We start from the raw sequence: 143,780 nt of genomic DNA, 5'->3' as shown, positions 1-143,780 counted from the left end.
GACCGCAAGGCTGGCGCCAGCTCAGGACTGAAGAAAAGGAAGAGAGACGGTCTGACCCCGAGGGAGGAAAGCCCAGACTGAGGCTTGCACCTGCACCCCAGGTTTCACCACGGGTAGTGACCTCCCGTGTCTGCAGTTACCGAGGACCACGCCTGAGTGGCTTAGGGTGACGCAAACGGATTCTCCCATAGTTCCAAAGATGAGGAGAGTCAAGGTGCCAGTCGGGTTGGTGCCTTTTGGAAGAAGGCACAGCTCTTGCCCCCCTTCGGGTGTCTGTCAGCGTCCCCCGTGTTCCTTGGCCGCTAGATGCCTCGTCCCCTGTCCGCCTTCCTCTTTCCCTGGCTTCCTCCTCTGTGACTCTCTCAAATGTCCCTCTCCTGTCTCTCATGAGGAGACCAGCCTGAAGTGTTGAATATGATCGTGAACGCTGAGATAATTCCAGCAGGCAGGATGACTGGCCAGTAATGAAGGGAGCACTCACTGTGGCTTGCTTTTGTCCGGCAGTGGAGAGCGGGAAACCTCACATTCCTTTTATTAGGGTTTCAAAAGTTACTAAAAATAGAACAGGGGGTGTGAGCTTTACAGCCAACAATAAAAGAATTTTACCAGTGAAAGAATTCTTACAAAGTATCATTAATATGTGAAATACCGCCAGGGCAACTTCTGGTTTAGATAGCACCTATTGAGGATACAAAGCAGACCCACTAATCCTCAAGGCCAGCTCCGTTTTAAGACTTTATTAACAAGGAGGCAGATGGAGTACCCCACAGACCTCGCTGTTCCCGGGATTCCATGACCCAGTGGCCTGAACGGCTTAAGGCCGCAGGCGGAGACAAGATTAGCTCACCACCTCCTGGGTCATGGGACTACACCTGGGTGGAGGAGCCTGAGAATGCCCCTACCCAGAGATCTGTGTTCCTGCAACACCAGCCATTGAGTTTAGGGTCCACCCTAAATCTAGGATGATCTCATCTTAAGCTCATTAACTGAATTACATTTGCAAACACCCTTATTCCAAATAACAGAGCATTCTCAAGCTCCAGGTGGACCGGCATCTGCGGAGGAGGGGAGACACAACTCACCCCCCCCACACCAGGCGACTCCCTAGTAAAAGGGACGGATCCCGGTTGCCTCACACCCCAGACCAGCACCTCTCAGCCCGGAGCACGCCTGTGATCACCTGGCAACGCTGTCAACACGCTGACTCTGGGTCAGTGGGTCTGGGTGTGGCTGACCCTCCGAACGTGTGCAGGTCCCGGACGATGCTGCGGCTGTCAGTCTGGACCGCCCGGAAGGGCACAGCTTCCGCGCGTATTTGGAAAAGTGTCCAGTGAGGGGGCCACGCCTAACCTAACTCCCAGTAAATCTTGAATGGTCACGAATTGTTTGGCAAAAAAAAAAAAAAAAAAGCTGTCAAGAGCTTCTGCATGAAAAATAAGAAAAGCAATCTGGGTGAGGGACAGCCGGGTCTGCCGGAATGAGAGACAGCAAGTCGGGCAGGAGACCAGGCGGCCCACGTTGTTCCCCTCAACCTCCCGAAAACACTAGACCGCACGGGGCCCTGTGTCAGTCAGGCCTTCCTGGAAGCGCGGAAGGCACAGAGCTTTGTGTCCAGGTTGGCTCGGGGAGGGACAAGTGTCCACGAGGCCGAAGTCCCTGAGAATCTGCAAACACTGGGGGAGGGGAGGCCTCCTGCGAACTGTGGGACTGAAGGTCTAAACCAAGGAAACGACCCACCTGGGGAGCAGGGAGAGCTCAGCGGACACCTGGATTGGGCTTCCTGCGACAGGGTTTGGGGAGCTGCCTCCGGCTTTGTCCTCTCAGTCCTGTAGCCACAGGTCAGGAAAAAGGGCCGCGTGAAGAAGATGGATTTTCAAATGGTCAGTTGGAAGAAGTGGTGGCCTCGGGTCTCAGTATTTTGAAATCAATAATATCCTGTCTCCGTTATCAGGAGAGACGTTGCTGCCGCCTGGCTCCCTTCTAGGCTTGGTTCAGCAGAGGGACCTTGCAAAATAAATTCTTCTTCCGGAAAGAAAGCCCTCTGCACAGAGAGGGCTGGGGTGGCGATGGGGAATGACTGCCGCACCGGAAGCCAATACAAAACAGCACTGAATGGAAACTGTAATTGGGGACATTTAAAGAAAGAAGGGACACCTGTGAGTGCCGCGCGCCGCTCTGACTCCACCGGCGTTGCCTGGACCGTTAAGAAATGCCCCCACTCCTTTGGGTTTGGAACTGACTCACGGAAGGGAACCTTCCCTCCCCATCAGGCTTAGCTGAGCCTCGGGGGCGACCCCCTTGTTTACCCACAATGAGCCCGGACAGAGACCCCCAAATTCCCATGGTTTGCCTCACAAACGATGAGCTGAGTGGTCTGGGATCCACCCGAACAAAGGGCTTGTTAGCCAAGTTTGGTCCAGAGACTCTGGTGGCCCCAGGCCCCCGCCTCGCCCCCCACCCTCAGCAGAAGCAGCTTCCTGCCCCTCCGCAGCAGCCCCCCGAGGGTTAGGCTGAGCCCAGAGCACACCCTCTGCTCTACGGACCAGCCCCACCGCGGTCCCTCACTGCCCTGCGCCCGGGTGTTTCTAGAGGAGCTCCCTCCTCCCCAGGAAAGGAACGCCCTCTCGGCTGGCCTTGGACAGGCTCCTAGTCTCAGGGTCAGAGGCCTCCCTGCGACAGGCTGCATTTGCTTTTTATTTGACAGCGAGAGAGAGAGAGAGAGAGAGAGAGAGAGAGAGAGAGAGAGAGAGAGAGAGAGAAGGAGGGAGGGAGAGAGGGAGAGAGAGAGGGAGAGAGGGAGAGAGAGAAACTTGTGCACTTGTGTCCGGGTCACTGCTTACCTGTGGTGAGTTAGTTAGGTCAGCCCCACTTTCTCCCCTGGGTTCCTGATGGCCTTTGGTGCCACCCCTGACCTTCCTGGGGCCGGGATGGCGGAGTCAGAAGAGCCCCGAGCCGGAAAGCAGGCCCTGGTCTCTCTCCCCACAGCCGCCAACTGTGACAGGAGCCGTGTGCCCGTGGCGAGGTCCTGTGGCTCCCTGGGCCCCAGGAGAGATAGCACCCTAGTGGACGTATCGTCTTTTCTATTCGTCTTAACCGCGCGACTTTGGGACGGAGGAGACTCTTCCAGCCACCCCGTCCTGAACTCTAATAGCGCTTTTGGTCCTGATCTGTCACCCAGGCTTGCACCAGTAAGATCTGCTGCTGTGCCGCTGTTCTGTGTGTGCAGGTGTGTGCACATGTGTACACATGTGCATCGTGTGCACGTGCAGGTGTGTGCATGTATGTGCAGTGCTACGTGTGCAGTTGTGCTTGTGTGCAGGTGTGTGCGCATATGCATGCAGCGCATGTCTATAGCTATATGCATGCATGTATGCACGGGCATGTGCAGATGTGTGCATGCGTGTTTGTGTGTATAGGGGTGTGTGTGAGAGATATTCTTAGAGGCTGAGAGTATCTGTGGAGTCCTGGACGATGCCTCGGGTTTTCTCTCTCCCCACAGTGGCTTCAGCTGACTCGCTTCGCTCTCCATGGCAGCTCCCGTCGCGGCGGGGAGTGTTGGCTCACACGGGCGTGCCAGCGCACACGCCTGGTGGGGGTCTGTAGCGGTCACTGTGGTGTTCCCAGCATGGGGAGAGACACCCCCCGTCTGCTGCCCGCCGCGCTCCTGCGTTCCTTACTCGGCCGCGTGCGCTGCGAGTCTGCACACGTTTTAGTGAAATGTTGACGCAGAAGCCCGGAGATGAAACGGCCGTGCCGGCTCGTTTGTAAAATGCAGGTTTTCAGATTTGATTTGATTTGAACCAAAGGAAACTCGGGTCAAACAAAATCTTACACTGAGACCCGTCTGAGTCACAGAACGGAAGACCATGGAGCTTCTCTGTAGGAGCAGGCTTGTAGGAGGCTGGAGACCTGTCCCGGCCTCCCTCCGATGTCCTTCGTGGTTCCCAAAGGGCCACCAAACAGATGCGAACATCAGTGGGTGAGGCCACGCGTTTTATTGAAGCTGAGGCTCAGACCGCGTTTCTCGTCTGTGGCCGAGCAGTGGGTTAGGACGGAGCTGGAGCTCTTGGACCTTTCGTCCTTCTCCCATGAGCCACCTCCCTCCCACCAGGCGGCCACCACCTGACCTTCCTCACATGGTCCCAGGTCCTCTCCGGTCAGCCACTGTGCACCCCAGCCGCACCTTCCCTGGGCGGGCACCCGACCCCCCTGGCTTTGGACTGAATGATTCCCGAAGAAAGTCATGAAGGAAGCGGGGAGGTGGGGGCAGGGAAGAAGGGCACTCATTTCTTAAAATGCGCCGCCAGCACTAAAAATTCAGCCAGCTCTGCCTCTCAAACATTTAAAAAATGCAACGTACAGAAATACGCTAGTGATGATTGCTATTTGCTGCTTGACAATAGATATTCTTTATTTTAGGAGCTGTCTGTAGTCAGTTTCGAAACTGGATTTTTGTTTCAGAGAAAATAAATCCTACTTCACAATTATTAAGCTCTCTCTGAAAAACACCAATGCATAGACATGTAAGAGTTTTAATAAAAGTTTAGCTCCAAATTACATCATTAGTAACAGACCCCCGCAGGCGATTGTTATTTGGTGGCAAGACATGCGTCCTTGCCAGGAGGTCATGAAGTGAATAAGAGGCACCATTTGTGCAGACTGGTGGATTAAAGAAATCTGTCAGGCCGATTTAGTGCTGTGCCCAAGAGAAGGCCAAAGCCCCGAATAGTTCAGCGTATTGTGTTTGGCTTGAATATGCCGGTATTGTAAGATGGTCACTCACCAGACCCACTTCTTCCGCTCCCAGAGCCCCCGGATACAGAAACAGCACCATCCCTGGCACGTCCCACTCCCTGTGGACATGGGCTGGGACCATGTGACCAGTTTCGGCCAAAGGGCCCGAAGAGGAAATGGCAGGTGTCACTTCCAATCCGAGGCACTGAAGAGCAGGGATGAGGCTAGCTGCCCTCCCTTCCCTAGGCGCTCTGGAGATAGCAGCATCGCTAGATGAAGACCACAGAGGTAAAGTGCTTTTTTATTATGTTATATCAGGGGCACAGACCACCACCACGACTTAGCCACTCCTGACGCTGAGCTGATCACCTGGCTAAGGAAATGTTTGCCAGGTTCCTCCATCATGAAGTTGCTCCTCACCGCCCACCGTGCCATAGGCTACAACCTGTGTAGCCCACACTTAAAAAGCGAGTCCTTCAGTTTCAGAAGGTGGAGTGGCTGCGTAAACTATTTGAAATTCTTCTGTGTGGGAGATTTGTTTATTCCCCCCGATTTATTTACCCAATCAAGTATTTCTGTCAGTATGGACGCATGGGTATTTATTTAATGCTTTGGGCTATAATCTCACAGTACTTTGTTTTTGCTCAAATCATTCTAGCTCATCGAGAACTTGTTCAGTGGGTTCCCGGGTCGCTTTGACATACTCTTATCACTGCAGGGTTTGTGTGTGCGTGTGCGTGTGCGTGTGCGTGTTTAAACTCTTCCTTACATGATGGCATTACAAAATATTTGAGGCCCATCTTGTATATTCACGGCCTCGGTTCTAGAATCAGAATTTCTCCCAGGAGCCCTGTACCTGTCATTGGAGAATGTGTTAAGGACCAAGATCTGGGAGGGGTGTGCTTATTGCTGCCGGAGCGCCATTGTTCTGGGCGCTCTCTGCTAGCAAAGCAAGGGAACAGATATGTGTGTGTAACCTGTGTCTGTTTTACACACATCTATACATATTTTTATATGTAATACTTCTTTAGTTTGAGGTGCACATTTAACTCATTGATTTTCAAACTATCTTGTTTTTAAATTATATCTCTGTTTAGGGCTATGAAATTCCCTCAGTGTGGCATTTACTGTGTCCTACAAATTTTATTTGCATTTTTAATTATTTTACAGTTAAAAATATTTTGTAATTTTCATTTAGAAGTATATGTTAAAAATTTCAAACACATGGATTTTATAGTTATCGATTTTAGAATTGATTTATAGATCTATAGCTTAATTACATTATGTTCAGAGAACGTATCAATGATTGTAATTATTTGAAATTATTTGACATTTGCTTAATGATACAGCTTATCATCAATTTTTTGAAAAGTTTTGTGTGTGCTTGGAAAGGACATATATTCCACAGTTCTTCCATGGGATGTCCTTTATGTATACATTCATTCTGTTTTCTAATGATATTATTGGAGTCTTCTGCTTCTTTACTGAATTTCTGTCTGATGTTCCATGGATAACCAAGAGAGTTATATTAATTTCTCCCCCGTGACTGTGGATTTGTCTTTTTCTCTGTGGCCCTGTCAAATTTTGCTTTATATTTTATGAGTCTATCCTATTAGGTATATGCAAATTCTAAATAGTTTTAACTTCCCGATGACATGAAGCAGAATATTATAAAATGTCTCTCTTTATATGCCTTATCTGATATGAATAGAGCTTTCTTTTTATAGCGTTCAAATGATACATCTTTTACTTTCATCCTTTTTGTAAGCTAATATTTTATATGTGTCACTCATTATTAGACATCTAGTCTGATAATCTTTCTTTTAAATCAGGTAATTTAGTCCATTAATATTTAATGGACTTTCTCCTATGTTAGGTATTAGTCTGCCATCTTATTCAGCTATTTGTCTCATTTGTTTTAGGTACTCTTTCCTCTCATTTATTATCTTCTTTAGATGGAGAATTTTTTATTGCTCCATTTCCCCTTTTGAGCTTGCAAATTATATACTTTTAAACAATTCTTTCAATGTGTACCCTAAAGCAGCAGCCTGCAAACTTCAGGCCATGGGCAAAATCCAGCCCATCACCTATTTTCATACAGCCTGTGAATAAAATAATATTATTTTATGATGTGTGAAAATTAAACAACATTTAATTTCTATTGTCTATAAGCAATTTTTATTGGAAAACAGCCACGTCCACTCATGTGTGTGTTTTCTGTGGCTGCTTTCCTGCTGCGATGGTGGAGGTGAGTAGTGGCAACAGAGACCATACGTGATCTCCTGGTTTCTCCCACAATTTCTAAAGTACTGACCATCGGCCTGTTATAGGAAAACTTGGTCAATCTCTGCCTAGAAACGTCAACATTCACCCTTGACTTAACAAAGATTTTTTACTGCTCACTGGCTGGTTTGGCTCAGTGGATTGAGCGTCGGCCTGCGAGCTAAGTGTCGCTGGTTCGATCTTCCAGTCAGGGCACATCAGAGAAGGAAAACTCTGACTCCAAAAAACCTCCGCTGCCTTGCGGCATACCTCTTCAGGGGAAAGGCTAAGGGAGTAAACCCCGACAGAAAATCCGGAGCCGGAGTCCCTAAGGCGGTTTGACGTTGTAGTCAACAGCGGCAACTCCTGCGGCGCACCTGAAGCCAAGCTGTATTGACTCCGTCTTTCCCTTGGACCCTTCAGCTGCGAAGAGAGGGGGGGTCTGCTGCATGGGCAACAGCAGACCCTCCATATCACCCTGCCCAGGCTCTGTAGCTTCAGCTTCACTGGAGAGGACACTCCAGCGTCATCGCAAGATGTCGATTCAACACGGGAGGAGACAGATACCGTGTCACTCCCGAGTCGGACTGCACAGCCATTCTCGGCGGTGCAGATAGACTCTTAAGAAGCTACACCATCGTCTCTCGAGACCGACGGCTGCCGACATAGAGTTTCCAAATCCCTCAAGGTGTTTTTACCTTCTTTTATACGTACAATATTTATTTAAATTTGCCCACATATTTGCCTTTTCCACTGTGCTCCTTTCTTTTGCATACTTGGCCTTCCTTTGGGTATCTCTGTCTCCTTTGGCATAGGTCAGCTTGTAGAAAATTCTTTCAGGCTTTGCCTGTCTAAAAATGCCTTTATATTACCTTTACTCTTGAAAGATATTTTCCCTGCAGATAGGATTCTATGAGGAAATTAATTTTCTTCCATAAGTAAGTAAGTAAGTAAATAAATAAATAGGGTGCAGCAGGCAGAATTCTGAGACATCCCTGAAGATTCCACAGGCTGATGGAAGACAGCTTCTTCCAGCTGGTTGATCAAAGACTAGTCTCGATGCTGCTGTGAAGGGGTTTTGCAGAGGTCATTAAGATCCCAGTTCAGTTGGCCTTAAGATAAGGAGCTTATCATCAGTGGGCCGGACTTATTCAGGTGAGGCTGAAAAGAAAAAGAAATTGAAGTGTAAGAGAGATTTGATGCGAGAAAGAGCCTTCATTGCTGGCCTTGGGGACGGAGGGGTCCACGTGGTGACAAGGGATGTAAGTTATCTGCAGGACCTAAGAGTGGCTCCTGATGACAGTCAGCAAACAAATGAACAAACAAACAAACACAAACCCGGGATCTCCGCATCTCTGTCCTACAATGAGAAGGAATTGAATTCTGCCAATAATCAGAATACGCTTGAAAGTAGATTCTTTCCACACCTTAATTTCAGGTTTGTGGTGAGCAGGGGTCCAGCTGACCATGCTTGGACTTCTGCCTACTGAAACTGTGTTGTGTTAGCGAATTGTTACTCAGCAACAGAAAACGAATACACTTGGCTTCTGTTCTTTTGACATCCGTGTCTAATCGTATTCCTTTAAAATTTACCTTTCCCCCACTTCCCTCGGCCACTTGTATCATTTTCTCTTTATTTCTGGTTTTCAGAAATTGTACTATGATGTGTCTGGGTGCTACTTACTTTGTGTTTATGCTACCTAGGATTCATAGAGCTTCTTAAATCTGCAGCTTGATTTTTTTAAAATTTGGTTTTGGAATATTCTCTGTATCGCTTCTTTAAATATTGCTTCCGCTGCATCGTCTCTCTCCTCTACTTCTGGGGCTCAAAATTATGGTTCTAGGTGTTTTCGCTGAGAGCATTTTTGCTGTGAACACCCCTGTGCAAGCATCTTTGCCGTGCAAACATCCCTGTGCCTTGGTGGGCCTGCTTCTGCTGCTGCTTGTTAGGTGTCCTCAGGCTGTCTTCTGTCCTTAGGCACCTGATTCATTTTAATTGTATGCTACACATTATATTTGAAGAAATAATTTGATGACCAAGATAATGAGTATTTGTGTCTGTTGTCATAGTTAGTATTACGTTGTTATATGCCTGAGGATCACCCCGCTCCAAAACAACTTTAATTCAGTTTTGGGGGTTGAGGTGACTTAATGGTGAGATGTACCATAGGTACTTACTTCCAGGTTTACTCTGTCTGCTCCCACAGTGTAGCCCTTTGGGTCCTAATTCAAGCCCCATGAGGCTGTCAGAGACCTGCTAAGGCTCTCAGCATCTCAGTGGCCCTCAGGGCTGGCGTATGATCTCATGGGAAGAGCTGACCCCAAAAGCGAAATTATTTTTCTGAGCCTGTTTTTACTCCCAGGATCTTGGCTTCATTATCTTATCAGCTTTCGATGCTTTCAAGTAGATTTTTAAGAATATTCTGTCCAACATCATCTCATTTTTCTCAGCAAAGGAGTTGGTCTTATTTACTTTGGCTGTTATTACCGGAAATAAAAGTTCTGTGGCTCTCTTTTGATCTCTGTGTATTAGATATTGTCGTCGTCGGCAGCCGTCCGTCTCGAGAGACGATGGTGTAGCTTCTTGAGAGTCTATCTGCACCGCCGAGAATGGCTATGCAGTCCGACTCGGGAGTGACACGGTATCTGTCTCCTCCCGTGTTGAATCGACATCTTGCGATGACGCTGGAGTGTCCTCTCCAGTGAAGCTGAAGCTACAGAGCCTGGGCAGGATGATATGGAGGGTCTGCTGTTGCCCATGCAGCAGACCCCCCCTCTCTTCGCAGCTGAGGGGTCCAAGGGAGAGACGGAGTCAATACAGCTTGGCTTCAGGTGTGCCGCCGGAGTTGCCGGTGTTGACTACAACGTCAAACCGCCTTAGGGACTCCGGCTCCGGATTTTCTGTCGGGGTTTACTCCCTTAGCCTTTCCCCTGAAGAGGTATGCCGCAAGGCAGCGGAGGTTTTTTGGAGTCAGAGTTTTCCTTCTCTGATGTGCCCTGACTGGAAGATTGAACCAGCGACACTTAGCTCGCAGGCCGACGCTCAATCTACTGAGCCAAACCAGCCAGGGGCAATTAGATATTGTATGAGCAGTAAAAATCCCCTATTATTCTTCTTTTAAGTTTTTTAATCAGTTAAAGAAAATCCAAAGATTTTACGGGAAGCAGTTAAGCTTTTGGTATCCGTTGCAACGACATAATCTGTATGAACCAAGGGTTTTTTGAAACTGCAAGGAAAACAAATCCCAGATAAAATTAGATGGTAAAATTTCTACAGGTTTGCACAAATGTTAATTTCATATATTTGTTAATCAAAAGGTGTTTTTATTCTCATGGCCACCTTTATATAAATAATGTTATGTGTGAACACATGAAATAATAGATACCAATAAGACTCCCCTTTTCTTTTTGAGTTTCATGAGGTTAACTTTGACAATGGAATTTCCATGCTTAGAAGTTTGAAAGTCAATAAATGAATTTAACCAAGTAACTTAAACTAAAAAACAAAAAACAATTTATTCTGTGTTAACACCCCAACAACCCATGAGCATTGTATTGGGAGCCTTCCTGGGCCTTAATCTAAAGTAGAGATGGATGAGAATGTCTAATTATCTTGAAGAAGGTAACTTGTGGTAGGGTGAGCGGTCCTTATAGGGGAGGTTCCTTGCGTGTAACTTGCGGACCAGTTCTGCTTTGCCTTTAGGTTGTCTCGTTAAGTCTTCTGTATTTGTTGTCTGCATCTTTAAATGCGGGGATTATGTATGGAACAGAATCCACACTTCTGACTCCTCTTAACAAGCTGGAAGACCTACCGCAGTTCATGGGATAGGACTGGGTTGGAGCTTCTTGGGTGTTGTCACCTCTAATGGTTTCCTAGGGCAGCCGTCGCAAAGCACCGCACACCGGGTGACTCAAACAACAGACATTTGTTGTTTCAGATCTGCGGGCTGGAGCCTGAGATCACGGTGTTGACAGGTGGGTCCCTTCTGAGGGCTGGGAAGCAGACTCTACTCCAGGCTTCCCCCCTAACTCCTGGTGGTTCGCTAGAAACCCTTGGTGTCTCTCAGCCCATAGACCCATCACTCCGATCTCTCCGCTCTTGTGTTCACACGGCGCTCGCCACGTGTGCGTGTCTGTGTCCCAACTTTCCCTTTTTATAAGGACGTAAGTCATATAGGCCCAGGGGCCTACTCTGATATGGTCTTAACTGATTATATCGGCAACACCCCTATTTCCAAATAAGATACATTCTTGGGTACTAGGGGTAAGGGCTTCAACATATGAATTTAGGAAGGGACACAATTCAACCCATAATATCCCCCTTTTTAAAAAATCCTCTCCTGGGGATATGTTTACTGATTTTAGAGAGAGAGAGGGGAAGGGAGAGAAAAATCAATGTGAGAGAGAAACATCAATTGGCTGCCTCCCATACACGCCCAGCCGGGGATCACACCACAACCTTTAGGTGTGCGGGACAGCGCTACAACCAACCGAGTCACCTGTCCAGGGCATAGCAGCCCCCTTAAAAGGGACAGGCGTTTCTCTGTCCTCTCACAGTTGCCATCAGTCCAGTATTCCTTTCCGTAGCTCCTCTGGCCCGTGAAGGCTTTTAAGTTTGTGAAACTTGTCCTAAGTCCCATGGTTTTAGAAGGCTGGACACCAACCTAACAGGCAGACCTAAATCTAATGGACTTGTAGGATCATGGGATGTCAGAGCTGGAAGGAACCTCACAGATTAGCTGTTGCCACTCACCTGTCATATTTCGGAAGGGCAAATCTAAATGCTCTCACTGGTCTAGTCCAAAATACGTTCCGCGAGGCTGCTTAGCATTCTTACTGTGTGTTCAAGATTTTAAAAAATTCTATTGCACTGAATTTATTTGAGGGAAGACACGTTTGACAAGGCTCTCATTTCAGTTCCTTTACAGAGGAAATAAATCCCTTTTCTTTGAACTTTCCTGAGGAATCGGCACCATGGGATTTGGTTTATTCTGCAGGGCCTAAGTAGTATTTTTGTTTGTTTGTTTGTTTGAATATTTGCGGTAGATTTATTCCTTCGAAAATAAAGAGGCTTTTCAAGTAAACTGGGCCACTGTGTACACATTAGAGTCAGGAAAGGATGCTTCTCAATGGATCAGCTGTTTCACAGGCCACTTAACATACAGCGTGCGTAAACATGAGTTTCCGTCTACAACGGGGTTTTAACATTTATAGCTTTTAAACAGCCATTAATTTTGCTACCAGATGGGTCATAAGAAGCAAGCTGATAAATCTTACATTTGCAATGGATCGTGTTTTTCCATATGCACGTTTATTGTTATCATCCATGTGTATTTCAGCCAAGGTACAGCTGATCTCCCACGAAAGAAGGCACATGAGAAGGAAGGCGTCACATACCGTACCCACCTGCTCTTGATAGGTTCTGTCTCCTTGCATTCACTTCCAAAGGAGGTCCCAATTCTGTACATCCTTCCATATAACGAGTTATTATCTACAGCTTGACCTTTAAGCAGCCCATGATTTGCATCTGAGTCAGTCAACAGTGATCAGGCCTTAATCAAAAGCCATTATGAAACTCAGTTTTTTCTCCTAAGAAGCTTTAAGTTTGGGCCCTGGCTGGGTAGCTCAGTTGATTAGAGCATTGTCCTGAGACGCCAAAGTTGCAGGTTCAATCCCTGGTAGGGCACCTACAAGAACCAACCAACGAATGCATCCTAAGTGAGACAACAGAATGACGAGGCTCTCCCCTCCCTCCCGCCTTCCCTCCTCTCTTTCCTCTCTCTCTAAAATCGATCAATATATTAAAGAAGTTCAAAGTCCATCTTCTTCTTCCAGAACTACATGGGATTCAATCATTTTTTTTTATTACTATCTCTTAATAGCCTGGATCTGCCCCTTTAGGTATTGCTGCCAATTTAGCTGTATTACACAGCAAATATGAAATCACAGTTTTCTGCTCAACACATTCATCCCTGACTCTAATTTGCATGACATACCCAGCATGTAACATCAAGTATGTGGTACCATCAGTCCGACAAGGATTAGACGATCTCTGCCTGAGGGACCACAGAATTCATTTAGTCATTGAAGTGCGGGTCCCTCCTGGTGTTTTGACATTCCATCTTATGTGCCTCTGTTTGTTTTGCTTTTGTTTTTGTTTTTATGAAGAGTGAATGAAAAATGTTTGGCAATTTAAATAGTATTTTATCGTTGTGCTTCCACAGCTTCTATGTCATGTTTTTCATAACGAACAGTAACTCCAGAAAAATGGTCACGGCGATTTCTGTTTTCCAAAGGACACTGAGGCTCGAGAAAGCCACCAACGTGCCCGGAGGACACAATCTGTAAGCGTGGAGCTGGGCACGGGCTCTGGTTTTCTGCCCCGCAAACTCAGCGTCCTTTCTTCTGCACTGTGTTGCTTCTCAGAATGTGGTGCCTGGGGATTTCTTTCTCATATGTTTTTAACAGGCCTCTCTCCAGGGGACTCTAAAAGCACTAGCAGGCACCGTACACTGTCATCCATGGTCACGGGTATAATATTTCAAGGCTTCCAGACGTGGCTGGCATTTCTGTGATGTCACTCTGCATCCCAGAGATGAACGCCTGGAGAGTCTGTGTAGGCGTTACGGGCCACCGCAGACCGGGGCGCTCTGTCCTCAGTCAAGGTGAGGAGAGGGCTTGGTGCCCACCTCAGAGGAAGGAGAGCTGCCTTCCCTTTGTCAGGAGCTCAGAACGCTTTCAAGTGGTCTCGCTCACCTCTGTACGCTTCCTCTGTGGCTTCTTCAAAAGGACAGATTAAATTCTTACAAGAACATCTTTAAATAAACCTTGCTGTGTTGGCATCCTTGCATTTGCATAGACGTTCCAGGAAGACAGTATTTTTGTTACAAAAATAACTGAATAACAGCTTGATATAAACTCGTTGCTTGCGTGGCTTTGTAAGCAGTAGCAGGAATTGTCCCCCTCATTGCGCGTTCGGCTGCAGGCGTGGGCATTCCTGGGTGGGGGCTCAGCCCCCAGAAGAGCACCCCGAGTTTCCGTCTTTCCAGATAAATGAGCTTTATGGGCTCTTAGCATTGAATATGAGACTGGTGTAGGCCCTCCCCCAATAAGCTGGTAAGATCCGCATTTAGTCACAATAACAATAGCAACAGCTTTGTTTACTGAGCACTGTGGTGTCAAATGTGCTAAGTGCTTTCCATGCAACGGGACACTGACTCGGGAGCCAAGTGACCTGAGTGTAATGCTTTTTCACCGGACTAGGTGTGTAGCTATGGTTCAGTTACTTACCCTTATGATGCCTCAGCTTTTACAGCTCTAAAACGGGAATACTAGCAGCATGTTACGTAGTAAGAACAGTGAGGCTACATAGTTAGAACAGACTTAATAGTGGTTGTTATTATAAGAATGATAAGGATGAGGCTGGACCCTCTAACCACCTGGGAATTAAGACATACAGTTACCCCAAATTTACATTGTTATCCTGACTTTAGGAACCGGAAAGCTTAGACAAAGTTTTGATGACATACTCAAGGTCATCAAAAATAAATAAAAACTGGTTTTATCTATTTATTTATTTAGCTTAGGACTATCACACTAACTGGTCAAATCAGCCAGTCCACTAGTCCAGCAGCCAGGGGTCCCTTACCTGAAGGGGTGGCAGTCGGTGACCTTGCTGGTGTCACAGAGTGGACATCGGATTTGGAATCAGAAGATCTTGTCCTGACTTGGTCTTTCACTAACTCAAGTCAGTTAATTTCTCTTAAGTTTTCATTCCTTTCTCTGTAAAATGATCCCAATTCAATCCATTCAATTGAATTGTTCTAAGAAGCAGCGGATAGCATATGTGAGAGCATTTTGTAAATTAAAATGTCATTCATTAATTTTTGAAAACGTACATAATGATTTTTCCTTTTTTGCTCAGTTGTTGATTAAGTTGGCTAACTCACCTGGTTATTTCTTGCCATATAGATGGAATCCAATGGTATTTTTTAACCTACAAGCCGACAAATCAGCCATGAAACAAAGGAGGGAAAAATGTGCTGACCCCCCAAAGTGGGGACCCTATTTCTCTCCCCCAGGAAATGTACAGTTTAACTGTTACCTATTCGTTGAACAATTCATTCATTCATTTATTGTACCTCCTTCTATGTACCAGGCATTATGTTAGAAAATAGGACAATTAATGTACAATCCTGGTCCTCAGGAGATCAATCAACCTCATAAACAATTGGAATCCACGGTGTTAAGTGTGGTACTAGACAATTGAACCATGCTGAGGAAATAGTTATATAAGAAGGGAACTCACAGAAGACTTCCTAGAAGAAGTGTCCTCTAAGCTGAGTTATTAGTAGCTAAATAAATGGATATGCTTTGTGACTCTCCAGGGGCAGATGGCAAAAGTCGGTTGATGGACTGACCTCACTGTGCACTCCAGTCCCGAAATTGCTAACGAAAATTAGTGAGTTGGCTGAGAATGTTCTTCAATAATCTGCTGACTGCCCGGGGCTTCTGTGTTTCCAGTGTCTTGGGGCAGACGTGTGCAAGCCTGGCTTTTATAACCTGTGAAGTTTCTTCACTGGGCCATGCTTACCTTTAGAGAGTGAACCAGACACTTTTCTGTCCTCGCACGACTGTAAAAACGCTCTCACATTTATGTAGCGTAGCTCCGTGCTGAGGCCGCAGGTAAGATGGATACAGATGCAACCCTTGTGGGCCCTAAAACAAAATGAAGGGAGTAACATACAATCAGACCAGACTTCATGGGAGCGAGTTAAGTATGCACCTCCACATACACAGAAATAGTCTGTAGTCTGGAATAGCCTCTTTGTTACGTTAAACAATTTTGGGGTTGGCATACCATGGGAGTATTGTTCTATAAATGCCATTTAACATGCAGTAAAAAATTGCCATGCTTACAGCAGCGTGACAGCTTATTGACTTCCCTGAAGGCAGAGGCTACGGACTATTAATAAGGATGAAGGGAGGGGAAGGACAGGCTCAGAGGAGAGACCTGAGGAATGTCAGATTTACACCCATCCATTCTCCAACTGGGTCAGGCAGGGCTGCTTCCGGTCCCAGTTTGCTTGCTCAGAACTGGGTTGAACTTTTGGCATCTGCAGGCTGAGCTCTGAGTTTATGTGACTAAGAAACACGATCTCACCCTGGCTGGGGTGGCTCAGTGGATTGAGCGCTGGCCTGTGAACCAAAGGGTTGCTGGTTCGATTCCCAGTCATGCCTGGGTTGTGGGCCAGGTCCCCAGTTGGGGACACGTGAGAGGCAACCACACATGGGTGTTTTTTTCTCCCTCTCTTTCTCTCTCCCTTCCCCTCTTCCTAAAAATAAATTTAAAAAATCTTAAAAAAACAAAACAGAAACAAAGAAGCAGCAGCGTTATCTCCCATGACCAAAGGGGATGGGGTGAGGTGGGGTGGGGAGGGGAAAGTGCTTCAGGCTCAGTTCTTAATATTTCACGCTCAGCCGCATACATGTATTTAGCTCCCGACTATTTATTCCCACAACTGGTGTTTACACTGTAGTGAGCAGAGTGGGGACAGATACTGTAATCACTAAAGAAATTGCCGCGGTCATACACCGAGGGAAGGGAGAGGCTCTGACGTTTGCCTTGTAAATTTGGACGTGCCCCCAGGGCCGGGAGGAGAGATTTTCCGATTATTGAAGGTCGGGGGCTGAGATGATTTCGCCAAGTGTACGCTCAGTGTTCCTCTCCCAGGGAATCAGCTCGCCGTTCCCGGCCGCGCGTGTTTGAGGCTGTTTGGAAACCCGCGGGTCTGTGTGAAGCTGGTTTTCTGCTCGTCCCCGTTTGTACATCAGTGTAGTCGTAACACTCACCTGCTGCTGAAACCAGTTTAGACTGGGTCTGGAGGGACAGGTCAGAATTGACCAGTTAGAGGACAGAGTAGTCCAGGGCAGAGGGACAGGGGTGGGCAGGGCTGGAGAGTGTGAAGGAGCCCCCGGCGCCCCCAGGACATAACGTGCTCCCCCAGGCTGTGGTCCGCGGACGGCACCATGGCTAGATTGTGGGTGGCACTGCTGCCACTGTTAAAGCGTTTGCGGTTTGGCATCAGAGCCACTGCGGATGTGAGCGAGGATGGGGTGGGACCAGAGCTGAGAGGCAGAAAGGCAGGTTGGTGTCCTGCGAGGAGAGGCAGGGACAGGACACCCGGCTGAATGTGACAGTCTAGCGTGCAGGAGGGCCTGAAGCGGACTTGAGACAGGGAGGGGCCGGGTCGCAGTGCGGGTGTTTGGTGCGGGATCTGCAGAATGAGGTGACCCTTGGTGTAGGACATGGTTCCTACAGGCAGAGAGAAGGACAGGAGTCTGGTCACCATTGCGTCCTGGTGCCTTGCAGCGCTGACATCCTGATTTGTGGCGGGAGGTGGCAGCAGGTGTCATTTTCCTCACGAGGGGAGGGGTTAGCGTGCAGCTGGGAGCGTGGGGAGGCTGGGTCTGAGACGTGGAAGGCTGACTCAGCTGTCCTGGGGCTGGACACCGCACGGTGACGTGGGCATCTGTTCAGCGGGGGGTTGCCGATGTCCCTGCCAAAGCGGAGGGAGAGGGTAAGGCTTGAGGGGGGCCGGACAGGGAGAAAACAGCCCCCCAACATCATCATCCTGTCCTCTGCTGATGAACTGTTAACTGCAGGCAGCGCTGCGAGGCACGATAGCCTTGTGGTCCCCTCAGCGGCCCGCAAGCTGCCCTGCGCCTCGCTAAGCTTCAGTTTCTCCCCTCTCACGTGGACACAGGATCCGCGCCAAACGCAGCGCGGCTGTAGTGCAGTGTGGTCATTCATACGAGGTGCTGAGCGGGGGCCTTGCACACTGTCCGTACTAAGTTAATATAGCTGTTAATTTTTGGAGAAGTGAGCCTCCTTCAGAGCACGCCGTTTTGGCCTACAAAAAAACAAAGCTGTCCTTAGTGATGACTAAGAATTCTTTTTTTCAGTTCTTTTTATTATATTTTTTCCCATTATCATTTATCCCCCTTCTAAGAATTCTTTATATACGCTTACATTTTTTTCCAGTTGCCTTACAAATAGTGTTTAGAATTGCAAAAATCACTGCTGAAACTTCCTGCTGGTTTTTCCTTTGGATACCAGAAAATGTTTTCCAGTACAAACTGCCACCCACAGAAGTCCAACAGGCTTCTTGCTGCCAAAGGCTAAATTCTTGTGTTGGCTTATAAATGAGAAGTTTGCCCTTTTGTAGGGGAGTAAGTGCTCGCGGTTCAGGTTAGGGTTTCGACACCAGATGAGACACTCACGGTCCCTCGTCATCTCTGCCCCTTTGTGAGGTTATCCTCTGGATTCCGATGGGTAGGAAAAAGAAAGCTTTAGGGGGACACAGACCAATTCTGTAGTTAGCCTTTCTGGACTGAGAAAAAATTCACGTTATCTATTTTAACGTAGCTGATTTTAAGTGGCCTTTTATAATAATAATAGCCACTGATCGCCTTCTCTGTATCAAACGTCTGGCTAGGCATGCTACATAGTTGGTCCCGTTTAATTTTCACAGCAGCCCAGCAAAGTAAAGATGATAAAAGTGAGGGAACAGACCCACAAAGAAGTTGGGAGTTTGCCCAAGGTTACAAGCTAATAATATAGGGCTGGGATTTCTAATTTCAAAGCCTATGACCCCCAAAGAAGAAGATTATGCTTTTACAGAGGATGAAGCTGATCAATTATAGTTGAGAGAGCTTTTAAAAGTATGTCTATTCTGGCTGTGTCTTGTCCTATGAACTACCCTTCCCAAGAGCGTCCCTTGGAGTTTGTGTGCTGTGACTGGCCTTTTGACCGTCATGAATCCAAGCCAATCCAGAGGGGACAGCCCTGTGTGCCTAGTGTGCAAATGCTTCCGTAAAGACCTCCTGCTGGACCGCAGGACCGAGGCTGCCCCGCCGCAGAGGCAGCCCCTGTCCCCAGGCAGCCGCTTCCGGTGACTTTGCCTCTGTGTCTCCCGGGAGGGCCTGTGCCTGAGGGTACTCCTCTCCAACAAACACACGCGTCATTTGGTTCCAGCTGTCATTATGAGCTAGATTCTTCCTGCCGATTTGGTATCACCAGCACAAATCAGTTCTGTGCCTCCCAACTCTCCCCGGGGGGAATGAAATTCAAAGGTCGCATATGTCGCTCTTTCTGGCTCCTGTTAAATGATCCTTTCTCTGTCTCCTGAAATGCAGGGAGGAGTTGGTTCAGACCAGTAACATGTAAGGGAGAGAACAGAAGGTCTCACTAATGCTATACCAAAGACTGATGGGGAGACGTCAAAATATTTCCTACCTTCCCTTTCAGATTTAAGGTGCTGCTTCACCCTAGGGGGAAAGACATGCTGAGTCTAGGCCCTGCTCATTACAAGGGACGAGTGTTTTATGCACAACGCACAGGTGGCTTTAACCATGGGATGTGGAAATGATGGGAATTGAAAGGCACCCAAACAACTTTCTCACGTGGATGGACAGATGACCCAGGAAAAACCCGGGACTCCATCTTTATACTTAACTGTAATGACCCTTTCCGGATGCATAGGGCTCTTTCTGATTTCTTCTGGGTAATATTGCAAAAACATGTCTGGACTTGTGTGGCTGTCCTGCCTCCAACGCCCCGCTTGGTTGGAAACTCCCTGTCCCGCAGATGTTTCAGGACCACAGCAGAGGAACCAATCTATCCAGGACACCGTATTTTGTCTGGGGGAATGGGAGGCGGCTCATCTCTATAGGGGAGAAGAGCACAGAACTTCTATCTCCCGTGCCTTTTATTGAGGAGGGGATTTGGGAGATACAAGGTCAAAACTTATGAAGCATCAATAAGCTTTCAGACGCTTGGGTTACAGCTGACAGTTACTGATTACAGATATCAATATAGAGAACACAGGGACCAGTCTGTGTCAGGGTCTGTGAAACATCCCGATGCCACGCTGGCATTAGGTGCAAGGCTTCATACATTCTTTGCTGCAGATTCTTTATAGGTAACTAAGAGATAAGAAATGCAGAGCACGCTCTACAGTATAATATGCATTCTTTAAGTCCATTTCCCATGGGAACCCTGTCCTGTCTGCCTCACAGCCTTCTGGTTTTCTTTTTTTTTCAGATTTAATGTGTTTTATTGATTAAAATATTACATTTGTGCCAATTTCCCTTCCCTCTGCTCCCCTCCACCCGGTAGCCCCCCTCCCTCCAGTTGTCCCCCCCTTTTAGATTATGTCCATTAGTTGTGCATACAGTTCCTCCCAACCTCTCTCCGTCTATTCCATTCCCTCCTACCTTGATCCCCAATTCCTATATCATCTCCCTCCCTTTCCCCATTCCCCCTCCCTGTTGACCTCCCCCCAATATGCTTCCCGTACCCACAGTTCCTTTTCCACTCTCATTGCCTATTTAGTTTGCCTTTGTTTCATCTCCCTAGCTTCTGTTTTTTTAAACCAGTCCCTTTAACATCTCATATAACAGTGGTTTGGATCTAATGAACTCTTTCAGTTTTATTTTGTCCTGGAAACACTTTCTCTGTCCTTCTATTCTGAATGACAATTTCGCTGGATAGAGTATTCGTGGTTGTAGGTTTTGGATTTTCATTACTTTGAATATTTCTTGCCAGTCCCTTCTTGCCTGTAGGGTCTCCCTTGAGAAGTCAGCTGATAGTCTAATGGGGACCCCTTTGTACATAATTCTTTTCTTCTCTCTTGCTGCTTTTAAGATTCTCTCTTTATCTTTAATTTTTGACATTTTGATTATAATGTGTCTTGGAGTGGTTCTCCCTGGGTCCAGTCTCTTGGGAACTCTCCTTGCTTCCTGGACCTGCAAGTCTATTCCCTTCCCCAAGTCTGGGAAGTTCTCCTTTATTATATTTTCACTCAATTTTTCAAGTTCTAGTTCATCTTCCTCATTCTCTGGCAAACCAATGATTCTTATGTTGGGCCTTTTATAGCTGTCCCAGAGGTTTCTGATCCTCTCATTGTTGCTTCCCATTTCCTCTCGCTGCATTGGTTGACTGCTTGTTCCTTCTCCATATTCCAGTTTGTTGAAATGAACTCTGGATTTTTTCTCACCTTCTATCTCGTATGCGGTTTTGTTCCTTTTGTTATGAAATTTTTTCGCTTCTTTCTTATCTTTTTCCTGCTCTTTTGTGAATTCTGTAAGCCACCTGATAGCAATGGCCCAGAACTGAGCCTCTGACAGGTTTCTTATCTGTTCATCTGTCAGGTTCTCTATCTGTTGCCTGGTGAGCTGTGCCACCGGGATTTCTATAGTTGTCTGCCTCATTTTGACAGATGCGTTTTGTTTTCTTGGGCCGGCTGTCCGGGGCAGTGCCTGTGTACGCGTCACAATCCAGCGACCGGCGCCTGTCCGCGACCTATTTCGCAGCCCTGTGGTGCTTTCTTTGGGGGCGGGGGTCCAAGATGGATTCACACAGTTATTCAGCTAGGAGACCGGGATCCGTCCTCCCGCCGCCCTGGGCCTCACTGTTCAAGGCGATGCGGCGGCCGCTCTCCCCAGCGCCCGGAGTCGCGCACCGCCAGGGGCTTGACTGCAGCCGGGATTCCTCGCTGCCCCCCCCCCCCCAGGTGCGACCGCAAACAGCACTGCCCACTTTAACTCTTACCTGCCCAAATGGCACCGCTGGTTTATAACTTCATATGTTGGGCTTCCGTGTAGTTTTATTTTCTGGAATTTCTAGTTATCCTTTGTTTTGAAGTAGTTGTATTCCTCTCTAGTTGTAGAGGGAGACCTAGCGTGTCCGTCTAAGCCTCCATCTTGGCCGGAAGGCCTTCTGGTTTTCTGTTGAGACTTAAAGGCCTCCCCGGCGGGGGTCTGGCTCACAGCTTGGGTTACAATTCCCGAAGCCACAGGGGCAGTCCCCCACAACTTGGAGTGGGAGCCTGGAATCACCATTATTAAGTCCCCAGCTCCTGTCCTTGCTTGCTCTGCTCAGCCCACTGGCCTCCTCTCTCCATCGAACGTCCAGCCTTATTCCTGGGAGGGCCTGTCACCAGCTTTCTCTTCTGCCTGGATCACTCTGCCTTTAGATAGTTAAGATTTTGCTCCAATATCACCTGCTCCATGAGGCCCACCCTGAGCACCCTAACTAAAGTCAAAATCTGCTTCCAGCCCAATACTTCGGACACCTTTTACCCTCCTCAACTTACTACCTTGTGAGTCTCTCTCAATATGTTTGTTGTGTCTCTTCATCTAGAATGGGATCTAGAAGATCTCTTACCAAATGCATTATATATACTTAATTCTTAACCTACCAATTCCAGTATTTTAATACAATTGATTCTCTTCTCACCAATACTGTATATTATCTGCTTTGTTTACTGATGGATCCCAGTTGCCCGGAACAATGCTTAGTCCCTAGGAGGCGTCCGGTAAATAATTGCTGATGTGCTTGTTGCTGCTTTAGTTTCATTTTGAACCCCAATCCACATGGAAACATTCATCAAAATCATTATTGTCTCAGAGCCTAGGATTTAAAAAAATTTAAATGGCAATAATTATAAGACCAACAAAGTCAGATTGTTAAACAGATTAAACGATACAGTGTATATTCAAAGACTGTGTATAATATTGATGAAAAGAGAACACGGCCTTTGTCCCCAACTCATGCTGACCAGAAGTGCAACCCAGTGCCACGGGTGCCTTGCTCTGGCCCGTGTCAGGAGCCCCTTGGGACCTGTCAATGGGCCGCAGTCCGTGTGGGCAGATCGATCCCCTTAAGAGACACAGCTCACAGGCACTGACATTGAAAAAGAACACATGCAGTCGCATTGTGGGTCGATTCGGAATATTTAAAAATGCCCAGCAAGTCTAATTGCAGGACCCCAAGGTACCCCTCATTGCTTGCAAACATGGAGCTTAGGCTAGTCCTCAGAGCTTGCCTCGCTCCAAGAATGTGACTTTTGGTCTCTTCCTACTAAAATATAACTCCCCCACCCCACCCCCCGGCCCCCCGGGTAGAGGAGCAACATACATTATTTATAAGTCAAAGTATCACTCTAATTTGGAAAGGCAGGAGAGCAATTTAATAGCTATTTTATAGATGCTTGTTCCTTCTAAGCAGTGAGTACCAGGGGATGTCCGTGACAAGAAGATACAGAGAAAACTGAACGCCTAAGATAGTGCTATGGTTTCTTTCTCGGTTGAGTTGATGCCCTTGTACCTCTGCTGAGAAAAGAGGGTGCAAATACCATATTCCGTTACAAGTCCAAATCAAACACCTGTCGGTACTCTGTGGTTGTAATAGGGTAAGGCAGGCAGAAAGCTCACCTGAGAAATTCAGCACCATCATGGAGCTTTTCCAAGAGAAGGTGCAGCTTTGTTTTGACCCTTCCTGCAGAGCATAGTCAGAATCAAAGATCTTATATGCTGGAAGAGCTCCTAGAGAATTCCATTACTGTCCTTTATTCAAGGTAAACAAACCAAGCGGTACTTACCTACTAATTGTCTGGACTTCACCAGGTCTCCCTAACACCTAGCAAAGCCTTGCATGTAGTAGGTGCTCAATAAAAGTTGAATGAATAATAAAGAAGTTCTCATAACCTTAAAGTTGAGGAACATTTACCAAAATGAAGAACCACAATCTGTTAAAAGTGCTGTCCTTTAAGATTCTGTCCTTTCCAAATACTGTCCCCACACAAAAAAATCTTGTGGGCCGCAAGAAATTTGATTGAGTCTCTTGTGTAATGAAACACTAATTCAAGGCGTAATTATGATCTTTCTAGGCATCAGTCATTAAATTTGGCTAACCAAGAGCGTGAAGAAGACTCAAAGCTGCCCATCGCCCTTTCCCAGTCTGGTATGGGAAGGATTCTTCTGCGTGATGCCTGACGTTCCTGTTTGGGGGCTGAGGCCTCACCCAGTTCCCCTGGAATACACAATAGCTTTCCCAGTGGAAGTCAAACTTCAGGAATGATCACAACAGAGGTGTCACCAACTGTCACGAGAAGCTGATAACAATGAAGGGTATCCACATGAAGGGCAAGCAATCCTCTCCCTTAATAAATCTCTGACAGAAAAGGACACCTGACGCCTCAGGGCTGTGAGCCAACACATTACATCAGAGGAGATGTCTTGTGGATCGATACTGCAGGTATTAGATCAGAGGAGACGTCTTGTGGATCGATACTGCAAGTAATCAGATAATTGGCCAGACATGGGCTGATAATGGCAGACTTCGGGTAAATTTGAGGAGGACCAAGGGGTTGAAGTCAGGCGAAAGCTGTGCACAAAAGCCACGAGAAAGAACGTGGCAGTGACTGGAGAGGTGGGAGGACATGACCGTGCGGAGTGGGAGTCACAGTGGTCTAGGTAATGAGTCATCTGCTTTCTCAAGGATCCAGGCAACTTCTCCCGATGGCTTGTAATCCCAAATCCAGTGGTCCAGGGGATGGTTTGGGGGGAAAATCATGGAAACAGTATCCCAAGGCTGTCTTTGTATTTGTGTTCAGCTAACCCTAAAATGTGATTCGGGTATGAGATGGTCAAATTGGTGGAAGAGAAGGAGCCGTTGGAAATAAGACCGTCAGTTGAATGAGACTTTCAGAAATCAGGTCCCGGGGGAGGTGCTTATTTGACTCAAAGGGACGCGCTAGGAAGGATGGCATGTTCTGTCTGTGCTTGAGAACATATCTGTCACTGCCACGATGTGCCAGGCAACAGCCCTGTTCTCTCCTTCGTTCTTCATCCCGTCTCCCCTCTCCCTCCCCAAATGCATTGTTTTTCTCGTATCACTTAGTAACTAGATGCGGTTTGTGCCATTTGTTCCTATCGGCGCTTTGGCCCTTGGAAGGTCACCCACACCCTTGTCTCTGTCTCACAGCGCCCGCCCTGCCGTGCGGGTCTCAGCGGGGCCGCTGTTCTTACGTGGGTGACCCCGTGGGTTTTTGTAAGGGGGACCTAAGAGGAGGGCGGTCACTGCACGTCTAAACACAAACAAAACTGTCCGCTCCTTCACTCGCCCCTGCGTCCTCCAGCTCGCTCCTCCCTCCTGACCTCGCCTCTCTCCCTTGGCAGCCACCGCTCAGCTCTCCAACCCACCTGCTGAGTTTCTCGTGTCCGTGCTTATGGTCCGCCCCGGGGACCTCCCGTTGTCCCCTGTTTGTAACTGCAGAGGTTGACTTCAGCATTGAAGTCTCCCCCCCGGTCCTCTTTGAAGATGCTTATTTGGCTTAACTGAAGTATCTCCTCTGGAGGTTCCTGCGCATTGATTTTCGGGGTGTGCGTGCTGGGCAGCGGCCTGTGCGCGTGCCCTCGGGGATTTCCGTGGGACCCCGAGTCACGTGGGCCCGGGGGAGCGGCAAAGGCTTGGACCGGGAGGCCGGGAGTGCACTACAAGCTGGACATTGCGATTAGCGATAGGCTGCCCCCCCGCCACCCCCAGTTTGCTTTCTCCTCCTACCCCACCCCTCACCCCTGCACCTCCTGACGACTCTCACCCTCAGAGAACCTTGAGGGTCGCTCTTCTGCAAGACCCCTCTCTGCTGTGGGATTGGGGTCTGTGCAGAGGAAATATGCAGGGGCTGACGGGCCTCCCTAACAGGGTCATTGCCCCAGAAGGGCTCCTGTGCTGTCCCAGCGTCAGCTCACTGCCTCTGGTGGGTGCTGCGCTGGGGAGGTGCTCCTTCACTGAGGGACAAGGATCAGTAGTTCACTGAGGTCAAGGACAAAGGGAGGGCACCCTCAGCCAGCCCCCTCCAGCCCCCACCACCCCGCCAAGCTCATCATCCCTTGGGGCTCTGGGCTGTCATTTTCCTCCTACACAGGGACTCGGCCACCTCCCCGGGTGCGCTCCACGGTTTTGCTGTCACGTGCCGGGCCCATCACATGGCTTTTGCTTTGCTCCCTGAAGTCTCCGGGTTTGGGTTTGAGGAAGAGGGGCAGCAGCTTATGTCAATTTGCCGGGTTGTCCAAAATGAAAATTTCTTCTGGAGAATGTGCGTGTCCATGAGGCTAGCAACCGAGAAGCTTACGGTCTAAGTTCGCAATGCCTGGCCCACAGTAGGTTTTTGATGAAACATTTCTGCCGTGAAACGGTAAATGCTACGGTATGTTAGATGATATGTAAACTCATAGTTTTTTAATTATAGGCTTTTATCTTTATGCTTTGCTTGAGAAAACAGATTGCTTTAGGTGGCCTACAAGGACAGAGAGATCGCATTTTAATACTTCATCACAAGGAAAGCCTCAGACAGAGTAAACAGAGCCTGCAGAGACCAGGCTATGCGATTTCCGGTCAAATTTACGTCTCTCTTTCTGATCCCTAAGCTTCTGCGGCTCTGGGGTTCATTTCCAAGCTGCATACCATCATGTCAACACTGCGGGGCTTTCAATGTTTATTAGTGCTTTCAATGTTCTAGACGCAGCTCCTCCGCCAGCAAACGCCTCCAGACTGGACAGAAGTTCTCCGGGGCTCACAGGAGGTAGAGAACATGGGAGAAGAAACAGCGAACTCTTTAAGGGTCCCCCTTCAAGGAGAGGGAAAGAAGGAATGAAAGGGACAGAAGGAGGGAAGGGAGGGAAGGAAGGGACGGGAAGACAGACGACAGGATGACAGACTGGGCTCACCTCCACTCCACTGTCCGCTGCCCCGGGAACTTCCGCTGTGTCTTCTCCTCTGCCCCCGGGCCTGGGCTTCCCTCTGTTCTTCACACGGGCTCTTGGGGCGGCTCTGTAATCTCTTTGCTCGTCTCTTGTGGAGTCTCTGTACCTGCTCCGCTGTGGCAATCCCACGCCCCTCCCCCTCTCTCCTAATCGTCCCCTTCCTGCTATTGTTTTGAAGAAAACTCTATGAAATTGGGACTGTCCACCCGGAGTTACCCTCCTTCCCCTCTTTGTCAGAGAGCATGTCTGAACATCCATCCATCTTTTTTCCATCAGGTTCCAGAGAGTCCTTTCCCGTTTTCTTCAATATTATCTCCTTCTCCTCCTCCTCTTCCCTCCTCTGTTGCTGCTCAGCTGCCTCTTTGTCTTCCTTCTTGTTGTTAATCAGCATTGTCTTCATTGATCCCTTCATGGGTACCAAGCACTATGTCAAGGTTGAAGGTTTCATGACTGATCTCATTACCAATGAAATATATGCTATCACTATATAGTATCTTTATCTCCATTTTCCAGAAGAAGTTTTTGAGGCTCAGAGCAGTCAGGTAACTTGTTGAAGGTTGCACAGCTTACAGCTGGTGGACCTCATCAGCTTCTTCTTCCCGGCCTTGTAAGTAACTAAGAAAATGAATGTGCCTCCTCCTTTGAGGTGCTGTTCTATTTCTTTCATTGCTCATGCATCTGTCAAGCAGGTGGTACCTCTGCTCCCATTTCCTCAGCATCCAACCCTGCCTAAGTCCTAGCTTCTGACTTCTGCGCTTTGCCTTTCTGCTGACATTAGAGTGGTTTCTCCAAAGTCACCAATAGGCAACTTCTCTCTAAACAAATGGCCTTTCTAGTCCTTCCTCCGACCACTTTGTAGCTATGGATGCTGCTGATGATCTTGACTTCAAAATGTCTGCTGCCGGCCAGCGTGCTTATGGAGCGGCTTCGCATGGTCATTTGGCTCTGCCACGGGAGGGGGCGGTTCCGGACAGACGGGCTTGCCACTAATGAGTGGTTGCAGCCTCAGCTTGTGGCCAGAAATTTTAATTTCCTTTGAGGGTCAAGAGGGATGAATTATCTTCAGAGTGCGAAGGGTCTCTTATAGGTTTAAGGCTGTTTTTGCAGAAAAACAAATTATTTACCTTTTCTGAATGTTTATGATCCTATATGTGTAAATATGAAATTTTATGTGCCTAGATAACTAATATCTGTATTTGCAATGAAATATAAGTACCCTGATAAGGCTACAAGGATTTTGTGTCTTTGGGGAGTGTGGCAGGGGGCAGGGAGGAGTGAGAGGAGTGGTTTTCACTTTTATTTAATGGTTCAGTGGAAAAATGAATCTCCTGGGGATATTTTCCATATAACTTTGCTTATGAGAGTCTCCTAATTACTCTCATAGGGGTACAGCTGTGAATATCACAGAATATTTATTTTCTCTGAAGATGTCGCAGTTTCTAAAATGACAGAGTAATTCAAATAGAAATAACTACAGATTTTGTTCCTCCACCACATGGCTCAGAGAAGGGAGGGTGTCTGGCTGATAGAAAGCCTGGGTGCCTGTGGGTTAGTGCACCCAGGAGACATGGGCTGGCAGATTAGAAAATGGACAATATAGTCCCCATTTACACAGAGCTCTACAACAGCCAAAGCAAGTTCAAGCACGTTGTCTGATCCGCGTTCTCCCAGCCCCTTGGGGGAGCTATAGATTCAGCTCCCAGTTTACAAACTGGGAAATTAAGGTCCTGACGACTGATACTATTTGATTAAGTCTCCATTAGCAGCAAGGGCAAGCACACAGTCAACACGTGGGCCCCTCGCCCAGCCGAAGGCTAACTCACTGTTCTCAAGTCCGTTGCAGGCAGGTGATTGGTTCATTGCGGGGCATGGGCTGTGGCAAAGATGCACACGGGCCGGGCGGGCAGGCCGTCTAAGGCGTTCGGCTCACAAACGTTAATGAGATTGCGTGAAAGGAGACATCGGCTTCCCACCGAGGTACAGGTCTATTAAGTTGGTGTCAGAAGGCAGCATTATTCTTTTAAGAGGACTTTTTTGGCACATGACTCATTCTTGGTGGTCCCATTACAAAGGGCAATAGGTACTTTCTAGTGGAGCCCATCCCCCACCCTGGCCCGTTGAATTCTCTGCTGAGACAAACACCCCAAGCCTGGAGGGGGAATTATTGGTCCGCATCATTAAGGCTCCGAGGGTGCTTAGGGGTCATCTCTGCAGCTCCTGGTTGGGTGCTTAGGGGTCATCTCTGCAGCTCCTGGTTGGCCCCAGAAGCCAGAAAGGGGAACTGACCCAGGAGCAGTGTCATTAAAGTACAAGGAAAATGGACGTTTCTGTCCCTCTGGAGCAAAAGTGTGTGTGGAGAAGATATTTGGGGGTGTCAGTCCAGCCACGATCACTGAGAATCAACTCCCTCCACCACTGCACCCCTTTAATACACCCACATATGTGTCTACACAAAACACACGCACACGTACACAGCCACGTCCGCCAGCAGTCAGTGTTCTGTAATGATACCCCGCTCTCCTGGCCGGAGGGGGTGGGAGCAGGTGTGGCCCCCTCACCGAAGCCGAACCCTTCAGCGCCTCTTTCTCCAGAATTGAAATTGAGGCGATGCACATGGGCAGATAGAGCTACGTGATATGCCTGCCAACTCCTCTAGAAGGAGAGCCCCCAAACTCGGGCCGTAGAGGTTGTTCCTACTCTGTCCCTCTCCTTCAGCTCTGGGTCCCTATTCCTTCCTTTGACCTCAGAAGCTACACCCTCACTCTCCTTTCAATTAATTCCACTCTGAACTTAAGCTGATTTGAAGTGGGTTTCTGATCTTTATAGCTCAAAGCATCTCAACAAAACTATGAGAGAGCCCCAGGCCAATAATAAACACGTTCTCCTTACGCTCTTCATGTCCAAGGTAGATCCAGTTCATTAAATGCAGGTTGGTCCCGGGAAATCAATGAAAAATACATGATCCATGTGGGCAGGTAACCAAGTAACGGTCGTAAGTTGAATACTTATAGAAAGGTGGTCTCTTTACCTGGCATGTTTGATAGCTTTTAAATAGCAAGCATAAAACATGCATACCCATAATGCTTTTCAGTAACGTGTGCATGTGCGTTTGTGTATGGTTTGGGTGCACACACACGGGCATGTAATCTACTAGTATCTGGAAAATGAGTTTTGAATTGTCAATTGGGAATAAGAAGATATGTTAAATTTAAAGTTTGTTTTTATTTTTGGTCAACTATAAAATACTATTTACTTGTTGCAGAGAATTTGGAATTGTGTAACAATTATGTGCCAGACACGAGGCTAGCAAGCTTTACCTATATTTTCTCCTACCCTAATTGCAATTTGTAAGACAATTATTACTCCTGTTATGGGATGAGAATCTCTGTGTGTGTGTGTGTGTGTGTGTGTGTCTCCAAACCATTAACCGAACAGAAGTCTGTAGTGAGGAGCAAGCATAAAATATGTGGAAAAGCGTAATGGTTGTTAGAAAGAAGTTCATAACACGTAAAGTCACACAGGGCAAAGCCATGCAGAAAAAAAGAATGTTTCGTTTGAAGAGTTTATTCACGTTTCTGCTCTGCCGCTCATTTAAATCGGAAGGAGACTCTAAATATTTCCGCCATGTTTGGCAAAAGTGAGTGAGCGGGACGGGCCTTCCGTGGGTTGCGCTGCGCTGCTTGCTACACAGGCAGGAAGAGGCACGGAGTCACGGAAAAGAAAGACTCGCAGGCGGCAAGGACGCAGACGTGACCTGCTGTTTAAGGAGAGCACCCTCTGCACCTCCACAGCTGCCAGGCCGACAAGCGGGTCTTCTGGGAAAGCATTAAACGTGTGTCTCTCCCTCTAGGAGGCAATTAGACGCTGCCTTTTATGTGGCCGTGGGAAGGCAGCCAAAAAACTCTGGGGGCTCCTCGAGTTTTTAAATTGACATTGGGGAGCCATTTTTAAAGTTTTTAAAAGTTTAATTTCACAAGGAACCTGTGTTCGCTAGAAAAGTTTGAACTTATAACTAACAGAAGATAACAGAAGAACTCTTCCATTGACACACGAGTTTAAATATTTTACAAAAATGGAGTTCAACTCTTTTGTCACTTGCTTTATGTCACCGAACAATACATTGTCAGTACTTTCTTATTGTTGGGAGACAGTTCTTCGTGAGTCTCTCATGTTTTTGCATGTTTTACCTTAGTCTCAGATGATCTGTGCAAGGATGTTTATAAAATTGTCTTAGAGGACAGAGATAATCTCTCCCTTTGAAGCAAAGAGCCAGAGTACTTACTGTTTGTTATAAAAGATTTGGGTTCCCTAAGCTCAGAATCCCACTCCTAAAATGCAGTCCCGTTTTTATGGCAGTGCAGGTGTCTCCTGGACCTTTTCATGTCATCCTTTCGATGTTGGGGCTTGAGAAGCTGGCAGGGGGAAAAGTCCTGGTATTCTGGCTACTGCTGCTGCCGTGAGTGAGAAAACCCTTGGTCTCTGACCCAGAGTCTTGTATCTTCTGCCAGCAGCCATGAAAACATGGCTGACTTCTTCACTTAGAAGGGGGATAAGGTCTCAAGCTCTTTATGATTCGTGACAGTCATATTGCTGAACCATTACTCAAGATTATCATTTTGATAGTTGCACTTTAATGAATGTGCTATGATGTCTTTATTCATTTCCCTGTTGTTCGTTTATTAAGCTAAATATAATATTTGAATATAATACTTGTATATAATACATCGAACATAATGCTTGTATATAATACTTGAGTATAATACTTGTATATAATACTCTTATGTATTCATCTTTATAAATAACTATATTTTGGGTGCAAATTCCATAAACTTTTATTTTGGATGAAATGAAGACACAGTGGCATTTGAGATTTTCTGAGCATTGAATAGTTAACTTCTATTGACTGCCCACCTCTCAGTGGTCCTAGAGGTCAGGCTCCCAAGGGGAAGGCAGATGGGTACCAGAGAAACTGACAGTTCAAGAAAACCAGGGGAGGAGGACAACCCAGGGTCAGAGGTCACTCAGCCCGTTTGGGTGTTGAATGGCAGAGAGCAGGTGGAGGTGTTGGGAACTGAACCTGAACTCAAAGCTCATGTCTGAGGAGGGAGGATTTGGGCATGGAAGGAGCAGTATCAACAGGTTTGGGGAATCATCCTTAGGCGCCCCCACCTCCCCGCCTCACCTCTTCCTTCTGTCTGGAGGACCCCCTCCCAGACACACCTTCAGTCTGGTGCCTTTAGTCCCCCTCGTGCCATTCTTTCAGCCTGGCTGGGGCCCGTCCCTGGTTTCATGGTCCTAACCAGACCCTGGGTCTGCTCACCTTTCTGAATCACCTGTGTTGACTGAACGAGGGCCACGGTCTGTTGAAAGTCTCAAAGGTGTCTCTGAAAACAAACACTGTCTTTTGCAAGAACAAAATGGCATCTGTGGTAGCATTTGAAACACTAGCTGCCATTTTGCTCAGAGCTCCTCTTCTACAGATGGCAGCAGGGCTTCTTTCTGAATATCAAGGGTGACGGTCTGCCTGTGGCTTCTCCCCAGTACTGTATTGGGTTGGTAGGAGTTGGGGGAGACAATAAATGGGAAATAAATTTCCTAGGTTTGCTGCTACAATGACCGCTCCATGCCCCCTCCCACCAGCCATGCTGCAGATGCCTCAGTTGGGTGTCTTCCACATCACAAGCTGCACTGTACAGAGACAACGCAGCACAGAGTCTTTACCCACGGAGACTCTGGAGTTGGGCAGACGTGGTTGCGAGCCTTAACTCTGCTCCTCCACAGTAGCGTTTATAACCTTGGCCTTTTAGTGCCTCCATGTTCTCATGAACAAATGGGGATAATAACGGGGGGGGGGGGCTCCCTCATAGGGCGATGGGATGGATTTAATGAAACAATGAACCTAAAGAGCTTATTAGCATGAGGCTCATAGCAGGAAATCATTACGGCCGCTCTTGTTCCTGTTTGTAAATCTGGGGTCCACACATACACGCAGCTAATACCAGGTGGGCTGTGGGGACTGCTATTATACAATGAAGGTATGATTACCATTATTATTTTGGGCAGGCTTCTCCCTTGGGGAACCCAGCTTGTACCCACATCTCCAGCATTAAAAAGGCAAATCGTCTGATGGAGAGCGGAAATACTGAGAACTTCATGTCTTCATGCCCTGGTACCATGTCTAAGGATGTGCAAGGGTTCTTCTCTCTGGCAATAAACTTTAAAAATGAATGCGCTAAATCTATGGACCAAGGAATGAAAACTCTCTGTCTCTGACTGTAACCCGCACAAGGATGATACCCGGACCTCTAGATCCCAGCATTAAGCCTGAATGAAGATGACTCAAAGGTTAGTGACCCTGGAGAAGCCGCCAAGGATAGCAGTCTATAAAGTCACCAACCCTTGTCCTTTTTCTTGTCATCTTCCTCTGATCCCAATCCGGAGCCTGAGCCCTCATCTTCATTGATTTTGCTCCGTCCACCGCCCGCCCCAATAGCCTGAAACCATACGATTAGCTGAACTGCTGAAGCGAACGGAGTTGTGTATTCCAGAGGATTTTCCAATGATCTGCGCAGCCTTCTGTAGAAGTGTTCAGTGTTTGAACGTGTATGTTTCTCAACGGCACCTCACCAGGAAATACATTTCAGGAAGCAAAACTTTACAATGATTTTTCTTTTGCGCTGACAGACTGAGAGGTATGAGGTGTTGTTCATTCACCCCCAGGTCAGAAAACGCACACGCCAGTATTATGAAGTCCGAGCCCATCAGGACGGACTTATCACAGCAAATAGTCACGCCTCTCTAATTCCGTTTAGCTGGTCACCCAACTCTATTTGAAAGGCATTGTTAGGCTTGTTAGGGAACCACAAAGGGAACTGGTTTCATTAAGCAGCTCAACAATTAGGCCTTGGCGCGTGAGGACGGTCACGGGCGGACGAGGAACGCTGCGTGGTGACCCTGGGACGCGTGTCAGAGCCCGACAGGCAGGAATAAGGACTCATTAAAAGTCCTTCCTCAGATTCTGTTCTTCTCCCAACTACTTGTTGATGATTTTACCAATGTAGACATTCACTGTATGACTATATTATAGACAGATATAGTTTTGACAATATACAGGTCAGATAAGCTAAAAGAAGAAAATGACTTATTTCAAAAAGTAACCAATGTTAATCTTGCTTTAAAATTTCCATAGGTTTACCCAGTACCGCCCGGCGGCTAAGAGCACAGGGGTCCAGGCCGTATGACTGGGTTTATAGCCCCCCTCCATCAATCTGCTCATCTGTCTAATTGGGGTAAAAAGAGCACCTTCCTTACCATGTTTTAGGAGGAACAAATGAGATCATGTGAATAAAGCCTTAAATTAGTGCCTAGCACTTTAGTCAGCAGTCAGTTCATGTTCGCTATTTTATATCTCTTATAAAACCAGTACACCATTAAAGTGGGATTTTATTGGAAACACTTTTATAACCAGCTTTTTATTTAATAGCATATTGTAAAGACTTTTTCTGTCTAAATAGATGCACATTACGTTATGATTTTAATGGCCATATAATATTCCACCAGGAGGGTTTGATGAATGAGCAGGGAAGGGCTGAGCATGGCGGTGCTGTCGGCCAACCACCAGTTGAGCTTGGGTGCTTTCTACATCAGCGTGTAGTTACACAGTTTATTGTATTTAAAAATTCTCAGATAGCCCTGGATAGGCAGCTCTGTTAGTTAGAGTATCACATGGAACATCAAGGTGGGGGTTCTGTCCCCGGTCAGGGCACATACGAGACTCAGCCAATGATGCATAAATAAGTGGAACAACAAATGGATGGCACTCATCCTCTCTCTGTGTGCGTCTCTCTGTCTCCCCCTTCCTTCCTCTCTCTCAAATCAATAAATTAAAAAATTTAAATTGTTATGAAAAATTAGTGTAAATAAATACCTAAAGGTGTGATATTAGTGGTAAGCATGAGTGGTCTTAGAAGGGTATTAACACTGAACAGAGGTAGAGTTTGAAGAGCATGGACAGAATGGAGGAAAAATATTGTCAATATTTTTCTGTGCCTGAAAGGCAAGTCTAGGTAGATGTTTCATAGGTTTATTTTCATCTCTTGGAGAACAGAAGCCGTCTTCCAGAACATATTATGGATCTTCAGTTTTCACATATTTGATTGATGTCCAGAGGAACATCCTCCAGAGGACGGTCCTGAGTGCAAGCCCCGTGCAGAGGACTCAGCTCGCAAGGCTGTCCCGACGCTGAGATTCCGTGGCCGTTGAGACTCCGTGCCCCAGAACCTCTCATCACAAACCCCAGAGGATTGTTCCCTGAGGAGCCAGTGGGGGGCATGGAGTGAGGTCTGGGAAGAGGCACAGACTAGGGGTTTGAGAAGAGACCCCTTGAAGCCAATAACATGATCACGCATGTAAATAGCTTTTTGCTTTCATTCTGGAGTGAAGACACAGGGAAAAGGGGTGTAAAACAAATAAACAAGCAAACAAACGAAAATCCTGCTCTACAGAAATGAGACAGAAATACGTATTGTGGGTCCAGCATGCCCCGCACATAGTAAGTGTTCATTGAATCCTGAGTAGAATTCAATGTCTAGAAAAGGAAGCAGGAGGGTATTGCTTACTGTCTTACTACATCTGTGCTGGTTGTATCGCTTTACCTTTTATTTACTCTCATTTAGAGGAAATGGGGGTGGAGGGATGGATATGTGGGGGTGAAGCTGCCGTAAATGATTCCGCAGAGACTCAGTGAACAGCGGCCCTGGTGTCGCACAGTGGCAGCCGGCAATGGCACCTCTGCAGAGAGGTGGGGACCCAAGCAGGGGGCATCTGTGACTTCCAGAGAGGAGCCAGCAAGGACAGAGACACCAGAGACAGAATAAAAGGGGTTAAGAAGGGAACGGGCAGTGGAAAAGCAGAGGCAGCGAGTATAAACTCCCCCATCAGCCGGCCACGCTCCTCGGAATTCAGGGGTTCGCATTCCGTCTCCCCTCGCTGTCCTTAGTTCCGTGGATCCTTTCAATTAGTTCCACACTCAGCGGTCCACGGCCTCTTCCTCCCCACTGCTCAGGCTATTACCAGGAAGAAAAGAGGAGGCGTCTCAGCTGGGATCTTCCTTTTAATTTTTCATCAAGAAGAGAAAATCCGCCAAACCGCTGAGTTTATCCCACGTGCTGTAGCATACGGTCCCCCCATGAAAATGTGCCCCGCCTGAGTCTCTGGTGGCCGAGGGAGAGAGGAGACTTAAGTCCTTCAGCGTGAAGCTCTTCCCGGATTTGCAGGGGGATGGCAAACTGCACCCCTTCCCCCACTCCTGCACTCCTTCCTGAAAACTACGAAGAGAGACCAGGCTTCTTTCCTTCGTGCCGTTTGCTTCCCCGGCGCCTCTCCTGGAGAAACACCTCCACGACTATTCACCATCGCAGGCTAGAACAGAGCGGTCCAGCGCGGGAGCAGAGTGGACTGACAGCCCAGCCGCTGGCCCCGAGTTTGTGGAAGACACGCTTCACTCTCTTGGGTTGTTCCAGGCAGCGAGCCTGTCAGACCCACCGAGGCAGCCCTTCCGTGCGAGCGAGACGCAGGGCTCCTGACGCAGGACGCCAGTTCGAGACCTGCCCATGGGCCTTCCCGAAACTTTCTTGGAACTGCCTGGGGGTCGCAGACTGCCGCTCCCCTCCCCCTCTCAGTCACGGTGTCACACCTGCAGGGGGACCTTACGGCTCTCCCAGCTGCTTCCCTTCGCACGTGTGTCTTGCACCGCTGATCCCATTCTGCCGCCTGCTTCTGGAGGAACGGACCTAACACCGACATTTAGCAGAAGTAAAGGATTCGCCGTTAGAGGTTAGAGTAACATTTCAGGGGACCAACCCTAGGAGAAGAATAATAGGTTTAGAGTCCCAAATCCCAGACTGAATCACTCACCGGCTCTATAAACCCGAGCCTGTGAAATGGAGAGGAACACAAGGCTGCTATCAGTTATTAATAATACAACCTCAGTGTCTCGTGAGCAGCAACTGAAATGGCCCATCTAGATGAACTTCGTACCCTGTCAAAAACTTTGCAAATGCTATTTGTTAATCATGGTACGTAATAATGAGGTAACACTTTGTCGTCAGAAACTCCGAACTGTCGCGACTCACGAGCCTCTGACTCCGAACATATAAGACGCGTGTGTCCCACAGCTGAATTCAGTTCTGACATGAGCTCCCCAGAGTCAGCCTGGAGCCCCTCGTTAAGGGGTCTGTCCCACAGATGGCCTTTCTCTTCAGAGACCAGCCGCAAGTTCCAGGCCATCTGTCCTCTGACCAAACGGCTCCACATCAGGGATGCCCCCAGCCCCCTCGCCAGGCTTCATAATTTTCTTGAATAGCTCCTAGAGCTCAGGAAGATGGTTTCTTACAAAGGAGGTAACCCGGGACCTGCCAAATGGAAGCAATGCTCAGGCCGACATACGGAGGGGCTTGGAGCTTCCCGGCTCTCACTGTGCTCACCAGCCCGGGAGCTCTCCGGACCCCGTCACTGCAGAGGTTTTTTCAAACCTATACAAGGCCTGTCCAGAAAGTATCCAGCCACAGACGATGAGAAAATAGAGACATTTCTTGAAGAAGAGACAAGAGACAAGAAACGCGGTTGATTAAACTCAGCCTCTAGCCCCTCTTCACTCCCCAGGTTAGCGTCTTGATGGAGTGAAGCTTGCGCAGGTGACCACACTGGTCACACATATATATGGGCTACAGGGCCACTTAGGACCGATGACCCACTCAGGTTCCAAAGGTCCTGCAGCAGCTGGGCCCCCCATCCTTCTGTAGAGATGCTACCCCTGCTCCCCGCCTGGGCGCTCCCGTTCTTTGTAACCTCCGCCCCTGTCTCGCCGCCGTGACCACCTGGGGTCCCTGCGCTCCGGGCTGCCTCCCAGAGGCGTGTGCGGGGAGCCTCACTGGGGCTCTCAGCATCACCCTCGGCTCCTTCCGGAGAGGAAGTGGCAGGTTCTTGGCTGAAGGAGCTCTTGTTCCTCTTGGTTTTCAGGCTGGAGCTTTTAGAGGACACATACATTTACCTGCTTAACTCTGATGTGCTTTTATGCTGCCCGTCCCACCCCCACCGAAAAACAATACGTTTTTCCTCTTGTTATTATCTTGCCAAATACCCCAGGAGCTCGGCAGGCATGGGGGAGGTAGGTGGCAAAGGGGCAGAGAGGGAGGCTAACCCGTCTCGCCACCGTAGAAAGTTCTCAGCATTGGCAGACAATGGACTCATGTTATAGGATTTACATAAACACCCCTTCATCCGAGAGAGAGCGAGCTTACAACCCCTCCGAGCCTGCTCTGAACTGTGCAAAGGGGCTGGGATGAAAGGCGTTCTGATTTAATCCCTACGTGAAAGTGAAAGCCATTGTTCTGTTGTGGCATTAATTTTCCATTATCCTAATGCCTCGGCTAATGAAGATCTTCAGAGCCCACTCACGCAGCCACGGGAGTTAGATTGCGTCGTCCGCCCTGTGGATGCAGATGTGGCTCCCCCGCGGACGTGACTGCCCCCCTCACGTCACTGTCTCACCGGTGCCGGCCTTGGAGGGGCTGCATGTGCGAGCCTAAGAGGGGACCAGGCAGCCTCCATTGCACCCATGTGGGAGCTCCTCCCTCCTTACCTGCCACGCGTCCTGCTGCTATGGAGGTGGCTCATTGGGAGGCACCCACTGTGCTGCTGCCGGCGGGGTGACAGCTCCTGGGCCCCAGGGCTGCTTGCGGAGGCTACATGGGACGGTGGGCAGTGCTGCCCTTGGTATGAGATAACGCTGATTTTTGTTGTTTTATTAGAGAGAGAGGGGAAGAGAGGGAGAAAGAGAGGGAGAGAAACATCAATGTGTGGTTGCCTCTCGCACACCCCGCCCCAACTGGGGACCTAGCCTGCAGCCCAGGCATGTGTCTTGAGTGGGAATCGAACCAGCAACCCTTTGGTTCGCAGGCCGGTGCTCAATCCACTGAGCCACACCCGCCAGGGCTAGAAGACGCCGAGTTTTTAATGTGTGCTGACTTTCAGGCTTCATTCTTCCCCTACATATAACGGTTTTAGAGGTGCCCACTTGGCTTCGTCCCTTATCCCCCCACCTCCCTGATTTCTGACAGCAGACAGGGCAACATCTATGCAAATCCTCTTGAGAAGAGTGATCAGAAAGAACGTAAGTCCCCAGGGGGTTTCATGGGGAAAGAAAAGAGGTAGCTGGTCAGATGGCTGATGGTAGGGACAAGTGGGTAGTGGCAGGGACAACACAGTATGGATGAGGGAGGGAGCCCTGAGCAGTTGGGGGCGGCAGAGAAGGAGGAAGACAAGAAGTGAGGAAGAGGTGCTGGGGACTTTGCCCCGGGAGCCTCACAGACGGTTGAAAGAGATGGAAATAAAACGAGGTCCTACATGGGTTGCTCCAGTTTGGGTGCACAGAGGTGATACTCCTCTGACACTGGGCCACCGACTCGCAGCTTTGGCAGCAACATAGCTTGTTTCTTGGCCGCTCTGTGGCCATCGATCATCCCGGCCCCAGGACTAAGTAGAAGGGGTGAGGCCATAGAACTGTGGGCTTTCAGGGGGCAAAGGCACATTAGGGATAATCGAGTCTGCCATCCCCTGTAATCTGAGGACCCTCCTTCTGCTCCCTCAGCCGGTCACTGCTAGAAGGGTCGCAATAAGAGAACCGCGGGTCCCATTAGGAGTCTGTCTAGTTATCCCAGAGCTCAGACTTCCAACCATTGAACTCTGGCTCCCCAAGTTAAAGGTCCCTCATCTGGAAAAAGGTCACAACATCCCTCTTTCAGAGTGTCTGTGAGGGGACCATGGATGGGATGTGGGTGTGCTCCAGAAAGAGCGACGTGGATCCTAATTCTGAGTATAGCCTCGTGACACGGGGCCCTTGGGTTGAGTTTACATGTTGACCAAACCCCCTTTCAGTTTAGTGGGGGAGAGAGGCCCCATGTGGAATCATCAGTAAAATAAGTGTCCTGCTGGAGTTTGGCTGTTAAAATAAGTTCTGGGGACATGCTAACACCCAACTTTGTTTAATTGCTCTGGGGAAAGCATTTTCAAAAGAATACACCAGGTAGAGAGAGAACTTTGGGAAGCCAATATTATTCCCATCAAAGTCAATCTATTTATAGTTCTTCTTAGCAACTCCTTTAGATATCCTTATATTTAATGAGCTTAGTATCTGAGTAAGAATATATCAGAGGAATTGGAAAGCTTAGAACATCTGACAGTAAAAATAGAAAACAAAGATCCAAAATAATTATGTAAAGAATAGAGCAATTAAAGTGAATTTATTTTTCTTCTTTCTACATATCAAAATTTTCTACACTAAAGTTCCAATATCTCGATAATAGTTGTGTTATGGCAGTCGTCGGCAGCCGTCCGTCTCGAGAGACGATGGTGTAGCTTCTTAAGAGTCTATCTGCACCGCCGAGAATGGCTGTGCAGTCCAACTCGGGAGTGACACGGTATCTGTCTCCTCCCGTGTTGAATCGACATCTTGCGATGACGCTGGAGTGTCCTCTCCAGTGAAGCTGAAGCTACAGAGCCTGGGCAGGGTGATATGGAGGGTCTGCTGTTGCCCAAGCAGCAGACCCCTCCCTCTCTTCGCAGCTGAAGGATCCAAGGGAAAGACGGAGTCAATACAGCTTGGCTTCAGGTGCGCCGCAGGAGTTGCCGGTGTTGACTACAACGTCAAACCGCCTTAGGGACTCCGGCTCCGGATTTTCTGTCGGGGTTTACTCCCTTAGCCTTTCCCCTGAAGAGGTATGCCGCAAGGCAGCGGAGGTTTTTTGGAGTCAGAGTTTTCCTTCTCTGATGTGCCCTGACTGGAAGATCGAACCAGCGACACTTAGCTCGCAGGCCGATGCTCAATCCACTGAGCCAAACCAACCAGGGCCAGTAAGACCATTAAATTTCTAGCTTTGTGTGTCCTCTCGTGTCAACAAATTCACCTTTTACTGCTGTAGTTTCTGCATCTGCAGAGCAAGGCCATTCAACCGGGTGCTCTCTAAGGCCCATCCTCAGAAAACCCTATTATTCCAGTGAGTGAAAATTTCATTTACAAGCGAAAGATTGCCACCTATTCAAAGATGCTTTCACCTTCACAGCCAGACGATTATCCATAGGAAAAAAAAAGAAAACCACACATTTTGTGAACAGCTGTATGCAGCTTGCCTCAGAAATAAGAAAAATGGCGGAGACATGCGTTGAGTCCCGGAAATCTTGGACACAGGGAAGAGCTGTTGAATGGTGACTTGGCCCCGAGAGGACGGGTGTTTTATACGGCACGTTGACACCGGGTTCCCCAAGTGAAAACTGGCACTTTTCAGGTGAGTTAGCACCCTTCGAGTCTATCCCCTTTGGGGGGCATAAGACTCGCCACCACGCACTGGACACACACGCTGAGGGTTCATGTGCCCCACGGCAGCTGCAGTCGCTAGAGCCTGACCCAACAATCCAGGAAGCCACATGCAGACCGAGATTCAGTTTCTAAGCACTGAGGTGCCTTTGTAAATCGCATACTTTGTAGATATCAAACCACCCCTCACACCCAGAACATAAGAAAATGAAGAGAAATTCATGTTAAAATATAAACATGAAGTAAAATATTCCCTTCAAGGCTATTCACTTGAAGAATTGAAAGGAAATCTGTATTCATCCATAGAGTGCTGGATTTTTGGTAGGTGAGGTGATAAAAATCCTGTATTTGGAGCCAGACAGACCAAGTAGCGAGCTCTGAGGCTAAGTATTTTTCTCTCTGAACTTCAGTGAGTTCATCTGTAAAACAGGCAGGCAGTAGGTTCCTTTCTCTTTCCACGGATAACCTGAGGTATCTTTAAATCGGTGGTATGGTTTATAAAATCTTGGAAATAGTTTCTATATTTTAGCTATTTCCATATTTCCTTTCAAATATGTTCTGGGACACTTGACAGCCATGGGTTTCTATCACAAACCACGCTCCTTGTCCGATGATAAAAGGAATCAGGAGGAGACACTAGAGTTTCTTACCACTGTGATTACTAATCTGCTAAAGCATTTAAATTAATAGCAGATCCCAGGTCCTAATCCTCCGATTCAATAAAGGGAAAAGGCATTTATATTCTAGTTACTTATGCTGTTATCTTGAAGATGCCGCTTTGAAAATAAAGCTAATCCTTGTTCTTTGATGCATGCTTAACCCATGTCTGGCACAGAATTCTCAGACGCGCATAGGCGGACTGGGCTGCGTGATGGAACACATAGTGTCCCTAGGGGGCTGACAGGAAGAAGAAAAATATCTGCACTTGCAAAAAAAAATGTTTAGAACATATTGGGAGACAGTGAAAAGATGGTTCTACCGCTTAAATTCTCATAAATGAGATGCCCCGGGGAAATATATTAAGGGTCTTCTCGGAGAGATCTTCCTCCTGGAGAGACATGGGACGAAGCCTCACGCTTCTTGTCGGACATTTTCACTCACAAACAGCAGAGGCACCAGCTCGGTGTCCAGACACCACCGCGTGGCTGAGCAGTCGAGTAACCAACTCTCCTCGGAATTTTTGTGTGGGGAACACAGCCCCACTTACTACTTAAAGTAGCTTTCGTCTGCGTTCCGGGCGCAGGTGCTCGAGTCCCCGCAGGCAAAGCATCTTCCAGCGCAGGGCGTGTAGTCCGTGCCATTGCGATAACGCTGTAAGGGGGCAGGGGGTGACCAGACACGTTTCGGTGGTCGTTTGGAAATGTCTGTAAATATTGACTCACTAGGAAGTACACATGAAACTCAGAGGATGTTGTTTGCCGGTTGTACTTCAATGAAAGCAAGAAGCGTCCTTTCAGGGGGCCCTCCCACCTTCCCACTCCTGCTCTGCGCCTTCCTGCTTCTCACCCTTCGTCCTGGTGCCATCCTGGCACATACAAGTGCACCGTCAGGAACAGGGATGAAAAGGTGACATGCTCTCAGTCCTCTCAAATGAACTGCTCCCACGTGACCTGCCAGGGTACATGAGGGCAGGAAATCAAATCCCCCTGGGACCCCAAAAGGGAGAGGTGGAGGAGGGGTGTCCCGCTCAGGTCAGAGAGGCATCAGGGCGGAGCAGGAACGAGGGGCAGGCCCAGGGTTGTTGACACTGTAAAGCTGCAGAGAGATCTTTCCAGTTCCTTGAAGGAGCTGTGGGGTCCCCAGGGCTGCCCCTTGGCCCTCAGCAGGAACTGGGCTGTGAGCTGTGAGCTGCAGCCCCTCCCATCGCAGAGGTGGCCGCAGGAAGGCGGAGCTGTCTGGTGGTCTGAACCCTGAGAGAGGGTAGCATTGAGAAGTGCCATTAACAGCGGCTGTTCATGTGGCCGCCGAGAGGAGGGTAAGCAGCTGCAGGAGGAAGAGCAAGTCTCAGTCTTGGCCTTGATGAGTGACGCTCTCTCTGTGGGGCCCCACGGAGACGCGGGAGCAGCTCCCAGAGCTGCTGCGTTGCCAGTTCGGGGATCCTGCGGCTCGTGTGCCCCCATCTCTCTAACATTCCCCTCCGATGGTTCACCCTGACATCTGTGCAGCAGAGAAGGGATTTGTTTCTGGTTTAGTCCCCCTTCTGTGGCAGGAAAATAGCTTTCTCTCACGGGGAGATTAGGAGGGAGTGGGGCACCAAAATCTAGAGCTGGTCTGACCGCAGCGGACCAAGCTTCCAGCCGCGACTTCAGATGGCGAGCGGCACCTGCTGCCGGGCAAGGATGCCTGCCCTGCACTGCCCAGCAGGCAGCCACGGGCCACGGAAATCACTGATCGGCTCCTTTGGCCGAGAAGAGAAACTCTTCAAACTCCAGGCGTCCTTTGTGAACATCGGCGATCACCGGTTTTCTAAAAGGCTTGGAACAACTTACAGATGTTGAATCAATTACAGCCCCTCCAGTTCCCTGTGCTTAAGTGTATGTATGTAGCTCAAAATCAAGTGGAAATTTGGCAAGAGAAGGTCAAGTTGAGCACACACCCGTTGAATTTGCTGACTTGTCTATAGGTGTTGCTAGTATCAAGCCATGTTACAGAGCCGTGGCCACGTGAGCATCACAGTATTAATGATGATGATAACAACTGACGTTCAATGTGCCAGACACTAATAACTGGGGTCATTCCATCCTCACTATCCTGGGCAGTAAGTGCTTACTATCTGTGTGGCTTGGGACAAGTGAACCCCCCTAATGTAGTCTGTGGTAGGAGCCAGGTCTCAACGCGACCTGTCAGACTCCTCAAAGGGCCTGGCTGTGAGGCCACCGTCCCGTCCCAGAAGTCAGACAAGACACCCAAAGGCCACATCTTCATTTGGATTGACTTTTGGAGCCAGCAAACAAGCATGGGAAACTCTCCAAAATAACCCTGGAATCAAATCAAACCTAACTTCCTAGGCTCTTAAGTACTTTTAACCGAGGAGTGTGTGTGTGTGTGTGTGTGTGTGTGTGTGTGTGTGTGCGTGTGTGTGTGTGGTGTGTTGGTGAAGTGAGCATAGACACTCCAGGCTACTAGGACAGGAAAGTTTTTAATGACTTCAATTTTATTTCGTGTGCTGCCTCTAAAAGAAGAGCCAAGGATTTACTTAAACCAAACTCTGAAAGAGCCTGCAAGGCCAACCCTTGGTAATCCAATAATTTGAATAGGAATAGCCTTCTGCACTGGAGCACCACAGGCCAATAATTTATTATAAAATGTCCTAGGTTATTAGCAATGCAAAAGTTGAGCAGTGTGTTAAAACACACATGCTCACTCAAAACTTAAAAGAAAAAAAAAATTCCACCTTATTTTGCCTTTCCTTTTTGGCTGAATGTCATCAACATGATTTCATTTTATTTAATCTAAGATAAAAGATGTAAAAACTCCATTACTAAGCGAGGGAATGATCTGCTCTAAATCGTTAGTAATTATAAAGAGTACACATATTTCATTGTGCGAGACTGGCTGTAAAAATTCATTTTTCAGCCCATCCATTAGTGAGAAATATTGGCTGTGCATATTAGTGGCTGTGTTCAACAAATGATTCATATTTAAAAACTCATTTTTACTTCTCAAAAGCACTTTGGGAGTGATGGTTTTGTTTATGCTGAAAGCCGTTGATGGCTTGTGCTTCCCGCAGATGCTTCAGACAGACGCACCAGGCCGAGCTGGCAATGGGACCACGTCTCACATGCATGTGAGGGGATCCAGGCTTTGTCCCTACACAGACAATGCAAGTCACTGTAGTCATGGAAGTAGAGGGGCCAAAAGAACTCCGCTATCGTGGGCTGATTATGTCCCTCTAAAATTCAGTGCCGATGTCCTGACTCCCAGTACCTCTCAGCATGTGACTGCGTTTGGACATGGATCCTGAAAGAGGGGATCCAGTTAAAATGAGGCCATTAGGTGGGCCAACATCCAATGTGATTGGTGCTTTATAAGGAGATTAGCACTCAGACCTGTACACACTCAGAGGCAAGACCACAAGAGGGCACGGAGGGGAGGGGGTGTCTACACACCAAGGAGAGAGGCTTCAGGGCGCCTTGATCTTGGATGTCTAGCTCCAGAACCGTTAGGAAATTAATCTCTGTTGTTCGAATCTGGTATTTTTCTACGGCAGCTCTAGCAAACGAAGGCACCAGGCTCTCACCCATTGGGTGCACAGCTAGGCTAGATCTGGAATTTGGGTCTAGAGGTGAGCTGACGACTCCTTACAACGTGGTGAGCCGAAGGTCAGTGTCGGCCATGCCCCTGTCTCAGCACTGGAGAGTCACCTCCGGTGAGTAATGGTCGCACTAAGAACGGTCCTTCGTGTTTTGAGGGATGATGTAGGAACCAGGCCATTGTAGTGACGGGTCAGCCCTTGACTAATAGTGGCGGCAACAATCAGCGGCAGCTTTTCTTGGGAGCTCTGTGTGTTCCGGGCTCGGAGCTGCGCACTTGGTGTGTGATCCGATCGCTGTCACTGCGGTCAGATTAGGCAGAGCCTGCCGGTCTCTGCTTCTGTACCCAGGACGCCAGATTTGGACTCAGGCAGCTCATGCTACTAACCTCCCAGCTTCATTCACTGGTGACGTTGGTGACCTTGAAAGGCAAGAGCATGAAAATGAAGGGACACCTCTATTTTTTTTTTTTTTTACTTGAAATGAATGACCGTGATCATGGGGCGTCCATTCTCTTCTGAGCAGGGCCTGCCCTTTCCTCTCCACTTCACCTCCTCCAGGAAGCCTTCTAGGCCCATCTTGTCCTTAAGGGCTTGGTGGTGCTGCGTTCCTCCTACCTTGCTTGTTAATGAAACTTCGCATTTGGCACTTGGTATACACGGTCTGGCCTTACTGATTATGTTCTCATGAGCATTGGTCACATTTGGCCAACTTTCAGCCCAGACATGGGATGTGGCAGGCTCCCTCTATGACTTCCACTTCTTCATACAAGACACTGGGGGGCAACATGCTGGTTTGTCTGAAAATACCCACAGGGTATTTTCTGGGGTTTCCTAGACCAGGAGCCAGCTAGACCAGGGGCTCCCCCTTCTCTGCAGTGGGGAGAAGGAGGTTGGGCAGCTTGCAAAGAGCTGGCATCTGAACCCAGACTGCCAGGGGCCCAAGCAGTGGGCTGCCTGTCACACTTGCTCTATACGAACAGGTCCCCACGTTGGAGTCAGTTGGGCAAATCGGTTTTCTGTCCCATGCCCGCTGGGTTGGCTGCATAGGGTTTTGCACCGAGAAACTTAGAGGTCTAGTTGGGGATCACGGAAAACAATATCCAGGGTCACTGGGAGCAGTTCTTACAAACAGGAGTGCTTTGGCCCTCATGCCAGACTGACTGAATCAGAAACTCTGGGGGAAGGAAATGCTGGAAGTGTTAGGTTTCAAAGCTGCCCAGGTGACCGGAGCACACAGACAGGAGACCGGCTAGAGAACAGGAGAGAACCATCGCATCTGTGAAGTGCGGGCCACAAGGTGGGCTGTCCAGAGCGTCGGTCCCCATGCCCTTCTGGGCAGAGCCCCCGGTTCTCCACGACAGGCACAGGAAGGCTCAGTCAATACTGCGGGGGATGGGCATGCAGCCCAAACGAGAGGGAAGGGCTTCACTGAGAGGGATGCAGACAGCAGGCCATCGGAGAATAAAGGGACCAACGAGCCCTGGTTTTAAACCTGGAAGTTCCACGTTCCTTCAGCCCCTTGGGAGCCAGGATCGTGGCTCACTCTCCCGGGGAGCAGATGACATGTGGCAGCAATTGTGCCCCCTACCTGGAGTGCCGAGAGTCACAACTGGCAGCCCTTGAACTTCTCCCTTTGGCATCAGAGCTGGGAATGGGGGGCACCGTTCGTTTTTCCAGTCTACACTGAGCTGTGACCTCGAGCGTTCACCCAAGCGGAAGATGCGCTGGGTCTCCAGCGGTGGATGGAGCTGGATGTCAGTATCAGCCACGGGAGGTCTAAGCCCAGGGGAAAACCTGCCACCGAGCCTTAACTGTTAAGTTTAATTTGGACACATGACACGCAAAGCTACCGCCTGATTGCAGGTCTGTCTCGTGTATGGCGATGAGGTTTGGTTTTACTTTGTTTGGGCAACGAGCTTTCACTGGGGTCACCCAAGACCCTTCTGACCCCCTGCATGGGGATGTGGCCCCTAACGCCAGTGTGCAGACAGGATCAGCCATTTTCTCCCATGGACAAGAATTCAAAAGAGAATTTGACCCGCCGTCAACAGACATTTCTGGAACCATAGGGGAAATGTGAATATAGACAGACGGTTAGGTGACATTCATTTTGTTAGGGGCATTCCTTGTGGTGTGGTTAGACAGGATAACGCCCTTATTTTTTAGAGGTATGTACTGAAATATTTAGGGATAATTATCATGGCTGTAATTTATAATACGTCAGCAAAAAATTGATAAAGTAACATCATGTGTAGAAGAGGCTCCCTGCTTGTGTACAGTAAAATGTGATACAAGTTTGTAATGAGAATCTTGAATCCTGGAGAAGTGGTTCGAGTGTGCCCTGTTTACAACGACGGACCAGGAAAGTGTCTGGTTTTTAAGTTTTCAAAATTTTCACCCAGAAAGCACTTTGAATGTTCTGGTTTTTACAGTTTTTCAAAGGCCAAAGGCATATAACGCTTGACCTGTGCACGGCACATTTCGGGGAGCACAGGCTTGGGCCCTCACAGCTGTGCGACCTCCCGCAGATCACAGGACCCTGTGGGGACCCGGGCCTCCGCCCCTGTGAAGGGGACTTAATGACGCCTTCCTGGCAAAGCCGTGATGGGGGAACGCTGTGAACAGGAAGCGTGCCTGGAGACATTAGATGACCAATACATGGAACGGCCTCTTGTGGAGAAGGAGGAAGGAAATTTGATTTTGTTCCACGTACGAAAAGTCCAAACCAAGAGCCCCCCAGAGAGACCTGACTAGCGAATTTAGTATTAACCTTCCACACCCAGGCCCTTGGGGTATAGGCGCCAATACATCGAATTAATAGCTATGGAAACCCAGAGCTGTCCTGGGAACTCTGTGGCGTAGGAACTAGTCCTCTGACATTTACCTTATAAAAAATGGGGTTTCAGGGGAAATCAATGCAAGCAGATTTCCCCTTTTTTACTTAGTCCAACCTGTATTTATGTACAAAGGAAATTAAACTCAATATACGTTGAGACTCATGTTTCTCTCATTGTAATCTTTAGCCTAATAAAAATGACTCCATTTATCAAACAAATACTAAAGGCCATGCATCACTGGATGCAATTAATTTTCATCTTCAGCACAGGCTAATGAAGTAGCTATTATTATTGAATTACCCCCAGCTTAACAAACATAACAGCTATCGGAAGTGACGTGTAGTGTGCCTGCAGGTGGTAGCTGGAAAGGCCCACACCTTTAAGGAGAAGCACGATGACTTTGTCATGACCTCACTTGTGCCCCTGCCCTGTGACTCCACAAGCCATAGAACGGGACACAGACTTGGGTCTTCTAGGTCACATGAGAGTGATGATGGGAATGAGCCGATTGGATCCTGAGGATTAAACGAGCTGATGCATTAACACGTGCTACGTATTTAGAATAGCTTCTGGCACATGGCCAGCATTTCGTGCCATAAAATTGGCTTGTTTAACGGGTCCAGGCGGGCCCGCGGACCCTTTGTGCTGCCTCCCGAGTGAAGTCACTCCGCTAGTGGCACCTCTCCTTGCCCACCAGATGTCACTATCGAGGGAGGGCTGGATGTGGGCTCCTGGCCCCAGAGGGCCTCTCTCAGCCCCAGCATGCTTCCTGGCTGGCCTCCTCTCAGGCTTCCCCCTGCACACGGGATGCCCACGACCCGCCGTGCCCCTCTGTCTGTGTGCCAGACACCAGGTTCTCAAATCCAGGAAGCTTGTCAGGTGAGGAGTTCAAAACACTTCCTTTTGGGATTAATAGTGTTCTGTGATCCAGAGAGCAGACCTCATCACAGGTGAAGAGGGAATTTCTGTGGCTGAGAATACCTTGCAAGTTAGAGTTCAGCTAGAAACTCCTGAGGAGAAACCAGGATTGAAATATTACATTGTAGGCAGATAAATATACATCAGCCCCCTCCCACACACCTGCCAGCCTAGGGTCTGTGTGTTTTTGAAAAATGCTTGTTTTTTTTTTGCCTGGCACGAGATTTCAGGCTGGGTTGGAATGTGCAGTGTGGGGGCGGTTGTGTATTGCAATGTAACAAAACACAGAAGAAACAAAGAAACAAAAAGAGAAAATGATTTCTAAAGTAAAAAGGGGGGGTCTTTCTTCTAACACAAACATAAGTACACAGATTATTCATTCACTCATTCATTCATTCACCTGCTCATCTATTGGTTCAGCAGATGTTCATGGGCTTCTACATTGTGCTAAGCTCTATGGGATGCGTGAGGGTAGATGGACGAGCAAGACAAGATCCCTGCACTCTGGGAGGGAGGATGGTTGATCCGTGATCATGCCTGACCTTGGGTGGGTACCACCTCCATGTCCTGGACTTGCTTTCAGCCCTGGGTGGATAGAATCGGGGCCTAACATCATCTTATCCTCCGGGCCTGGTAGTTTAATCTCCCTTGGAGCTGCTGAGGCAGTTGAGACCTTCCTGAGAGCTGAGACTGTCGCCCCCACACTTGAAGTTCTGTGACTCTCCCATCTGGCTCCTCGCTGGCAAATACTCTGGGAAATTGCAAGAGCTTCTACTCCTAGAAATTCACACTCTTAGTCCTATTCTCTCTCTCTCTCTCTTTTCCTCCTCTCCCACTAAAGAATGAATGATATATCCCCTAGGCACATATAATTACAGAAAGAAAATTAAACCTCATATGCCCTCACCCTGTTACGATGGTGCTTGCTTACTCCCGGTGCTCATTGCTTGCTGTTATAGCTTATACCACGAAGAAGAGGGTAGACTTACGAGGTGTTGTCGGGAAGGGAAACATGGCCCTTTTGCTTAGCTTGAAATGCTGTCAGGTGGCAAGCGCTGGTTGTGCCCCCGCTCCGTGTTCTTACCCAATCCTGTGAAGGACACAGATCCAAGACAGCCATGTGCTCTCGTCTCGCCAGCCAAGCCCCCCGCCCGCAGCCCCAGGCGGAGGGCGAAGCCGGCCTTCCGTCGGAACAGGTCCGCAGTGCTCTCCGCACGCACCCTTTCTGTCCTGATCCGTCCTCCGCCCCGTCTCACCTGCTGTTCTGATCAGCCCCTGGTCTCAGGCAGGTCTCTGCCACACGGCCGTGCGGGAGGGGCCGTCTGGCCTTGGGGGGTGTGTTTATGACAAAGTCGTATCAGTGATGCCGTCAGGACGGAAAGCTGCGGCCGCGCATTACCGAGCGCTATGCCCCGCGGACATGTCCGGTCCTCCTTTCTTGTCCATTTCCCCGTCTTCATCCCCCTTTGTCGGGGGGGGCAGGTTGTTTTTTCCCTTTTCCTGTATTGTCTAACCTGCTTTTGAAGTCTGCTCTTTTACTTAGTGGTGTTTTCTACCCGTCGATTAGAATGGAATGTGTCTCTGTAGATACGCTCCCTGCTTTGGAAAAGTCATTACAAAGGAGGTTAACACTACTGACCATAACTTACGTGTTGCATCCTACCGGGTCCTGAGACAATGGCTGGGGACTTACCTGAGGCTTCCCGCCGCCAGTTGGACAGGGGAGTGGGTGCTCATTTGGGGGTGACTGTGGGATGAGCGGGACAGCTGAGACAGGGGGAGCTGCTCCTGCCTGGTTGGGAGGGTGGGTGGGGATGGCTTTCATTCCAGGCAGTCTCTGAATCTATAGGATGGCAGACATTTCCAGCACTTACTGAGGTGTGGCCTTAACTCCTCTGAGCCTCGGTTTCCTTTCCTGTAGAATGGGCCTGGCAACCCTTGCTGGAACCGGGAGACCTGAGCGGACAAGGGACCGGGCACCCAGATCTTTTACACCTGAATGAGAAATGCCTGAAAAGAACTGGACTGGACTTGGTTCAGCTCATATCTCCTGGGTGAACAGTGTTCCACTGTGGGGTCCTTTGAGGCCGGGTAACTGAGAAGAGAGCATGCGTGATGTGGGAATGTTGTATGCCTGTCTCCAGGAGGCCAGAGGACCAGTCCGCACCCCTGCGGGTGGGGTTGGGTTTCCACTGTCAGCCATTTAAGAAGAAGTCAGTCCAGGAAATGAAAACAGGGGAAGAGGATTAGGCACAGCTACAAGAAGAAAGAAAACACCAACTTTTCCTATCCATCCATCCAGGGCGCACAGGGGGGCGTCAGGGAGCTTCCGGGTTGTCAGGGGGCTGGGGGTGCCCTAGAGAGGCAGACCAGTGACAGCTGTTCTCTGTGCTGTGATCCCCCCATTTCTGCCAAGCCTCCGGTGCCCTCTCTTGCCTGGTGGGACTGAGGAGTGTAACTGTGGGGAATCACAGGGAAGACTTCTCTCCAGTTCCTATTCCCCCCATGCTTCATGGAGCCCCCCTTCCCTGCTGACTGCCAGCTACTTTTTTTATTTCATGGTTATAATTTATTCCACATTTAAAAGGTTGTTTCCATCACTTTCACTTAAACTGCCTCTTCCCCCGCCCACTTTTGAAGGTCAGTCTCATACTTCAGTGAAAACCCGCGAAGCTGCTGGGGCTGCGCGTGCAGAAGGAGGGGAGACTCACGATTCCTTCCTTGTGCACAACAGCCCCCTTTGCCCTGGGGCTGGGGTGGGGGTGGGAGCGATGGGCGGTTAGGGAGACTGAATGAAAGTCATCCCCCTACGTGACGTCCCCTGGAGAGGTGGCTCCCTCCTTCCCTTAGTCACTTCTGCCATTTTCCTTGTGTCCATTTGCCCCTAAATATTCTCAGGTGCGTTTTCTAAGAACTAAGACATCCTCTTACTTGCCCGCAATGCAATGATCAAACTCAGGACATTGAACAGGGACACAACATCATTATCTGACTAGAGGCCACACTCGGATCTCATCCGTGGTCTCCACAGTTCTTGTCTCCTTTGATCGCCTTTCAGTGACAACCGTCCTCGGGCTTTAGATGCTCCTGAACACTGTTGAAGAATACGGGCCAACGATTTGTAGAACAGTCCTCGGGATGGTTTGGTGTCCCCGCAGGTGAGGCATTTTCAGCAGGAATACCACAGAGGCGCTCCTGGTTTCTCAGCACATACCTGCTAGCTGTTTGTAAATACTGTCTGTGGGAATCGGGCAAAGTATTCTAAGAGTCAATAAGTCTTTCAGAAATGTTTCTAGACTTCAAGTTGACCCCAACACTCACTCTGAAAAATGAGTGTAAATCTTAGATGCAAAGGAGTCCAGGTGTCAACACGGAGTGTAATAATCATCGTGATAACGACTCCTTCAATTTTCATTGTTTTTCTGTGTAGAGAAGAATTTTAATCCAGTCTGGTAATCTGAGAGGTTAGAATGTTCCCGCTGGTGATGGACAGGAAGAGTGTGGGAACGTAATGTCATTTAAGTGCCAAAGACGGATTAATTTCAAGGCCCCGATTGTCTAGAGCGGGGGAATTGCTTTGTTCTTCATTCTTTGTCTTTTCACCCCGTTCTTTGGGTAATCGTTTCAGCGAACGTCACTGAGCTGCTGCTGGTCGATGCTCTCAGGTGCAGGAGGCTCGTTCAGAGTCAGCAGCAAACGGTTATAATCTCGTTTCGTTCAAACGATGCTACTGCTGCAAGATGTAGCGCTGGCAGCCCAAACCGTCTCTGACGTTCTCATATTTCTCTTGTTGAAGAACTAGCTGTCAACGGATCTGGGTGAGCCGAGCAACTGACAAATTGTGAGAAATTATATTTTTAATCGATCACTTGCCTCAAGTCATGAAAGCTGTTATTTGGTTTGTACTTACCCCGACATAATATCATTTAGAAGCTTGCTTTCATCACAGGCATCTAGTGATTTCTATGGTCTTTCTTCTTATGTAGAGCAAAAAAAAAAAAAAAAAAAAGATGTCTAAAAATGATGCACTTTAAATATAAAGACCCAGACAGGCTTAAAGAAAAAGGATGAAAAAAGATTTACCAGGCAAAGCACGGGCCTCAGGAAGCAGGGGTGGCTACATTAATACCAGTCAAAATAAATTTCAAGGGAAAGCCTATGAGCAGAGATTTTTTTTTTTTTAAAGAGCATTTTATAGTGATAAAAGTGTCAACTGATCTGGATGGATAACAACACAAAATGTATATGATCTTCAAAATCAATACAAAATATATAGAGAATTTCAAAGTTTATGAAGAAAAAAATAGCGGTGTTAAAGAGAGAACTAGACATCAGTTGAAGATTTTTAAACACTTTTCTCTCAGTAATTGAGAGGAAAGAAAGCCAAAAAGTATCACAAGGATGTTGAATATCTGACTAGCATTCTCCACAAACTTGACCTAATTAGTATTTACTGAACAATGGTGGAATACACCTTCACTTTTCAAGAACACAGGGAACATTCACTAAGAGAGGCAATATGCTAGGCCATAAAGTATATCAATACATTTCAAAATATTTAAATCTTGAAAAATGTGTTTTTGAATCACAGCAAAGTTAACTTGGAACAATAGGATAGCTAGGAAGTCTCCAGATGCTTGGAAACCAAACAACACGTTTATTTTTTTAAAATCCTCACTTGAGGATATATTTATTGATTTTAGAGAGAGAGGAAGAGGGAGGGAGGAAGAGGGGAAGAGAGAGAGAGAGAGAGAGAGAGAGAGAGGTCGATGTGAGAGAGAAACATCGACCAGTCGCCTCCTGTACGCACCCAAATCAGCGATTGAACCCACAGCCTAGGCATGTGCCCTGAGTGGGCACTGAACCCACAGCATTTTGTGATGTACAGGACCACACGCCAACCAATGGAGGCACCAGCTAGGGCAACAACACACTTCTAAATGATCTGTAAGTCAGAGAAGAAATCAGAAGTGATAAGAAACCATTTGCACAGAAAAATGGTAATAAAAACATAGCATATCAAAAACTCAAAGTTTCTGCCAAAGCATTGACTGAAGAGAAATTTATAGCTTTAAATCTGTAATCAGTGGTTTGAAATATTGTTGAAAACAAGTTTCCACATTATGAGACTAGAAAAGTGTGGGTAAATTAAAGCAAAAATATGTAGAAAGGAGGAGAGAAATAAAGATAAGGGCAAAAATCAAAGAAATAGAAAGTAGATGGATGATAGGGAAGATTAACAAGGACAATAGCCAATTCTTTGAAGAAACCGGTAACCTTGATAATCCCTTGGCAAGACTGATTACGTCAGTTGAGGGTCGATCAGAGAATGTGAGCCAATATGGGTGATACAGAATATGGGATACAGAAATTTGACCGTATGCAATTCAGGGAGTGGGTTAAACAGTTCTTGTGGAAAAATTGCTTCAGTGACAAGGCCTTCGGTTAGGAATGAGAAGGGGAGAGGAAGTGGGAGAAACCAGGACAAACAAGAAGGGCCAGCCGGAAGGCAGGAGACTCATCTGGAACCTGTGCAGTCTCTCACCACCTCTAAGCATCCAGCTTCCAAGTCTCAAGTTGCTCGCTGTGCACCTGCCAAGGAGCCGCATAAACACCTGGGCCTGCAGGCCTGGCTGCCGCCCCCTCCCAAAAGGGCGGCCTGCAGAGCAAGCAAGGGCAGGAGCCTAAAGTGCCCGCCAACCCCTAACCTGGGCACCACTTCCCTTCCGCCTTCCAAACCTCGTGTTAATTTCTCCCAGGCCCGACACACAGAGAAGAAAATTCTGGGAAATGTAGTTTTGCTTGGGCAGGAAGATGCAGTCCATAGCCGCATCGATTGAGAAAACAAAGAAAGAAGACAAATGACCAATACCAGGATTGAAGAAGGGGCTATCATTATAGACTTCATACAGCTTTTTTTCCTAAAAGCTCCAGTCTCACTGTGGCTCACCCTCCGCCTTGCTTGTTTGTGTGTGCTCCCAGGAAAAAGAGTTCCATTAAAAAGGAAAACAGACATCATCTTATCCACCTTTCTCGTTTCCTTGCTGAGCGAAATATTTCAATGTAGTGAAGCAAAAAGGTATGCCCTCAATCAATTAGAGCATCAGGATTTACATGGCAAAAGAATTCTCCAGGCCGCAGAACGCGGGCTTGTTTCACGGAAGATCGTTTCGTTGGCAAGCTCAGGGGCAAGAACAAAGCAAGTGGAAATCATTAGCTGTCACGCGATGAAGATCAGTGAGAAGTGGAGAGAACTTTTCTGAAAGGAAAATTGATATGCCCGTAACACTTTCAGGCAGACTCGCACGCAGCCTTAGGGCCCATTCATCGCCCAGAGGAGGCGCCTTTGTCCACGACCCTGCTCCTTTGTTTCCCTGGTTCTTTGCTTTCCCTGGTCAGGAATATCTGACATCACATTACTCACCCGGCAGAGCATTTCGGGAGTAGTGATCGTGAAATGGGGCCCACGATATGGCTTTCTGCGTCCTCTGCCCGTACACAGAGAACAGAGCCCCCGGAGGCTGGCTTTCCCGGAAGCATGGTAGAGCCCCACTGTGACATAATTTGCCATACGACTTAGCGCATGCTGGAAGGCCACGGCGAGACGGGCAAACACGGGCTCGATCAAGGCCCTACTGCCGTCTGCCTCTGCGTCTGCTGCTGGGGAGAAAATGTATCTGATCCATTGCTTCACACTGGGATGGGGAGATGCCTTCTCAGAGTTCTTACCTTTTTAAAAAGATACCTGGGGAAACCAACCACAGTACGAGTTTGTCATGGAGCGATCTCAGGCCCACGGAAGGCTGGGCTGGGAGAAGTTTGGGCGCCATGGGGAGAATTTTCGGACTAAATCCTTACGTTCTCCCTCCAGCCTCGTTGAATGAGTCTATCGAATGCCGCCTCTCTCATGGGCAGGTGGGTTAATAATACCTGCCCTGACGAAAGCTTCCGGGCTGATGGTTGGCATTTTCATAATTTCCAACAAAGCCATGGTTTCTGAGTCCAGATTGATCTGGACTGCTAGTTAGCAGCCTGCTCTTGTCTGCTCTTATATCTCGTGTCCTCCGGCAGAATTTATGGGACGGCAGTGTTCAAACAGAGAGTCCTGCGAACGTCTCCAGAGGAAACAGGTTCCCTGCAGGCACTGCGTCCCAAGGTCATCATCCCAAGAAGAGTATTTATCACAGATCAGAAGGTGTCCCCCGAAGGAAGGTGGAGTTGAGACAGACAGACGAGGGTGCAAACACTGCCGTGAACACAGCAAGCGTGATGTCATGAGCTGTCTCTTCCTCCTAGAATTAGCCACCATGTTAACGCCTGGCAGCTTGATTTTCTGCTGAAAGTTCATTCAGTGAAATCTACATTCTGTTGGTGTGACTTCATTGTCATCCCACTAATTGGTTTCAGCGTCTACTTGTGCCAATTGCTACCACTAGACTGCTTAAAAAAAAAAAAGCTATTCTACTAAAAGGATTTTAAAATGTAAATGTATCTTATCTCATATTGTCTCTTCAGACTTTCTAAGGAGATGGGTGCTAGAAAAGAGGGTGAAGCAACTAGTCCGCAAAACCCAGCCCAGGCTGGACTTGAACTTGAGCAGTGCGCTGGGGAGCGTTATCCAGCTGGGGCACCTCTGGGGTCCTGTGTTTATTCTTATGCAGCCAGTGCGTGCTCTGCCACCATGTGCCACCCCCTTCTAGATGCTTCACGGTCTCAGCAGAATCTGACAAATATCCAGGAGGGCGGCCCCCAGCTTCCCAAAGATAGCAGAGCCATCATTTCCCCTCAAAACTGTGTACTTCTGGGGCTCTTCTCAGACAGCTAAAATCGTGGCAATGTCAAGGGAACCATTATTTCTATTTTGAAAATAGTGGTAAGCCAAAGAAAGGCATCAGATGCAAACTAAAGCCAAACGGGTCTCATTAAATGTGATTCAAAGAGTTGCGTTAAGAACAGGAACTGTGCTATGCTCAGGTGGCTCTGAAGAGCACGCTGGCAGGGAGGCACCTCCCAGTTCTTGCCACGCACTGGGGTGAGGTCACTGTGTGCAGACGAGGGCTCTTAAAACAAGAAAGAGATGTGAAGTAGCTGTGTTCATGGGTCGCCAGTCTGGATTCCAGGCCCACAAGCCACTAGGTGGGGCCGTGTCGAATGCTCCGGGTGGGGGGTGGGGCAGACAGACCCCAGAGCGGCAGCTCCCCACCCTGACTTCAAATAGATGGGGCTTCCCTTTCATTCATTTGATGGATCCGTATTGCCTGGGAAATTCCATGTATGGAAATGGCTCCGTAACTTTGAAAGTAATTGAGAACCTCTCACCTACACCTGCTCCAGCATGCTGGAGAACCTTGCTGAGGAAGTATTCTCTTTGGGGACAAACTAGTTTGAAATAGCAAACATTTTGATGCGTAACAAAGAGAGACCTGGGTTGTGAACAACACTATTCTATTGGCTCATTTAAAAAAAATCCTCACCCGAAGATATATGAGGATGATTTGAGGGAGAGAGAGAGAGAAATGTCGATGTGAGATAGAAACATCAATTGGTTGCCTCCCATATGTGCCCTGACCAGGCATCTCACCCACAACTTCCTGGTGCACAGGACAATGCCCATAGGCAGGGCTATGTTGGTTTCCTTTGTCCAGCACCTGGTGCCCCTTCTCTGCCCCAGAGGGCTGTGCAGAAGGAACACACCCCAACAAAAGGGGGAGCATGTTTTCTCTTTGCCTGCAGTGCCTTGCCCTCTCCCACCCAGCATCACGTGCTGGGGAGGTGGAGCCAGTAACACGTAGCCTCGAGATACTATCAGACCCTCAAGTTCACATTTCTCTGCAGGTCTGCACAAAGTAAGCTAAGCTGGGCTTGCTGAAAAGTACACACTCCTGTGGTTGGGTAACACACTGCTTTTACTGCTGCCATAAACCAGGATTCAGTGGATAGAACCCCTTAGCCATTTGTCTTTTGCTCATTCTTTTTCTCAATTTGTGAAACAGTAAAGGATGGCTTAGGGAAAAGTTAAAAAGAATATGCATCTAATGGATATTGCAAAATGTTTTCTTTATGGTAATAGAGAAAGCCATTTTGGAACAGATCCTATATAGTCGCGATTCCAGGATGTCTACCAGGGTGGAGTGATCCATAGGATTGGGAGATGAAGCTGCCCCTGCCTCCAGAAGAAGGCTGGGCCCACACAGAAATTAGTGACAAGCTGCCATGTATTGAATATTTAGCAGAAGCCAGGGCTTCTGTAAAAGGCCTCTCTAATTCTCAAAAGAATCATTTATGTTAAGTATTCTCATTTTACAGATTGGATACTAAGGCTCAGTGAAGTGAATTTACAAACCCCCAAGCTTTCAAATCCAGTCCTGCCTGACCTGTTCCTTTCCGGCTTCCCATACAACTCTATTTGCATTCCTCCAGTGACAGGGAACTCACTACCTCTCTGCAACACAGCCATGTGCTGGGTGGCGCTGACAACAAGAAGCACTGTGGAAATCAACCATTTTGTCCTTCCTTTCCTACTTATGCCTCTTTACCCAGAGCCTTCCCTCCCTTTTATCCTACCATAAATGATTATTTTACCTCAAAGTCTATAAAAGGAAATCAGTAGAACAATCATAATTTTGGAGCAATCGGGTTGATGTATACCAAACACGTTTATTATGTAAGCAAAGGTGCCGAGCCTGGTTCGTTTTCTCACTTCCCAGTTCTAAGACCTCTAAAAGGAAACTTTCTAGAAGAAAACATATTTTATAGCTAACGTGCATGCAACTGTAGTTGGTATTGATTTTGGAAAGACAGCCAGGTAAGAGTATCTTTAATTACCCAGTCCCAGGAGTTATGTTTGAATTAGCTAGACTTTGGTTTCTCTTCTGGGACATGTTCTCAGCTGATTTCTACGGATGGTAGAAGAATCAACAGATGACTGTGCTTGGCGGTAAATAATAATGCATCTTTAGTGTCGAGGATTCAAGCATAAGAAAATGTTTTCGTGGCCTGTATCTTTGACAGCAGTGGTTCTCAAGCAAGGATGGCTTTGCTGCCGGGGATATTGGGCCATGTCTGGAGACAGTTTTGATCTTCATAATTAAGAAGATGGGATGCTATTGGCATCTAGTGGTTAGAGGCCAGCGAGGCTGTCAGATGTCCTATAGTTCTCAGAACAGGCCCGCACCAAGGAACATCTCCCTCAATGTGTTGGTGGTGCCGAGCCTTAGAGACCCCCAATCTACAACAAGGCCAAAAATATGAATAGCAAGAGGAAAAAATAGTTACTGATTTCATAATATAGAAAATAATTTATAGTAATTGAATAGTGGTGTCCACCATAATATCAAGAATCACTTGGACTGAACGCGTCATAATTTAGTCAACCACCGTGACTTCAACCGAGCTATCAGTATTCAGTGCAAACACTCCTAGCCCTCCTTTTTCTGTAGAAACTGTTGAGTAACAACCAATCGTACCATGTTTCTGGGAGGCGGAGAGCTTAATCCTCAGATTTCTTGAAGGCAAATGGAAAAACAAATTCAGGGATAATGTGGTACATGCAGTCTTGGCATTTCCGTGACAACAATGGAAGGAGACTTGACCTTTAAACCTGAAAACAAGTGAAGGAGCCACCCACTACTAGCCAGCTCTGGGCAGGTCATTTAAGCCTCAGGCTTCAGTTTCCATTTCTCTAGCCTTCAAATGAAAATAATGCAAAAGCATCTGGAACATCAAGGTGATTATATCAAATAAGACATGCCAGCCCCCTGCTAACTATAAAATGCTATCTTATTAGAGGGTTTTAAAGGAGATTCATTATTAGAAGTGAAAATAGACACCTCAAACAGACACAAGAAATTGCCCAATAATATTTAAATCCTTAATAACAAGCCCTAAAATAGTTATGCCCCAGTCAATTCAATCCCAGATTTAGTCATTCTTTTCTAATCAAACACAATTATGTGAATTAAATGCTCTTAATAATATCCCAAAATTAGATTATGCTATTGCACCTGGAGCTTTCTCTATTACCCACAGAATAGCAACTCTGAGAAGCAGAATCATTGAGTGCGTTCTGAAATGAGATATTGGAAAAGAAAGGTGGACGAAACAATCTTCAATGAAGTGAAACCAAACAGAAGAAAAGAGACATAAAGGTCAAAAGCTGGGGCAGAGAGTAGTCTTCCCTTCCGGTTTTGACATGAGACAACTTTTTCATGCTTCAGAAGGACAGCAAAGTGACTTTACTAAAAAGTAACCTGTATTGAATCATTAGAGATAGGAGGGCAAGTAATTTTTTAAAATGAAAAGTAGACACATCATCCCCAAGAATTTCTCTGATAAACAATTAGATTTATTTTTCTCTGAGTTACATGGAAGCAAGATCAGCTAGAACGGCATCCTTCTGTAAAACTAAGTTAAAAAATTATGTGTGTGTGTGTGTATACATATATACTTGTGTGTGTGTGTGTGTGTGTATACATATATACTTATCGTCGGCAGCCGTCCGTCTCGAGAGACGATGGTGTAGCTTCTTAAGAGTCTATCTGCACCGCCGAGAATGGCTGTGCAGTCCGACTCGGGAGTGACACGGTATCTGTCTCCTCCCGTGTTGAATCGACATCTTGCGATGACGCTGGAGTGTCCTCTCCAGTGAAGCTGAAGCTACAGAGCCTGGGCAGGGTGATATGGAGGGTCTGCTGTTGCCCATGCGGCAGACCCCCCCTCTCTTCGCAGCTGAGGGATCCAAGGGAAAGACGGAGTCAATACAGCTTGGCTTCAGGTGCACCGCAGGAGTTGCCGGTGTTGACTACAACGTCAAACAGCCTTAGGGACTCCGGCTCCGGATTTTCTGTCGGGGTTTACTCCCTTAGCCTTTCCCCTGAAGAGGTATGCCGCAAGGCAGCGGAGGTTTTTTGGAGTCAGAGTTTTCCTTCTCTGATGTGCCCTGACTGGAAGATCGAACCAGCGACACTTAGCTCGCAGGCCGACGCTCAATCCACTGAGCCAAACCAGCCAGGGGTACATATATACTTATATATATGTGTGTGTGTGTGTGTGTGTGTATACATATATATGTTCCAGGAGCAAAGGACCTTTATGAATTTACAATGTAAGGAGATGCACTTTGAGAATTGAATACAAAGCTGGTCAAGAGTGATTTCCCACATTGAATAAAATGAAATTCAAGGGGAAATTTTACCAAATGAATCTTCTTAAAGCACACATCTGGTTTACTCACTTTCTATATCACAACAAATTCAAAAGCCCGCAAGTCTCCTATGAAGCAAAGGTCCACCCTCCCGTCCCGTCCTTCCTACCTGGAGCAGGGAGAAGTGACGATGAGAGGCAGGGTGAGACGTGTCGCCTGGAGAACTGAGCACACGGAGGTGTTTCTGCTGGGTTGGCTTCCAACAGTAGGTGGTGGCTGCCGATGAGAAAGGACGGCACGCAGGAGTGGGTTCCGTGTGGAAGAACGCGAAGCCAAGTATTTGTTAATAATCGCTCACCACATGCTGCGGGTACAGGGTGAACACCTCTGAAGACTCACGCCGCGGGGCGAACACGCAGGACCCACAGAGAATGTCCAATGGGACAACCCTTTCAATATCCACAGAGAGATGAGGCTGGAGTCCCCAGAGCCCAGAAGCTGAGTTCAGAGATGACTTTGCTTCTCTCTGGTTCTCTGTTCACACTTCTCCAAGGCACTACATACCTCAGTTCTTCCACCTGTAAAATAGGTTTCCTGGTTGCCACCGACCAATTCTGATGATGTTTTCTTTAAAACCGGAGAGATCGTTATGAAGGACTGGGCTTGGATTTCCTACCAGTTGAGTGGGTGGGAGCTCAGAGCTGACTGCAGCCGATGGAGAAAAAGGAAACCGCTGTGGCATTTCCTATGCGCACACAGGGAGGGGGCACTCATACCCGCTACACTTTCTTTGGTTCCCACAGAATGTGCTTTCAGCCCCTGCAAGCCACGGACCGCCAGGCTGGGGTCCCAGCCCGTTCCGTCCCTCAGCTCCCTTGTCTCTGCCGAGCAGCAGCCCCTACGGAGAGGTCCGTAAGCCGAACAGGAGTGCATTCGGAGGATTCCCGCAGTGTTCCGGGTGTGCTCCGAATCAGGCGGACGGGGTGGCCGGGGGCAGTGGCCAAAGATGAAGAGGAGACAGAGGTGCCCCAGGAATGGGAGGCAGGAGGGAGAAAGCTGCCTTGCACAGCGGCCCTCCGGAGTCCTCGGGGCCTCTCCAGCGCGCCAGGGGCCCAGCCCCGCTCCAGGGGTTGCGCTGCTGCCCCCGCTGTTTCTGGCCTGCGCCACGGAGCGGGCTGCCTGTCCGGTGGGTCTGTAGCCCCCGGATCGCTGCGCCGTCACATTTGCCACCTCCAGACGGAAGGGAGTGTGTCTCAGCCACGGAGCGGGGGAACGGACTCAGCAGCTGGGGCAAGAGAAACGGAAGGCCGAGCGGGAGGAAGCGCTGTGGCCAGATCTCCGAGGAGCCGGGCTCGTCTGTCTTCCCCTTCTGGTCGCCCATGAGCAGCCCTGGCCTCCAGCGTCTACCTTCTCTAAAGGGAGAAGCGAGCGGGGCACTTACTTCCCTCTCTGAATCGCAGAATTAAGGGGACGACGGGCGATGGAGCGCTGCCTCAGGCTCACAGCCTCGCTTGTCACTTTCTCCGCATGTTCGAGCCCCCTGGCCCTCTTTCCATCAGTAGTCTAAGCACAGCCAGGGACGGGAGCGCTTCAGACTTCTCTGCCCCCCCAATTGTCAGCTGGTGCCTCCCTAAAACCCATGAGCTTTAAGCAGGGGATTGAAATGTGAGATGAAAAGAGAAATCAAGGAACACTATCCTTAGATATGAACAAAGCTAATGGCAGGGTCTTTAATGACTGCTGGTTGTTTGCGTTTATTTTGCCAGAGACGGAACGCCGCGTGGGGCTCCCTGTGAGCACACTGCCCCGTCCACGGCGAGTCACGGGAGATTGGGAGACGAGTCACAGGCAGCTACTGCTACTAATTAAAGCCTGTGAGTACATCTCTTTTCTAGTAAAATAGAACGGATCCAAGGTACGCTTACGACGAAGTCACTCTCACTCACTCCCGCTCTGACATGCTCTCGAGCGGAAGAGAAAGAGGTGAAAACCACCACACCCACAACCTTCAACCACCTCGACTCCCTCTGCCCCGAGCGCCCTGTGCTGCTGCCCTGTTCATAATTACGACAGTCAGATATGGTTGTAGTAAGGATGTTCTTTAGGTTTTCCTTGAAATCTGGTTACACCTCTGGGGCTGTATTTAGAATGTGACACCTGTCTTAGGGACAGAAAGAGTTGTTGGGGTCTGACTACCAAGGGACACAGACTCCAGGTGTCCGGACTTGCTTTGCTCCCCAGAGGCACCAGCCTCTCTGTGTCTCAGTTTTCACTCGAAAAATGACAGGATGCAGGGCCTTCATCAGAGGGTGCTCGCCAAAATAAAATGAACTGCAGGAGAGTCTTCAACTTGCCCAAGTTCAAAGGATGAACTTTCAAAACTCGCATGAAAACTGGCGGCAGAGCAAAAGGAGTTCAGCTCTGCTGCACGCCAACAGATGGTGCTCGGTGTCACTTGCGGGGAGGACAGAGGGACCCCGGAGCAGCCTTTGGTAACCGAAATGCTCTGTCTGGAGCTCTTGGAGGAAAATGCCCCTTCCCGTAGGGAGGGCTGAAAGCCATGGCCACGATGCATGCAGCAGCCTGTCACCTGTTCTGCTGCGCTGGTCGCTGGCGTGAGCATGTTTTTGCCAGTGAACTCAATAGCAGGGAGCTATTCACCCAAGGTTTCTGCTGTCGTCGTCGGCAGCCGTCCGTCTCGAGAGACGATGGTGTAGCTTCTTAAGAGTCTATCTGCACCGCCGAGAATGGCTGTGCAGTCCGACTCGGGAGTGACACGGTATCTGTCTCCTCCCGTGTTGAATCGACATCTTGCGATGGCGCTGGAGTGTCCTCTCCAGTGAAGCTGAAGCTACAGAGCCTGGGCAGGGTGATATGGAGGGTCTGCTGTTGCCCATGCAGCAGACCCCCCCTCTCTTCGCAGCTGAAGGGTCCAAGGGAAAGACGGAGTCAATACAGCTTGGCTTCAGGTGCGCCGCAGGAGTTGCCGGTGTTGACTACAACGTCAAACCGCCTTAGGGACTCCGGCTCCGGATTTTCTGTCGGGGTTTACTCCCTTAGCCTTTCCCCTGAAGAGGTATGCCGCAAGGCAGCGGAGGTTTTTTGGAGTCAGAGTTTTCCTTCTCTGATGTGGTTGTGGAATAATTGTCTCCTTTCACAGCGTCTAGTTTGTAGGAAAAAAATATCTGGTTACCCTACTCAGTGGGACACTGGAGAAGCCACTCATTTCAGAGTCAGCGTCTGAGGGCCGGTGCCAGGTCTATATTTCACATTCTTCGCTGATGCCACGCTGTCAGAAGGGAGCAAAATAGCGTGATTACTCTATTTTGACTTAGGATCTGAGTGGCAGTTTTTGATGTACAGGGGACCTCGGACTCAGCACCGTTGACATCCGGGGCTGAGTAGTTCTTTGTCGGGTAAGAGGTTTGGCAGCATCCCAGGCCTCTACCCCCTTAATGCCAGAAGCAACACCCCCCACCCCTCTCCCCAACTTATGACAGCCAAAACTATCTCCAGAGCTTGTCAAATGTCTTTTGGGAGGTAAAATCGCCTCTGTGTGAGGACCACTGACGTGGTTCTTCTTACAGTAGCCTTCGGTGTACAGACACGGATCGATTCAGCCTCTGACAGCCACGGCACCTGAAACCAGGGGGTGAGGACATGCTGGTGGTGGTCACGGACTCGAACTTCAGAGTCAGAAAGATCTGGATTTGAATGGGGCTCTGTCACTTACTGCAGAGCCTTGTCCTAGTGACTCAGGCCTTCTGAGCCTCCGTTTTCTCTGCTGTAAAATAGGTAGGAAACAGTCCTCCCTCGCAAGGTAGGGATGAGCATTAAAAGAGACAAGCGCTACAAAGCATTTTCATGTGTGTGGAGCATGCAATAGGCACCCAGCAGTAGTGTGACAGCGATGACGGTTGTTGACGGTGTTGCTGTCGGGTAGACTCTGGGCAGAACCACAGGATGGTTGAATGGGCTGCTGCATTTGGAAAGGTACTGTGGGAAAGTCAAATTCCTTTGGAAGAGGCCGCATGAAGACTCACGGCACACTGCCTACCAATGTTTGGGGCCCTCCTATGGTTCTCCCAGAAACCTGCGTCCCTGGTGTCTGACTTGGTAAACAAGCGGGCACACGTTTATTGTATCACAGATTCTTGAGACACAGGGTACACAGGGCTTTTAAGACACCACAGAGCCTGGCCTCTGTGGCCCAACCCCCACCCCTCCCAACGTCTAACCTAAACTCCAACCAGGGAGATAGTCACTGCCTGGCTCAGGAGCTCAGGGCTGAAAGGTGACAACCCGTTGTTAGACGCAATGGCGACTCGTGCTGCAACTGGTGGCCCTTTGGTGTCAAAGTCTCTTCCAGACTGTGCAATGCTAAGGGGACATGAGCCACTCGTGGTCCTGGGCTGTTCCCTGAAACTCGGCTTACAAGGACCGAATGAGAGCTAAGCTTTTCTTCACCAGGAGCTAGAACGGGTCTATCTGGGGCTGTGTGGGGAGGGGAGGGGGACTGAGATGTGGAAGAGAGAAGAGGGCCGGAGAAAGGAGTGGAGGTGAAGGCAGGGAGAGAAGTCAGGGAGGTGACATGGGGCTGGGGGCCGGGGAGTGAAGGAAGAGCCCGAGGGCAACCCCTGGTGGTGGGTGACCACGTAAGGGAAGCTTGATGTCACTTTTGGGGTTACCTTCCTTATCACCCCCTCACTTTATCTGTCACGTTGATTCTAGTAAATTCTGTACACGTTGAGTTTAAGTGGGAAAAATAAAACAGGACCCATGTTTCAAATGGACACGGGTGGGAAGATCGGGACATTGTCACACGGGAGCTCAGTGGCAGGTGGCAGTCTGAACCCTGAGCCCATTAGTAATTTGCAGTCATCGTGGGAAAGACTTTGAATTTGAGAACTCAGTGACAACCTCGTCTAAACCACAAGGCATGGCGAGGTCCCCCCTGCCATCAGAGTCACATAGCACAGCCACCCTGCCGCCCTATATCTCTTCACTGTCACTTCCGTGCACATGTAACAGAGAAGGCCCCCCTGGATGTGAATTATCTTCAGTGGATATCCTCAATGGCCTGCCCGAAGACCAGCCCTGTCCCCGAGCGGGACGGGGGCAGGAACCGGGGGGTGACGCACTGAAGCCTGAGTGAGCAGCGGTCTGGTTGCAGAGGGCTGCCGGGACAGGCAGAATGAGGAGAGACTACTGGTGAGTTCTTTCTGGGGGGGATGGAGGCTCGAGGACATTTTTCTGGAATTTGTGGTAATGGTTGTACAACCCTGCAAATGTACTTTTTAAAGCACCCACTGAATTTCTTTCTTTCTTTTTTAAAGAGAGGCAAGTCCAGCACAGACTCTGGGAGCGGCAGGATGCACAGCCTCCACAGCTGCTCTGCTTTCCTTTGGGCGTTTCTGTTCTCTCTCCCCCTTCCACGCCCCCCCCCCCCCCCCCCCCCCGTGGCTCCTGCAGCTCCAGGCTGACACCCTCCCAGCCTCAAGTCCGGCCCAGAGAGAAGATAGCTCCTCCAGCCAACCACAGCCATGAGACTGCGGGGGGGGGGTGGGGGGGGGGGAGAGCGGGGGACCCCGAGGAGAAATGAGAAGCTGGAACGGACATCAACCAAGTGAAAACAGCAGCGGTCGGGTGAACTGGCCTGGGTGCGTCTCTGCCTTGGTTTCCTCGTCCGTAAAGCGAGAATAGTATCCATGCACGTGTTCATCGTCCATGGTTTCCGTTACCTGCGATCAACGGCGCTCAGAAGATATTAAATACAACATTCCGGAAAGAAACAATTCGTAACTTTGCAATGTGCGCACCATTCTGAGAAGCACGACGGAGTCGCGTGCCATCCGGCTCCACGCCGCCCGGGATGGGAAGCGCCCCCGGGGCCCGCGTCCCCGGCTGCCTGCGCCCCTGGCCGTTGGTCCCTCCGCGGCCTTCTCGGGGAGCAGCGTGGCTGTCGCGGTGTCACGGCGCTCGCGTTCACACAGCCCTTACGCTGCTTACTGATGCCCCCGAGCGCAGGGCAGCGACACTGGCGACGCGGATGTGCCGGAGAGACGCTGTGAGCGCTTGCTTTGGGTGAGGAGGTCCAGACGGATAGGAAAAAACATGGTACAGGGATGGTCCGGCGCCATCGCAGTTCCAGGGTGCACGGGGGGTCTCGGAGCGTATCCTCTGTGCAGGAGGGCACTACCCCTGCCTGCCCAGGCGGTGGCGAGGATTAAATGAATTAAATGATGTCAACCGCTTAGAACATAGCAAGCACCATTATTATTTGCAGCAGCATCTGTTCTTACTTCTATAATCAGCTTCTTCAGTTATTTACTTCCTCGCCAGAGTGAGTCCTTACTCAATTGTCAGCAATTGCTGAACGCTCTTTAGAGAGTCAGTCAGCTCTTGTTTCTTGTTTTCTTTTTTGTGCCGAAAACGATTATGAAGCATTTTGTAAATTTCTACAGTTGATTGAAGCCATAATAAGAACAGCCCTAGTAACAGCTGTAAGATTACTAGGATGGAGCTACACTCCCGGCCAGCCTTCCTCCTAAGTTTAAATTCCAGACATTCTAGGTGGTAAAGGGTTCTTGCCACCAGAACCCAGAAGCACACGGAAGCGAATGTTTCTGATCGGGCATCGAAGGGCCTGGACGAGGAGACGGCGCGATCTGGCTGGCCTTGCCATCTCCCGGAGACCCAGGCTGTCTCTGAGAACGGAGGACGCGGATGGTTCCCTCGGAGACCAGAGCCCCCGTTCCCCAGGGGGTGCTTATGCCAGAGACAGGGAGGCAGACTTCCAGGCTGTACATGCCACATTGCATTAGTGCTCATTTCCAGAGACAGATGGCTCCATTAAACACCTTGAGAGCCTTCTGATACCTAGACAACTAGCCGAAAACGTAGAAATTGATTTTCACCCTCATAGCACAAATCCATCTTTATAATCCAGTCCCCACTGGAATTAAAACGGTTTTGTGCGAATAGTCTCTGAGCTGTGATGATCAGCTATGATTGCTTTGGCGGAGGGGTAGGTAGGGAGGATTATTTTACTAGCTTTCTCAGCCGTGGCACAGGTGAGGGTATGATGGGGATTAGCAACCCTGCGGACTGCTAAGGAAATAAATAAACATTGTAATATAATATGGAAGACCTTTCAATAAGACCCAGCATGGATAATCCACTACTTTCATGATGATGTGTTTATGGCTGAAAGTCAAATATCTGGAAAAAATTTAAGAAGCCCTAACTTATTATTAAGAGAGAAAGATCTATGCACCAACTTTCCAAAGTCTGGTGTGTACAGTTGCTGCTGACCTCAAGGCCCAGGCAGTGTGGTGGGCTTGGTCAGACCCTTCTGGGGCCTGGGGCAGAAGGTGGCTTCTAGTTACCTGGGCAACAAAGGAGGAAGCCCAAGTACCTATCCTCTGCCCAGACCTGCCGTCTCCCGGTGGGGCGGGGAGGACAGGAGGCAAATAATGCCCAGTTTGTAGATCCCCCCGTATGTTTATTAGGAACTGACGGCAGGGTCGGCAGAACGGAGCACGTTTGTATCACATTACGGCTGAGCGGATTCTCAGCCCACTGCCCCCATCAGCCCTCACACACAAGAAGAGGGTCTCTAACCCGCTGCCACCAGCAAGCTCATCCCTTACTTGCCAGGTGGTCTTAGGCAAGTGACGCTATTTTAACGAGCCTCGGCTGCCTGTTCTGTAAAACTGGGATGCCTGCTCCTAACGTGCTGTGAGGATTAAATGAAATGACAGCCTGGAAGCACTGAGGTTCCCTACTCTTCTCTTCCTTTCCGACACAGAAGAAGGAAGGGACTCTCCATTCCTCTTTGAACAGCACTAACAAACTCTCCAAAGCTACGAATTCCCATTTGTTGTGGGGTTTATAAGAAGACGAGGAGAATGGTTCTTTTGAAGAGAACCACACTCAGTTTTCCTTACGTCTGACTTTCTGTGCCATCTTTGATAAGCCTCTTGGCTGGTCTTCTTCCCAGTTACCAGGACAACGTGGTCCTCACAGGGAATTCCAGCCCTGGCTTGCTGAGCGATTCTCCCGCACAGCTGAGGCTACATGGAGTGGACCTTTCAGGGGCTGCTTGCCTGAACCCCTCCTTTCTCCAGAACTATCTCCCACATCCACGTTATCATGCAGCCTGGCTACCACTGGCCACGGGCCATTTTTCCAGTTGCTTGGCCTGAACAAGTGAATCAGAGTCCTTCTCCATGAGTTGTTCTGCAATTGGGAAGGGACTGTGGGGAAGCCATGAAGGATAGCTCTCGAAAGCCGCTGACAGCCCTCTTCCCAGCCATTTGGTGGAAAACAGGCTGTAATGAGAGAGAAAGAGCCAACACAGAGAGAGAAGCAAAGAACAGATTCAGGGAGAGTCTGGAGGCTAGTTTGTACTTTACCTACTTTTTTTTTTACTTACTTAAATTTTACCTTATTTTATTTTATTTTTATTGTTTTTCCCTTACAGTTGTCCCATTTTTTCCACCATTGCTCTCCCCTGACCCGCCCACCTCCCCCTCCCCCACAGTCAGTCCCCATTCAGTTGTCCATGTCCTTGGGTCATTTATGCTAGTTCCTTGACTAGACCCTTCCCCGTCTTACCCCCCTTCTCCCCCTGCCCCCTGTCCCTCTGGTCGCTGTCAGTCTGTCCCTTGTTTCCATGCCTCTGGTTTTGTTTTGCTTGTTTGTGTTGTTCATTAGGTTCCCGTATTAGCTGAGATTATATGATATTTGTCTTTCACCGCCTGGCTTATTTCACTAAGCATAATTCTCTCCAGTTCCATCCATGTTGTCACAAATGGCAGCAGTTCCTTCTTTCTCTCTGCTGCATAGTACTCCACTGTGTGAATGTACCACAGTTTTGTGATCCACTCATCCACAGACGGGCACCTAGGCTGCTTCCAGCACTTGGCTATTGTAAACAGTGCTGCTATGAACACAGGGGTGCAGAGGTTCTTCTGGATTGGTGTTTCAGGATCCTTCAGGTATAATCCCAGCAGTGGAATTGCTGGATCAAAAGGCAGTTCCATTTTTAGTTTTTTGAGGAAACTCCATACTGTTTCCCACAGTGGCTGCCCCAGTCTGCATTCCCACCAGCAGGGCACTAGGGCTCCCGTTTCTCCGCACCCTCGCCAGCACAAGTTGTTCGTGGATTTGTTGGCGACGGCCGTTCTCACCGGGGTGACGTGGTACCTCGTTGTGGCTTTCACCTGCATCTCTCTGAGGGCCAGCGCACACTGCTTCCTAATTCCAGGTGTCCCCAACACCCACCTCTGCTCCCACCTCCTCCCTGCAGCTGGCTGTTTAATTCCTTGGATTTTATGAGCCAAAGAATTCTTTTTGCCAAAACTCATTTAAGTTGTATTTCTGTCACTTGAAACCCAAAATCCTGGCTTGGGGTTCCATTTTTATTTGATCTGAACATCCCTCATGTTTATTTGGAATGACATGGTCGTCTTTTTTTATTATTATAGTCATAATGTTTAACATACTATCTACCCTCTGAACAGATGCTTAAGTACACAGAGCAGTTCCCTATAGGCAGAATGTCATACAACAGATCTCTAGAACTTACCTCGCATAACTTAAATGTCACGCAAGTCTCCATTTTCCTCAACACCCAGTCCCTGACACTCACCCTGCCACTCCTTCATTCTATGAGTTTGACTATTTTAGGTAGCTCACATAAGTGGGACCATGCAGTATTTGACCTTCTGTGACTCCAGTAAAGTTGCAGGGTACAAAATCAACTCACAAAAATCAGTTGTGTCTGTACACTGACACCAAACTATCCAAAAAGAAAATTAGAAAAGTAATCTCACTTATAAGAGCACCAAAAAGAATGAAATCCCGAGGAGTAAACTTAACTAAGGATGCAAAAGTTTTGGTATACTGAAAACTACAAAACATTGCTGAAATAAATGAATGAAGACACAAACACATGGCAAGACATCCCGTATTCGTGGATTGGAAGAATTAATATTGGTAATATGTTCATTCTACCTAAAGCGATCTACAGATTCAGTGCAATTCCTGTCAAAATCTTCGTAGCATTTTTTGAATAGAAAAAAATCTAAAATTCATATGAAACTACAAAGGATCCTGAATAGCCAAATCAATCCTAGGGGAGAACAAAAATGGATCGTCACACTTCCTGATTTCAAAATACATTGCAGAGCTACAGTAACTAAAACAGTAGAGCCCAGGAATAAAGACGTATACAGACAAGTAGAACAGAACAGAGAGCCCAGAAGTGGATCCACATGTAAACGGTCTACGGGTCTTTGACAGCGTTGGCAAGAATATACAATAGAGAGTCACCTCAATAAGTGCTGTTGGGAAAACTGGGTATCCCCGTGCAAAATAAGGAAACTGGACCCTTATCTTGCACCATACATAAATATTAATTCAAAATAGATGAGAGATTTAAATGGAAGGCCTGAAACGATAAAAAAATCTTAGAAGAAAACAGGGGGAGAAAGCTTCATGACTCTGATCTTGGCAGTGATTTTATGGCTATGACACCAAACCACGGGCAACAAAAGCTGAAATAGCCAAGAGGGACTACATCAAGTTAAAAATCTTCTGCACAGCAAAGGAAACAATCAACAGAGTGAAAGAAATCACCTAGGGAATGGGATAAAATATTTGAAAATCACATATCTTTATTAGATATGACTTAACCCTTTATTAGGGTTAAATTCCAAAATACGTAAGGGTCTCCTATAACTCAACAACAAAAATATTAATAACTTGATTTCAAAAATAGGCTAAAGACTTGACTCGATATTTCTCCAAAGAAGGCATACAAAGAGCCAACATGCGTATGAAAAGATGTTCAGCATTGCTAATCCTTGCAAATCAAAACCACAATGAGATATCATCTCACATTAGGATGACTGTTACTTAAAAAAGAAAAGACAGCCGATGTTGCTGAGGATGTGGAGAAACTGACCCTGTTGGTGGGATGGCATAGTCTGTAATATTTTATCGAACCTGCTCTTTTGCTACCCTTGAAATTCAGCTTCTGTTGCTCCATGCTGTTACCCGAGGGGAAAACTAGGAGTTCCTCGGTGGTATAGAATCTGAAAACCTCAGGCCCAATGTACATTCTTTCCATGAGGGTCTGAAAAAGAAGACCATGCCAGAGAGCAAGTCCCCACCAGCCCAACAGCGTGAAAAGGCAGACATGACGCTTTCGGGTACTGTCTGTAAGTGTGGGGTGTCTCAGCGGGCTCTGGGGTTCTGTGTCTTTGCATGGCTGGGCAGGGGTGCCTTGGTGGCTCAGCCCTTAAGTGAAAATTGGGAATTTTGTGGAGCATGAAAGACTCAACATTTCTCAAAAAAATACCAAGAGGAGTCTTGTTTCCCAGGCAACAGCTTTTACATCGCTGTCTTCCAGCCGGCTCCTCACAAATGAACCGTGAATATCAATAAAAGGAAGTGCTTCTCAAGGTAAGTGACGGCTGTGCCCTTCTGCCTTTTGAGAGAGCAGCGGAGAAACCAAAACCAGGCTGCGGTCTTACGAAAACCAGTGGCATGACTCAACACTAAGCGTCCAGACTATAGCCAAGTGGCGGTCATTCTGGTCAAAACTGAGTTTGCCAAGCCAACTCTACAGGAACACACACCGCCTGCGCAGGGGTCTGATGCCTTCTGATGGGAGGCAGTTCGTGCCTCCCGCCCCTGATGCTGTCCTGACCGGGGGTGTGGACTGCTTACCTGCTCTTAACAAAGAACACCTTCAGACATTGCTTGCAACAATATTTTTTATGCTTTCGAAGTGTATTATTTTTAGTGTCAAAACAAGTCAATTTGCACGCTTTAGGCTGCAGTAATGGAAAACCAACTCAAATTGGATGAAACCAGAAACCCATTGGTTACATAGGAGGAAGTCCCACGATGGGGCAGACTTCAGGTTGGTTGATGTCATCAGGCTCGTGATATAATTGAGGTCCAGGCTTTTTCCATGACTCCTCTGCTGCTCAGTGTCAACTGCATTCTACAGCTGGTCTTGCTCCTGGTCACAGGGTGGCTTTCAGCTGCAATGGGGACTATGTTCCCCCTTGTTCCCATACAACAGGAGAAAGGGAGAGTTATTTCTGGAGACCTTACAGAGCAAAGAAAAGTGTTCCCAGAACCTCTCAGCAAAACTTTTCACATATTTCATTAGCCAGAAGCATGACGCATGCCCATTCCTGAACCAACTCCCAGCGAAGTGGCAGGGCAGAGCTTTTTCCCTCCCTGGTACCGGCCTCTTTCTGGGTTTGGATTTGCAGTTCCTGCCCAGCCTGCTTCTGTTAGCACGACGGAGCAGGTGCATCATGGCAGCCCCCAGAGCACTACTTCTGTCCAAGGAACTTCCTTCTTGGTGAGGTAAGTGTCCCTTGGAGATGTGGGTCTTAGGAGCCCATCACCCCATTACAACCCAGGGTTCTCTTGGTTTAGAGAAGTCTCAGCTGGGTACAGTATCAGGCTGAAACATATGAAAATTATGATATCCAACTGTTTTTTGACCACCATAAATGGCAATTTCACGTGGTTCGACCCAATAACTGGTGGGATTCTGGTGAGCTTTTTCTGCAAGAGTTTAGTACTACATTTTGAGTTACGGGAGGGAATAGAAGTCTTCGACAGGAGCTGCTCTTTTTATACATAAGCAGAGGAAGAAGCATTTAAGGGCACCCAAACAACAGATCATAGTAGATATCCACCATATTTTACTGTCTAGCATCCAAACATACTTTGTGTTGGGAATGCCAACCTCATGACCAAGCACCGCCAAGCAGCTGCTTCTATCCGGACTTGGAATCTTGAGTCAGACATTCAGAGAACTTCTTTCACGGTGGTTGTTGGAAGTCCACGGGCGAGTCTCAGAGAAGGGACAGAGATGTGCGGGGGGGCGGGGCCAGCAGCAGTGAAAGTCCAGCTGGGAGTAGGGCAGTCCTGAGCAGGTGCCTGGCGTCACCTTGGTTAAGCTTTGCTTTCCTTTTAGTCCTCTTCAAAGGTGGCTTTCCATTCTCCCCATTGAATGTAGGTTTCTGAACATTGTGAGAACAAAATCCCTTTTCTGGTTAAGTTAATCAGAGTAGGGTCTGTTGTTTGCAACCTGAAATGTTAATGAGGACACTCTCTTTGGCCAAAGGTTTTACAATGGTTTCTCGATAATAATATTTGTCACTTTCTTTTCTTTTCTTTTCTTTTTTTTTGACAGTAAAAGACTTCACCTGTAAAATAGTCCAGGTCAACAGTGGTCAGGAAGGTAGAGAAGGACATATGTATTTCTTTGATTTATTCCCCCTTAGTTATTTGTCTTGTTATTTTTTCAATGTATTGTGGTATCAATTTATATTTTTCAGAAAAGTCCTCAATTTCATTTAATCTTTCAAATTTATAATATAAAAATATGTAGGATATTTTAAATTTAAAAAATACTTTTATTTCTATAACCGCATGTTTCTAATATTGTGGGTTTTAAAAAATATTTTAAAAAAGATTAGCCACGGGGTAATCCATATTGTAATTTTGAGAAGCACTTTGATTTATTAACTGCATTCTTGTTTTCTGCTCTATTTTTCTTCTACCTTCATAATATCCCTTTATTGGTGGGAGAAATTCATGTTTCTTTTCTAACATCCTAAATGGAACACTTGATTTGGTCATTTTTCTTTTTGTATCAATAAAAGCATTTAAGGGAATTAATCTGGTTCAGTTCAACAAACATGTATTGAAGGCCTGCTGGGTGACAGAGAGAGAGCCAGGTAGAAGAGGGCACACGGTGAGTAAGGGGTGACTTATGTCCCCACAAAGATGGAGAACAAAATGAGCATAGTTAAAGATCCTTTTAAACAATATGAATATAATAGTTATCTCTAGCTGAAACTAATACAGACTTGTTTATACATTTTTATATTTATAATATTTCAATGACATATATTTAAATATACCCATGAACACATTATTTATCTAATCAGAACACAGAAAAAAAAATTTTGTGAAAGAAAAAATATGACAGAATAGAAGTAGTGCTATTTAGCCTTGAGTCTGGAGTTTCTAGAAGGACCTCCCAGAGCAGACACCAGATCTGAGTTTTAATGAAGAGGAAGAGCCAGCCAAAGAAAGAAAGAAAAAATCCACATAGGGGACAGAGCGTGAACAAAGGCCCAGCGGCGGGAGGAGAGATGCGTGCGTTATCCTGACTGATCTCTGGGAAGCCTGCCTGCTTCATTGCTGTAGCCTCAGGAACCCCGGAGGCAGGTGGGCTGCAGTGGTGCCCCCAGCACTAGCCTGCCACGTGCTCTGTGAACGTCTGTGACATTGAATGAGGATGGGTGTAGTAGGGTGGGAGGAGAAGGTCAGTAGCCAGCGGGGAGCACCATGGCCTGGAAGACAGATTTGGCCAAGGGGGCCATGTGGTTTTAAAAGCATAAGGGAAATTGTTACTGCACCTGACACGCTCTGTTTTAGAAAAATAAGTACTGTTCAGGGATGGACAATTTCCCCACAGTTTGAAAATTGACGTTGCATTATTATGACTTTCTTAAATCACTATCATTCATATTAAGGTACCTACTATTATCTCCTCTTGTAGATTAATGAGCCCTAATTCAAACTTTCCAATACCAGTAAAACCCTGACATGAACATATTACCACGTGAAGACTGCTCTTATGGGCTAAATAAAGCAGAGAAGCAATGGATCCCTCCATCATAGACACCATAAATGTCTTTGGTAACGGCAGCACTGTTGGCCCTCTCTGTCCTGGGTTTCAGCAGTAACCCCGCTTCTACCTCCTGAGCCCCAGCGAGTGCTCAGCTAGGAAACACAAGACACAAAGAGGAACATTTTAACACCACTGCCATTTTACTGGATGGAAAGTTATGGTAGGAACAAAATTACTTGTTGTATAAATTTTTGTATTTGTGATATATATATATATATACATATATATGCATATATAGATCATATATATTCTATAGGATCAGAAATATGAATTTCCATTTATTGTATTATTTCTCAATAAACAGCTCTGTTATTCAGCGCACCAAGTTTTATAGAATGCCCTTTTCTACAATTACACAAGGATCTAAGTGGTTTTCTCTTTTAAAATATTTAAAAGTAAGTATTTCACCTAAAAGTGAAATCTAGGCCTGATGCCTACAGAGAATTAACTTTTATAACCACTACGTTCTGACAGGAGGAAGATTAATGACTGGTTTTCTTCTCTGCTTTCTATTGCAATCCTTCATGCAAATGAGACAGATGTGAAGAACTTGGCACATAGCAAAGTCAGGTATGACTTGCTTAATTAATTTGGCTGGAAACCCCTGGGCATTAACTTCACCCTCAAAAGAGCATCCTTCAGAGGAAGGAGCCAAATTCCCAGTAATCAGCTTGTCTGGCAACTACAGTCTAGATCTGGCTTGAGTGGAAGCGTGAGTCTGGTGGCAGTCCCTGGCCACCTGGGACAGCCTCCCAGGTGTGGGCCTAAAGGACCTGCAATGGACCAGGAAAGACAAGGGGGAGGCTGGGAAGCCCAGGTTCCTTGCAGGGTCCATGTAGTGAGTGAGTGTAGGTTTTGGGAGACAGCTGCTGCTGCAGCCCAGCCCCCCTGTGAGATGCCCCCAGTTAGAGGAGGAGAAGGATCAGAGGGAAGGAGGAATGATGTGTCCCAGGCCTGGCTCCTGGCCCAGCTTCAGCTTGGGAATGACCTGGGGGGCTACAGAAAGGGCTCTTTTTCTTCAGCTTCTGGGACGGGCACCGGGCTGAGAGTCAGGGGTGCTCTGACTGATACAGAGCACCATGTTGTCGAATGGTAGTCTGGCAGGCTAGTGATGAAAGATGCTTTCGTTGTACGGAAAGAGCATAGAGTGGCCGGTGCATTTTAGTCCATTAAAAATGTCAAATTTCTGTACATCAAAAGAAAATTCACAAAGTAACGGGATGATTAAACTAGGAAAATATTTACAAATGCTTACATCTGATTATTGAGTGGGGAAGAGGAGGGTAAAAATAGTTCTTATAGCATGATTTCAGTTCATAAAAAAATATAACAGGTTTTTTTAAAAGGAAGACAGAAGACGGCAGAGGAGTAGTGGAAGTGACACCAACCTCCTCCCAGGACCAGTCTGGAACTGCAGCTAAATGGTGGGGAAACCATCCTGAGTAACCAACTGACCAGTCGCTGGAAAGAAGCCTTATAAACAAGGACAGACAGAGAAACCACATCACCACAACGTGACTGGTAGGGAGTGTGGAGGGGGCACGAGAGGGCTGGTTGAGCTCCCATGGGAGGCAGCTGAAGTTTTGGAGAGATATTTCAGTGGCCACGGGGCTCCCCCTGAGGAGTGTGGTGTCTAAACCCCGAGCTGGGCTCCCCAGCCTACAGCACCAGAGCCAGAAAGGAACCCAGATAACATCCAGCTGTGAAAAGCAGCAGGGTTTCTGTCTGCCAGGGAGAGGCGGCTGGAGACTTAGAGAGCCTCTTAAAGGGCCAACACGGAAAATTTTGTTTGTAGCCCCTTACTCTGGGCTCCAGCAGAGGGAGAACAGAATGGACTAGAGATGTGTGAGGAGAGTCTGGGACTAGTGGCTCTAGGGAGAGAATGAAAGGAATAACCATCAGGATCCCTGTGCTGAGTCATTCCCCATACGGCAGGAGCCATCCTTCTCAGGTGGAGCAGACTCCTCTCCAAGTGCCATCAGCCTGAGGGGAAGCAATAGCTCTGCCCACAGAAATTACTCTGCCTCACCCTATGGCTCTTAAGCTGGGCTGCTGATTACAACTTGATCAGTTTAACATCGATCAGTTTAACAATTGAGGCAGACAATACAAAGAAGCATCCAAAATGGGAAGACAAAGAAACAGACCCCAAATATTATTAAACAATGAATGGGTCAACAATGAGATCAAGGAAGAAATCAAAAGATGCCTTGAAGCAAATGAAAATGAAGGCACAACAATCCAAAATCTTTGGGATACTGGGAAAGCAATCCTAAGAGGGAAATTCATACTATTACAGGCCTATCTCAAAAAAACAAGAAAAAGCTAAATTAAACAATCAACTTCACACTTAAAGGATCTTGAAAAAGAACAGCAAACAGAGCTAGAAGTGAGTAGGAGGAAGAAAATAGTGAAGATCAGAGTAGAAATAAATGAAATAGAGTATAAAAAATATATACAAAAGATCAATGAATCCAAGAGCTGGTTCTTTGAAAAGATAAACAAAATTGACAAAAGTTTTACCAGATTTGTCAAGGAAAAAAGAGAAAAGACCCAAATAAATAAAACCAGAAGTGAAAGACACCAAAGAAATACAAAGGATTATAAGAAAATATTATGAACAACTATATGCCAATGAAATGGACAACCTGAACAAAAAGGATAAATTCCTAGAAACATACAATCTTCTAAAACTAAACCAGGAAGAATCAGAGGATATGAACAGACAGATTACACCTAGTGAAATTAAAGCAGTAATAAAAATACTCCCAACCAACAAAAGCCCTGGCCTGGATGGCTTCACAAGGGAATTTTACCAAACATTCCAAGAAAAACTGATACCTCTCCTTCTCAAACTATTTCATAAAATTCAAGAGGAGGGAAGGCTCTTGAACTCATTTTATGAGGCTAGCATTATCCTATGTTCAAAACCAGATAAATACACTACAAAGAAAGAAAATTATAGGCCAAAATGCCTGATGAACATAAATGTCAAAATCATCAACAAAATGTTAGCAAACCAAATACAGAATGCATCAAAGAGATGATACACCATGATCAAGTTGAATTTATTCCTGGAGTGCAAGGTTGGTGCAACATTCACAAATCAATAAATGTGATTCACCACATAAAAAAAAATAAAGGATAAAAATCACATGATCATATCACATTCAGACAAAGGACCTCAACAGACACTTCTCCAAAGAGGACATACAGATGGCCAATAGACACATGAAAAGATGTCCAACATCACTAATCACCAGAGAGATGCAAATTAAAACCACAATGAAATATCATCTCACATCTGACGGAATGGCCATCATCAATAAATCCACAAATAACAAGTGCTGGTGAGGACGTGGAGAAAAGGGGACCCTTTTGAACTGTTGGTGGGAATGCAGATTAATGCATACTCCTGTGCAGCATGGAAACAATTAAAAATTGACACAGTGATCCCACTTCTGGGAATATATCCAAAGGAACCCCAAACACTAATTTGAAAGAACATAAGCACCCCTATGTTCATTGCAGCATTATTTACAATCACCAAGATATGGAAGCAGCCCAAGTGTCCATCAGAAGATGAGTGGATAAAACAACTACAGAACATTTACACAATGGAATACTACTCAGCCATTAAAAAGAGAATTTCACCCTTTGGGACAGTGTGGATGGACCTGGAGAACATTATGCAAAGTGAAATAAGCCAGTCAGAGAAAGACAAATGTCATATGATTTCCCTCATATGTGGAATCTAATGAACAAACTGAGCTAACAAGAAAAATGGGGACAGACTCATAGATGGAGAGCAGATGACAGCTGATGGGGGAGGTGAGGGGGTGGAGGGATTGAACAAAAAAGGAAAAAGGACTCATGGACTGGACAGCAGTGTGGTGATTGCTGGGGGGAAGGGGTGGGAGGGAACTAAACATTAATGGAAAAGAAAACAATACAGATTAAATTTAAAAAATAAAAAGGAAGACAGTCATTTAAAAGAAGCTAATCTTACCAGTCATCAGGTAATTAAATATTTTTATATTTATGCTTTTCTGAAATCTGCATAATTTCTGCAATAAGCATTTATTTATTTTGTAGTTAAAAAATTTAATAATAAAAAATATAGTTTTACTCACTCCTGTGAATTATTTTAAATAAATAATAGAATTAAAACCAACAATAAGCACAAAGATATTTACTGTAGCTTTATCTTTGTTATTTAAAAACTTGGAATTAACTTAAATATCAGGCAGTAATGGAATAGCTGAATAACTTATGTGTACTCATTCTACCAAATATTATGAATTCATTCAAGTGATAATTATGATGACTATATAAATATTATAAATATGATTATGATAGTGTTCAAAGACAACATGAACAAGATGTATGCGTGTTATGCTGAAATGTAAAATATATCTTCATTTGGCAAGAACTGGGGAAAATGTGTAAATATAAAAATAATTACATTAGCAAATGAAGAGTACAGACCGATTTTTAAGTTCTTATATTGTTCTTCATATTTCTTTTTAAAATTTTTTAATTTTTAACCCCCACTTGAAAATGTGTATTGATTTTACAGAGAGAAGAACAGGGGAGGGGGAGAGAGAGAGAGAGAGAGAGACAGAGAGAGACAGGGAGACATCAGTGTAAGAGAGAAACATTGATCGGTTGCCTCCTGCATGCACCCTGACTGAGTATCAAACCCGCAACCTAGGTATATGCCCTGACCGGGAATCAAACCAGAAAGCTTTTGGTGTACAGGATAATGCTGCAACCAACTGAGCCACCAGGCTGGACTTCTCATATTTCAAAAAAATTAAATGAGATGGTCCTGAACAAGCACTTGGAACATAGGTCAAGGGCATTGTGAGCTCCCTGCTTTGTCTTACGCTGGTGTCTGGGCCTCTGGATTCTGTCTGTCCACACTCAAGCCTTATTATAGGGTAGGTTTGAATTACAAGTCAGAAATCTTGAGTTATGTCTTAAGTTACAAGTTGGTCATCTACCTTGGGTAAAAACACAAGTATGACACCCAGAGGTTCAAAGTAACAGTGATGAATTGGCATTTATTTTTAATCACCACAGTTGGAGGATTCTTTGAAAAACCAGACAATGGAATCCTTAAACCTGTTAGAACGTCTCACGGTCTACTTCCACCAAAGTCCAAGTTTCTTAAGAAAGAGAAATCAATAGAATCATTTTTCCCCCCAAGACATCACGATCACATACCAGATACGACCTGGTCAGGTTAATCTAATCTATGAAGTGCTATACATGAGTACAATGTGAAGATACTTTTATTTGGACTAATACAATTCTGAAGGAGAAATCAAATAAGGAAGTCCTCTAGTTTATTCTTCCTTGAAAAAGTTATGGGACAAGCACATGCTGACAGAAGCTAAGGGCCCCCAGGAATGAAATATGCTGGCAGGTCAAGTGTGCAGACCATCTGGAAAGACAGAAAGGACCAGAATGGGTTGCTGGGAGGTGAAGGGGCTGACCTGATTCCTCATCCTTAATACTCAGGACAACTATTACATTGGAGCATCTTACATGCCATATTTTTATCCCCTGAATTTGTCCAAAGTCACAGAGGTCAGGGTGGCGGAGCCAGAGCAGGACTCTTGCCTGCCTGCCTCTCTGGCTGCAAAGCCCTCACCGTTTTGAGCAACATCAAACTGTCTCTCCATGTGTGAAGGGTCAAAGGGGGGCCCATCCTTCACGTGCCCTGCTCTGGGGACACCTGTTTCATCATGACTCCTTTTCTCAGAAACGTCCTTTAGCCTAATAAGCCTCAAGTATCATGCCATAACATGCAGCGACTAAGCCATGGTAATATCATAATTACCAACGACGTGGAGAGACATGAGAAGAGTGGCCAGATAATAAATCCAACTAATGATTATTCACAAGGCGTAGGGTGTGGGCAGAAAGTGTTTAAGGAAAACCCCGCGGGAAGAGAAGTGGATGCCAAGTCCAGGGTGCCCATCCAGGACTCCTTGCGCAGTCACCCTCTGCACTGCCACGTTTCTGGGCGCCTTTCCTTTAAAAGGTTTTGACTCCATCACCTGTGCATCCTGGTCCGCATTTCATCCCCTACGGGAATCCCCCAACCACTCCTCAGTCTCACACGAGGGCAGCCCTGTATCCTGGACGGAGCCCTGGCTTTAGCGTGAGAAAATCTGGCGGGGGCTTCCCCTCCTCCGTCACTGGCCAGAAGTGTGATCTTGGCCGAGTCACTGATCTCTTCTGGGGCTGAATTCCTTCCCCAAGAACGTGGGTTTGGCAGCACCCACCACCGACAAGAGAGGGTTGGTTCGGACTTCAAATGCTTCTGTTTACATCATCAAGGACTGACCAGTTTGAAGTACCAATGTCATAAGGAAAATAGTCTAACAAATGCGATAAAGCCTTGGTGTGTTGGGGCTGGAGGGGATGGGGGGCCGCACAGTTAACATCAGGAGGAGATTCTGAGTGAAGACACAGCCTGGGCAGCGAGGCTCAGGGCACGCGAGCCTGGGAGCAACACGAGACAACATGGGCCCACATGGCCCCAAGCAGCAGCCCCTCTCCTTGGAAAGCTGACCCTGCAGCCCCAGAGGGGAGCCCCAGGAAGCCGCATCTGCTGAAATCAGCAGGATGCGACTGGCAGTGGGGCCCAGCCTGCTCCCCGCTCCTGACGAAGCGCAGGTTGGGGGCTGCCTGGTGGGTAGTCAGACCACCCGTGCTTTTGCTTGTGTGTGAGGACAACATTTTTGAAAAAATAATTCTCACGTTCGTTGGATAATCAAAACAGATATTTAAGCGTACAGTTTAACAGTGAACTTACACTAACAAAATAGCAAGTCTCAGGAATAAAGGAATAAAATCACTTCTATTCAGATGATAGGCTTTTACTACCACAGCAAACCAAGCCGGCAAGCTCAGTCCCATCCCATGGAGCTCAGCTTTCATGCAGACTGGAAGATTTCCGTCTATTACAGCATACCCATCCAGCCACAGAAGTCCTCTCATATTTCATAGTTTCTGTCAGAATCACAACACAGGTGGATTAATGCACTATCTCTCCTTCTTGGTGGAGAGATTTCGTCTCACAGCAGAGACGGAGGACGCTACAGCCACTTCCTGGTCAGCCTCAGTAAGATTGGTTATCTCTGGCACTATTGGTAGCTCTAAGATGCAGTAAAGGTGTTCATAATTTCTCTTAGTCAAGCCTCTTATTTTTGGAGAAATAACCTTCATGGTTATTCTTTTTAAATTATAGTTGACATAAATACTATGTTAGCTTCAGGTGCACAACATAGTGATTCAACATTTATGTTATGATGTGAGCATCACAATAATTTGAATAACCATCTGTCATGATATGAAATTATTATTGGTATTATTGACTATTTTCCCTGAGCTGTCCATTACATCCCTGTAAAGTGAAGGGGAATAAGAGGTACAAACCTCCAGTTATTTAAAAAAAAAAAAAGTCAGCCTGGCTTTTTAGAAAGAGCTGAGTTAGCCTATCCAGACCAAGCTCGCCACAGATGGCCCAGAACTGCGATTCACCAATCCTGCCCGGTGGTTCTGGTGCTGACACCATAAGCCTTTGTTTTAAAGCTGGCTGCCGCGGTTTTAGTGCCCTGGTGACGGACAGAGCAAACGCAACCCCACTTTTCCCAAATCCTTGCCGCTTCTTCCCTTGTGGGCCACACCTTAAAGAGGGAACATCTTTCTTCATATTCCAGATGGGACAGCTTAGGGAGGCCAGTGCCGTCGATGAAAACAGGAGGTCCGGATTTATGCCTTCACTCTCCTGGTGAATAATAAAGCGTTGTAGTTCAGGAGCTCCCAACCAGGAAAGTGCTTAAGTGTTCACGATATTCTGGAAAGAAAACAAAGCACAACACCCGGTGGACTAGCTGATGTGGACATGCTATTTATTACCCACATTGCAGGGGTGCACAAACACGGCAGGGGGTCGGCGCAAGAGAGATCGCACCTCCTCCAGTCTGAGGCTTGTTCCTAGGGGTCCCGGACAGAGGAGGCATGTGTCCTACGTGTGTACGTGCAGCAGGAAGCAGTAACAGGGCAAGAAGCCGCTCCCAAAAGAAGGTAAGGAGGGAGTTATAATCCATTTCCAAAACAACACACGTGCCTTCTGGTCATTGGCTGGCTGAGCAGCCCTCAGTCATGGGAGGGGAAGGGCCATGGCCATTGACCGCACAGATGTTTAGGAATCTAAGTGCCGTGTTGGGCTCTGTTCATAGATTGTCTGATGTAATGCGTTTAATCGTCCAGACCGCTGTCCCAACCGCAGCTCGTCATCCGTCATTGCCTTGAATATTAAACATCCATATCCTCAAGGGAGCTTACAGATTTACACTAATTAACCCTTCTTCCTCCAAAAGGGCTACCTTCTGCTTCTGTGAGCCCCTGCACTGACTCTTCATTGTCACATCGCGCCCAGTTGACCTTATGCTTATGGCCACTTAAAACTCCTACACCATCAATCACGTACTGAGGACCAGAAGGGGTGCTGGATGCTGGGGAGAAAGGAAGATGTGGCTTCTCTTTTTTCTCTTCCTCATAGGAATTCTAGGCCTCCTACGGTGTTTATTCTCCGATATCACAGCTGCCTAAAAGTGTGTTAGTCCCTACTGCTAGACAGACGTATCTTCAGATAACTATCAGGTAGGGTCTAAATATCGAAACAGCACAGAACGGCACAGGAGAATGACTTCTCAAAGGCTCTTGCACAACACTTTCAGTTCCATCTCATGGGCCAACATTTAGTCTCACGGCCTGACCTAGTTGTGAGGGCAGCTGGAACGTGTATTCCTTTGATGGAGTGACACTGTGCCCAGATGCAGACCGTGGGTGTGTTCCGATGAAGAAGGGGACGGTGAATTTTGGGAGCCAGTTAGCAATCTTTATCACAAGAGACATCAAAGATTTTTAAGAAGTGGGTGAAAAATTTACACCTGTGGGTATGGGCACCTCTGGCGGCCCCAAAAGCACGGGTGTGTGTGGGGGGATGTGGTGCAGGGAAGCAGCCACGGGGTGTCATGGCCAGAGAGCCCGTGAGAGCAAAGCAGGTTCCTTGGCTGTGACAGCCACATGGGTGAGGCCGGTGCTCTTTGGGGAAGCTGCTTCGTAAGTGACAAGGCGCCCACAGACACCTGGGGAGCCAAAATCACCCATATTTCGTCCCTTTTGTCCATCAGGGAACTAAATGCATCAGAGGAGAAACAGACGCCTGCGAAGACCGTTGCCGGAGGACACGGGGAGGGCGGGCCTGCGAAGGCGCACGCCCAGCGGGCGCACGGGCGCGTGGCCTCGGGGGGGGGGGGGGGGGGGGGACCCTCTGGTTGCTGTTTTTTCCCAATATTTCCAAAACCAGATCCGACATGTGCTCTGCACTGGGAAGAAGTCTCGTTGGCCAAGCCGCTCACCTCACCCGCTGTCTCCGTTTCTCCCGACCGATCCGCCCGTGTATTTACTCTGGAAGCTGCAGCGGGGCAGACACGTGTCCTCTCCCCACGACGCCCCCGCCCCAGCCACGGCGCCCGGCGCCCGCAGCGGCCCTCCGGCGGCCGACCGAGGGCGGAGAGGCTCACCGAGACTCTTAGCGCTTCTTTCCGGGCTCCCGGCGAGGGCAGAGGCCGCCGCAGCCCCGGGCGGCCGAGAACAGCCCCGCCCCCGGCGCGGCGGGACCCCGGCTCCGGCGGAACCAGGCGGCGGGCCCGCGGGGCCACCCGGACGCGGCGGGAGCGGAAGTGCAGCGGCCGCCACTTCCGGGCTGCCCGTCGGGTCGGAGGGCCGCGCCTGGCCGCGGCGATGTTCCCGTTCACGGTGAACTTCAAGGTGTCGGCCCGCACCCTCACCGGGGCGCTCAGCGCCCACAACAAGGCGGCGGCGGACTGGTGAGGGCGCCGGCGCGGCCGCGAGCGCGCGAGGGGAGGGTGGACCGCGGCGGCGCCCCCCGCGGAGCTCGGCCTCGCCGGGCCGGGGTGCCGCCCCCCGGGATGGGGGTCTCCTGGGCCGGGCCGGGGTCGGCGGCTGCTGTGAAGGCGGCGAACGCCCGGTGCGGGGTCGCCGGGCGCCGACCTGTCTGCCCGCTGTCGCGCCCCTGGGCTCCCCGTGGCTCGTCCCGCGCCTGCCCCCGGACACCCTAGTGCGGTCCCTCCCTCTGCTCCCCGCGCCCCTCGCTCTCCCCCTCGGGCGCCGTAACGGCCCGGGCTCGGCCCCTGCGCTCCCCTGTCCGCGGTTCACCTCCGCCCGCCTGTGTCCTGGCGCTGCGGCTTCGGAAATTAACGAGGAAATTAACAACCGGGCGGACGCAGAGCGGAGTCCTCCGCCGCGGCTGCCGGCGGTTGGGCGGGAGGGCGGGAGCGCCCCGTCCGGCGTCTGCCCGGTGGCCTGGCTGCAGGGACCAGCGCCGATCGCGGAGCTTGTGCGGCGGGGCCCGGGCGCTGGGGGTGCTCAGGAGCCGAAGTGGGGCCGTTCGGGCGACTGAGGCCGCAGGCCCTCCGAGGGCGACGGGGAGCAGGGGTGGCTTCATGCTGCCTCACGGCTCCCCTGCAGATGAAAACTGCGTTTCTGCAACATCCCTGAGCTCAGCCGAACCTTCTGTTTAGATGAGATGGTGTAACACGCTGACCTGTGTTCGGGCTTCAGAATACTTCTCCTCGTGCTATTTATTACGTATGAGTTCCGTCGATCATTTATTTAGGACGCCTGTTGCTTGATTTTCCCTAAAGTTGAACATCCCTGTTTTTGTTAGGGGCTGGCAAGGTTTAATTGCCTACGGGTGTCATTCGCTTGTGGTCGTGATCGATTCCAGCACTGCCCAGACTCTTCAGGTTCTGGAAAAGCACAAAGCGGATGTGGTCAAGGTAAGTCGGATTCCGCTCTGGCCCTCTAACATGTCTGTTCTGTAACATGTAGCGCCAGAATTTCATGAAGTCATAGGTATAAATGTGGAATCGCTTTTAAAGATAATAGTCATCTGTTGGGGTTAACCGAGTGTTTCCATGCCCATGACTTACCGTCGATCCGTCGTCGGCAGCCGTCCGTCTCGAGAGACGATGGTGTAGCTTCTTAAGAGTCTATCTGCACCGCCGAGAATGGCTGTGCAGTCCGACTCGGGAGTGACACGGTATCTGTCTCCTCCCGTGTTGAATCGACATCTTGCGATGACGCTGGAGTGTCCTCTCCAGTGAAGCTGAAGCTACAGAGCCTGGGCAGGGTGATATGGAGGGTCTGCTGTTGCCCATGCAGCAGACCCCCCCTCTCTTCGCAGCTGAAGGGTCCAAGGGAAAGACGGAGTCAATACAGCTTGGCTTCAGGTGCGCCGCAGGAGTTGCCGGTGTTGACTACAACGTCAAACCGCCTTAGGGACTCCGGCTCCGGATTTTCTGTCGGGGTTTACTCCCTTAGCCTTTCCCCTGAAGAGGTATGCCGCAAGGCAGCGGAGGTTTTTTGGAGTCAGAGTTTTCCTTCTCTGATGTGCCCTGACTGGAAGATCGAACCAGCGACACTTAGCTCACAGGCCGACGCTCAATCCACTGAGCCAAACCAGCGATCCAGGCTGGGTTATTAAGTGCTAGTTCTGAGGTTATTTTAAAGCTAACGGAAAATCACCAATTCTGCACCCTGAGCTGGACCATTCAGTCATTATTAGTTTTGAGCACTTAGCATGTTCTAAAGAGAAAGAGATGAAAGAAGAGTGAAGTCACAAATGCGGTGTGGTCAGTGAGGCCTGCGTCCTGTGCTGTGGGAAGACAGAGGGGCTCCCTGCGTATGACCTGTTGTGGGGATCTGGGGAGGATCGCAGAAGTTCTCCTTTTAGGAACGGGTAAACAGGAGGTAGCTCAATGAAAAACCTGGGGGAGGAGCGGGGCAGGAAGGAGGAAGAAGACGCACAAAGGTGAGCAGCGTGCGTAAGGGCAGCTAGAAGACAGGATACACATGTAGGGGTGATAAAGGAGGAGGCAGCCAGGGATGTTCACCTGCCCTGAAAGTTTTTATACGATTATGAAAAAATTTGGATTTCTAAGTAGATTGATATGATCATATTTGCATTTTAGAAAAGCTGGCAGCAGTGGAGGGTCTGTCGGAGAAAGGCAGAACGAGGCAGTGAGATCATGCAACAGACTTTGGCAGTAATGTTGGCAGGAAATTCTGAGGGCCCCAAAGAAAGCTGAGGCATGAAGGAGTCTTATTTAGGAGCTGCTGAAGAGGTAAACTTGATAGCTTAATAGTAATCAATATAAGGGGAAGTCAGAGAATAGAGCGATTCCAGAGTTTCTGAGTAACTGAACGACAGCGTTACAATGATAAGCCGAGTGCGTGTCAAGTCAGTGAATTTCAATTTTCAACACAAAATCTGAGCTGCCTCAGGCAACTGGATTACAGTGATCGGAAGCTTTAGGGGTGAGTGGAGGCAGAACGGAGTCTTTATTATTTATTTATTATAACAGTTTGACATACTCCTATCATAAAATTAACTCACTTAAAGGGCCGAATTCCGCGGTTTTTAGCGTAGTCGCAGAGCCGTGCAGCCGTCACCACAGTCTCGTAACGCCAGAAAGAAACCCTGTGCCCGTTAACCGTCATCGCCTGCCCCCAGCCCCACCCTTTCCCGTCCCCTCATCCTCAGGCAGCCGCTCATCTGCTTTCTGTCCCATAGATTCACCTGTTCTGGACATCTCATGTAAGCGGGACAGTGTGTGCCCCGCTCTTCACCTAGCACAGTGTTCCCAAGGGCCCCGTGTTGTGTCATGCGTCGGTACTTTGCTGCTTTTGATGGTTGAATGACATTCCACTTCATGGGTAAACCGCGTTTATTTATGATGGGCTTTTTAGGTATCATGAATAATGCCGTTTTGAACGTTTTAGTACATTTTGTGTGTGTGCGAACACATGTCTTCATTTCTCTTTGGTATATGCCCAGTCGTAGAGTTACTGGCTCCTGTGGTAAGTGTGTCCAGCTTTTGAGGGACTGCCAGACTGTTTTCCAAAGAGGCCGCCTCGTTTTACGTTCCTGTCAGCTGTGTATGAAGATCCCAGTTTGTCCACACCCTCACCACACTTGTCATCTTCTGTCCTTTTGATGATAGCCGTCCTGGCAGCTCTGAAGTGGTTCTCATTGTGCTCTGGTTTGCATGTTCCTGATGGCTAATGATGTTGAGCATCTCTTCATGTGCTTATTGGCCGTTTTTGTGTCTTTGAGAAATGTCTGTTCAGTCCTTTGCCCATTTCTAAATTGCATTGTTTTTTTAATTGAGTTGTAAGAGTGATTCACGTTTTCTAGATACAAGTTTCTTATTAGGTATGTGGTTAGCAAATTTTTTCTTTCATTCTGTGAGTTGTCTTCCACTCTTTTGAAGATGTCCTATGAAGCATAAAAGTTTTTAATTTAGATATAGTTCATTTTATCTATTTTTTGCTACATTCCAGAAACCATTGTTTTTACAATGTCAAGATTTACATTTTTTTTTCCTAAGAATTTTATGGTTTTAGCTCTTATATTTGGGTTCCTGATCCATTTTGAAGATATATAAATGTATACACACACACACACACACATATATATATATACACACATATATAGTGAACTAGGGAAAAATACTGTTGATTTTTTTATATTGACCTGTATTGAATGTGATATTGCTTAAATGATTAGATTTAGTAGTTTGGGGAAGAATCTTTACATATAAAGTCATGTGATCATCAGGTAACAATTTTATTTCTATTTTTTTCTTGCCATATTGCATTGTCTAGGACTTCTACTGCAGTGACCAGGAGTGGTAAGAGGATATCATTATTCTTTTCCTGAGCCTAGGAGGAAAGCATTCAGTCTTTCCCTATTAAGTCTGATGTCAGGAATAGGTTTTTTTTGTTTTTTGTTTTTGTTTTTGAGAAAAATATCTTATATACTCTCTTCCTCCCTTCCTCCCCTCTTCTGCTCTCTTCCTTCCTCCTTACGTCTTTTTGGCATTTCTGGAGTTTTCGTTTGTGTAGATCCAAGTATTGGTCTGGTGTTATGTTCTCTTTGTGTAAAAAATATTCTTTCTTAAAGTTCTTGAGGTAGATGTCTAATATTGGTTGATTTTCTCAGCTTTTATGTGCCCCAAAATATATTTCACTAGATTCTTTCCTTGTGGTACTTTAAAGATATTGCTCGGCTGTCTTCCAGTTTGCATGATTTCTGATGAGCAATTTCTGTCTTTGTTTCTCTGTATGTAGTATATCTTCACTCACCTGCTTGTCTTTAGGATTTTCTCCTTGTTTTTGGTTTTCAGCAGTTTGATTGTGATGTGTCTAGGTGATCTTTTAAAAATATGTATACACTGCTTGGAGTTTACCTAAATGAAATTCAAGCACTGGACGGTTATATACATATATAAATACACATAAACAGAGGTGCAAATCTTCTCGACGTTGAGCTAGGCAATGGTTTCTTAAATACAGTGAAAACCAAGGCTAAGTAGATAAATTGGACTGCATCAAAATTTAAAACCTTTGTGCTTCACAGGACACCAAGAGACTGAAAGATTGGGGATTGAGATGTGAACAAGGCCTGCAGGATCCTGCCCTGTGGAGCTGATGATTCACGGGTTGGTGATAGGTCAAAACAGAGTAAATAAAACAATGACAGACTGATGTGTGGGAAATGCTTTGAAGCAGACACGCATGATGCTGAGCTGGGAGAGAGGGGAGGTTGTGGCCAGGCAGGGCCCTGGCTTACGGTGTTTTGTTCCTCAGTTTTTTCCTGACTGTGTATTTAACGTTTAGGATTAACCTGATTTGCACTGGAATTTTTACAGTTTTTATTTTGAAAATTCTGTTCTTACAATGTTGCTGGGGGTATAAAGCATGCTCTCTCTTTTTTTTTTTTAAACATTTTAACATTTTTAACACTGTTAACATTTTTTCCAGTTTCATGAAAGAGGGTCAGCAGGTTTTTGTCTGATTTTGCTTTTTCCTGTTTTTCCCTCTGCACGGTGTTTACAGCTCTTGGTTGTCTCCTTTTCATTAGGGGACGAGGACACAGAAAACGTTCTACTTAGCAATTTGGGATTTCAGATGTTCTCTCGTAATTAGACTTTATGTTGTAACATTGGAACGATCAGGTGGGGTGCCGGCGATCAGTAGCATTTTATGAGACGGTGTTCCGGGGGTGTTACCTGAATTCACCAGAATATTAAGGCTATGAATTCGTTTTTCATATTTTAAAAGCAAGAACAAGGTGATGTTTTAAAAAATATTTTAATTGGAACTTTAATCTTATAAATAATAAAAATGTCTATCAAGCTGGAAACCAGTTTCCTGTTTATTTTTAAAAAGATTTTTGTAATGTAACTTTAGAATGCGGTATGGGTTCAGGTGGTTTTATGAAAATTACGTTCAGTTTCATTCAGTACAAGTATTTACTCGATTTCTTCTCGATATTAGGTGAAGTGGGCCAGAGAAAATTATCACCACAACCTTGGCTCGCCGTATTCCTTGCGCCTCGCTTCTGCCGATGCCCATGGAAAAATCATTGTTTGGGACGTAGCAGCGGGAATAGCTCAGTGTGAGATCCAAGAACACGCCAAACCCATTCAGGGTGAGGACAGTCCGCGCTCTGCGGTTTCAGTTAGCACACTTACTCTCAGGGTGGCTCCCCCTCCCCCCATTCATTTACTTTCATCGCTTCCGGGTAACTGGTGGTTCTCTTTAGCTTATTCTACTGACCTGAATCCCCTGGGGTTTTTTGTTGTTCGTTTGTTTGTTTTTGTTTTAATCCTTGTTAATACACTTCTGGGAATGTTTTCTCAAATCTCAGCTGATCTGAGTTTTGGTAAAATGCATTAATTTCAACATCAGCTTCAGTCAAGCTTGATGAGGAAAATTAAGCTGCTATAAACAATCTTGTAAATTAAGCTAAAATATAAGTAAACTTGGCCAAACTGCTATTTTGTATTAGCTCTCAGTACTTACTTTCCATTCATAGAAGTGATCAAAATTTTATTCTCATTTTTATATTGATCATTTGTTTGCTTGTTTATTGACCTAAAGCTAATACAGTATTTTTTTGGACTCCAGGCTTTGACTGAGTGGCTATTTTGATTGAGTGAAATTTTAAAATGACTGTTTAAAAAATATTTTGAGTATTTACTATGTACTCGGTACTGAACTAGATTTTTATTCTGTTTCTTATTGTGAAAAAACATGACCCTACAAAGTCCCATTAAGTAATTCCACAAAAACATTGGGACAGTCTTTGACATAAAGTTTTAAGTATTGATCACTGCAAATAGCTTTGTATTTGCTTTCAAGTAATATTTTAGATTCTTTTCAAACTTTGACCTTAAGATTCTAATGTACACACAGCTCATTTTTATATAAAATTAACTTTTCGTCTGTAATCCTGACACATATGTGCAACATTGAGGGGAGAGGGACAGATCTTAAGGATCATGTAAAACCAAACCAAACCAAACCAAACCACTGAGTATCCAGGACGTTACCCACGCCGTGTGCACGTGGACGGTCTTGGAGCTCTGCCTTCCTCTGGTCTTCACAGATGTCCAGTGGCTGTGGAGTCAGGACGCCTCCCGAGACCTGCTGCTTGCCGTCCACCCCCCCAACTACATAGTGCTGTGGAACGCAGACACGGGCACCAAGCTGTGGAAGAAGAGCTACGCCGACAACATCCTTTCCTTCTCTTTTGACCCTTTTGACCCCTCCCATTTAACTTGTGAGTAGCAGTTTCTTGGGGAACCTGAGTTGAAGTATTTATAACGCAGCTGACACTGTATGCATAAGTGATACACACATCATACATCTGTAACATTGGAACGCCGAGCACAGCGGAGAGGCCCATCTTTAAGCTCCCAATTCTGCTCCTGCAGCCCCTACTACAGATGCTAAATCATAGCCTGTAGCATTGGCAAGGGTTCCGATACTCAGACACTTGACTCAGCAAGCTGGGCCTTCCCCGCGTTGACTGTGTGAGTGGGACGCGCGCAGCCGGGGAGAGGGAGTTGCCGAGCTGTTTGGACTCAGGCTTGATTAAATCTGTGTTTCTGGAACGTTTAAAGAACCCGAGTTAAGGGTTTCGTTTACTCTGGCCAAACACAGTTTTTCCTTTAAAAAAAACAAGCGTTCCAGTCCCTGCCCGTGTTTTGAGTGCCGTAACCAGACGCGTGTGAGGAGCAGAACAAGCCCCAGGCAATCTTCTCGCAGGCTGGTTGTGCCCGTGGCGTTTGATGCGGTACTGAGCTGTCGATCTTGGTTTTCAGACAGGTATTTTTGTGACTAAATAATGTAGAAAATATTTTAATTCAGTTATCCGACTGGTGGATAATCACATACACGGCAGGCATGTTCCAGGACCCGGGCTCTTATCAGGGAAAGAAGACCAAGGTCCCTGCCCTCACCAAGTGCGCATGCTAGGGAGACGGGGTCAGATGCGCCATTTGGACCATAACGAATTAATAAGTTCGAGTATATTAAGAGGTTGTACGTGGTATTAAAAAAGGAAAACAGGATAAAGGGAACAAGGGAGAACGGGGGACGGGAGAGGCGCGGCTGGTTGCGTTGGACAGCAGCGGCCACTGTTGCCGCTCTACGTTAGAGAAAAAAGCACGCTGGGCATTTAAGGTTCCACCTGATGCTCAAGAAGAGAAAGGAAATATATGTAGACTGAGTAGCTCATGATGATCATAAAAAAATTCCTATCATCGAATCAAATATTTGAACTTAGCTAAGGGTGATATGCAGAGCATCTTATATACATACGGGATCTTTTTTCTTCTGTGAATTTTATATTTGGTAAAGTACTTAGATTTTGAAGTTATGGGATATAATGAGGGAAGGTTTTTAATGCAAGTTGGTGCACTGAATTATTTGGAAGAACAAACATTTGTTCTTCCTGCCAGTAACCCTCTGGTATCTTTTTAATATGAAACATTAATTTAGAACGCTGTGCCTGAAGGCCTCTGTTGAATTACAATGGACCACCTGTTTCACTTCCACTTGGAGAGCGCTCCCATTATGTTACAACTGCCGAACACTGCCAGTTTTATATTATTAAAATTATCATTACCTGGCTGTCAAAATTGTACTGGAAAAAACCCTGCTAAACTTGATTAAACTTTAATTAGCGGTTTGCTTCTCTCTAGTGCTCACCAGTGAGGGTATTGTGTTCATCTCCGACTTTTCCCCATCGAAGCCCCCCTCGGGCCCTGGGAAGAAGGTCTACATATCCAGCCCACACTCTAGCCCGGCTCACAACAAGCTGGCTGCAGCCACGGGGGCGAAGAAGGCTCTTAACAAAGTCAAAATCTTAATCACTCAAGAGAAACCCAGGTAAGGCACGGGTGTAAAACTGACAGCAGCATGCCCTATTTATCGTCTGTCCTTGACACAGAGAATCGAGTTTGAACATTTATTAAGATGGATTAGAAAATCCATCACCCTCTCTCGGTTCTGCTTTTGACTCTAGGAGGAAAAATCCTCCTTCTGCCGCCTCCCAAGGAGGAGAGGCAGCACCTCGCCCGGGCCCCTTTGTTTCTGCTGGTTGTGTCAACCCCCACGCTGATCCGTTACAGTTGCAGCTTTTAGCCTGGCGTTTTTACTTTTGAAAACATGAGATGAACATCCTAACGTTGCGGCTACTGGATCTATTCAGAATTTGAGGACAAAGTCTGGAGTTTTATTTGTAAATACATTTTCCTGACTTCAGTGCTGTTCAGTCCCTTTAGCTGTGAAATATGGGTATTTTTCTCATGCACGTGAAGATCTTTATCATACTGGTATGGGCCAGGATTCTGGGGGAAATTGTAGCTATGTGACTTAGAAATTTCCTTAATTTTGCTTAAATTTTACTCCCCCAAACTCTAAACTAGTGTTTTCGGGGATTTCATAGGGTTGCCATAACTTAAGTACGTAACATAGTGGCTGATAACATGGTAAGCGTTCATTTGGTAAATGCTAGCTATTGCGATTGATATCAGAAATCGCAACTGAATAAAGTTTTATTATAAGTAACTCATTATATGCATTAGAAATAGATTTCTTTTTCCTAGAGCTGTAATTGTGTTCTTATATTTTTATTGCTTTGGCAGGATTTTTTGGCATTTATTTTAAAAGAGCCTGTACTTTAAATATGCTAAGTTTATTCTATCTAGACTTTGTGGGTAATTACCTGAAAAATATATGGTAAAATACAAATTGCTCTACAAATACTTTTTGAATTTATATGTAGATATCATTTTTATGTATTAACTGCAGGCTGGTTAAGTTCACTAATTTATTCCCCACCCTGTCCCAAAATAATTTAAGATTGCTCCTTAAATATCTTTTCTTCCCCTTTTCTTTCTTTTGTTGTTTATATTTTATTTTTTAATTTAATCTTTATTGTATCTTGTCCATTACCACGCTCCTTAAATATGTTAAGAGAACTTTCTATTTATTTTTCATTGATTCTGTCTCATAAATAAATAATTATTTTGTAGTCTCAGTAGTTTTATAAGTTATGATTTTTATATGTTACATTTTCTCATGTGAATCCTATGTTCACTTTGAGTTTTGGGGGCAATGAATTATTAATCCCTCCCAACAGAACTGCTCTGGGTGTTATCACATACATTATTGCATATCATCTTGCTGCAGGTTGGTGTCACAGTACTGGCCCCATTTTATAAATGAGGAAATTGCCTCACATTATTTTAAATGTTATTCAATTCCCCCAAACAGGAAATGGCAGAGCCAGGATTTTAATGCAATCCACACCCCTCTCTCCAGTCCTTTCATCTAACTTTACTTTAAATTTCAAAACCTTTTAATAATATTATTATGTAAAAAATAGAACATAATTGTATGTCTATTCCTATTGAAATATATTATAAAAAGTTTGTGATTAAATATATGCATTAATCACAAATTACTAAAATGATTTTTGAGATTCTAACAGTCTTTTACAGTTCTCAGATAGTTTTATATATTTTATTTACACAGAAGAAAATACTATGATACGTGAGGAAAATACCCTTCTTTGTTTCAAAAGAGAGTGCCAACAGCTTACAAGGAAGAAAAGGCAGAGGAGAGGAAGTGCCTTGCGCAAGGCCATACAGATAGTCCTCGGACTCCTGATCCAGTGGCTCTAATTACCCTGAATGTTTCGTTTTAATCCTGAGTCTTGATTTCAGCAATCTGTTTAGTATTTCTGATTGCAAAATAAAAATAAAATTAGTATCTTATGAATGTCTGGTATGTCATAGACTTGTCATTTTATCTTATTCATTGTCTTACTATTTTACTTAAACTTTTTCAAAAGTTTAGGAACACCATCTCACTCAACCTACACAATATTATTGTCATAATTTGGATTTTGGCATGTAGTGGAGGTCTAAGCTTTAGATGGTGGCCCTTGTTGGTCATTTCAGAAATACTTGTACGTCCTCAGTGACTGTTTTCATGTGGGAAGTACAAAATTCAGTTCTTCATTAGCTTTTTCTGATATGAATAAAATCTTGGACTCACTTCTCAATGCCTAAAGCAAATGTTTGCTTTTTTCAGTGCTGAGTTCATAACCCTCAATGACTGCCTTCAGCTGGCATATCTGCCCTCCAAAAGGAACCACATGTTGTTACTCTACCCTCGAGAGATTTTAATCCTTGACCTGGAGGTGAATCAGACAGTGGGTGTGATCGCCATAGAGCGAACCGGAGTTCCATTTCTGCAGGTATCAACACTTATATCAATCTCACCCGTCGGAGTGAATTGTGGGTGTTATATAGAGAAAAACTACAATCACACAGAAGCCCTTAGTTTGACTTTCTTTTCTATTTATTCAAAAATTAACAATGTTATTTTACGTTTCTTTTCTTTTTTCTTTTTTTATACTCTTGATTGGTTTGGTTTACCCTAGAAATTCTTCTGATTTATGTGAAAATATTTAATGAACTATTTAAGTTACATGGAAAAAGAATCAAACTTTTTATTCTAAATGGATTTTTTAAATGTTCATTTAGTTTTAAAACTTGAGGATTATGTGGTATATTTTTTTGTTTTTTCTTTTTTTCCCTTGTTCTCTAAATATGAGCTTATGAGTTTCACAATATATATGCTTTAATCTATTTTTAAAAATAAATGAATCATCTTTTTGAAGGTAATACCCTGCTTTCAACGTGATGGTTTATTTTGCCTACATGAAAATGGTTGTATAACTTTACGTGTTCGAAGATCTTATAATAGTACTTTCACCACTTCAAATGAGGAAGCGGGTGAGTTTATATCTCATGATAATGTTAATTATATTTTCTTCAGAATTATTTTATAAAGCGAATACCAGCCACATCACAGACTTAATGATAATCCTGGCCCTGAGAAGGTAGAATATGGTTATAATACGGGGCATAAAAAAACACAAGCCCAAGACTCATCTCTTGGTGTTATAATAGTGCCCTTCCTGTGTACAATGAAGAAAGTCATATGTTATAATTCCTTCTTGATGTTTCCAGGGGCCGAGTAGGTGTTACCTTTTGTGAATGTTTCGTTAGTCCAAACCCAACCTTATATGTACATTATTACACCTCCTGGCCCTTTTCTCTGCTTTAGGAATTGCCACTGTGACGTGACACAGGTAAGTAAGTCTCCAGGTCATTCAGCTGTCGGTGGCAGTCTTGTCCTGGAGAATAAAAATAATGTTTTGTGGAGTAACGTACTGTGTAGAGTTGAAAGTGACTTTCACATCATTTGTAAGGTACAATTATTTTCAGGCTTACTGTAGACCACTGTGAACTCTGATGGTTTGTAGTGCCCTGTGCCTTATTTAATCATCTATCACTGTTCAGACATTTTCTTTATTTTAGAGATGTTAGAAAACCATCTATCTTGATTATATTCAGTAGTTGTTATTTTGGAAATTAAACTTGGTGTAGACAATTATTAAGGTAATTGTCTATATTCTGAAGAAATTTGTCATAATTGTCATCATAATTGTAGAAAGGGAAGCCATTCTTGACCAATTTTCAGTTTGTGAAGGAATGATAACCTTTTTGGTTGAGGTTTTATTTAAGTAGAAGAAGTATTAGTGACCTCGATGAGGCTGCTTTCTGTTGCTTAAAGAAAACAATACTGTGTTAAGATCCAGACCCTGTCCAAGAGCTCACGTATGATCTGCGAAGCCAGTGCGATGCCATCCGGGTGACAAAAGCTGTCCGTCCCTTCAGTGTGGTGTGCTGTCCTGTCAATGAGAACGCAGCCGCCCTCATAGTGAGCGATGGAAGGGTCATGATCTGGGAACTAAAGTCTGCCGTTTGCAGCCGCAGCTCACGGAACAGGTAAAGGAGTCAGCACGACCGCTTTTAAACTGCTGTTTAGGATTCTCGGTTATTAGAGAATTATGTCAATCTGCGGATGTATTTCACTTACGGATCATCTGAAGTTAGTGACTTATTTATTATGTCTTTGCAGTGGCTCCGGTGTGTCACCTTTGTATTCCCCCGTGTCTTTCTGTGGGATTCCGGTGGGAGTGCTGCAGAAGAAGCTCCCAGACCTCTCCCTGGACAGCATGATCGGTGCGCTTTCGTTTTTTTTCTCTAACTTCGTGTTAGGTATCCTGTTTGAGGGCAAAATTGACAGTCACCAATTTGCAATTATTATAAAATCAAAGTTAATATTTGAGAAAACTAAAATGTAGAGAGCGCAAAGCCTTGTACTTTCTATATATGCAGTAAATATTTATTGAAGGAATAATAAAGTAACTGAGCAGTATTAGAAAAAAATATTTTTAACTTTTTGACTTACATTAATTACTGTATTTTTCGCCCGTAAGATGTACTGTCTTTTCCCCCCAAAAAGTAGGGGGAAGGGTCTGTGTGTCTTACGGAGCACATACTGTGTCACAGACCGTGATGCGAACGACCTGACCTGTCAGTGAAGGATGAAACTGTTGTACGGTCGTTCAAAAGCTGTGGCATTAGCAGGGCCTTCGATGGAACTGAGGACAGTATTATCTATGAAGGTAGCGAAGAAAGTGACATCAGTGATTGTGAGCAACTGAGCTTCATAATTTCTGACACTAGCAGTGATGAGTTCTTGGGGTTCCCAGAAAACTAGAAGAGCACTTGAACCTGAAAGTCTCTCCTCATTTGTGAATGACAGTGAGGATGGTTCTTAATACCGCTGCTGACTGCGGGTCAGTTTACATGGTTGAAATATTGTTGTTATATTTTACTAAATATTTTAGCACACCATTTGGTTCAGAATATTTTTTTTCTTGTTTTCCTCCTTGAAACCTAGGTGCGTCTTCTGGTCAGGCGCGTCTTATCGTGAGAAAAATACGGTACCTTGTTTACATGTTGGTGATTCTCACTTTCAACAGATACTTATTTTCAGATAAAATATTGGTTCCAACTTATTTAATTATTATAGGGCCAGTATATATTAAAGGAAGAATGAAGGTTTGCGATTTCTAATATTATACAACTAGAAATTATAACTATCTAAGCAATTTTGATATCCAATTCTTTGGAAATTGTGGCTATGGTTTATAAAGGATTTTTTTTGTTTCATTTGTTTTTCTGTAATGTAATTGAAAGCCAATATTATTTAGTTGGCTGTTTTGTTTAAATGGTTGAGAGATGCTAGATAAGAGAGAACTATTAATCTTTAATCAGAGATGATATTTATTGAGTGCTTATTACTATGTTAAGTGCTGTGCTAAATGCTCTGTATACTACCTCAAACAATCCTGCAAGATATGTAACATTATTATTTCCGTTTTATGTTTGTGGGAACTGAGACCCATAGAGATTTAAAAAAACTTGCTCAAAATCACACAACTAGTAAGTGGAAGAGCCAAAATGTGAACCTTGCCACCCCAGTCTGGAGCCTGCTCCTTGGCCATGGCCTTCAGTCCTGGCTGCTCCACCGTGATCCTAGGCAAGACCTGACCTTTGCAGGCCTTGGTTTTCCCATGATTCCTGTGAGTCGTAACATCCTTTTGCTCAGTGACACGAAGCTTTATTATTAAAATTCTTTCTTTTTGCCTAGACATAAATCTGCATAAGGAAGTTTAGACACATACTTGTTTTACAAAATGCATCTCATCAGTAACACAATTTTCTGAGTTAATTGACCTTGTCTGCACTTGATAAAAGTATTAAATTGAAAAGAATTACAAACACACACATGCACAGTACTAATCAATGATATGAAAGATGCTGAAATTTTATGCTGTTTAGGTATCTTAAGTAATATAAATTACCTTTAAAAATTTTTTTTAAATTTATTTTTAGAGAGAGGGGGAGAGAGAAAGAGGGGGAGGGAGAAAGAGAGGGAGACAAACATTGATGGGTGAGAGAGACATAGATCGGTTGCCTCCTGCACACCCACAACCAGGGACCTGGCCTGCAACCCAGGCACGTACCCTGACCAGGAATTGAACCGATGACCTTTCAGTTTGCAAGCTGATGTTCAGTCCACTGAGCCACGCCAGCCAGGGCTAAATTACATTTTTTTTAAGACACAGAAGTGTATAGATTGTATAGCAGTTCTTGACAGTGTACTTGATTTAAAAGTATTATACAAATAAAGCTGTGTATTACTGGAAAACATTTTAATTAAAACTTTTAATTAAACTTTTAATTTGAAATCCACTGTGTACTTAGTGGTAATTGAAGGCAATTCAGTTACATACAGCGTCCTGATTTATATTCGTTGGGGAAAGGCTGCTGCTTGGGGAGGCCCGATCTGCCCCACCTTGTGAGTCGCCTGTAAGGAAGGTGCTCGAACAAGAAGACTGCAGTCCTCGGGAATCAGCTCTAAGATACTGAGGGCTGGTTGCCATGTGCCTACCTGCTGACTTTCCCCATCTTCTGTATCCAAAGGTTGATGTTAATTGTAGGACTGACCATAAGGAATCATTTTATTTGCTTTAAATCGATGGCCATTTTTTTCTGTATAGCTTATGGATTTTAAAATAACTTTATGGCCTCAAAAGATTATATTCAGAGTCCCATCACCCACTCCTAGTAATTATTTCCATTTTTCCCTTTGTATTTTTGTGTGTGTATACCTTATATACACTTGTGTATTCTATATTATATATTTTTTGACAGTTTGATCTCAGTTAGTAGTGATTTATAGGAAGAAAAACTGCACCCTTGGTAGTAAATGGTGTTGATTTTGTTGGACTCTTCATATTTACATTTTGTTACGTTGGTTTTTATTGGAGTCATCTGTTTAGTTTGAGACTTGGTAACCTGAGTATGAATGTTGTATCTGAAAGTTATGCCATCTCATACTTAACTCTCGACAGTCACAGGTTATACGTGAGGCATAATTTTACGTGTTTACATATAATGTATTTAATTAGAAAGCTTAACTTCTGTAAGTGCGTGGACACAGTACGATGTCTTAGTGGAAGTCTCAGTGAGCCCATGAGCCTGCTGGTTGTGACCACCCGTTCTCTGTGCGCCTCGCCAAGTGCTTCGGTTGAAAGCACGGCAGGAAGGCGCGGCGACGTCCCCCTCCGCGGGACCTGCCCCCCGCCCCCCAGCCCTCTGACTACCCCTGGGGTGCGCTGACACCAGGAGCTGTGGCGGAAACCGTGCCCCTCAGACACGGGGGGGCAGTGTTCCGGAGGAACCTCTCTCCTGAGATGTCAGAGAGCGCGCTGTAAGCCCAGAGCCGAGTGCGGGGCCGCGTCCCACCGTCCCGGCCGGACCATACTTTCCCAGGCCTGTTTCGGAAGATCAGCATACGTTACAGTGACTATCCCGGTGTCTTTGGTTACCATCAGGGCAGAGCGCCATTGCCGGGGAGGACCACCCCCGAGGCTCCGTTCTGCAGGAAGTGCACCTCAAATTCCTGCTCACGGGGCTGCTCTCCGGACTGCCCGCGCCGCAGTTCACTGTCCGCATGTGCCCACCGCTGACCACAAAAAACATCAAGATGTACCAGCCCTTGCTTGCTGTTGGTGAGTGGCGGGCCTGTTTTTTAAAATTTGTTCACGCGTGTTCTACCTTTTATAAGACTTGTAACTTTGCTGGTTACTAGAAAATTCTTTTTAAGAATAAATGAAATCATGTAAAAACTCAGCTTAGAATATTTTTCTTTGTTATTCTGTCCTTTGAGTCCACCGATCTTTTGATTTATTTTTAATCACAAGGATAATTCATCCACTGGCACGGGACAGTGGAGATCCTGACTCTCTGGGTGCTTTCCTGAAATGTCAGGAGGGTGGTCCTTGTGTGATGCTGAATCCGGACTCCCTGTCTTTTCTTGGACCACCCCAGGTTCCTCCTCTGCATGTCGTTCTACGTTGGGTTTTTGCTAACTGATAATATAGTCATAGGCAATAGTTTAGGAAAAGCAGTGTTCATTTGCTAAAATTGTATGTTAAAAAATGTTTATCGTGTCTATGGTCTCTATAAACTAAGATTTGTCTTTTGGGTTGAAATTGCATATTTTTATGTTGTAGATAGAAAAATTAGTCTGGGTTTCAACTTGCTACCACATTAATTTTATAGTAATGTGAGTAACCTAATTTCCTTCATAGAAAAAGAAATTTGCTGCTTATGTGGCAAATTAAAATGTTTTAAATGTTTAAAAATTAAAATGTTTAACCATATATATATATATATATATATTTGGTTAAAATGCATTTCTCAGAAATTTCAAAAAATAGTATATTGTTTGAAATGGGCAATATTTTTAAAAAGATGCTATTCATTGCCTCCTGGCTTTCTCCCAAGGTCTCTAAACATGTGATTGGTGATATTTTTTTCTAAAATGAAAACCTGACCACATTTATTTACTTTGTTGCTGGTGTGTCCGAGTTATGCTAGTATGTCAACTTAATGGCCAAATTGTGAGTCCTAAAGGCTCATTTGAATATTACTATATAGCAGTATTCCTTTTCCCCATTTTTCATTATCAGCTTCTGAAAGTGATTTGAATTTTAACATTCAGTAGTCCGTGTGTACATATTTCCAGATTTATATAAATCAAATGTTTAATTTTTGCTTCAGAATCTACTGATTCATATTAAATCTCTTATGGACATTTTAATTAGGATTTCTCAAGGTACTGTATTTGTACAAGGTTAATGTGCTTTGTCAGTTAAGGTTCTGTCACTTTCTTGGAGAAAATTATTTCTTGGGATAGCACGGTAATGAAAGCTAAGTCAGGGTCTGAGATTTCTGTTGCAGAATAAGCTGTATTATACTGATAGATAATGAATATCAAGTTACTTACTGAATTTAATATAATAACAAAGTAAAAGCAAAAAATATAAAATACATGTCTTCAGAGTCCCTGGGGAAGAAGAACAAAGTTCATCTGTGGAATTGCTTCTCCTTGGGGTCACCCTAGAGTATTAGATCATAGGCTCAACATCAGCAAAACTTGCAGAATGTAGAAATTATTTGATTATTATGAAGATCAGTTAGCTGAAAAGTTTTAGTTATTCTTCAGATATTTTCCCAGTACGAGGAAGTATTATTGTGGCATAGGTGATAAATGAAAAGAAGGGTAATACTGAGTTTTTCTAGAGCAGTTTTGCAAAGTATTTCTGAAGCTTTGTTCAGTAAGTAAGCTAAAATTGAAATTTGCCCACTGTTTTCACTTCTGTTATTATTATCATTATATTTTCTTGTTAGTTCTACATTCATTGCTTTCTGTGAATTCATTAATCGCTTAAAGTCACATGCAGTGAGAAAGTGATCTTTTGACATATATACTGGTCACTTTTCTTGCTTAACTCACAGAAACAGGTTAAGGACTGAAACGTTACTTTCTCAAGCATGGCCGTGTCCCTTCTAATTAAGTTTGAGACGTACTACCTGAGATCATAAGCTTTAGGCAGACTAATAACTACAGCCATAATCACAGGAATAACAGGAATAATAACAGTCACATGCTTCCTCTGTCAGGTGTCTGTGGTCCCGTCTAACCTCCAACAGGTAGACCTTCTGTTAGACGTGTGTGTAAGGGGCGGGAGCACAGCTTCAGCGTGGTCTGGGAGCGTTCACGGCAGAGCCGGGGCCCCCCTCAGGCTGCTGTGACTACAGAAACTCAGTTAACCGTCACGCTTCACCATCTCTGTGATTTATTTAACATAAAAGACAAAACCAAGCCAAACTCTTGGTAAAGAAAAATAGGAAAATCCGGTCAATGAGTTCTGCTAGGAGTCCTTCTTGAAGACCAGTTACAATCAACATTCCAAATTTCAAAAAGTATAAACTCCGTGTGTAAAAAAACTTAGGAAAGTGCCTCTTCAAATTTTGTGTGTGTTGAGTTCGGTTTTGAAAATTTTTGGTGAAAATCTGTCCTTTGACTTACATGTGATTTCAGAGCCCATGAGATCAGGCCCGTGTCTGATGAGAGGGAAGACAGGATTTCAGCCTCTTATCCCATAGCTTTTGGTCCCCTTTATAGAAGATAACTGTAAGATGGCTGGAGGGACTGGGCGGGCCCCCTAACCCGCGCCCTCACGCCCTTTCCGCAGGCACGGGGAGCGGCTCAGTGCTGGTGTACCACCTCGCCAGCGGGCTGCTGCACAAGGAACTCAGTGTCCACTCCTGCGAGGTCAGGTGAGTGTCACGCCGTGCCCCTGAGCGCGGCGTCGCGGGCCCACGCGGTGCCGGGGCGGGGGGGGGGGGGTGGTGCGCCTGGCCTGGCGTGCGCTGACAGCTCTGCCGTGGTGATTGTCCCACTGAAAACCGAGTAATAAAGGTTCGTGCCCAGCCAATGGCTCTGCTCATCAAGGAGGAGTACTGACTGTCGGCGTTTGGTACAGGGCATTACGCAGCGGGGACTTTTTTCTCACTTTTATTGCTGTGTCTCAATCAGTTTCTCCTAAGATTCAGGCTATTTTCTTACTGGAAATCATTGTGTTTCTTTGTTCAGGTTTGTTCAGTCTGTTTTTCATTTCTATAAAGAACCCCCAGTAGGACTGCTTATCAACAGTGAATAAAGTCACTTTAATAATTAATATCATTTGTTTCTTTGTTTAAGCGCCACCAGAAGAGGACCAGCACTGCCTAGATGTGATCTGTTTTATGAAGGTGCAGACATAAGCGAGGGAGGGCCGGTGTGACAGCGGAGCGCCTCTTCCGCGCCGTGGCGAAGGGCGTCCCTGTCTGCTCCGAGGCCGGGCTTGGCCGGTTGTGTGGCTCTTCTCCTTTTCCTGCCCGAGCAAGGGCGGCCTCTGAAGTTAGACATGAGTACAGAAAGTTACTAAGTTGCCAGGATTTTTTGACGGTCTTCTAAGGAAAGCGTAAGAAAGGCCATTTTCTGGCCTCCGTATACTGTGTGAGTCTCGGTCCCGTGCCCACGTTAAGCTTCTCAGCGACCCTTACAGAGCACATCCATGCGTAACCGCGTTGTTGCGATGGGCAAGGGCCCACCTTCCCGGTGTCACAGCCTCGGACCCGGACGGACGTTTCCGAAGGGTTCGCGTTGCCTTATTCTTTTGGGCGCCCGTTCTGGGGTGCAGCCTGGGCGACTCCTCACCCGCGTCCCCCCAACCCCGGCGCCACGCCCCTTCGGGACCCCCCTGCGTGCCCTTCCGTGGAGCAGAGCTTCCAAAGGTGGGGGGCATTCAGCGCGCAGGGACGCAGCCGGCTCACGGTGCGTCTTTTCTTCCAGCAGGTGCAGCCGCCGCTGCGCTGGTGTCCCTCCTCCTCCTCTCCTGCCCGCGCTTCTTCTCTTGCCTCGCCCTCTCGCCCTTGCCTCTGTGTGAGGGGTCCCCTCCTCCGGCTCCCCCAGCAGTCAAAGCTCCCCACTGAGTACTTGCTCTAAGGACTGTGCTGAGCGGCCAGCCTTTGCGCGCATCGTTGCATTGCATCTCCGCTGCAGTTCTGTGCGGTGGGCGCCGTCCTGTTACCGATTTCCAGAAGGAGAAGCTGCGCATCGCAGAGCGGTCTCGGGGGTTAGTGGGATTCAGTCGAGGCCTTTTAGGCGTCAGAATTAAGCTCTTATAATACTTGTAGGTGCACACAGATTTGTAGGAAACATTTTGACAATAAGAAAAATTTGAGCCAGATTCATGGTAGGAATTTAATACATGCTTCTGGAAAATCAAGCACATATTAATTTTTTTTCTGAACACTGCAATTTTTAATAAAGACGCAGCCAGTTTATCAGTGAGCTATTCATTTCTTTTAATTGGGGTGGCATTGGCTGATAGGATCACACAGCTTTAAAGTGTACGTTTCTGTGATATGTGATCTGTATATTGCATTGTGTGCCCACCACCCAAAGTCAGATCTTCCATTTCTTACAGTCAGATTTCTTATCCTGGTTCAGTTAGGTCGTAGCTGTCACTAAATACATGACCTACACATGCTATGATAGTACTTGGTATTGAGCAACACTGAGAGTACTTATAAATTGTTACTTAGGATACCCGGTAACTAAGGGACGCTCTCCTCAGACAGGCAGGTCCGAATGGTCTCACACACGTGCTCCCTCTTTTATATGCATTTTCCCCCTTGATTGCCATTTTGAAGATAATTCACCTTTTATATTCAGAGATGGTACCAAAAAGATGCTAAAATCCTGCTGTCTTCATATTTCAATTAATGCAATTACGGTATAATTAAAAGCCATTATGACAATTTCACAGATGTGTTATAAAAACTGCTGAACTTATTAGCAGTAAACCCAATACATTCTAGATATTCACATGCATAGTAAAGGCCAACGTTTAGAAATTTGTTTTTCCACCTGGTACTCAACGTGTTGTTTAAAACCACTTAATTTTAAGCACTTGGTCTTACGCACGCACATGGGCAGGGACTGCCCACCTGCAGACAGCTGCATCTGTTCCTGGTGTTTACAGCCCTGAGGTTTTGGCCCCTCATGCTTTCCCAGTAAGCCCTGCGCAGCCTCTGTGCGCCTGCATGCAGACGTCTTCAGGACTTGTCGTCTTCTGGAAGGCACCTAGAGGTAGACGAGGTGGAGGGGTGCACGCAGGTTTTCTTAGATTACTAGTTTGTGTCTTCGTCCATAGACTAGATGCATAATAATGGAGCCCAGTACTATTTTCAGTGTGGGAAATTATTAGAACAGTAGTTTATGTGGATACGAGAACACTGATTGGCTCAGCATTGCTTTGAGTAAACTAAGTGATTTGTGGAAAGAAAATGATCTCTGTTTTGTCCGTAAACTTGCAGAAGTTAGTTTTATGTAATCCTAGAACTTCAAGGCCTTTCAGAAAGTATGTGCTCGCCCCAGCCGCCCAGGGTTGAGAGGCAGACTGTAGCGTCCCCAGGGGAAGTCGGTAGGCCCAGCTTGGGAACCGGTGGGGGTCGGGACCCCAGATACCCACTGGGAAGGTGACAGCCACTCAGTACTTAGAAATCCTACCAAACAAGCCTAGATTGAGTCAGAAAATGAGCTGCTGTTCTTAGCAGTTGTTTTGTAGAGCTCAGTGTATAGTTTAAACCTAAACAATAGTTTTCTAATCCTTAGAGCACTGTGGTGCTTAACCCTGTTGACAAGAGTTTTCATTCTTTTCTTTTGAGAAATAATCCCCTCCTTATCTACTCTACTTTGAAGTCCAACTTGATTTTTATCTTCTTCAGTCGATCAGTTGGTATCAGATGGATATACAAGCTGCTGCTGGAATTCGCTCAAAAACAACATGTCCTTAGCGCGAGAATACAGATAAGCAGCCGTCCCCTGTTCTGTTTCCTTTCTCAACACTGGGACAGCTTATAAGCAATGGCAGCAGCACTTGCTGGATATGCATGGCACTAATAAACGGAAGAAAGAACACTGGGCTCTTCTCGAGCATCGTTTACTTAACAGAACTTACTGAGTGCCTGTCAGGTGCCTGTCGTGGCAACAGAGGACATGGTGCCTCCCTTCAGAGAGGCTGTAATCTATCGAGTGTGCTGTTGCCCAGCCAGCCCCAGTGTTGCCTTGGTTGTCCGGCTTCCAGGCTGAGCCCTACTTGCCCTTTGGGCCTCGGCTTCAGTGGTTCTCCGGAAGCCTGGCCTGGCCCCTGAGATGAGGCTCCATGCGACCCTTACAGGCCCCTGCTGGGCTCCGCTCTGCGCTCTTGGTGACAGGCGACATAGAATGCGCTTGTGTGATCTTTTCTGCTGGAGCATAAACTCCAGAAGGACAGCGATTATGCGCACCTCACCCACGGCTGTGTTCCCAGTGCCCAGCACAGCCACTACCATGTACCGGGCACTCAACGGGTATATTTTTAAAAATAAGTAATTAAGAATGGGAGGACTGCGACTGGTAATGTCCAGGGAAGATGGCATTACTGTACTGAGAGTCAGTCATTCAGACTGCCAGCAGCAAGACGGGGAGAGTGTGTCTTAGGTTTCTGTGGTCTTACGGTTCCTTCCTTCCTTCCTTCCTTCTTTCCTTCCTTCCTTCCTTCCTTCCTTCCTTCCATCCTTCCTTCCTTCCATCCTTCCTTCCTTCCTTCCTTCCTTCCATCCTTCCTTCCTTCCTTCCATCCTTCCTTCCTTCCTTCCATCCTTCCTTCCTTCCTTCCTTCCTTCCTTCCTTCCATCCTTCCTTCCTTCCTTCCTTCCTTCCTTCCTTCCATCCTTCCTTCCTTCCTTCCTTCCTTCCTTCCTTCCATCCTTCCTTCCTTCCTTCCTTCCTTCCTTCCTTCCTTCCATCCTTCCTTCCTTCCATCCTTCCTTCCTTCCTTCCTTCCTTCCATCCTTCCTTCCTTCCTTCCATCCTTCCTTCCTTCCTTCCATCCTTCCTTCCTTCCTTCCTTCCATCCTTCCTTCCTTCCTTCCTTCCTTCCATCCTTCCTTCCTTCCTTCCTTCCTTCCTTCCTTCCATCCTTCCTTCCTTCCATCCTTCCTTCCTTCCTTCCTTCCTTCCTTCCTTCCTTCCATCCTTCCTTCCTTCCTTCCATCCTTCCTTCCTTCCTTCCTTCCTTCCTTCCTTCCTTCCTTCCATCCATCCTTCCTTCCTTCCTTCCTTCCTTCCTTCCTTCCTTCCATTACTTATTTTTAGAGAGAGGGGAAGGGAGTGGTAAGAGAGGGAGAGAAACACCAGTTATGCACCTGAACCTGCAATCCAGGCATGTCCCTGACCGGGAATTGAACTAGTGACCTTCCTCTGTGCAGGACGACACCCAATCAAGCCATACAGGTCAAGGCTGTGGTCTTAAGGTTTCTTAATGTCTAACTGAAGCTATCAGATTTATGGAGAGAGCAGAATAAGTAACATGATTCTTCTGTCCCTTTGTTCACTCTGAGTAGAGAACTTAGTGAGTACGTCACACGTTAGGGGAAAGGGAAACGGGAGACAAAGAGACCTCCCCAGCGAATAATGACCCAGGTTCCATTGTGTTCACTGTCAGGGCGGTTTGAGTTTAGCGGCCGGGCAGGTCTCACGGGGAAAGCAGGGCTCGCGTCCGTGCGATGTGGGGGTGGCAGTGGCGAGGACGAGAGTGACTCCGGCCCCCGGTGCTAGCTCTGCGCCAGGCCCTCGTTGTCCACCCGGTGCCGCTATTCCTGCACGGCAGGCGAGGAAACGGGGGAAAGGAGACCTGCCGGAGCCCGGCCCTGCACTCAGCCGGCAGCGGAAGGGGGAAGGGAGAGGTCATTGTGGGCTCGGGAATTCCCGAGAGCACTCAGTTGTAAGCAGCTTAATCGGAGCGCTTCAGCAGTTCTGCACGTGAAGAATTATAATCCTTGATAGCTACAGCAATTCCCTGCGATTGCAAATATTATTTTGAGTTTGCTTGGGATACACAGGGGTCAGTGAGGGAAGTTACTATAATTAAAATAGCAGACAAGATTCAGATGATGGAGAGGTACGTTTGGTCAGGTTGGAAGGAAGTAAATGGCCCTGTGGCCTTGAGAATCAGAGAGAGGAGTGTGGATGTGACGCAGGAAGCCATCGCTCCTTCTTGGGCAACTGAGAGACATGTGCAGAACAGTGTATACAGCTCAGTCCAGCAGCTGCATTCACATTGCAGGAGAAATGGATAAACTGGATCAGGGGTTGCAGACACGTTCTGTAAAGGCCTAGATAGTAAATACTTCAGGCTTTGTGGGCCACGACATTTCTGTCACAGCTGCCCAGCTCTGCCGTTGGATCACGAGGGCAGCCGTCGGCAACGTGTTAAAAATCACTGCCGCATGGACGCCCGTGAGCAACTCCATGCAGAGCGGAGGGTTGGGTTTCCCTCCCATCCAGCCTCCGGTACCTCGTAAGCAACGCAGGGGGGCCGCACCGGGTTCCCACTCCTTCTGACGACTCTGACGGTCCCCGTGTCCTGTGTGCCTTCCTTCCCCGTTCTCTACAAGCCGTGCTGGAGCGCACTCCCCGTTCGTCAGTGAGGACAAAACATGGGCTCACCTCCTGCCGCCCCCGCAGAGGAGACTCGCAGGGCGTCGGATGGATAGGTCACCGTCCTGTCGTTGGGTCTTTTTCTTCGGGGTTTTTCTCTAACCGAGATACCATTTGGAACTTGCGGCCACTTCCTAGTCTCACGGCTCAGTTTGTATTGTTTGCTTCAGGAACTTCTGTTTCCTACCTAAGAATTTTGATAAAACTTGATGAAATCCGTCTGCTCAGAATATTTCTGTACCGCCTGGTGTTAAGCGGTGCAATTCTCAGAAACTGCCGTGGCGTGACTCTCTCCTTTGCCAGGCTCTAAGTTATTTTCATGTTGCTATGAATACCGATGACTCAACTATCTTGTCATCATTTGGAGATAAAGTTTAAACTAGAAATAATTTCATTTATGCTGGAAATATATAGTAATGTAATCTCAGAAGGTCATATTAATACTACTTTTTAATTAACCTGTATAATTTCGGTCTTAGGAAAAACATTTTTCAAAAAAAAATTCAAACTAAAAGGGTGTTAATCTCTGTTTTACCTTCTCATTCCAGGGGCATTGAATGGACAAGTTTGACTGGTTTCCTTTCTTTTGCTACCTCCACTCCAAACAATATGGGGTTAGTGAGGAATGAACTTCAACTGGTCGATCTTCCAACAGGTTTGTGTATCTAGACCATCGAAAGATTCCGAATGTCATAATTGGTCAGAGACATTGTCATTTCTAAACATGTTCTAAAATACTTTTGTTCACCTTGGAGTTCTTTTTTCTTTCTTTCTTGTATTCTGTGTTTATACATTTATATCTTGTTGTGTAATAGTTGTTCTAAAAAAGACTCATCATTGTTTGTATGCAAATTGTGTGAACACAGGTGTGTGGTAAAACGCAGTGCCCATTAGCCTGAACAGACAGACTCATAAATAAGTACGATATCAGTTCTTCTTTTATATCATTGTTAGGGAAAACCAAAAGTACAGTTTCAAAATAAATCTTTGTAGTTCAGCTTTGTTAGATTCTATTTCAAAATTTTGGACTTTATAGGAAACCCTTAGGAAACGTATAGGTAAGGATTATTTTTAAATGCTCAAATTTAAAACTTTGGATAGTCTTGGGATAACTGAATAGGGTAATTTAATTTGGGAGTTTAAAGATTTTACAACAGAAAACTTCTAGTAAAGTAACTTGTTCAGAATTGTTAAAAACCTACAGCCCAAAGAGTTATAAAATGAAAACCTTGAAAATAGAATAAGGTGAGGAGTTCACATTATTTTATAGCACCTGCATTGATTTCAAATAAGTTTCTTTAACAGAATCATGGTTTCTTTAAAGTGGTGTAGCAATATGAATATGTATAGATGGCTTTAACCGATAGGATGTGTATGTATGTGTAATAAATCAAGTGTATTGTTGCTTCTTTATATTCTCAATATGTATTTACAAGATGTAACCGAGAACTAACATGCTTACCAGGGTGTGTTACTAAACCTCTAGGACCTGGCTACACCTTTACAGACCAGTGTGGCTCTAGTGTCGCTGGACGTGACCTCCGTCCCAGGTTCCTGGTTTGCCAGCCGACTGACACTGGTCTCTTCAGTTGCATGGTAGCCCGGGGATGAAATGATGTTCTCTGGTGCCACTTACCAAAGCAAAACAAATAACAAAGACCGACCCCCCCCACCCCCCGCCCCAAAACCCTGTTTATTTTTGTTATTAGCTGAAGCTCAGGACTTTTAGATAAATCTATCTTTTATAATCTATTTTTGAGGAACAAATGTCTAAGTGATAATTACTGACTTTCTGAAGTGTGACATTAAGATCATAGATTATAGACTTTTATTGCTGTGTCTTCTAAGCAGGGCAGCCAACTAGCAGAGTCAGGAAAGGATGCAGAACAGTTGGTGAATAATAACACTGAAGGTCCATTTCATGGCTTTACAGAGGCATTCTGCTCTTTAGTGTCAATAGAAACCTAGGAAAATATATTAAAATACATTTTTCAGACACAAGGTAGAATTTGCATTTTTTAATTAGAGAAAATAATTTAGTTTCTTTGGCAGTTACCTGTTTCTCACCATTCCCCAGTTTTAGTCTGTAGAGAACTTTTTGATAGGAACGTGTCAGAATATTTCAGTTGAGTCTTTTGCATGTGGGACAAGAAATCTTAAGTATCTGTTAGAGCATTTTCCCCACTAGTTAATATTTGTGAGCATGGGAGTGTTTATATTTCTTTAAACATACCAGTAGTTTTGGTGGTGACAATTGCTCTCCCATAAATGTATTCAAACTTTAGAAATTGACATTTCTAAAATTAAATTATTTGAAAGAAACCACAGAAGAAATTCAAGGAACTCCATAACAAGTGAAAATATCTGTTTTATAAAGTAGATACTTTTAGAATACTTCCTGAATTTTGATTATTAGGAACAGAAGCAGACAGAAGAATGAGTGGGAGAACAGAGCTGCACCAATCGAGTTACGCTGATATAGTTTCTTGTTGCATTCATGGTTTCTGTGCTCTTTCTTCACATTTTCTTTAATGTTTGCAATTAAAGGGAGGAGCATCGCTTTTCGAGGTGAACGAGGCAATGATGAATCTCCAATCGAAATGATTAAAGTATCTCATTTGAAGTAAGTGTCAACCTAAAAAAAATCTGTGGTGTTGCCACGGTGGAATCCCAGGGCTTCTTTTTGCGTCTTTGAGAAAGTGAGAATATGCTCCGAGTGTTCTTTCTCCCTCTCTTCCCCTTTCTCTAAACAAATAAATAATTTTTAGAAAATAGGAGGATGTGACCATAAAATTAAGTTGCTGTCTCCTAATTCTCCACTTTACAAAGCTGAGGTAACTTTTGTACGGCCCTTGTCTCACTGGGTCGGTAAAACCGGTAACCCTGGTATGTTTTAGAGCTATAGTGATATTAGATCCCGTCACCCACTCAGAAACTGTAACTTGTCAAATGATGACATTCTCATGTGCTTCCATCTCAGCGTGGGTTTGTAAAGTGAAAGAATTTATTTTATTATATTAATGCTCATTTTAAGTGCAGGAAGGTTTTGAGGTTTTTGTTCCAAATGACTATACATGTAAGGCAGGATTATTAAAAATAAAGACGAAGTGAAAACCAATCAGAAGATCAGAGAAAGGAGCAGTAAGCTCTCTAAAACAGTTTTCAAAATTACCTTTTCTAGGATCTTTGCCTTTCCATATAAAATGTAGTTTATCAGTTTAACCAAGAACGCTTCCTGTAGTATTGCATCGAATCTGTAGATGACTGTGGTGGAGAATTGACATCTTAAGTTTTGTGATTCATGAACATGGTATATCTTTCTACTTCGGTCTTCTTTAAATTCTTTCAAAAATCTTCTGTAGTTTTTAGTGTATAGGTCTTAGAAAATCATTTATTAATTTTTTTTTGTTTTTTCTCTGATGCTGTTATAAACGGCATTTTTCCTCTTTCATTTAAGTTTTCAGTTATTCATTACTTGTGTACTGAAATAATTAATTTTTTGATACTGTGTTGACCATACTAAACTTAATTTTTAGTTCTGTAGCATTTTTATTGATTCCTCAGAATTTTCTACAAAGAAAGTTTTCCAGTTGTGTTGCTTGTCGATAAAGATACTTCTGTGTCATTTTTTTTTTTTTTTTGGTGGGAGGGGGTCCATAGGCCTTATTTTTCTTGCTTTGCCTCACTGGCCCGTGCCTCAGGTGCAGTGCTGAACAGAATTGGGAAGAACTGCTCTCTTTGGTCTGCTCCGGGATCTTACGGAGAAAACGCTTAGTCTCTCAGCATGAAACGTAATGTTAATTGTAGTTGTTTGTACATGCCCTTTATTAAATTAAGGAACTTTTCTGTTCCTAGTTTACTGAAACTTCGCATCCTTGAATAGTCATTGAAGTTTGTAAGATTCTTTTCTGCATTATGGTCATCATCACATGGTGTTTTTGTTTTATTCTTTAAGTCAGGTAGTACGGTGAATTCATTGATATTTAAAAATATTAAACCACCTTTATATTCCTGGGATGAACTCCACATGGACATGATGTATTACTGGATTTGATTTGCTAATATTTTAATATGTTGTTTGTTTAATTTGATAATATTTTATTAAAGATTTTTGCATCTGTATTCATGAAGGATTTTGGTCTAGTTTTGTGTAATATCCTTGTCTGGTTTTGGAATGAGGCAATACTGACCTTGTGAATGCATTGTGAAGTATTCGTTCATCTTTTTTCTGCATGAGTCTGTGGAGAATTGATAATCTCTTCCTTCTTAATTAGGAAATTCACCAGGGAACCCATCTGAGCCTAGAATTTTCTTTGTGGAAAAGTTTTTAAGTATAAATTGAGTTTCTTTCATGGATATAAAGCTCTTTCAGTTATATATCTCTCTCCTGAAGAGTTCTATTACTTATTAAATAAATTGAATATAATTTATATATATAATTTTTTTCATTGATCATAGTAGTTGGTATCTTTCAAATAATGTTTTTTTATTGAAGTTGTTGAATTTATAGATATAAACTTGTTCATAATATTCTCTTATTCTTTTAATGTCTGTGCTCTGAGTGATGTCTTTTTTATTCCTGTTACCAATAAATTGTGTTGATCAGTTTTATTCATCTTTTCAAAGAAATCTCTTTGGTTTCTTTTTTCTTTGATTTTCTATTTTCTGTTTTATTGACTGCCATGCTTATCTCTTTTTTTTTTCCTTTTGCTTATTTTGAATTTAAGACATTCTTATATGTCTTACGGTAGAACCTTAGATGATTGGATTCAGGTCTTTCAGCATGAAACGTAATGTTAATTATAGGTTTTTTACAGTTTTTATAGTAAGATTTAATATAAGCATTTAATGCTATAGTAGCACTGTTTTCCCTGTATTCTACAATTTTTTTGATATGGTGAGCTTTAATTTTAATTTACTTTGTAATACTTTTAAATTTTCATGGGATCTTTATAGACACATTGCTTAATTTCAAAATATTAGGAGACATTTTTCTCTTTCTAGTTTTCATTAGCATCAGAGAGCGTATTTTATATTATTTCAGTCCTAATTTTGCATAATTTTTATATGGCCCAGAATATGGTATATCTTAGTGAATGTTCCATGTGTACTTGAAAAGATTGTATATTCTGCTGTTATTGATTAGAATATTCTGTAAATGTTGCTTCACTGTGGTTTATAGTTATTCTTACTGATCTTCAGTCTGCTTTTCTATTACTGAAAGACGAATGTTGAAATTTTGAACTTCCTTGATTTATTTCTCCTTTGAAGTCTCAAGTGCTTTGGATATTTTAAAGCTGTTATTAGGTACATAGTATTTAGCCTTGTTATATCCTTTTGATTAATTGACCTATTGATCATTGTGAAATGTCCTCTTTGTTTTTGTTAATATTCTTTGTGGAAAAGTTTGTAAGTATAAAAAGTTAAGTAAGTTACTTTTAGCTTACCTGTATGTTTATATTTAATTTCTTGTAGGTGGCATATAATTGGGGCTTGTTTTTCTGTTTGCTCTGACACTGTTTCTAATTGCAGTACTTAAATTACTTATATTTAATGTAGTTATCAATGTGGCTTATGTTTAAATCAACCATCTTGCTAGCTCTTTTTTCATTTTAAATGAAAAAATTAGTTTTTATATATTAGGCCTAATTTCTAATATACAAAATATCAGTTGTTATAACCCACATACACAAAATTCTTTGCAGGAGGTCCACAGTAGTTTTTTTAAATGTAAAGGAGTCCTGAGAATAAAAAAATTGAGAATTGCTCAGTTAAAGTTTTTGAACTCTGGTCTCTCCTATCCCAGTCTTGAGTCTACACACACCTGCTAAATTAATAAATCTAAAACAACTGATCACATTATCCCCCTACTTTAAAACCTTCAGAGATCCACTGTTTTCTACAGAGTAACTTTCTGCATACCCTAGCGAGGCCCCTTAGGGTGTTTTAGGTCTTTTACAAAGTGACCCAGACTCACGTTTTAACCTTCACTCTCTCCCTGTTTGCTCTGGCTCGGCATTTCAGGTGGCGTGTTTCCCCCAAAACACCCTGTGTCCTTTCCTGTCTTTTACCATTTGTCATATTTGTAACTCTGCCTGGAATGCCATTTTCCTATTTTCAAAATAAATCTCTTTTATAATGAATCTTTATAGCATTTACCAGATTCTGTCTTATTGGTTATTTACACACAAGCCTTTAGATGCCTTTACAGAAATGTGCCATTACATTTGAATAATCCATCATGGCTTATATAATTCTTTCATGTGTGCTCTCCCTTTTTAAAATTCTTACAGCATCCAGTGAGGTGGGTAAGACAGGTTTTAACACCATTTTAATGATAAATAGAATGAAATTCAAGAAGGTTGTCTGGTTTGTCTGAGGCCACGTAATTACCAAGCGGCAGACTTGGTCCTGAGCGGAGAACCGCGGTCCTTTGATACACTGAGTACAGGGCTGTCCTGCTCTGTCCCATTTTCTGAGTGTCAGCACGGTGGGAACTTCACGTGATTTTCCACTTAACTTTTGCCGTAACCTGCACATGATCCATTGAGGTAGGGGTCGCATCCTCATGTCGGGGATGAGAAAACGGCCTCGGGAAGGCACCATACGTGTGGCTGTGGGATGGGAACTCACGCCCATTCTGATTCTTTCTTCTGAGCTGGGTCCCTTGCCTGAGTGTGGCTAGAGGGCTCTCAAAGGTCATTTTAGGGCCTGACCTTCTGATGACTATTAATTGTGAGGGCCAAACGTTCTTTTAAATTGGCTTTGTTTAGAATGTGTCATCTGAGGATTTTAATTAACTGAACTTTTTACTATGTATGGTGGAAATTTTGCAAAAGGGGCTTATTTAGTAATTCTGTTTATTTTAGGCAGTATTTGGCGGTTGTATTCAAAGATAAACCCCTGGAGTTATGGGATGTTAGGACTTGTACCATTCTTAGAGAAATGTCCAAAAACTTCCCTGGGATAACTGCTTTGGTAAGTTATAACTCAAGAACTAAACAGTTTAGGTGTGTATATACGTGGTGAATATTTTTCTTTACCTTGAATTAAAATCATTTCTACCATGTATTTTCTTGTTAAAAATGTGTGTTCAGAGAAGGTGCTCTAAAAAGATGGAGCTAACTATTCTTGGATGTGTTAAGCTAATAGTACATGAGTGCAATTCCAATTCCAATCTTACTTAGATGTTTTGAGGAACATGATAAACATGTTCTAAAATGTTTATTTAAGACTCAAGGTCATGATAGCTAACTCGGCCTTGAAAAAAGCAGAGTAATATGGGAGACAGGGCCCATTCTACCTGATGCAGTACAATGAACAGAACCAGAGAAATAAAAGCAATGTTGTATTGGCCCAAGAACGGGAAATGAACCAATGTCATAAAGAGCTCATTAACAGATCCATCAGTATTTGGGTACTCAATATAATATATAGTAAAGGAGCACCCATATCCCAGGGGCGAGGGACACACTGTTGTGTAAGACAGTATCGGGAAAACTGTCTCGCCTCATGGAGAACAATACTGGATCTCTACTTACTACATTCAGAGGTGGACTCCACAGGATTAAAAACCTAAATGTAAAACAAGTAAAGCTCTAAAATTATATCATCAAATATAGAAGAATATTTGTGTTGTAGGGCCAGGAGAGGACTTCAGACAATCAAACTAAAAGGCAAAAAAAAAAAAACCAAAAAAATGTGTTTAATTACATCCGGATTGGTGCTTTTCAATGATGGACACCAATGTCAAAGTTGAATATGCAAGAGAAGTTGGAAAGAGAAGTCTTCCGGTACCTAAGACTGACAGGGGACCGACCGAGCCCTCTAGGGGATTGGAATTGTGGGAACTCCTGCACCTGAATAATGAAAAGGCAGGAACCCAGTGGAAAGACGGCCCAAGTATGTGATCAGTTAATGAATGCCAGAGAAACCTAAAAGGCCAACAAGCAGATGAAGATACGTTCAACTCATCAGTTTTTAGAGATGTGTGATGTAAAGTAACCATGCTTATCTTTGAGACGAACAAGAATTGGGAAGCCAGCCAGGTAGCGTCAGATAGCGGTGTCACCTGGGCTGCAGAGCTGCTTGGGCTCCGCTGGCCGGATCGCGGGCCAGCAGAGCCATCCTGGCAGCACTCAGGCAGCAGACACAGGTGTCCTCAGTGCCCGCGCTCTGCAGCTCCTGGTCAGAAGGGGACTTTTGTCAACGTACTGACTGGAGTGTTACGTGTCATGTGAGAGGAGAGTGTGGAGGGGACCGGGGCGTCCTTTGCTGAGAGAGCAGACTGGAAATGGCGGGGGCACGGGAGAGATGTCACACAGCCTGCAGAGACAACAGAGGAGGGGCTTAGATATGCGGAGCGGAGGGAAAAGGGCTAGAAACAGGAGGGAGGACAGCACAGCACTATCCGTGTCAGTTACGGATACATCGTGTGAAATAACCACGTGGTAAGGGTTTATGCATCTGAGGGGGTATGAGGGTCAATGCATGAGACTAGGGGGGCATATGAAAGAATCAGTAAATAAATGAGAGGTTTGAGGTGGACCTGTGGGTGGTAATGGCAGTGATTGCAGAACATGATCGTCTCACCGTGCCCCTCAAGGGGTGGCAGTGGAGGGAGGGAACAGGAGAGACCATCGTTGAATGTATTTTCATTTTATAAAAAATTAAAGTGCCAAAAGGCTAGGCGTTTTGGGAATTTGCCACTGCACTCTTCTACTTTAAGCTCTAATCAAGATGCCCTCGTTCAGCCTTTGTGTAAAGAGAGAAACCCCAGGAACAAATGTAAATTCGTGTGTAATAACGGTAAGCGAGGCCGGGCAGCGGCGAGCGTGCCCCGCTGTGCTGCAAGGACTCTCTGACAGAAGGGACTGAGCACTTCTCCGCGCGTCTGTCTGTGCTTCCCAGGAGTGGTCGCCGTCACACAACCTGAAGAGCCTGAGAAGGAAGCAGCTGGCCACCCGAGAGGCCATGGCACGCCAGACTGTGGTCTCAGACGCAGAGCAGAGCATCGCCGAGTCATCCGTGATCAGGTGCAGCGCGCCCTTCCCTGCCCCCGGCATTGGTGACATCCCTGTCACCCGCAGGCCTCTCTAGAAGCAAGCTGCACTCTGGTCTCGAACATGTTTGTTTGGTGTTTTCGTGCACACCCAGATTACTGGGGAATTCATTTCACTGCCGCCCTGCTTAGTGCAGGAGTGACTTACCCAGCGATCTTTATCCAGTGCGCCCCAAGAACTTTAACGCATGCGGTCCCTGACCGTTTAGTCAGGGGCGCTGCCCTCTTGTTCCCTTCACTTGTCAAATACAAAAATGACAGCACCCAGCACAACAGTAGCCATATGGTGTGAATGAATCAAGATTATATCTTTTTTTTTTTTTTTTTTGGCACATCGGCAAAAAATGTAATATATTTTTTGATGTGCTACAGAATTTTAGTAATTAGTTTCTGCGTGCCATGAAATGAAAAAGGTTGAAAGCCACTGACTTACACAGTCACGGCTATTAGTGAAATGACCATTCTGTTCCATGAACTTGAGCTTCTGAAATTCAAAGGCATATAGCATTGAATGTACAGAGAGAGCATATTGTCACTTACATACACCAGAGAAGATAGGTGGAGAATTCTAAATTCATGGGTCCTTTCCATCCCCACCAATTCTACAAATAAAAAACGCCCGAGAGAATGGAGGGGGAGCGGTGAGGGCCTCTCCTCCGCCGAGGAGAGTTCTGTGTGGGGTCAACGTTCCCCCGTGGGGACTGTTTGGGGAGTGACTTGTGTTTTCCTGTTACTAGCTTTAGCGTTCTGTTTTTTTTTTTAATGGCTTTAGACCTCCTGTGAATGCGTGTGTATTTTGGGTGAGTTACTTATGGGTGTCATTCTAGGGCAGTGAACTCTTTTTATTTCATTTCTACCCCAAAGCTTGTTGCAGGAAGCAGAAAGCAAATCTGAACTCAGTCAGAACATCTCTGCCCGAGAGCATTTCGTGTTTACTGACCACGACGGCCAGGTTTATCATTTCACTGTGGAAGGAACCTCGGTGAAGGACAGCGCTCGGATTCCGCCCGACGTGAGTTCGCCCCTCGGTTGAACCTTACGTTAAGGCTTCTTATCAAGGATTGTGCTGCTTCCATTTGCAGGGAAGCCGTACTTCAGAAAAATGTGATATAAATAAACCTCGGTATTTAAGGAGATGTTGTCATTGATTAAACTTGTTCCAGCATCATAGCTGCTTTGATTAGATACTTACCATGTTTTTATCCCCATAACAATCCCTGAGGAATTTTTTGCATTTTTTTCTATGGCAAAACTGAGGGGGGCTACGTGCCTTTCCCCAGGCCACCCTGCTTAGTGACGTGGCCGTTTCGGGCTCAGGTCTGTCTGTCTGACCGCGCTGTCTCGCCGCCTCCCATTTCAGGCATTGCCCTGAAGGATCGGACTTAGAGCTAGCATCGGTTTTGGGTAATGGTAATCAGGTTGTAAGTGTGACGGCCTCACTCGTATTTACGAGTCCAGGTTTCTCCTCCGTTGGCGTGTGGGATCCTGACCGAGGTTTGTGGTTAATTGTGTCGGAGTGTATCACAGGTCGTTTTCCACGGGCAGAGTAAGAAAATGTTTTTGGTAACTAATATTGCTGTAATGGTTGAGTGGAGGCATGAGGTGATTGCTTAAAATATATGTATCGATTTTAAATTGCTGTCTGAGAAAGGCATGTTTCATCTGAATGCCAGCCCCCTTGGTTTACAGGTGTCTGGGGGCCTCCTGAGGCTGAGTCAGGATGCGGGCTGGGCTGGGAGGGCCCCCTTCTAAGGTGCTCACGCACAGGGCCATGGCCCTTTGACGCTGGCCTCAGTCCTCCTCACGGGGGCCCCTCCGTGGACGGTCCGAGGGTCCTCACCACGCGGCAGCTGGCCCCACCCGGAGCGAGTGAGCCGAGGCAGAGTGAAGCAAGCTGCCGTGCGCTTTGGGGCCTGGTTTGGGATGCCACACGGTGCCACTTCCCCAGCAGGCTGTTGGTTCCCAGGTCACCTGTTCCGTGTGGGAGGTGCCTGCCCAGGGGGCCTCGGAGAGGCCTTAGTAACAAGTACGGAAGAACGGAAGGCATCCACACAGCCTTCACCGCTAGAAACAGAAGCTAGCGTGCGACAGTGCTCTTCCAACTGCGGTTGCTTTTTACTGTTAAACAGAACAAGCCCCGTCTGAGACGTAGTCTCCTGCGAACTCTCTCTAGTGTCGCCAGAATTCTTCACTAGTTGGAAAGGTTGAAAATAATAATGCAAGTGGGAAAGACTGATACTCGCTACAACAGTTGCCCTTGGAAAAGGAACCTAACTGTCAGCGTGTAGAAAGGAAAAGTGCCGTTAAAGGGAGCAGACATAGGGGGTAACGTATTACAGCTGTCCCCTGGGAAACTGCTTTGCGCTCTCATGCATGAAGCTGCTCCTCTGGAACCCAGGCAGGCCCGCCGGAGCCCCACCAGAGCCGCTCCCAAACAGCGCGGTCCCCTTTCTCGTCACTCCTCATTGGAGATCAGAACGGAGGCACAATCTAGTAGCTGGTGAGATGCCAGGTCCCCCACCCTCACCTCCCCAAAAGTTTATAATATTTGGACATTGACATGGGTTTTCCTTTTTAGAAGGGCTTCTTGCAGGACGATAATTGTGCCGTACAGCTTTTAAGGTTCTCTCTCTCTGTCTGTGGAGCTCTGGAGTCAGGATCTGCGAGTCTGTTCTGCCTGCCCGCTCCCGTTATTCCCCAGCCAGACGCCACCTCCTCAGAGTGACCGGCCTAATAAGGAACAAGGATGTAGCCTCCAGAGGAATTAGTACATATTTTATGGCAGATTGTTTTTAGAGAAAAGGAAATGGAACATCTTCTGTATAATACAAGAAACTGGTTTTGGATCACTATTTTTATGTTCTGTTATTAAAATATTTTCTAGGGATTATAATGTAGAATTTAGGCAGTGGTTCTGGTTTGCTTATTTTTAACTCATTATTTATGTTACCCTCCTCTCAAATGTAAAGTATTGAACACTTGTTTTGAGTTGACACTTCCTCCTGACTATAAAGTACATAAAACTGGTGAGAAGAAGAGGAAGGCGTGGCCTGTCTGAAATGATGTTCCCGTGGAGAGTCTATGGTTGACCGCCTTTATTCAGAAAGCCGGAGCAGTGGGCGGGACTGGCTGTTTCTGCTTTGCCGCCAGCCTTAGTTCTGATATTTCGAACGTCATGTTTTACACGTGAGGAACATATCAGTGTCAGCTACTGATGTTCTGTTGAGTTCTAGTCTTCCACTGACGTGTGGTTATTTGGAGCCACAAGGCACGGTTGCGGCTCACCCTCTGCAGGCACCTTGGCACCTGCCCGGGGCTCGTGTCCGGACACCGGCTCTTAGGTAGGCGCATCGGGAGCGTTTAAGGAGACAGCTGTACTGATACACCGCTCACGTTCTAAGCCGATCGCACCCATTTCTGGGTTAATTTAAACTTTAATATTATGATTTTTCTTTTTTAATTTGAAAATAAGATTATAAAATGTGGAAGTTTTCAAGACTCACACATTTAAAGGCAAGTTCTTAATTAAACACTCTGTTAACATGGTCGCCAGAACAGAAGACCTTGGAGCGTTGCTTCGTATTATGCAGAGTTCTGTTTATTTAACACTCTGGCATTCTTTTTATTATTGAATTCATTAAAATGCTCAGTTTTCATCTTCTGTGTTTTGACTGCCACTAGGGTTTATGCAGTATTGGGTGTGTGTGCCAGGGTGTTAATAGTCCATCTGGCAACCCCTGGGGCTTTCCTACCTCCTGTGGCTGCCGTGAGAACTTAATATTTGAATTTTTGTATCATTCTATAAATGCAAAACCAGGATTTCTTAAATAAGTAGAGAAGTAATTGAGCAATAATACTATTTACTAGCGAACGTGTATTGACTCTTTCCTGTGTGGGAGGCATCGTTTTGAGGCCTTTACCTGTATACTGTTATTAATACTAATGGGAACCCCTCAGGTTTCGTGAGCTTACCCCGCTTTATTGATGGTGAAATCCAAGACACAGGAAGACTGAGTAGATACTCCCCAAATCACACAACAAATTAACTGACAAAGTTCGGACCCGAGCCCAGGCCGCTAACCCTGTCACGCAGCCTCCGCGCACCTGGGACGGCCGCGGCTCCCTTCTTCCCAGCCTTACCTCTGTGCTCCCACACGTGGCTGTGCACAGCTTTCTGTGGATTCCGATGGTGCCGGTGTCTTAGGCGCGGGTGCAGTAGCTCCTCACCTTCACTGTTGCAGAAGGTGTCACTGCAGCTCTGGATCCTCGTCATCAGCAGAAAAAGTGCCGCACGACTGTTACGAAACAGCTTTGAGTTTCCCCTGGAATAGATTGATTTATCCCTTTGCAGTGAGAGAGAAGTGGGAGACAGGAGTTCTCTGGAAAGGGTGTTCTTTCCTCCTCTCTCTCTCTTTTAATATCTTTTAATTTTCTTTAAGGTATTTCTTGTTCAGAAGACATCCGTTCTCTGTAAATCTGGTTCAGTAACTTAATGTCTATCAAGCTGAAATCTCCTGTTTCTTCTGAGTTGAAATTGATAGGCTGGGTAGCTGTTTCATGTCCAAAGTCTGTTAGTGCTGGTCGCACTCATAATAAAGCAAAAATCTTTACAGTTAGGTTCTGCTAAAATATCTTTATCATTTTATCACAGTTATTAAGTAAAAATATTGCTCTGTTATGACAGTTTGTCATGAGATTTATGTGTATTTGTTGCTCTTTTCTAGGCAAGTATGGGGAGTATTACCTGCATCGCTTGGAAAGGTGATATGTTAGTCCTTGGAGATATGGATGGAAATCTAAATTTTTGGGATTTGAAAGGCAGAGTATCCAGGTATGAGTTAAGAAAGCAGTCTTATTACTTGGTTTTTAAAAAAGTAACCTCTCGATGTGGGTCTCTGTCACTGAACTTGGGCGAAGGACCTGCGCCTTGCTCGGAGCTCTGGGTCATTCATATCTGCGGGTGCCCCACACAGGAGTGCTGGGGCGCTATTCCAGCTGTTGTTAAAGGGCAGACCCTCTGTCAGACGTGGCCCCAGTCCCAGGGAGCAACGTGGTTCTCCCCTCACCAGGCCGTGTCTGGTGAAACAGGAGGAGACGTGGGACACGTTTCTGGTGGCGAGAGCTCACTCTGCTTCCTGCTGGTGTTCTGGTTTTTGTCTGTCCTCAGAGGGATACCTACACACCGCAGCTGGGTGAGGAAGATTCGTTTTGCCCCCGGTAAAGGAAACCAGAAATTGATAGCAATGTACAATGACGGAGCTGAAGTGTGGGATACTAAAGAGGTAGGCCGGGTGCTGGTGTGCGCGCTGCGGGGGACGCCGCTCCCTTCTGCTCTGCACGTGACGCTGTGCGATGCCTTTGTCAAACTTAAAACAGCTTTCTCCTTCTGCAGATTATACTATTTCTGTTCCAAGGGGCGCAGCTCAACACGTTTCTTAAATGTTATTAAATGCAGTCTGCATGTGGAAGATAGCTTACTGAAGACTGTTCGTTTTGAACTTACGTCGGGCCTTTGCCATGGGCACCGTCTCTCTGACTATAATCCAGAACGATAAACATCTTCCTTTTCTTTCTGAAAGTGACAACCGTATTCACTCTTGAAGGTTCAGATGGTGAGCAGTTTAAGAAGCGGGAGAAATGTGACCTTTCGGATACTGGACGTGGACTGGTGCACGTCCGACAAGGTGATCTTGGCGTCAGACGATGGGTGTATCCGCATCCTCGAGATGTCGATGAAGTCTACGTGCTTTAGAATGGACGAGCAGGAGTTAACTGGTAGGGACCTCGAATGCAAGGTGCTCTCTTCTGGGGGGAGGGCGCCTTCTGTCCCCTCAGTCTTTGCTCTCTCAGAGCCGAAAGTGAGAAGGTAAAGCTTGGGCGTTCTCACTGCCGAGATGCGGGGCTCCTGTCATTGCAGACGGCAGTTGTTCCCCAACTCCTGTTCGGCAAGTGCCCTTTCTCTGAGCCTTTTCTGAGTGCTTTTTCAAAAGAGCAAAGAAGTCTACATTCATAGAGAGGGCTTGCTCAGAATTGAGAACTCATCAGGAGATAGGACTCCAGGGACAAGGTGCTGCTGGCTTTCAGTAATGAGCCTGACCTTGTTTGCGACCTTCTGCCACTGAAAAGTCACTTTGGAAAGCGGTCTCAGTATTAAGAATTCTGATGCCTCTCTTACGGCTTGTTAAACGGCCAGTCAAAACAAAATTAGGTGATTGCTCTGTCTTACCCTTTATTGTATGGTTGTTTTAAGATCATTGTTTGTTTTTCCCCCAAATGAAAAATGTTTTAGTAAAAATAATCTCATATGTGACTTTAAGAAGGAGAAGATTGAATTCAGCCATCACTTGGTTGAAAGGCGGCGCTTGTCTGATGAAATTCAGGGTCCGCCCTTGCAGGACCCTTCCGGAGAGAGGCGTTCTGGCCCTAACTGGAGAGAAGCAGGAGACACCCCACGTGACGTATTCTCTAGGCACTCCCTCGGTGGCCACGCCAGGCTGCGTGCTCTCGGGAATTCAGAAGGGACTTGGGTAGTCATGGCCCGAGTTGCAGCGTAGGAGTTCAGCTCTGGGACTTGCCTGTACCTTTGTGGAGCCCATCTTTGGCACCTTCAGAGACAGGACCGTTTTTGAAAACCTGCTCCTTAGTGTCATGGTCCTGCCCGAGGCGCTACCAAATTGCTGCTTCCTGTTGGCGGGGCTGACTTACATCTCGTGTGCTTTCATGTCTGCCCCTGCCCCACCCCCGCCCCTGCATTTGGGTCCCCGCACTTCCTACCATGTAACCATGATGCCACCTGGTGGAGCCAGGAGATGAGCATCCGTCCCCGTGTGCCCTTAGACAGACACGGGCCGCCGGCTCTGCAGAGATACCAGGGCCGCCCCGCAGGGAAGGGGGGCTTGGCCGTTAGTTTTAACCTGAAGTTACGAAGGGAGTGGAGGGAACTTCAAGGATGATTTGTCTTCTAACCTGGTTACTAGTTCTAGGTAAAGAAGTGCGAGAATAAGAGTCTTTGACCTTTCATTTTAAAGTTTGAATCTGAAAATCTCCAAAGCCAAGGCAGCTTGTTCTTAAATTAACTGGCTGCCAAATCAGAGCCCGTCGTCAGCCTGTACTTAACCCCATGCGTGATCATCTAAGCTGCGGCCAGGTTTCAGGTTGCAGTTTTCTTTTAGTTTCTCTAATATTAAAAAGAAAAAAATTTTTTTAATTTAACCTCCATTGGCACAGTCTTAGCCAGAAAGAGAAAAAAAATTTAAGTAGCAGTGGGAAAGGTCAATAAAATTGTGCGTACAATATACAAATTGAACTTAAAACTCAGAACAATCCTTGATAAATGTTGAAGAATAAAAACTGGTGATGGTGTAAATATGGAGTTAGGGAAAAGATGTCTGTGTATTTACCTCCAGGAATGTGCCTATTTGGTCTTGGAAAAACATATTTGATATAATATATTTCTATTTGGGGGAATTAGAATATAATTTGGAGTTACCGATGTCAGGGATAAAAATAAAGTCATTTTAGGTCATAGGCATCGCTATATCATGTTTAATATATTTCTGCAGTTCTCTTTGATAACAGGTAGAGAGTGTGGTAGATGATTGATGACTCAAAGCTGCCTTTTAAGCGTCGCTTGGATGGCCCTGTCCCTCCACGCCCTCTGTCTTTACATTTGTCTGACACCCCCACCCAAGTAAAGGGAGGGTCAGACAAATGGAGAAGATGAAATCCCTGTTACTACGTTGGGGAATCCTTCTTGCCTGCTGCCTTATTATCAGGGACATAACAAGGCATAAAAAAGTCTTCATAGTCTTTTTAGCAGCACCTGAAAGGACTCCAAGAGCGGGGACTCGCCCAGTGACTCTCCAGTATGATGTGTTTCCCTGCACTTTAAACCATGCCGACACCGTGTCAGACTTCTCCGCGTAAGCTCCCCCCCAGCTGTGGGGCCCCCGCTGGGCACATGGTTCCCAGGGGAGCGCGTGTAGGAAGGAGCTTTCTGAAGTCAGGTTTATGTGCAGACCTCTCCCCTTCATCTGCCACAGCGTCCCAAGTCACGTCTAGTAGCTTTCACCTGGGGCATCTGGAAATGCCACCACGTGTGAGTGTGGGGAGGTCCGGGGATGCTACGTGACGTGCAGTGTGTGACGCGTGTGGGTGATGAGCAGTCGTCCTGCCCCGAGTGTCAGTTGTGTCCCTTGTCCCCCTCCTTCCCCCCCCTCGCTGAGTCCCAGGGAACAAAGTGATCAAAGCAGGGTCCCCTCCCCCCGAGGCTGCCCGCTCACCCTGACGTCTGCGCCCTCCCAATGGTGGGGTACGCTTTCTGCTGCTTCTCTCGTGGCCGCTCAGTCTCTGATTCCCCGCACGGCTGTCATGTGGGCGGCCACCAGCCTGTGCGTGTTTCCGGCCGACCTGTCAGGGAGCTGCCGCGCAGATGAGGCACCCCGTGTCTGGGAGAGGGAGCGGCGGGACCCACGGCCCGCGTTCTGACTGTGATCTCCAGAATCAAGGGCGCGCGCAGGGCAGTCTCTCCAGCTGTCAGGGGCTCGTCCCTACCCCGGGGAAGGGAGATTTAAACTTGCTTGAGCGTGGGAGGTAACAGTGTCCTTTCGGTTTGTTTGCACGCGTGGATGCTGTCAACAGTAGTTTGCTTTGGAGAAGTAACATGTTTGTTTTTAAAAACAAGACCTTTCCTTCAGTTTATTCGGACTTCATAAATGTCTTACTCACATTTCGTAAACACGACATGGTACTGCTTTCTAAGAAGATCCTCCGGTGTCTTTCCATCTGTGCATTGATGAGAAACTCCACGCAGTGTCCTTGTAGGATGGGGACGCTCCTTGAACCGTTCCCTGTGTAATTTGTGTTGTTAATTTTTTGACCCCTGATATTTACTGTCTGCAGACATTTTGTGATGTGGCGCCAGCAGCTGCTCCTGCCTGACAGCCGGAGGGGCTGACTGGGACGTTGGAGAATTGTAAGATTGCCGTCAGTTAGGGGTGAATAGGAAGAGCATTAAGTTAACTAACCATCTTCACCCCTTCCAGTGCTGGGTTTAGTGGTTCGTTAGGTAGGTGGGTGAGCCTCATTCTTACCGGGTACATTCCTTTCTTTATAGCTGGGTATAAAAGAAAAGGTAAATTTGACTAAATGGAAAAATTTAAAAAAACACTTTCATAGCAAAAACAACAACAACAAAAAACCTCTAAGCAAAGCAAAATACAAGTGATAACCTGGTGAAAGTATCTGCAAGTCATTAACAGACTGTCCACAGGGAGGAGCCAGAGAGATGCCAATGGCCCTGAACCATATGAAAAGAGGCTCAACTTCATTCATAATAAAAATATGAATTAAAACTGCGCTAAGAAACCATTTCTCACTCTCAGAGTAACAGGAATTCAGAAGTTTTTCGTGGGTGAGGAAACACGCTCTACTCTCTGTGCGGCTCGCAGATTGGAGGCCCCCACTGTCGGATCCGCGCAGCGTGTGGGCCTCAGTGCAGGACGGGGGCATTGACAACGGTATGAAGAAAAGAGTCTTCGTTTCATACAACATTCAGAGAGAGAAGGGGACGTGGGCACGAAGGGAAAGCTCGTGTGTAGCCGAATGCCAGCTGATAGATGCAGACAGAGTGACAGAATTGGAAAATCGCCTGTTTGCCATAACCGATTCGAGCGAGGATCCTTAAGTGGGTGTCAAATCCCCGGGGAGAAGGGTTTTGGAAAAGGAAACTCAGTCTCGCAGCACCTGCCCCACATGCTGCTGACTAATTCGGAGGAGGAAAAGGTTCCCTGACGAGAGGGGGCGCTGGCGAATCCCCCCTTAACTCAGCGATCAGATCCGTGTCCCTGGGAGGGGGCCGGCTAGCACGCTCCTTCTGGTGGGGTGCAGTGGGAGGCGCCCCCACCCCTGCGCGGCGTTCTTACCAAGGTGCTCAGCCTGAGTCTGATGCTCAGAACACACGGATCAGAATGTAGGCCACTTCCTAAGACAACTGGCCCTTTAAGAATGAGACCATCGCATAAGATGAGAAGCAAAGGGCCGAGGAGACTAGAGACGGGACAAGCCAGTGCGGCCAGGAGCCTCGGCCAGACCTCAGGCTTTTGAAGGGAACACAGCTTTCAGGGCACTTGAGGGTGACAGAGCACTGGTGAAGATGGACCGCATTTAAGGAATTGTATTGAATCAATATTAAAACTCTTGGCGGTGAAAGAAAGTAATATTAGAAATATTCTTGACCTCTTTCCAACTTTGAAGTGCAGAAGCCCACGTAAAGCATGACACTTTCTCTGTGATTTAGTTCATACTTAACTCCTTGAAATGGAGGGGGCCACGTGTGTAAGTAAGTTTTCTAGTACCGCACGAAAAAGGTAAAAAGAAACAGATGAAGCTGATTTTAATGAAAATTTTATTTAAGCCAGTTTATTCAAAATCTTATCATTTTGACATAAAATCATTATTAAAGATTACTAAGGAGATATTTTACATTTTTTAGTACTTAGTCTTCAAAATCCAGCATGTACTTTCCTTTAGAGCATGTCTCAATTCAGAGGACAGGTTATCAGCACAGTACTTGAGTTGTATTTAGATTTTGTAAAATTTACAACTGAGAAAGTAGTCACGTTCTTCCAAATATTTTTTAAAAAATCATCCAAGCATTAGTTTTTAAATTTAAATTAATTAAAATCAAATAAGGTAAGAATCCGTTCCTTTCATGGCACCGGCCGTATTTCCAGTGCCCAGGAGCCACGCAGGACGGCACTGCACCGCGTGTGCGCGGCTGCTTCCGTAAGGCGCTGCCGTTGTCCGTGTGTGTGATTTCATGTAAATGAATCTGCCCGCGGGGACCGGGGAAGAGGGCGCTGCAGGATGCGGGAGGAGCAGGGAGGCCAAGAACTGTGTCTGAGATTGAGTCTGGCGGAGCGGGGTCGTGGGGAGTCGGAGCCCCGTCGTCTGGGTGCAGGAGCCTTTGCGTCGTCCGTTTCTTCGCACCCGAACTTGTAGGAAAGCAGGCAGACCTTGTTTGTTGTGTCCTGAGTGAGCCAACTGCTGTGTCAGTGGGGGGTGGAGGGTGGGGACGGTTGGTTCTAGAAGGTAGTGCTTTTGTTCAAAGGTGGCCTTTGTAAGTGAGACCCAAGACTACGCTTGACCAGACTTGGCCTGACGCCTCTAGCGAGAAGCTCAGGGTTGATGGGCCATGTTAGTGAATGACATTGAATGGTATACGGTGATGCTGGTAAATATGGTTGTTAATGCGGTGCATTTTAAAATGGTGAGCTTATTGATATCTGTTGAATAGTTGCATCAGATCTTTTATTTAAGTAGGATTGTTATTATTTACCATGCAGCACACCTAGGTCTTTAAAAGGGGGAGAGAAATATATTAGTTGTTTGACTGAAGAGAATCTCTCCCCGCTTAAGTGTGTTAGTGGTGATTACATTGGCTGGACGCTCACTTGCCACCAGGTTTATACTTAGTTCTTTGTGACTTCTCTGTAAACCGTCTGTAGCTGAAGCTTCACAGGAGATAAATTTTTATTTTTGTCTAGAACCTGTGTGGTGCCCCTACCTCCTTGTTCCAAGGGCCTCCCTCGCCTTGAAAGCGTTCTTACTACACCAGCCGTGGAATGGGCAATATACGTTGGATATCTCTCATGTGTAAGTTTTTCCATTTCTGTTTTCCCTTTTTAATTCCCTTGGGGGTGAAGGACCCCCATGAAAATCAGCAGTGACCTGTGCTCAAGGATATAAAGAGCTTGGAGCCTTAAAACCATGCTATGGCAGAGACTGCAGACACAGCACACTGAGAGAATCGCCCCTCTGCCCCTCGTTTCCGGACTCTGGGGCCTCGTGGAGGTGTGAGCCTGGGGAGCTGGGAGGGCACACACCATGCCTGGCCGGCCACATGGGCTGCTTGCAGTCTGCATGTGGCAGTGAGTGTGCAGAGGGCCAGTGGGGGCCGAGAGGAATCTGGGGCCAGGAAATTGGGGCCGGGCTTCGATCTTTTTAAAAGCACCAAGAATGGGCCTACTTCAGAGGTACAGTATTCCCTTACTTATTGCGGGTATTACATTCTAGACCCCCCCCCCCCCGTGATAGGTGAAAATCCGCACAGTAGGAACCTTACATTTATTTTAGTATTTATATATATTTAAGGCTTTATAAACCCTTCCCACACACTTATAAACCGTTCCCGGTCCCTTATTAACCTTCCCACTCCCTTATTATCCTTTCCCACACTTTTATAAACACTACTATGTTCTTAAACATATTCTACACCCTTAAACCTACATAACTGTAACAACATACATATACAGTACCGCAAAGTCCCGCAATAGAGCGAAAAATTCGCGATAATTAAATATAATATTTTTTAAATGTTGCGATACAGTGAGGCCATGGTAAGTGAACCATGATATATAGAGAGAGTACTGTATTTTATGTTTTGTGACTCTCGGTGCCTGCCTCGTTGCAAAAATATAGTCACAGAAACCCACAAGTGCTACTGAACGTACGCCATGGGGAGGGCACAGGCGGGCATATGTTAGGAGAATAAAAAACAGCGCACAGACATGTCTGTGCCCCGGGAAGTGTGCTTAGATAAATCAGTGTCCATTTGGCAGAGCAGGAGGAGCAAATCCCTCTAGTCATGGCCAAATTCTTTACTGATGTGAATCTCAACCTGATAGCTTTTGGAGCCCACTGATACATTTTCTGGTTTCTTCAAAGTCAGAGGCTTTCTTTACTTACTTTCTGTTTTGACTAAATAAGGTAGGAGCAGACATTTCAGATGGTTTGTGGGCTCTTGAGTAGACTGTCGCTGTTTCGGCCTACCGCCAGGTTATTGACCAAGGACTACGGAGCGGTTATAATTAGCACAACTCTTTTTCTGGTGAAAAAGTAGGCGACTGTAAGTGGAGAGATCGTGAGCTCATTCACTGTCTTTTCTGTGCAGTGATTATCCAGAAAACGAAGAAATAAAGAATCTCCTTCAAGAGCAGTTGAATTCATTGTCAAAGTAAGCACTCCAATTGTGTTTTATTAGATGAGAACATGAGAAAGGAAAATATAGTCATTTAGGCTATTTAACATTAAAATAAGCTGTGCTTTGTAAACATTAGTGGCCCACGGACCTACCGCTTTCTGTCACGGAGGCTTGTGTCCCTGAAGAGCCCGTGTGTCGGAGAAGTGGTTATTTCATAGTCCCACTGACGGAGCATCTCTCTCCGGCCAGTTCCTGAGTGTCAGATGCTCTTGTCTCCCGTCTGGGCGGGAGGAACGCTGGGGCGTGAGTGTCCTATGAGCTCGGCCTGCCTCTCCACAAATCCCCTGCGAGGCTCCCGTGAGGACACACACAGGCGATTCTTGTGCGCCAGCTCCTGCCTCTGAAACGGGAGCCCCGTGCAGGGCTGTGCGCAGTTCTGGCGGAGAAATCAGCATGCCCCCTAAGCCAAGGGCACTTAGAAGTACGTATATGTTAGGGAGAGTATCGCAAAGGAGTTCTTGGTAACATGTAACATACTTTTGCAATCTAGAATATGTTCCATGTAATTGTAATACTAGTAAGTTAGCCGTAATGTAACGCTTTATTGTTGTCAGATGTAAAAGAATGACTTATTTTCTCTCTTCAAAGGTTAATGTTTGTGTTTAAATGGAAAAGAATAGATTTAAAGAATATCTCTCTTTCCCCCTCCCCCTAATTTATGAATATTCTCTATTTGGCTATTTTAGAAGTATCAGTTTATAAAAACAGTAGCCTTTCTTCCTTAAACATTTCATTTCCGGGGTCATTTCAAAAGTGAATTCTGAGTGCAGCGTCTCTGAGGTATATCCTGTTCCTGATGATCAGCAAAATCATTTTGTCAACAGTGACATTCTCGTCCCTATACTTAGCAACTGTTTGTATTTTCAAAATGTGGGGTGAAGTGTGGCGAGGACGTGGACCCCCGTCAGAGGCTCGCAGCCCTGGGGCAGCTGGCGGGCACCCCTTCTCCCACCCCCACCCCCACTGCGCTCCAGAAGCTTCTGGAATGTCAGGGACAGGCAGAGTAACTTCTTTTTAAGTCCTGAACATGGCCTTGAGTGGACTTTCCCACTTCCAGAGCATGTGGGTTTATCTCCTTGCTTCATTGTTTAACTAAATCCTTCTTTCCTGCCTTGTCTGGATTCCTGTCTGCAGTGACATAAAGAAACTCCTGCTCGACCCGGAATTCACTCTCTTGCAGAGGTGCCTGCTGGTTTCCAGGTAACAGTTTTGACGTATTTTGTGTAAGAGACAGAGAATTTCAGGTTAGCTCATTTCTCTTATTGTGGATTTTTGGTTAAGACCAAACTTTTAGATTTTAGAAAAATACTTTAGTTCATCCTTTAATATGACAATTAATTTCGAAAGTAGTCACAAATAGAAAAAAATGACAATGTGCGATCTAGGCCTTCCCTATTGAAAAGATTTCCGCCTATAGACGGCTTTTTGTAATGTATGTTTCAAAATGCCAGCTGTAAAGAGCGTGCTCTTAAATATTCCGACAAGTTAGACAGAATCCGTAAGCTCGACTCTCACGGTGCAGGAGCGTTGCCGCTTCTAAAGAAGCCGTGCGCGCACTCCCCGGACAACAGACGGCGGGTGGTCCCCGCGGCTCATAGAGCCCGTTGTCCCCGGAGAGCGGCTTCCCGGGCGGGGCGCGGGGGTTCCGAGCGCAGGTGCGGTGGGCTCCGGCCCGGCTGCTGCCCCGGGGTGTCGCTCTCGGCGGAAGGGAAGGGAAGGGGGCTGGGGCCACGGGGCCTGTGCGGTCGGGCGCCTGTGTGGTCTGAGCTGTAGCGGCCGCGCTGGGGGTGTGTGTGTGTGTGTGTGTCGGGTGTGTGTGTGTGTGTGTGTGTGTGTGACGTGACAGCGCTGCGTGTGTGTGTGTGACGTGACAGCGCTGCGTGTGTGTGTGTGTGTGTGTGTGTGTGTGTGTGTGTCACGTGACAGCGCTGCGCCCCGCCCCCGGCCCCCCCGAGGAGCGCGTGTGTGTGTGTGGCGGGCACAGTGACGGCCTCGGTGTCGCCGTCTCAGGCTGTACGGCGACGAGTCGGAGCTGCACTTCTGGACGGTGGCCGCGCACTATCTGCACAGCCTGGCCCCGGCGAAGGGGACCGCCCCGCGGGACAGGGCCGGCAACCCGCTGGACATGTGCTACGACATCCTCTGTGAGAACGCCTACTTCCAGGTACTGCGGCCGCGGGGTCGGCCTGGCTGCGCGCGTGTAAGTGCACCCTCCGCGGGGCCTTTGGGGCTGCGGCAGGGGCCGCGGGTGGGAACGAGGCTCTTCGCACGTTCGCATGGAAAAGGCTGGCCCAGGACTTGAAAAGTTCATAAACGTTTGCTGAGTTTTTTAACACACATTGAAATTTTATTATTAAAACTTTTTATTTATTATCTTTGCCTAAAACTTTTTAACTTAGGTTTATTTTAATTCATCATTTTCTATAACTATTTCTTTCACTTGGTTTGGATTTACTGTTTTATATATAAAAAGATAGCTTCAAAACTTTTTTTAATCTATAGTATGAGGGGGAGACCCCAAAATACCTGGCATTTATTTATTAAAAATTGTGTATTCTTACATGTTTAAACTTCAGTTCCCTTCAAAGTACTCTCCATTTGATGTAATACACCTATCAAGACGTTTTTTTCCACTGCTCAAGATCAGGTGAAGAGGGAGGCTGGGGGTCAGGGTCATGCTGCTTTTGCTCAAAATCTGCTGCACACTCAGTGCGTTGTTGGCTGGTGTGCTTGTCAGTCACCCGTCATGAAATGGGCAAATGCGTTGAGTCTTCAGGAACATTCACTGAAGCTGAACGCAGCCTCTCACACCACCACCAGCTGGTCCACTGATCCGGACGGGTTCTTGGAGCACTCACCTGGCACGGAAAGCCTGCACTACCAGGGGTCCACCCTCCGGAAGATAATTCCATCTTTCTTGCTGGGAGGTCTGCCCTCATATGTTCAGTATATGTTCACTATATGTAGGGGTTTCCATGTAGCTCTACTCAAGGGCCAGCTTCTGTAAAGGGGCAAACCTGTGTGCAAATGGTAACACACGTGAATGTTTTTTATTTTCAAATTCTTGCATTACTGTTGCATTACTGTAAAGTTGGTTAATAATCTTAAAAGTCAAACTAATGTTTACTAAAATATTAAGTATAGAAAAATTTAAATAATTCAAAAGTTTTATGATCCAGGCTCAATTTTCTTTTTTTTCTGCTCTAGAAATTTCAGCTGGAAAGGGTTAATCTGCAGGAAGTGAAACGGACAACTTATGATCACACGCGGAAATGTACAGACCAGCTGCTTCTCTTGGGTCAAGTACGTCAGTTTCTGTAACTTCTCATGTCTCATGGAGTTGCTGGTGGACTAGTATTTCAGAGCCTCACCACCCCTCCCCACGCTCGCACACACCCAACATAATGTTTCTCCGAAAGTATCAGTATAAATTTAGGCTTTCTCTTAAAATAAAGCCAGCAGACCCTCTAAGAAAGCAGAAGCATGCGGTCTGGTTACCCAGCCTACAGTTCGGGCCTCCGTGGCGGCGGGTGAGGCCGAGCTTTTGTTCTGCTCCCGTGTCTCTGAATCGCCTGGCGCAAAGCTGGGGGGCACCGTTCCTGGGGCACTTGTGTGACAGACGGTGCCCGGAGGTTTGTCCCGAGGCGCAGGGACATGCTTTCCTTCAGATTTTGTGCATGTCAACAAAACATTCATGAGCAGTTTTTGAAAATGGGAGTCTGCTTGAACTGTAAGTTTTAGTTCCGAGTGAGGAACTTACAAGGTTGGGTTGGAGGAGAGTAACGAGAAGAATGGTGTTCTTCCCAGACAGACAGAGCGGTGCAGCTGCTGCTGGAAACCAGTGCAGATAACCAGCATTATTACTGTGACTCGCTGAAAGCCTGTTTGGTCACAACTGTCACCTCGTCGGGCCCCTCCCAGAGCACCATCAAGCTGGTGGCAACTAACATGATCGCCAACGGCAAGCTGGCAGGTAAGGCCTGCTTTGTGGTGTCTTCATCGGCCCTCTGGAAAGTCAGGCCCGTTCCCAGCAAAGGGTCAACTTGTTAGGGACACGTCTTCCCTTTCTGTGTGTGCCGGGGGAAGGGGGATTATTGCCCGCCTGTAGAAGAGAACTGTGTAATTAACCCTCTAAACCAGAGCGCTTTTTTGAGAGTGAAAGGGGGCACTATTTATAAATGCCAACAAACAGGCATAACTTGGACAAGCCTGGGCCAGCTGAGAGGATGAAAACCTGTGAGTGAGACATGCTTTGCCCGTGTGTTTCCCGGACTGCGTTGTGCTTCCCACTGGGTTACCTGAAGGGCACCACTGTAGAACTCTACCTAATACTTCATTTCAGAATGAAAGTCGGGAGTGTCTCCGGCAGGTAAACGCACGAGATGAGGCGGAGGCAGACGGCGGTTTTGCCGTCAGGGACTTGTCTGAGCGAGCGCTGCAGGGTCACGGGCGGGGCCCCTGTCCTGTCTTGCAGAGGGGGTTCAGCTGCTCTGCCTGATAGACAAAGCTGCGGACGCCTGCCGCTACCTGCAGACGTACGGCGAGTGGAACCGTGCGGCGTGGCTTGCGAAAGTAGGTGATGCCAGTTGGTGCCCCGAGCGTTCGGGATGGAAATTTCAATCTTGAACTTTTCACTCAAGACTTAGAAGCATTTTTGGGCTGCAGAGCTGTTCTGCAGATATTTTTTTATAACGCTCATCCTCCTGTTCTTTACGAGCAGAAATTACATTGCTCTGCTTGAAAGATGCAGTGCCCTTCGGTAGCGGTCGCGTGGAAGCGGCTGCCTCCTCTCCCTGCTGGGGGGTGAGCCCAGACCACAGCCCAGGGGTGCTGCCAGGCCCCCACGTCCCGCGGGCCTGGCCCTTGCCGCTCCTAGTCACGGTCAGCAGCGGCATCAGGGCCGCGTGCCCGCGAGGCCGAGCCTCGCCAGTGCCTCCCAGGACCGGGTCCCACGCTGATGAACGCTTCTGTGTGTGTGGCGCAGACGCCCTTGTGTGTAACTCGGGCCTCTCCCTCAGGTCCGTTTAAGTTCTGAAGAGTGCGCCGATGTCTTAAAGCGGTGGGCTGACCACCTCTGCTCCCCCCAAGTCAACCAGAAGTCGAAGGCCCTCCTGGTGCTCCTCTCCCTGGGCTGCTTTCCCAGCGTGGCCGAGACGCTTCACAGGTACGCGAGGGCGCCGGGGCCGGGAGCCGGGGCGGTGGTGAGCCGCGTCACGCTCCCTGCTCGTCCTCAGCGCCCGCGGTGAAGGGACGAGCGTGCGTTCTAGGTGGACTGGGAAAAGCCAAAAGGAGGGGCACTGTCCGTATTTGTTTCTGGGTTTGCTCTGGGAGCCGTGATACACTCCTGCCTACAGACAGGTCAGACCTGACAGGCACCTATTTAAAAAGATACGAGAGAAGTCTTTAGAGAATTGGGGACAGCTCAGCTTTGAGTCCAGTGATTCTCCTGCAGGCCAGAGAGCAGTAGGAAGGGTGACAGAGTGTGGCGAGTGGCAGTGTCTTCCCTGCAAATCTTGGAGAGTAACGCCGCTAACTTATCATGGGGCATTTGATTTATTTAAAAGGAAGAGAGGTAGATGGAGGTAAGTATGGCCAAGATGACTTATTAAATGTGGGCAGTGGGTACACGCATGCTTGTCGTGTCTCTGAAGATGTGTATTTCAGCTGCTCCACATTCTTAAGTATTAATAAAGGAGAGCTTGCAGTAGGGGCCTGGGTGTGCTCCCCTCCTTTCTTCCCTAAGCCGGGGCCCAGGAAGGTGCTGGTGTAACTCAGGGAGCACCCGGGTTTCCAGGGAAAGTGTGTGTTAGTCTTTACATAGAAACGCACTCTTGGGTGCCTCTGCTGCCGAATGCCCCTGGTCACCCCGCCTGACGCTTACTCTGTTCCGCCGCGCAGCATGCGGTACTTCGACCGCGCGGCCCTGTTCGTGGACGCCTGTCTCCAGTACGGAGCGATGGAGGTCAGCGAGGACACAGATATCCTTTGCCGGGGTGTTCATCCCGGGGGTGGGGTGGGGGTTAGAGTTCCTCGTGGTCGCACTGTGGGGGCAGGAACTGTATTTCATCGAGAAAGATCCTGTTCCGAGTCTCCAGCCGAGAGAGAGGGGAGGTGGGAGGAGAGACCGGAGGGAAGGCGTTTGCATCGCTGCTTCTGCTCTTAGATGGACGCAGAGGCAGGAGGGGTCTCAGGTTGCGTAATGTCTTGTTTGAGCGGTAAAAGAAGATAACAGAGATCATTTAGGAAAGGCGTCGGAGCCTGCTGCTCTGATAGAGCACTATTTCAAAACAATGCACTCCGTGGAATAAAAATTTACATATTTGTCTGGAAAATACAGGAAGAAATAAAAAAGACCTCACTGTTACCCACAGTGAAAATCTAATGTGGGACAAGACACAGCACTTCCAAGAGATGTGTCATGTAGGCAAGTCACCGGGCTCGTTCTGTGACCGGGAACATTTTCTTTGGTTCTTCTAGGTGGCAGCTGAGTCCCGTTTTCTCTCTGAAAAGGGCGGGCTTGAGAATACACCTCCCAGTTCCTTCCGTTGTGGACCCCGCCTGTTCTCACTGCGCTTTCTCTTGACTTATTACATGGTGGTCTCATTTCTACGTGCCAGATACTTGGTTTTCTATACATTTTTATCGCGGAAAATGTAACTAAACTTAAGCGTATGCAGGACCCTGTATCTTGGCACTGGTCACGTTGGCTCCAGTGCGAAGGGGCCGCTGGGAGTATCAGAACACAGCAGCACAGGGCCACATAGAAACCCAAGGCCCGGGCCCCTGGGGCCCTGCCGTGGTCAGGCTTTGTGGGTACAGCTCTCCCTGCAGCTGTGTGGCCCCCAGATGCCAGCGCCTCAGACTGAACTGGCACCGGGTCTGCGCGTTCCCCTGCTGTTGTCTTGCTTCTTCCGGCCTTCAGTTTGGTCGGGTCGTGGGAGGGCCCAGGGGGGTGTTAGTTGGTCTTCTAGGAGAAGGGGAGGCTCTGAGCTCAGCGGGTGCTTAGTGTCCTGACATCACAGCTGGACACATGGCCTCCCCCAGGCCAGGAATGGCCCTGCGGAGCTGGCCCTTGTGGGAACCCGGGGGCGTGCAGCCAGGCCCCGGTCGCCCTTCTGGTCCTTAACCGCGGTTCACAGAAACTCATCTCTGCCGTCTATGCGGACTACGCCCGGAGTCTGAAGAACCTGCGCTTTAAACAGGGAGCAGTCCTTTTTGCTTCGAAAGCTGGGGCCGCCGGCAGAGATCTACTGAGTGAGCTGGACTCCCCCAAACAGGACCTGGCTGAAGAGTGACAGGTCACTACGTGCCAGGAAATCTGGACTGGCCACCCGGGGAGGCGGGCGTCGGTCTGCCTGAGGTCACGGTCCCAGCCCCGACGGGGGGGATGCTGATGCTGCCCCTTCCCGGGTCCCTGTGTGCAGCTCTAGGGGACGTTTTTGTTGCTGGGAGCTGCTTCTGTGTCCTTGTTCATCTCAGAGGAACGTGAGTGCTTCAGATTTTTCAGAGTATATAGCATTTTCTACTTTTGGAGAGAGACCTTAAGTTTTTGAAAATACTTTAAATTTTTTTAAACTTAAAACTCAAGCGATTGAATTGCTTTTCTCATGGATTAAATGTAAAGGTGTTTGAAGATTCTGTAGTAAAGGAAGTTTGTGGGACCTGGTCTCTAGCGTGTGCTGTGCCTGTGTTAGCTTACCATCATTTCAGAGATGGGCAGGGCAGAAACGCTGGAACAGTGAGGCGACTCACTAAAGCGTTCCTCGTTGTCTGACCTTGGAAACACACCTCTCTGCACCCCCGCGTTCAGGCAGTGGCTAGATTTCGTCACTTCAGGCTCACAGGCTCATAGGGGAGGGTGAAGCTCTGTGTGTTGTTACAGTATGTGGGGTCTTCGATGTTTTCAATATTAATTCCTCCTGTGATGTATTCTGTTAACCTCCTTTTTGACATCTTTGTGCTTTAATTTTCTGCCTTTGTGTCCTTAATATGAGATGTTACTAGTGTAAATCGTTGCTGAGAACTTAAATGTCCATAACTTCTGGAAATTGTCAATAAAAAGGAACTCCCAGCCAGGCCTCGTGTTTTCTGCATTGCTGTGCGTGGGGCCAGGCGCTGAGCGGGGCATCAGTGCAGCTGCCCACCCTCCAAGGGCCAGGCCGCCTGCTCAGCCCGAGAGGCCACGCTGTGGGGACGCAGAGGGCGCACACAGAGTCCCGTGCCCTGCGCCCTGAGCGTGTCTGTCTGCGCGTCCCCGGGGGCGGGGCTCAGCTGTGGCTTTTAAAGGTGAGGCAGGAAGTGGCCTTCTTGTGTTTCCACTCCCAGGTGCCCAGGATGACACATGTCCTCCCACCCAGCAGGAGGCAGGGAGAATCATAGCCTCTGCCTGCCTCCTCGGGTGAGTAGCTGAGGCCCATGGACAGGAAGGGCCTGTCCCCAGGCCAGCACTGTGGCTGAATGTCCTAGAAGAAATCCAGGGTCCCTTCATCCGTCCTGTACTGGCTCAGTTTACTTGCCCTTTCTTTGCCCGGGCAGGTTACAGCAGAATTTCTCAAGGCCATGAGCAGACACAGCTCTCCTTCTATCACTTACTATTTAAATGATTGCCCAGGTATATTTTATTTATTCAACCAACTAGTTAAAGGAAACAAGAATGCTGGTCTTAGTAAGCAGAGGGGAAAATGAAATTTTATTCCACAGTAGGGTATTTTAAAAACTAACTATACTTTGGATTTGAGGCCAAGGCTTATAGGCAGCCGTGCACTGGCTGACTGTGAGAACGAGGGGGAGGACCCACTGGGCACACGGGCCAGGGGCCTGCGCTTTGGTCCCAGGCCGGCTGGGTGGATCGGCAGTCCCTACTCTTCCCGACAAGGCGGAGACCGGGTGTGTGACCAGTTCCAGGTGCAAGTCCTCCTCACTGTCTCGTTAGGTGTTTTCATGGCCGTGAAGGTGGCAGCCAGACGTTTTGTAGGTATCAGGTTCTGTATAAGCTTCATGTCCATCACAGACGGACCTGGTCAGGAATTCTAAGCAGAATGGAGTCTGAGAGGGACACAGACCCTCTCTCGCCCGTCACGGCCTGGACGCTGTGTCCTGCAGGAGGACAGTGCTGTGTTCCGGGGAATCCTGAGCCCTGCGGTCACCCGTGAGTTTCCCTCTCAGCAGCAGCGTGTGATGGAATAAAGCCGCGAGGGCCTGACGTAACTGTGCTGCCATCCGAGAACGTGGCGAGGCCCGGGCGACACACGGTGGGAGTGTCCCGTCGGCCAGCGGGGCTCTGATTCTCCGGGAGCCTGCCTGCGGTGGTTGGCCCGACTCAGAGCGGCGTGCGCTGAGAGACCGCTGCTGTCAGTTACAGTCCGCATTCACATTCCACGGACCACACGCGTGCTGGCGTTCTGCGTGCAGGGAAGAGGCGGCCGGACCTGAGAATGGGGTTCTCCCGAGAGCGGCTGGGGGCTATTCGGACGGTCGGCCCAAAGGGACCGTGGGGAACGTTATCCCTCTGCCTTGCCTTCCCTTAAAGAGTCCCTTCCTGTGGTGCTCGGCCAGCCAGGCAGGGCCCACTCCCCTCTCCCCACGCAGATGATTGTCAGCGACTTTCAGGTGAGTCCCTTTAGACGATTCCAGGCAATTTTCTTCAGCGCTTGGCGCTCACACACAGGCCCACGTTCCCATGGCAGCGGGTCTAGGAAGCTACCTTTGATGCGTATCACCCAGGCGGGCCTCTGTCTTGTTCCTGACAGTTCTGAGATCAAAGGCATCCAGAGATGAAGAAAGAAAACCAAATCCAAGAGCTGTTGGACTTTCAGAACATTTGAAAGCAAATCGCAATTTTAATTCACACAGCTGACGAGCTCCGCTGTAATAAGACCCTCGCCTCATTCTAACCTTTTGACCATCTTCCGTCATTTTTAAGCCACAATGGCCTCAGGCAGCATAAAAGGTGAAAAACAGTTGCGTCCTAAGCCAGAGGCGGGCATCTCTGGCTGAAGCGAATTCGTGAGCATCTCACCTGGGGAATCGCAGTGCCTGATGGCTAGGGCCTCGTGCGGTCCCCTGCGGAGCGTCCAGGGATGGAGCAGTAACCGGAAGGGACTCGCGGACGCATCTGGAATGTGATCGCATGGAAAAGCTCACGGAGGAGCCAGGCCAACGGCGTTCTCACAGGTACTGTGTGGGAGGGAGGGAGGCCTAAGCAACACGGTTTCCTAAGGCCTCTTTCTGGGGACGTGACTGGCTGCTTCTGGAGAGCTGCCTGCCTGGCGACAACACGTGGCTCACCTTTGGCAGATGCTGCTGCTTATTTTCTGTCCTTATTTTTCTTTTAAACGAATAAAGCAGCTGCCTTGGAGGAACTGAAATAGGCCCGTCAGCTGGAAATCCGAACACTGATCTACAGCGTCTGCTCCACCCCTTTGTCACGGGCTTTGGAACATGACGCCTTCTTTTCCAGCTACTCCCGAGGTGGCTGTTTCTAGTTCCAAGGCCAGCAGACAGTGGCAGCGTGGCCTGTCCCCCACACCAGCAGGGCCTCTGTGGCCACTAGCCGTCGGAATCTTGGTCTCTGGTGGCTTGTGTTCAGGGTTTGTTCTACTTGAAAGTCCAGGTGGATTAAGTTAAATGAATAACCCTCCAACACCCTCGCAGGCCCCAGTGTTAGGAACAAAGATGAGCAAACACTAAAACCAGGCAGAGCCTATGGTTTCATTGGCGGTGGGATGTTGCCTCATTTTCGGGGGTTGGTGGGGGAACGGGGTGGTGGGGAGGCAGACTGCAGAGGAGGCCCCAGAGGGGCTCCTCCCTTGGTTCGCATTTGCCTCCAGACTCCCCCCTCCCCTCCTGTCCCCCTCTCCTCTCCATCCCAGCAACTTGGCAGCTGGCCTCCCAGATGTGACCTGGGCCCATGAAGCCTCCCGCCTCTCAAGGCCTTTAGAACATGAAATGAAGAAGCAAGACCCAGTAACAGAGCGACCTGCGCTTGCTGCTTGTTCCCAGGAAGGCCCAAGGGCTGATGTGTGAGCCAGTGAAGACCCAGCTCCGATCCAAAGACACAGCCAGGGAGCTGCTTGCTTCTGCCCTCGGAGGCCATGCAGGGGCATCAGGGAGAATTGCGCTTTGTGAGCCTGGTCGGGTCCAGGCCAGTGCCCATCTCTGATCATCAGTCTGCCCCCGGGTCAGCTGGGGGGCGTGGGCCTTCGACTGTAAGCGGTTGAGGCAACTTGATTTTAATACACTAGTGGGAGTGTGAACGGGGGTGCTGCATTTGGGGGGAAGTGGCAGGGGCTTGTCACAAAGTAACTGGGTACTCGGTGACTCTCAGGCTGCATGGGCAGCCCAGCCCTGAGCCCCTGGACCTTCAGACCCGCCCAGGACAGAACCCTCCTCGGCCCAGAAAAGGGAAGTCCCGCAGCCACCCTCCCGCAGCCTGTCAGGTACACGCACGCCAGTCTGTGCTGAGGACGA

General features: G+C 46.9%; 1 protein-coding gene across 1 annotated transcript; it reads left to right on the top strand.

The window, feature by feature from the left end:
* The first annotated feature begins 85,651 nt into the window (after positions 1–85,651).
* WDR11 (WD repeat domain 11) lies at positions 85,652–140,045 on the top strand. Its single transcript, XM_090278769.1, has 29 exons — positions 85,652–85,784; positions 86,645–86,756; positions 91,321–91,474; positions 92,435–92,608; positions 94,035–94,221; positions 96,433–96,598; positions 97,025–97,139; positions 98,003–98,198; positions 98,332–98,435; positions 101,663–101,839; positions 104,372–104,456; positions 110,757–110,863; positions 112,756–112,831; positions 117,078–117,186; positions 119,119–119,243; positions 120,134–120,281; positions 123,994–124,100; positions 124,437–124,551; positions 124,873–125,044; positions 130,816–130,924; positions 132,222–132,284; positions 133,446–133,511; positions 134,322–134,475; positions 135,519–135,614; positions 136,119–136,284; positions 136,786–136,883; positions 137,330–137,475; positions 138,210–138,289; positions 139,449–140,045. The coding sequence occupies exons 1-29, from the start codon at positions 85,699–85,701 to the stop codon at positions 139,604–139,606; spliced, it is 3,651 nt and encodes a 1,216-aa protein (XP_090134895.1). The 5' UTR covers positions 85,652–85,698; the 3' UTR covers positions 139,607–140,045.
* The last annotated feature ends 3,735 nt before the right edge of the window (positions 140,046–143,780 follow it).

Source organism: Furipterus horrens, unplaced genomic scaffold (genome assembly GCF_987537825.1).
Source record: "Furipterus horrens unplaced genomic scaffold, mFurHor1.1.pri manual_scaffold_5, whole genome shotgun sequence".
In the NCBI taxonomy this organism is placed as follows: Eukaryota; Metazoa; Chordata; class Mammalia; order Chiroptera; family Furipteridae; genus Furipterus; species Furipterus horrens.
The sequence above is the reverse complement of the archived record's forward strand: the minus strand, read 5'-3'. Positions and strand labels throughout refer to the sequence as shown.

What these genes read in the sequence shown, in the direction of transcription:
- WDR11 (XM_090278769.1), top strand. Translation starts at nt 85,699, where the DNA reads ATGTTCCCGTTCACGGTGAACTTCAAGGTGTCGGCCCGCACCCTCACC. An exon ending in AGCTGCTTCTCTTGGGTCAA is followed by an intron (nt 135,615 to 136,118) that starts GTACGTCAGTTT and finishes TGTTCTTCCCAG; the next exon opens with ACAGACAGAGCGGTGCAGCT. An exon ending in GGAGGTCAGCGAGGACACAG is followed by an intron (nt 138,290 to 139,448) that starts ATATCCTTTGCC and finishes ACCGCGGTTCAC; the next exon opens with AGAAACTCATCTCTGCCGTC.